Consider the following 144179-nt stretch of genomic DNA (forward strand, 5'->3'; position numbering starts at 1 on the left):
CTTCTTCAAACTGCCCTTTGCCCCAACGACCATCAGCCTCTTCAGTTACCACTGAACTTCTCAGCTATTTTCTGTAGTTCCAAATCCATGGCAGCCAAATTTTCCAGCTCTTTTTCCTACAAAATACAGAGAAGTGCAGTCATGAGGTCCCTGTTCAACTTATTTTGTTGCTGTTTGAGGGAGTCTGAACAGAAAGGGGGCTTTTTGATATGTTAAAGGCTATATGAGACACCCTACATCAGTGGTTCTCAAAGCGTGGTCCTCTGACCAGCATAATCAGCATCATCAGGCAACTTGTCATAAACGCAAAGTCTTGTGCCCTGCCGGGGACCTACTAAGAAACTCTGAGGGTAGATCCCTCATGATTCTGATGCACATTCAAGTTTGAGAAACATCAACCTACATAATCAATATTAAGAAAAATCATTATTTAGGCAGGTACAGCTCTGATAACGTTTCCTCTCCTAGATGTAAACTGTCGTAGTCCAATAGCTGATGAAGATGGCCCAAAGCAACTCATTTCTGTCACCTGTTCCTTCTTACCCTGGGAAACAGTGATGAAAAGTTAACTAAGACACCAGAACAGTGTCTTCAAGGTTGTCACCCTTGGCTGAACACTGAAGCCACCTGGGAGCTCTAAAATGTCCTGATGGCTGGGCAGCAATGCAGCAGCACGCACACAGAATCCCTGGGCTGGGTCTCAGAGGGCAGTCATTTTTCAAGCCCTCCCAGTGACTCCAGTGTGCACCGACAGTTGAGAAGCACGGCAATAGGAGGCAATGGGCAGGAATGTGAACAGTGGCTAGACGGTAGGAGGAAATCAAACTCAGAGGTTGTCTCTACCTGTTACTAGGGGGTACTCTCTCATGATGATTAAACCCCACCAATTTCTCCCCATTAATATCAGATAGTCTTGAACATTTTAACATTAACCATCTTAAGTCAATGTTAAACAAAAGCCCCACACTGTACCTCCTCCTCTGTTAGGACTGCCTGGCCAGCCCTGTCCTTTCCATTCTCTGCTGCATGGCGTGGGCTCGTGTGCTCCTCAGAGGCGGAGAAGCCTGGGAATTCGGCCGACTTCTTCCTGTAGTGAAGGAGCTGGTCCAGTTCGGCCACTCTGTCATACTGCCTTTTCAGGTCCAGTTTGGGGGCGAGGTTTCTCTTCTCGTATCCCCAGTTCACCTCCTCCTCGAAGGGCCTCTTCTCCCACCAGTCATAGCTGTATTCCGGGAAGAAATTCTTCTCATTCAAGGCCAGCCCATTTTCCTCTTCACCCTCAGGGAAATTGTCATCCAAGTTGTTTTTTCTCTCAAAATGGCTGCTCTTCCACTGGGGAGGGTCGTAGTATGGGCTGAGCAGCTCCCCTAATCTCTTCCTCTGTTCAGTGGTATGCTGGGGAGCGTGGTGTTGGCCTGGAAGCCTCACCTCCTCCCTCTTCTCTTTGGTGTCTTGAAGCTCCTCCTGCGGCTGCCAGTTCCCGCGGGCCCCTTCCTCACCCTTTTCCTCACCATAGTCGAGGTAATTTTTGTCCTGGTCTTCCCACTCGCCTTGTGGACGCCTCCTCGCCCTCTCTGCCTGGCTTCCGTGAACGCGGCGGTATCCCTCACCCAAGAACCTCTTCTCCTCTTTGCTGTCTGGACTGGAGGGGGCCCCTGGCTGCCCTGCCCTGGCTCTGTGGTGGCGTGCCCCCTCACGGCCCCTCTCTTCCTCACTTGCCTCACTGTACCCGTGCGCCATGCTGTCAAGCCCTGGGCTGGGGTGGTTTCTCCTGCTCTCCTCCTCCTGGCTCTCGTCACCGGGAGGCCTCGGAGCCCCGAACTCCTCACTTCCCCTGCCACCATGCCGTCCCCCCTCCGGGTCCTCGGGAGCCTGGACGGGTGGGTAGCCCCTTACTTCCTCCCCGTATTCAGGTTCTTCCTCTGAAGCCCCGTGGTGGGCTGGACGGCGGTCCCTCTCCTCCCCGAAGCCGTCGGTGCCCACGTGGGAGTCCTCAGGCTGCTCTCGGGGCTGCCCCCTTTCCTCGGAGGGAGGTCTCCCTTCCTGAGAGGACCTGTCAGGCCTGGTCCTCCCGTGGTGGTGTCTTGGCCTCAAGCGCCGTTTGTCCACCTCCGGGCTGGCGTCTTCCTCACTTCCCTCGGATTCTTCCCGGCTCCCAGACTGGCTTTTAGACCCCTGGGGATGGTCCTCCCGGCTCCTGGTGTCCTCTTCACTCTCCTGGCTGCTCCTCTCCCGGCTGTGTGTCTTCTCCTCAGGGGGCCCAGCAGATTGTAAATCGTACCTGGATACTAACCCCTCTGTTTTCTTAGTTGTAGCCTGGTTTCTTTTGTTGAAAAATGGATTTTGTGTCTCTCCGGGCTCCTCCAGTTGTTTCTCTTCCCTGCCGTCTTCCCAGCGCGCCCTTTCCTGGTATCTCCCTCCTTCTTCGTCCTCCCTGTCCTCCCCCTCACGCTCCTCAGACCTGGCTGCCTTTGCTCCTTTGGCGACTCGGCTGTCAGAGGCGTAGAGGCTCCCCCGGGGCTCGCCCCCCTCTGTGTCTGCCATGGTCAGGCCTCGGGGGTCCTCCTCCAGGGCTCCTGCCTCCTCCCTACCGGAGGGCCTGGGGGCTTCCGAGCCATCCGCTGGGCCTCTTAACAATCTTACTTCAAACCTTGTGTTTTCATTTTCACTTTTCTCTTCATCTTTGACCTCTTTTCCACCTATAATGAAAATTGAAAAGAGTAAGTATAGCTTCAGAATTGCTTATATATCTACAAGCACTAGAGCCTCAGTGATCACTACAAATCCGAAGGACCAAGAAAAATCACTTGGATGATTTTTTTAAGTTAATTAAGAATAAACTTAGGTTCCTTTAAAAGCAAATGGTATGAAAGTCCTTTGGCTGTGTTTAAGTCTAGCAATATACTAATAATTTTTTTCATTACACACAACCAGCATGTCTTCTTGGTACTATCAATGATGAAATTGAAACCCAAATATAGATTTATGAAATATTAGAATTTATAACCAGAAGAAACCTTAGAGTTCACTAGTTCAACCTCCTCCTTTTGCAGAAAAAAAATCTTTGTGGTTCTTTGAGGTTCAGAGAGGCGTAATTTGGGGCCATTCTTTATATAATTGCTCTAAGTCGGGGTTAAAAAGTTGGCATTGTGTAGTTAGCTCTAACTAGAATCCAGCTAAAGAAAGTTAAATAGCAAAAATGGGAAGTACCACTATTCAAAGGGGAATTTAAAATTTTTTAATTTTTAGTTTATCAGACTTTTATCTAACCAGCTGGATAGATTCAGTATAGAAGTAAGTGATAATATAACTTAGTAACTTGTGATAAAAAGGGTGTGTATTTCTTCCTTGAGAAAACTGCTCAACAGTAGAAGGGACCATTTCTTCCTTCACTAAGGTCCCATCTGTCCCCACATATTCTTAGATGGGGAAGATGAAGATCAGTGTACTGAGTTATCTTTGTGTTGCATGAGCCAAAAGTAGATAGAATAACTGATATTTTAATTGAATGCTGTTCCCTCCTATCTTTTCCAAATGTCAATAGCTCTTTTACTAAATCCTCTCTAATTCAAGGACATCCCATGGAAGGAGATATTCAGTTAACACTTCTGATCATTAGCTGGAAGGGGCTTGGATTTCAACTTGAGTCACTGAGTGCAGATAGAGCTCCAGAAGCCAAGGCTGCTCACAGCTCTGGGTCCACACCTGTGCTGTTCATCTTGGGAGCCACCACCTCGGTGGCTGTTGAGCACTTGAAATGTATCTGATCCAAACTGAGATGTGCTATAAGATACCTATAAGACTTTGATGACTTTGTATAAAAAAATGTAAAATAGGCCAGTTTTTACATCAATAATATATTGAAATAATATTTTGGATTTTATTGGATAATATATATCATAAATATATTGGATGTATAAAAATTACATATTACATAAAAAATATTGGGTAAAAATAAAATATATTATTAAAATTAACTTGTCTCTTTTTACTTTTTAAATAGAATGACTAAGAACTTTAAAATAATATTTGTGGTTCACATTATATTTCTATTGAAAGTCACTGATGAATCATTTTGAACTGACATTTACAAAATGGAGAAAATTGGCCTATTTTGTAAAAATGTCCAAGAAAGAGCTAGCCTATACCTAGCCTGGCATGATAACATTCTCATATTTTATGAGGCAACTGAAATGTCCCTAAGCTTTCCCATCCAGTCCCCTGAGGGCCAACCCCTCACAAGTGCCTTTGTCTTTTAGGAGCCAGTGTTGCACTGGGATGGTGGCGCTGGCCAGTTAGGCACCAGGAGGCAGGGAGGCTTTGAGCAGATACTGATGCCACTCTGAGTCAGCTGAAATAGCCCTGAAGAGACAGGATCTCAGCTTCCCAGGGCAAGGGCTCTGTGGCCCCTTTCCTACTGCCTCCTGGTGAGAAACAGAAGTATTTTTATTTTTCCCAGTTAAATGTGTGTTGCCTGTAGCAGCTTGTGCCTGAGGCCTAGCACTTCCTCCTAAATTTAGCTTTCAGCCCCGGCAGGTGAGATCAGAGGAGGGCTGTGATTAGTAGCACCAAGTCATTGTCAATCTGTAGAATCAAGATGTGAAATTCATCCTTACTTTCAAGTAAAAAGAGGGAAATGCATTTTCCATTTCTAATTTTCATGTTGTAAGGATGGCCAATTTAACCGGGTCAAACTGATTTTGTTAAGAAATTGGACTCCATATTCCCTAAGGCATCTTCAAGCCATAAAACAATAATCTTCCCTACTTTCCAAATGCTCATTTGGTCAATAAATGTATGCTGGCTCCAGAGACATGCCAGAGAGAGCGGAGTGGAGATGGAAATGGGCTACGGGCGGGAGAGCATCTGCGTGAAGGAATGAATGCATCCATCCAGTGGGCCGAAAGCTCCACCAGTCTTCTCATCAGCTTAAGACATAATCAGCAGGAGACAGAAAATTGGAATGGGGCAGAAGCTACAAACTAGCATCCCAGAGGCGAGTTATGTTTGGCCTAAATAACATTTTTAGTAAATTCAAATTCAGAGGCAATACCTAAATACTGGGAGATACTGCTTAAAAATCCAAATCTGAACTTCTTTTGAAAAATCCCAAATCTGATAACAAAGTTTGTATTTCTCCGTTAACAGGGTTGAAACTGAGAAATATCTGCTTCCCCTCAGAAGGGGCAAGCATCCTCCTGTCACTTCCTATTCTGCCTTACTCCTTTGTTATCTGTGTATCTGGCCCTGACTGGTGTTTGAGTCTGTTTGGTGGTGGCCTGGGTCAAGATTACCCAGAGAAGAGAAATTAACACCCACTTCTGAATGAGCTGGAGGGAAGATGGTGTGATGACAGCTATTCTCAGGGGCATTAAAACATGCAGGAGAGAAGGAGGCACCCAGGGCAGAAGGGGCATTCCATGCCTCCATTCCCTCCATTCCCCGGGGATGAAAACCTGGCTTTGGAAGACTATGTTGTGTTTTTTGTTCTTTGTGTTTTTTATTTTGTTTGGTTTGGTATGATAAGGAGTGGGAGAATCTAGAGTCTAAATGTAAGTATAGATGCTAACTTCCATTTTAACATCTATTTTAATGGAAGAGCTCTTAAACTCTCCTGATCTCAGCATTGTGTGCATCTTTGGGTATGATGTCACCAGGGCCCTGATGGACCTGGGTCATTTGATTTTTGTCAGTTTCCTTGAGGCTCTCTTAACAGACATCAAAGGACCTCAGGGCACAATTGATGATGAACTGAGGCTAGATCGCTATGGCCACAGCCTAAAGGCTAATTTGATCTTGGCAGGCAAGCAGAGCCCTACTTTCAACAGCTTTTCCTAAGCAATCACGGTTCTTTTAAGACTTAGTATTACAGAACCCAGAGGTTTGCATCTATCTAGTAAAGAAATGGGAAGATGAGTTTGCCCAAAGGAGCAGCCTTTATTTAGTCCCTGTTACTCATTCCCTGTAGTGGCTGGAAAAGAAAGTTGGGGAGAAATTAAAAAGGAGGTTTTTAGACTTTCTTCCACTGCTCATGGGGCCTCTACAGGCTTAGGCACCCACACCTGCTATGGTTACCTTGAAGTCCCCAACATGGATTGAATCCTGCCAGGTTACTCTTCTGGCCAATCACTAACATTGTTTTTACCGTTTTATGCACGAGGGCTCATGTGCAGCAATAGCAAGAGAGTACGGTTTTCAATGAGAGATTCTGAAGGTGAAAAGAAACAAAATCCTCTATTTCAAGCCTACCTAAAAATTTAAAAGCAGGGAAAGATGTTGAGCAGAACAATTTTTTTAAATTTGTTTGAATCAGTTTGACTTCATACATAAAAAAAACTGACTAGTTTTATAAAATTGATCTCTTAATGTCAACTCTCTATGGAGACAGCCTATATCACTGTTCAAATTTTGTTTTCAACAGAAGATAATTTGTATAGAGAAAACATCCCAGTCTAGATTCAGAAAGTCATTTCTCTGACTCACAGGATGCTGTTTCTACCCTCCCCCTATTGAGATCTCATGCCTGAAATTCCTGGTGCCATTTGGTGCTACCTCCCATTCTAATAAGCTCTGCATTAAAACAGCTTAAACAATCTGTCATGCAAAGAGCCAGAAGTTTCTGAGTCACCTTTCCAAGCTTCTAATATCTCACTGTCAGAAAAATACAAGGCAAAGAGAAGAATTATTTTAAAATCTCCTTCTATCCTTTCATCTTCCAACACTCCCAGAGCACTTAACCATCTCATCACAAGCAAGCACTCCCCACACCTCCCTCCATCCAAAGAAAGCCTGTTCTAAAACTCCAGACTCTGGAACCAAGGAATTTAAGGACTGATAGAAATTTCAAAGACCGTCACTGAACTCAACTCCCTCATTTTACACTGATTAAATAAGCCTGGAGAGGCAAGGAGTCTTTCTCCATGGTCACACAGTTTTTAAGGGGCAGAGCAAGGACTAGAAGACGTATCTTCTATCTCCCCAGATACTAGGCCGGTCTGTGCTCTTCCCATTGCGTTATGCCCCCATCCCCATTCACTTGAAGGTAACATGGAAGGTGACACAGAGGGAGCAAGGAAAAGGGCCATTCCAGGGACAAAGATCTCCTGCAGTGCAGGCCACTCACTCTTCTTCAGGACTTGGCGGCACCCTGGGGTGACGGGCGGGGCGTTGGCCTCCAACAGAGCGTTTGAGAGGACCTCAATGATGCAGCGAGTCACCTGCAGAAGAGCCCGAAAGCAGGTAGGTGAAAGTTAGTGTCCCTGAGACAACAGCCTGCTCCACCCTGAGCTGCTCTTGAGAGAGGCTTGGCCTTGCAGGGTCTTTGGGGCAGGAATGCAGAGTTACAGGAGTATAATGAAACCTCCCAGGTTTCCCACAGAACAATACAAGGGGGGCGGGGGGTTATGGCCTGGGTCAAGGTTACCCAGAGAAGTGAAATTAACATCCACTTCTGAATGAGCTGGAGGGAAGATGGTGTGATGACAGCTATTCTCAGGGGCATTAAAACATGCAGGAGAGAGGACGGTGCCCAGGGCAGAAGGGGCATTCCATGCCTCCATTCCCTCCATTCCCCGGGGATGAAAACCTGGCTTTGGAAGACTATGTTGTGTTTTTTGTTCTTTGTGTTTTTTATTTTGTTTGGTTTGGTATGATAAGGAGTGGGAGAAACTAGACTCTAAATGTAAGTATAGATTCTAGACTTCCATTTTAACTTACCATTTCTTCATTGTGGTTCTTGTTATCCACTGGAATAGAACTGACTGCTTTGAAGGAAAAAAAGAATGGGAAACAAATTGGTTTTGGAGAGCTGTGTGACCCTAAACTCACAAAATCAACCCCTCCCTCCACATATTACTTGGAGAGAGGGGCAGAGTCAGAGCTGAGCACAGTGGAGATAGTTGGGGATGATTACTCCTGGAGCCATAATTCCCCCAGTTGTTACACACACACACACACACACACACACACTCACACTCACACAGCCGTTTTCCCTAGCAATGTCTTCAACATGATTTGGCAATGAATACTATCTCATATTCAGTATAAATCAAATCCAGACCACAGACAAGAGGAGCTTCTGGGATACTGACAACATTGTTTCTTGATCACAATGCCAGTTACATAGGTATGCTCAATGAGCGAAAACTTGATTAAACTGTATACTTATGATCTGTGCAGTTTTCTACATGCATATTATACATCAATAAAAAGTTTAAAACAAACCTGCTTTAAATGAAACCAGGGTACAGTCCTCAACCCAGTCTGCCTAACCAAAATTGATAGAGATTTGTGATTCCCTTTGCCTATTCCTGTCCCCAAGAACATATGCTGCTCAAAACTAACTTCCTTTACAAAAACATGGCTGTAATTATCTCACATAATTATTTTGTTTTTACCCCCTTTGCCTCAAAAAGTTTGCTTATACTTCTGAATCAGTATTACGTTTCCTTTCCCCACATTGCCTGCAGCTTAATTCTACTAGTCTGTATCTAATTCTACTAGTACAGCATCAAGTTCATAACATCATATGCAAATAGGTGCTTAACAACTGGTTCATGAAGATACATTAAAAGGATTAATTTTAATTTATTTATATTGAATTTATATGAAATTATTCAAATTAAATTTATTTAAATTATATTTATGAGATTCTGCTTATTTTAAACCAGCAATTGAAGTGGGGTGTTTTTTTTTCTGCTTAGGAAATGCTTGAGTTGCTTTTAATTTTTCAGTGTTTGTTTTTCCTCTTTCAAATCTGCTTTGATTCTTTTATCTCTCACTTTGACTTTGTTCTGTCCAAGTGCTCTCCATTGGAGAAGCTCAGAGCTTTTACATACAAGCCCATCTGTGCAGTTCTCCTGGCACTCACTAGAAACGCCAACTGCTATTATGACTGGAGAAGCTCAGTGTGAGAAACTTCTAGATCCCTGAGACAGGTGAAGAGTTAGCTAGAGCAATAGCAAAACTCTCAGTCATCAGATATGGAAGCTACTAAAATGCAGCTTATTTACAACAGCAACCTGACTCTTCCTCCCTATGTTTCCTCCCCAAACGTTTGCTCCCCAAGTCTCTTCTCTCTAATCAATTACACAGCATAGGGCTCAATTTAGAAATAAAATAATCTATTTTATTTGTCCACCTTACTGAATTTTCCTTTTAAAGCATGGCATGGGGTCTACAATTATTTCAAGAGACCCAAAGTTATCTAGCATGTTAAAATCATTTGTAAAGTGTTTGAGAAGTGGCTAACAAGATCTGAAGACCCCACTGTCTTCCTGAAATGTAGTTCAGATAAGATCCAGATGGCCCACCATTGGCACCCAGGGTCCAATATACTGTGACATTATTTTACCCATCCAAATGTCTGTTATTTGGGAACATTCCCACTTCGGCTCTATTTCCACCTGAAATCTGTAAAATCCTCTGGAAAGAAATAAATGAGTTTATCAGTCCTCTAATTAACTGGAAGGTGTCTTTAAAAATGTAGCTTTACTAAAACTTCTTTGGTAACACAGTTGCTATCTAATAACTTTTCTCTTTTTTTCACAAATGTAAAATAACTGTTTTTATTAATAACTGATATTGCCAAAATATTAACAGTCATCAAATTTGGGAGGAGAGAAATATTTTTCTTTTGTTACTCAAAACAGTCAGTAGCTCATGTTTGTTATTACAGAACTATCCTATTTCTCTGAGTGAGGCTCTTCAGACATGTTTTTGATGAAAAGGAACTAGATTTCCTTATAAAAGTACATTCTACATCTTGGTGAGATATCTAAGTTCCATTGCATTTCTTCTAATAGAAACTGTGACAGTCAACTAATAATGAAAGATACATTATTCCCTTAGTTTAACTTATTTTTGTAAGAAGTAAGATCCAGAAGGCACAAAGGAAAGTCCACTGATTATGATAAAAGTGAAGCAGTCAAATGGTAGAAAAATTTTCAAACAATATCTATCATATGATAGATCTGGAAATAACTTCCAAAATATTAATATCTCATAAGACTCTCAAACTAAGTTTGTATATAAAATAATAAGTTATAAAAAGCTATAAAATATAAAAAACATTTTAAACAAGTTATACAATAACAGATATAAAATAACAAGTTAAAGAAGTTCTGCTGAATGCAGGAACCATCTTACCTAGTATAATGTGGAATATAATTTAGCTACATCATTCATATTAATTTTTAAAGTGTACAGCAGCTTCTGTAGCAAGGTGTGGATCTCTCCCCAGAAGCTCTTAGGGGCAGGAGATGAATGAGATGGTTTCCTGAGGTTTTCCTCAGCCCTGCGATTTTGCAAAATTACACACTCTGCTTGAAGACTACCATGTCTCATTTCCAGGCATTGTTGGGAGGCAGGAAAGGGCAATGACTGCTAATAGGTATGGAATTTCTTTCTGGGGTGACAAAAGAGTTCTGAAATTTGATAGTATATTCAACAAAATGAATATACTAAAAATCACTGAAATATGTACTTTAAAAAGGTTGATTTTTATGGTGTGTGAACTATATAAAAATTCAAAAGAATTTTTGAAAAGAATGGAATGTCTCCATTTTAGTTCATATTAAAATATGAACTCAAAATATTCTCTTGTGTAAGAGAGCTATAAGTATTTTACTACTGTCATTAAATAAATCTCATAAATGGCACGGTTTTTCTGGTCTATAGCACAATGTAGAGCATATTCTTTTAAACAATTTCTTTCTGAAAATATTTTGACCAGAAAGAACTCTAAATATTCATTTGGTTTTCTTTAATTAAATTAAGAATATTTATAGGTAATTTTTAACAATGACAAGAATTTTAGAAAATTCTGAATGCATGTAGCTTGCAATAACACAAATTACCACTGGCTTACATTTTGTCTCTACATTTGAATGAAAGCTTCATATTCACGGATGGCAATACCTCCATTCTAGTTGCGAATCTCAATCTCAGAAAAGAAGAATATTCTATGAAGTTAATAAACAGTCAAAGAAAACCTGTTTAATCTGGTGGTGGCATAGTTACTTCTCAATGATCACAACACACACACACACACACACACACAAATTTTTCAAATCTCTAGAGATCATTTCTTTGAGATTCAGAGTAGTTTGAAAGATTAATCCCACAACTTTCCACACATAAACACTGTCAAATGTCTACTACTTAAAATTTCATCCTTCCAAGTTGACTAAAATGTTCTTTCTTACCAAGGATATTTTTGTGGTTATTTTATACTACTCATGTTTTCTGAGCACTAAAGTCAAAACATCTACCGCAGGTACCATTAATAACTTAAAAATGAATTGTGTGTGAAATAATCTCTCCCCAGAGACAGCAGGTACAAAAAAGTTACATTAAACCTGTACACACATACTCATGAACATACATACACATATTATATACATACATGTTAAGAAAAAAGATACGACATGCATGAGACTTTTATCTCATCATGTTTAAATAATAATAAAAAAAAATTATGCAGGTGCCAACTAATATCATAATACATGTACTCCTGTCTCTCCGTGTTCGTCTGGCTTTGAAAAGCCAAACAAATACTTAATTACAGATACAGAATACTACTATCACACCGTCCCTCGAGTTCAGAGAGCATGACATTTTGGAAGTGAGCACAGAACGTGAGGTTTCCTTATTTTCTTTCTATTTAACAGGAAAACTCAGATATGAAGAGACTGAGCTGCGAAGCCCTGTGGCCTTTTGCACGTCAGACAATGGGGTGGGGAGTTGAAGGAAAACGCCCAGGGAAGAGAAGAAATTAAGAACCTCAAGCAAGAGGGAGAAACCTTCCACCCAACCCTCCTCCCTCTCTCCCGCCGGTCGAGATGGCCTCCGGGAAGGAGGAGGCTGACGCTGTCCGCGGTGCTGAACGGCGCTCCGCGTCCACTCACCGGCCACCAGCACCGCTCCCAGGAGGCCGAGAAGTGCTGCGGGCTGCATGGCCCTGCTCGCTCGACTCTGCCAGAAGAGGACGGCGACAGGACTGGTTTGAGATGCGGCCGGAAGGCGAGTTGAAGATGCTCAGGGAAAGCAGCTGTGCTTCCCGGTCCCCGCGGTGTGGCGCGGTTGGCGCAGGCCCCGCTCTTTTAAAGGGCAAGCCGGGGCCGCAGGGCCGGGAGAAGCGGGCACCCAGGAGGCGGCGCCCCGCGCGCAGCCCTGACGTCACGAGGCGGCCGCGGGAAGTGGCGGCGCAAGTGGGAGGGAATTTACGCCTGCCAAGTAGCCTGGGTGCTCTGGACCCCTAGCGGGGGTGGGGAGTAAGGCGAACGGAGAAATAGAAGGGTGAGGGGAGGTAGTGCGAACACGAGACAGTGGCAGGTGGGGAGGTCCGGCTCAATTGCCCAAGCTCGTTCCTCAACGACCCCCGACCCGACCGCAACACACGCAAACGTGCACACACCTCCAAATCCAAAAGCGTGTGTTTGAGGCTGTGTGTGCTGTGCGGTTCTGTTGAGAGTGTGTCTATGACTGTCTGTTTTGTTTCCACTACCCAACCAAGGATAAGACTCCTACTAGCTAGAGAGGACTAAAAGGTGGAGGGTAATGGAAAAGGGAATGATGGCTTTAAAAATAAAAGGTGCAGTTGGAGAATTTAGAACCTGCCGTTCCTTTATACTTCTGGTCTCAAATCTATCTACCTACCCATTATCCTATCATCTATCTATATCTATCTGTCTGTCTATCTATCTATCTATCTATCTATCTATCTATCTATCTATCTATCTATCTATCTATATCTATCTATCTATCCATCCTTCTATCATCTATCAATCATCTGTCTACCTACGTATCTACTATCTACCATTTATCTATTGTCATCTATCTATATTATCTACCTACCTATCTACCTTTGTACCATAGGTGACTCTTCCACGTAACATATAACATGTACGCAGTAAAAAAATTAAAAACTCAGATGGTAAAAAAGGGTTTATTATTATTTTTAAAAAGGGTTTATTATAAATGTCTCCCTTCCACCTCTGTCTGCCCAAATTCCCCATTTCCTCTCTGCAGAGTCAACATGACTTAGCCACTTTCTGTTGTTTAAGCTTAATTTACTTTGTAACAGGCACAGTTGCCTCTCCTTTTGAATGGCTGCACTGTACTTATATTGAGTGTGTTAACCAGAATTTATTTAAACAGTACCCTTTCTGATGGGCACTTATTTAAATTGTTACCTTCAGGATTCTAATTACTCCTTTACACAGAGTGCTAGTGTCAGGGGCAGGAAATCGAATAGCCTGCTTGTTGGATCTCGTTCATTCCATATGCTCTATGAATCCTCTCTTGCTTTAAAATTTAAATAGGGAAGTATTTTGTTATTGCATGTGAGAGGAAGGTGAAAACATCTTGCAGTATATTTTTGATGTGGGTTCTCTCAGTCTAATGAAGAATCAGGAAAAAACAGCAAGCAAGTGCCCTGCACTGAAGAGAAACATTCCAGAATCATCTCTGATAACACAGGTTTTGTTATCTACAGAAAAAAAGGTGTTGAATGAGGGCCCTTCTCTGGGTGCTGATTTAGGAGTTCTTCCTCTACTGTTGAAATTACATAAGGGTTCCAACCCCTCTTTTATTTATTTATTTATTTTTGAGAGGGCATCCCTCATATTTATTGATCAAATGGTTGTTAACAACAATAAAATTCTGTATAGGAGACTCAATGCACAATCATTAATCAACCCCAAGCCGAATTCTCAACAGTCTCCAATCTTCTGAAGCATAACGAACAAGTTCTAACATGGTGAACAAGTTCTTACATAGTGAATAAGTTCTTACATGGTGAACAGTGCAAGGGCAGTCATATCACAGAAACTTTCAGTTTTGATCACGCATCATGAACTATAAACAATCAAGTCAGATATGATTATTTGTTTGATTTTTTATACTTGATTTATATGTGAATCCCACATTTCTCCCTTATTATTATTATTACTTTTTTAATAAAATGCTGAAGTGGTAGGTAGATGCAAGATAAAGGTAGGAAACATAATTTAGTGCTGTAAGAGGGCAAATGTAGATGATCAGGTCTTTGCCTGTAGACTAAGTATTAATCCAAGCTAGACAAGGGCAACAAAACATCCACGGATGCAGAAGATTTCTCTCAAAACAGGGGGGTGAGGTTCTAAGTCTCACCTCTGTTGATCCCCAATTTCTCACCTGATGGCCCCCCTGCGACTGTGCCTGTCTTAGGTTGTTCCTCCCTTGAGGAATCTTACCCGTCTCTGGCTAACCAGTCATCTTCTGGGGCCATACAAGGAAATGTAAAGTTGGTAAGTGAGAGAGAAGCAATATTGTTTGAAAAGGTTAGCTTTTTACTTCTTTGCATATTTATGCCCTGTGGCTTCTATGCCCAGCATTTGTCTTGAGGTGTCTTTACCACTTGGAAGAATTATGATACTCGATAATTTTTGATATGAGACACGAATTCTACTAAAGGGTTGTAATTAGGAAGAAAGAAGAAAAGCTATAGAAGTAGCAGACAGAAGAAAACTTGGGAAGATTGATTATTTCTTTGACATATCTTCTTGTAGAGTAACATAAGCATGTATAGGTTTTAACAAACTACTAATTAAATTGCGTACACACATTAACATAATAGGAATACAGCTACATAACAAAAGCAGACCTACAATTACCAGCCATATCCAGTGAAACCAAGAAAACCAGTTAGGCACCCTAGGCATTTGTGAAAACTTATCAATGACATGATGGATATTGTCTAACTGAATTTGAATAGTTTGAGAAAAATCAGACAAATTAAAACAACACATTCCTGGGAACTGTTCACATCCCATATGTTCTTTTAACAGTAGATAGTCTATAGTTGCACGATTTTGGAGCCCTGCAACTTGCACTTCTCCTAATTCTTGGTTGAATTCTGACAGTGTAGATCCAGTCAAATTTGTTGTTTTACTGTGTGCACATCTTTTATTTATTTTTATTTTATTTTATTTTGGTATCATTAATCTACAATTACATGTAGAACATTATGTTTACTAGGCTCCCCCCTTCACCAAGTCCCCCCCACATACTCCTTCACAGTCACTGTCCATCAGCTTAGTAAGATGCTGTGAAATCACTACTTGTCTTCTCTGTGTTGCTCAGCCCTCCCCGTGCCCCCACCACACTATATATGCTAATCGTAATGCCCTCTTTCTTTTTCCCTGCCCTTAGCCCTCCCTTCCCACCCATCCTCCCCAGTCCCTTTCCCTTTGTTAACTGTTAGTCCATTCTTGGGTTCTGTGATTCTGCTGCTGTTTTGTTCCTTCAGTTTTCCCTTGTTCTTATACTCCACATATGAGTGAAATCATTTGGTACTTGTATTTCTCCACCTGGCTTATTTCGCTGAGCATAATACCCTCTAGCTCCATCCATGTTGTTGCAAGTGGTAGGATTTGTTTTCTTCTTATGGCTGAGTAATATTCCATTGTGTATATGTACCACATCTTCTTTATCCATTCATCTACTGATGGACATTTAGGTTGCTTCCATATCTTGGCTATTGTAAATAGTGCAGCGATAAACATAGGGGTGCATCTGTCTTTTTCAAACTGGAGTGCTGCATTCTTAGGGTAAATTCCTAGAAGTGGAATTCCTGGCCAACCCCTCTTTTAAATGCATGGACTGTCAATAGTGCTTTGAAATCACCACCTTCCAGGAGCATCTGCATTCCAGTTTCCCAGCAATTTCCCTCTTTTCTTGGTCCCTTGAAAAGCAGAGGGTTAAAAATGTTAATGTCATCTTGTGGCTTCTCAGACTTGGCTGGGGCTGAGTTTATTACTCATTAAGAAATCTTTCCATTATTGTCCATTGGTACACAGCCAGTTCCTATATTTGGACTTACCTTTCTTTTTCCCTCATTATTTTACAAACTTTTACATTTTGCCTTTCACATTTAGATCTCTATGTAACAATAACAAAAAAAAAAAAAGTGAGGGGTTGGGGGGCTTTGAGAGGACCATTTCTCAGTAATTCTGTCCAAGCAGGATGGCAGAGGAAAGCCAGTGTTTTCCTTAGGAACCAGAGCTTAGAATAAACATGGTATGAAACAGGGATATAGTCATTTTTTTTTTAAACCATATCACCACCAATTGTTCTGGGAATTTTTTATTGAAGTGACCATCCTTTCCCACCTCCTGTTCCGTAGTAAGTATTACTATGAAAAAAAATCTAGAGTCTGTGCATGAGTATGTTTCTTGACTCTTCCAGAATATGGATAAATCTCCTTTCTTTCAGTGCCAGTGTCTCTTGATGGCTGAACCCAGTCATACCTGGGAATGACCGAAAATGAAGCCTGGGAAATAGAGTTTTCAAGGGCCATCCTTCCTGTGATATAGAACAGAGGAAGGAATTATAAAGCAAGCAAATAGATGGCATATAGATCAAAACCACCTAGCAGTACAGGTACTATATTTAGATTTTTCTCTCAAAACTCATTTTTCATTTCATTTGCATATATACATGCTTACTGTGTGTCAAGCACTGGAGTACATGCATATTCCTTTGGCTACAGTAAATTACATGGTGTAACTCCCGGGAGAGTAAATTCTGGGACAAAATACCTCTAAAACCGAAATCAGTCAAAGGGAGAAATAAAGTTTAAAATCCATTTATTACTTACAAACTGCAGTCCAGGGCCATCTCTCTTTCCTGCTCCAGCAGAAGCAAAACCAACCCTCTCCCTCACCTCTCAGGTTCAGATAAGCCCTGGGTTGCCCAGGTAATTACCCACTGATATGATGAACTTACTCCACCCCTGAGGAATGCCTATTGATCTGCAAATGCACTAAAGCCAGATGAGATATTCTGGAAATATTACAATTTTACCCAACACGGTCATTCCCAACATTAATGGCAGAGTTCACCAGCCAGTTAGGGAGTAAAGGTGGGAGAGGGGTAGGGTAGACTCCACAGAGGAGGGCAAGAAAGCATGGCATGCCAGGAAAATGGCACTATCATGGAAACAGCTCCCCTGCAAGTGTACATCTACAGGATTTCCTGTGTTTGTGGCCAATAGGACAAGCATTAATCTCCTCTGACTTTAAGGGTTTTTTTCCAAATAAAGAAGACTGGTTGGGGAAATAATTTATTTGAAGGGAAGTTGTAGGGAGCCCTGTACTGTTTCATGATGCTTCTTCCTCAGCCAAGTGAGGAGCCCGAGGAGAACAGTTCATAAAAAGTGGAGTTTTCTGTAGGAAGGGAGACTGACATTTCATTTCCTAACTGATTGCTTGCTGAGCTGCAGAAACCCAAGGATTCCCTGTAATAAGGGAAGGAGGCCATAGGGCAATTTAATTTGAGAATTTGAGAATCAAGTGAAGAAGGTAGAGGTGGGCAGGAGGTCAGCTGGAGCATCCTGCAATGACAAGTTGGGGACAAAGGACAGTGGCTCAAGTGTCTCCATGCCCAGAGTTTTTCCCTGGGTCAAGTTCACTCTATGGAATGTTACTGGTCTCAAGTCTTCCTAAAAGGTCCCCCTTTGATGCAGCAAGGGAACCTTGGGGAGCTGATGATGGTAGCTGACAGCCATTGTGAGAGGTCAGAGAGTATCACTCCTGTCAGGGATTGATGGAGTGAGGAGGCTGCCCTGGCGGACTCCAAATAATCAACAACAGCAACAACAAAAATCCCCTGTGAAAGGGCAAGGCAGCCTCTAGAGATGGATGGCATTGAATATCCAAGAGAGTGGTACAGAGGACACTGGCAATGGCAATCTCTGATCCCTTCTCATCTTTTCTGATCCTCCACCTTGTTCCAAACTAGAAGAAGCCAGGGGAAGGTAAGGGGAGGATAGGAAGGAAAGAAATGAGGGAACAAAAGAATGGGTCAATCCTTCCCTCTTCACCGTGACTTGTTCTGGGTCATGCAGTAGCTGGGAGATGAAGGAGCTTTGAATTGGGTGAAAAATAGAGGTTTGGACTGTTGTAATGGGCCAGAGTTAACGAAAAGCTGTCATTTCTACTTGAGATACTGTTCAAGTATCAGGAAGGGAGGTTTGACAGAACATGCTTGAAGGCAGTTGGGAGAGAAGATTGAAGCTGTTTCTTGAGCATACCTTTCAAGTTCAGCATGTTCAAAAGGATGTATGTATAATACACAATATATGTATAATAAAGGATGGAAAAATGCTTGCACATTGTTTATACATATGAGTTCTGCAGTATAAGAGGGAATGCTCTGATTGCTTCAGGAATCATGAAGAATCCTCAAAAGATAGAAGTAAATGGGTTCAGAATGAAGGAGAAAAATGACAGCCTCTGATTAGGATGAATGCAAAATATTAGAGAAACTTTGGGGTTCCTCCATGCCCAGAACTGGGAGGGAAACCAGGGGTAACTGTTGAGTTTGAGTGCGGTCCCTGGTGGAAGCACACAGGTGGTATGGCCCTGGCTTCCTCCAGCACTTGTGCTAAGCAGCAGGTAACAGAGATCAGATCCCACATCCTGACTATTGGGTTCTTTCCACTTAGTAGCAATTTCTCTTCGTCTCTGATGCCTTGATGTCCACAGCCTCTTTCTCCTCTTTCCCTTTAAAAGTCGTCTCTTTGTAGGGATTTCTGAAGTCTGGTCTCATTACAAAATACGTATTTCAAATTGTGGAATTTCCAGCACCAAGCCAGATATGGTGGTCATAAGCTTAAAATTATATCACCTTCAGACTAACGTGGCTGATACTGGAAATCAAAAGCAGTCCTGTTCTGCTGGTTTAGAGGTCTCCCCCTTGTGCTCTGCTGAATTCTCTGGCCCTCCTCTCTGTGCTCATCCTCAGGAGTCATGAAATATAAGTTGGTTCTGCCTCTGTGATTCTGAGAGAACAAGAAGATTTAATAAGCCCTCTTTGCTCTGAGAGGAGGCAGCCTTGTGCTGATGCTGAGTTTTAAATTATTTATGGTGAATATGAGAACATACCAATTCCCAGGCAGTTCACTCCTCAACAAAAATGTATTCTGTAGATATAGACTCTGGGAAAATTCCATGTAGGCTAATTTCAGCTTTACACCTATGAATATTTTATTTCCTAATAATTCATAATGGTTCTCAAGTAGCCATTATTGTTAAGTAAATATGCATAGTCTGAAACATCTCAAGATGTAATTGCCCACATTTTTGCTCTGGGTGACAAAGATATTTATAAATATAGGACCACTTCTCATAAGTTTTATTAAAGGATTACTCTGTCTCTTCCTCTCTCTACCCAGCTAACTTTCCTTTCTTTTACATGCACACACAAAGCTAAGAAAGAGCATGAAATAATATACTGCCATATAAATGTGGGACTGCCTGAAACTATAAAATACCAATGGATAAACCAGTCTCAGCTCAATCTTTTTTTCTTTTGGAAGACTTAATACCCTATCAAGTATGAAAATAAGTATTGGAAGACTTGCTGCATTTGGTATTTCCCCACCAGAAGTACAACGCAGGCCGACTTCATAGTTAACTTAGGAAAAGAGAGAGAACCTTTGCAGGAATATGACTGTATGGGCAAAGTAGTGCCCCAGATCCTGCAGACAAAAGCCCCAGAGTTCATCAGACCCTGGAACATGGGCCAGTTTCCATCTCAGAGGTGTGAAAGGAAGTAAAGGGGCACCCAAAAGACCCTCACTGAATCTAGAGCTGAAGGAGAGATTGAAAAAAGGGCAGGGTAGCAGGAGGGATGGGAGTTGCCTTATTAAGGAAAATAGTTTAGTCACTGAAAAGTGAACCTGTATCCCCCAATCCATGAATTCACCCACTGACTCCATGAAATGGATAGACAGCATCTTCAAAAGTTAGAGCAATGGCTTGTTTGCTAGTAATTCAGTGCTTTATTGTGATACTCTGCGGACTGTTTTGACAGTGGAGATGTGGAGAGAGAAAGTATATAAGAGGCAGAGTGTCATACCCTTTTCTCTAAGTAAACCCACCAGTAGTATTTCTGGAAGCTATCACTTTGTGATATGAGAGGAAAGGGTACACAAAAGGTAATGCAAGCCTCAGAGCAGACACTGAAATGCTAAGTCAACCAATGGACCTTCAATCTTCCCCTTTGCATACTTTCTTTTCCATTTCTCCTCATCTCTCCAGACAAAGGGGAAACACCAAGAGCTTTGGGAGGTGAGGACTAAGTACTCAGGGACAAAGCTCTGTCTTCTTGTCATTCTTCTCTAGAGTAAGCATCTGAATCATCCAGCTTCCATTACCTGCCGGTCCTCAAAGCACCTGATTAACATCCCACCACACCAGATCTAATACTGAAGGAATAATTGCACAAAATATGCTTTAACAAGGCACTAATGAGCACTGGGGGGTTCCAAACCAATATTACCCTTGGGGCCATTTCAGAACAACTTGTCCCTCAAGATATGCAAGGGGAGAGGGTCCATGAGTGGAATTCAAACGCAGTGCAGAGGTTCCCCAGGGACCCACTTCAGTTAAGACTCTTCCCAGGATCCCTCAGCTCATGACCTGTGAGACATGGCGCACTCCATGGACCAACTCTGCTCTTGCTCCACATGGAAACAGCAACTCCCACGATAACTTGGGGTGGGGGTGGGTGCTGCTGAAGCAAACATTTCTGTGACCACTGTAAAGTGGGTGGTTGGGTTGGAAAACCTTCCAGAACTCCTGGTCGGAGGATGCAGGTCTTTTTTTTTTTTTATCTCTGTACTCTGACATCATTTGGCCCAATCTCAGTGGGTTAAGGAGGTATTGATCTTGAAGTGTCACTTGACTGCCAAAGCCATTCTCATTTGCCCATATTAACACACTTTACCCTGTGCCTATGGGCAAACCTTGCCTGAGTCTTAGGACTGCCTTAACTTCTGTTAGGAGAAATTCACAGATTACAGCATCAAACTGCATTTCTAGGTGGTTGGGCCTAATCTGGAGCCTCATTTCTTGTACTTAGTCTGATTTCTGACTCATCTCTGACCTATTCTCAGCCACCTCTGCTGTCACCCAAGATTATATAATGTATGATTAAGACTTCGGGATCTCATCCCAGTAAATGGTGTCTCTATACTTTCAGGTGCTTATTCACAAATCTTGAAGCCATCCTTAACTCCTCTATTCTCTCACATCCAGAAGTTAATCTTGTAGGAAATCCTAGAGACTTAAACTTTAAAATATGTCCAGAATCTACCTGCTGATATCCAACTCTAACTTCTATCACCACTGCTAAGGTCACCATCAGCTCCTATCAGTTCATATGACTGGGTGGTATTAGTGACTGTCACAGTCAGGGACAACACAGATGATGGAACATGAGGTAGGCTTCCATTTCACAGTGGCTGAAATTTGGATGTGCCAAAGTGAATGTATGGGACATTATAGGTAAAACAATGTCCCCATCTAAATTCACGAACCTCAAAATGTAACCTTATTTTGGAAATAGGGTCTTTGCAGATGTAATCTGCAGTTAACTGAAGGTAAGGTCATATTGGGCTAGGGTGGACCCTAAATCCAATGAGTGATGTCTGTAGAAGAGAAAGGAAGGGAAGATTTGGATACAGACTCAGAGGAGACCCAGGGAAGAAGGCCATGTGAAGATGGCCGCAGAGATTAAAGTGGTGCAGCCATAAGCCAAGAACACAAAGGACTGCTGTCCACCACCTGAAAGTTGGAAGAGGCGAGGAAGGATTCTTCCCTACAGGATTCAGAGGGAGCATGGCCTTACTGACACCCTGATTTTGGATTTCTAGTTCCAGAACTGTGAGAGAATAGATGTCTGTTGTTTTAAGCCACCATAGCACTAGGGAACTAGTGCTGAAGTGCATGAATTAAGACAGTGAGGTGGGGAAGTGTACGGGCTGACGGAGAGGGGAAAATAAGACTGTTGGTCACTTACTGAGAGTCTTGATCCACCTCATCCATTCCTGCGAGGGGCTTTCTGTGTTGTAAACATCATTTCTGTTAAACCTTCAAACGGTCCTATGAGGTAGGGTTCATTATCAGTTCATGATCCTCATTTTGAAGATAGGAACACTGACTTTCAGAGAAGTTAATTGACTTGCTTAAAGTCACACAGCTATTAATGAAAGGATTGAGACTTCAAACAAGCTTGCCTGGTCTTTAACGCTCACTTTCCTGACATTGTGCTTCTCTGATGTTCTTTTCAAGGTAGGCAAAACCCATCTCATCAATTTCAAATGATGGAGACAGTGATAAGATAGTAAAGCCCTTAATACCTACATCAAGGAAGCAAGACGAGGAAATTTGAGGACCTGAGAAGAGTTCAACACCTTTTGCATTGCAAAAATTACTGTGATCTGGTACAAAGATGCAGATGTTTAAATCATCACAGACATGCTAAGAAAAACGCGATAAGGCAACCGACATCCTTAATGTGGAGAGAAACCACCATCACACTCAGAAGAGATCCAAGCAGCTGATGTTTATATTGGTCAGAATCCTTTCCCACCCCCCACACCTCAAATTGTTCCTTTTATTTGGCATCACAGTCTGAAGTTAAAGGAATAAAGATCTAGCAACTAGAATATCAGGTAATAGTCACACAACATTTTACACATTTGTACACATAAGACAAGCTTTGACTTAAAAATAAAAATGATTCCACAGAGTTACAAGGGAAGATCACATCAAACAATGTCACATAATGCTGTTTACCTTGCTGAGTTAGATTCAAGTGTTAGGTTATTAAGGAATTACTCAGTTATGTTCACTGGCATTTTACAATGTTTGGATATTTGGTATAGGCTACAGTCTTTTGTAAATACTAAGTTGTGTATTTTAATAAATCCATAATAATGAGTAAAGAATTTCTGATTTCTCCCTTCCAAATCTGAGAGATTAATTTTTAAAAAAATAATTTAAACACAACAATGAGGGAGGATAGAAAAAGGTGAGTAAGAGCTTGTTCTGAAACTTTGCCTAGGGCCAATTTTGGTCCTGGAAGAAAAATACTGGTCTCCAGAAGGTACAGGTTTCCACAGGGAAGCAAAGTTACTTAGTAAATGTCACAGGTGAAAGAAGCCACAGGGATTTGCTCTTATTTGTCTTATCTCCCATGTTCTCTGTTTAATCTAGAAACATCATTTCACTTTTGTCTTGGCTGACAAGCCAGCTCATATGCCTAAGGAGGCTTAAGTGAATGTGGTGACCTGGGATGCTGTTTGGTTATGGAATCAGAGGTCTTTTAACTACTCTCAGGCCCAAAGTACCCAGGGTAAAATAGCAGGATCTCTGGCTTCCCATGTGCCAACTGCATGTTTTCCAGCCCAGACACGTTCAGGTGGAACAAGATATGATCAAATCATAATCAAGTTCTCAAAATGCAGTGATTGTTCTTTTGAGAAGAAATTACTCCTTATCACCATGTCAGAGACAACTGTGTCTGCATCAGATGCTTTCTGGTGCTCGGGGGGCTGGCAAGCAAAGAGAGAGCATGAATAAAATTTATCAGGCAGATGCTTCACTTCTCACTTCAACCCAAGTCAAAATGGAAGCTTCTTTGGCTTCTATTAGCAGGAATCACAGTTATCCTTTGAAGCCAGGACAAAGCCAGCTAAGAGTTCATGCTTCCTTAGACTTTAGGGAGTGTGATTGACAATGGTTGCCTTCCATTCCACTCACATTTTTTCATATCTGGCCAGAGGAGGGGAGAATTAAAATTAAATTGTAATATTAGATTTAATGGGCTGCTCATTCTGACATAAATATCCTATGGGCTGCTGTAGGTCTGGGGAGAGGAAGTTCCAGGGCAAAATACTTCTAAAAACCAAAATCAGTCAAAGGGAGAAATAAACTTTAAAACCCGTTTATTGCTTACAAACTGCAGTCCAGGACTGTCTCTCTCCTCTGCTCCTGAAGAAGCAAAACCGGCCCTCCCCCTCACCTCTCGGGTACAGATAAGCCCCCTGTTGCCCAGGTAATTGCCCACTGATATGAAGAAGAACTTCTCTCAACACCTGCGGATATGCAAATGCACTAAAGTCAAACTTCTTTCCACCTCTGAACGCCTATTGATATGCAGATGTACAAAAGCCAGGTGAGATATTCTGGAAATATTACAATTTTACCCACAGCTGCTAATTAGATATATAGGTAGATGTGGATGTGAAAGAAGTAAATCACATAGATGCAGATGTTAAAATAGATGATGTAGTTGATGTAGAAATTATAGAGGTTGTCAATGTAGCTTCAATGACATAGATGTCAATGCAGATATACATGATGTAGACATAAACACAGGCGCAGATAGAGTAGATGTCAACATGGATGCACGTGTGATTGGCATAGCTGTAAACATGGATGTAGTTGATGGGCATGATGTAGATTAGGATTTCTCAACCTCAGCACTATTGACATTTTGGGCTGAATAGCTCTTTGTTATCAGGGGCTGCCCTGGGTATTATAGGATGTTACACAGCACCTGTGGCCTCTACTCACAAGATTCCAGGGGCCCTCCCTTCCCCAATCAGAGCTGCAACAGTCAGAAGTGTTTCTGGATGTTGCCAAATACCCTTGGGTAAAAAGCTGGCCTAGTTGAGGACCACTGAAGTAGACAATGTAGCTGTAAATGTTGAGGGACATACTGATACAGATGTAAACACAGATGCCGGTAGAGTGTATGTAAATACAGATATAGAAGGTGGTCTAAGAGTAGATACAAATTATATCGCTCTAAACTTAGATGTAGATGAAATTTGATATAGATAATGTTGGTGGTAGAAATGTAAGTTTTATGATCTGGGCAAGAAAACGTAGGTGCTGATGACATAGATTAGGTATAGAAGACAAGTTTGAAATCTAGATGAATCAATATAGAAAGAATTTTCCCAACATGAATTAAGTTCTTTGAAGGTGGTGACCATATCTCCCAGAGCAATTAGGAGGTACTCACTAATGACCTATTAATTGTTTAATTAGTTCTACCACTTAAGAGCCAATAAAGTTATCCTTCACATTCAAGTATGTGTTCTAGGAGGAAAAGAGATGGTCTTCAGGAAAGTTTGTGGTAATTTAAACTCCAAGTTACAAAAAAAATGTCTGTGGGTATACATTTAAATATTTAAAACATATCTTGCATATATTTTCCCAATATTTTACTACGAAAAATATCCAACATACAGAAAATTTGATAAAAATCAACAAATAAGACCTTCAAACCCACCACTTGGACATTACCATTAACATTTACTGTACTTGTTTACCTCATGTCTATCCACCTATCCACCATCTATCCATTCATCACTCCATCTTAATTGTTGCATTTTAAAGCAAGTCCTACATATGATCTTAACTAATTCCCTAGAAGACTAAATTACCCCCAATACTACTTTAACTTCATATAATTGCATACTATCATCTTGCTTATGATAGTAATAGGTCACTTGAGACATTCTGCAGAATAAATCTTTGAAATTTCAGAGGTCATAATGCACAATCTGTTAAAAACTTAAAGCTGAAATTCAAGCAAGGATAAGCCCAGAGTTTATTAAGGAGAGACACTGAGAATAAACAGGCTGTGGCATTTTTCTTACCTCTCTTTTGGGAGAGTTTTCAGGCCATAGGTAAACAGTGTCCTGTCAGGAATGCTTTAAGCGTGGTGTTGCCTGAAGGCAGAAGAATTGCCCAGGTGATTTATTAAGGTCTTTTCTGGTAAAGCCAACTGATTCTGGGATCTCCAGTCCCTGCTAAAGGCTGATACTCAGGTTGAAAAAACTTTTTTAAAGTAAGTGATGAAAACAAGAAAAGCATCAGATTTCCAGATATTCCTTTATTAATATTAATTAGATGGCAGGGCAAGTCTTAGGTGGTCTTTCAACTCATTCAGTAAGTCTGTAGGATTTTATATATCAGACGACAACTGAGTAAGTGTTTCTGCTTTCACCAAGGTCCTACCCTTTCTCACAGATGTTGCCAAGTTGCCACCTCACAGCTGGCTGACCACAGCTGACAGGCAGTTTAGGTACATGCCATCCATAGTCTTGAAGGAACCTGACCTCTTTCCCCAGAGATGAGAAGTATTATACCTATTCAGGGTCGTAGTTCTTACACACCCAAAACTTACCATGTTTAGTACATTGTAAATCTCTCCAAACATCAAAGCTGATGAGGACCTGGAGAAAGTGCGTTATCTGTAGACTGTGACATTCCCAAATATTCAACAGGACGGTTGTTGAATGGAAGGAAGTGGGAGCCAGTCAGTGAGATTCATTCAGTACTTCCAGGGCTGCGGTGAGATTCGGAGTGGCTGCACGTTACCAAGCAGGGATGAAAGAGCACTAGATTGCAGTGACCCTGTAACGTGGGCAGAGAGCTCCTGAACAGTAAAGAGTGAAATAAGCAATCTGTACCAGTTAGATAGTGGTTTGGGGTGGCAGAGGAGGTGCACCTCCTGTTTGATTCTAGGAACATTTACTCTGGGCTTTGGATGGGTGGGGAACGGAAAATCTGTGCACAAGTCTGGAGGATAAGAGAACACAGTGTAGCAGGTGCCCTTCCTATATCACCTTGGGCCTTGGTTCTCTGCAAACCAGCTTGGCTTCCAGCTGCCCGCACCTACTCGTTACCTGAGGGCTTTGTCTGAGGCCAGGGTCCACACACAGCAGGCTGGAAGTGCTGGGGAATTGCTGCCCTCCCAGCTGTGGTCTTCAGTCAAAGACTGGTGGGAATTGGTGCTTACATACCCCAGCTCCCTCACCCTTTGTGCAGGATGGCACTGAGGCTTACACTCTGCCCTGGCCCCAGAGTTCCCAGTAGGGTGAGTTTTAGCTGTTCACAATGGCAACTTGCTTGATAATGCACCTTCTTGGCTTCTTTTCCTCCCCATTTCAGTTCCCAATTCCTTACTCTAATATACCCCTTGCACTTGAATTTGTGCCTTAGAGTCTGTTTCTGAGAAAACCTAAATGAAGACACACAAACCATCGACAAATGCTTTGAGGATCTCTCTGGCTTATTATTTTCCATCTCGTAATCTGCTAAGGCAATCAGAGAGCAGAGAAAGAAATGCCAAACATTCTTACCTCAGCCCAGAGAACTCAAGGGCATCTTTTCCTGGTTACAAAGAAATTCTATGCCTTTGGGGACAGCTGTCACAGTGTCAGTTCTGGTTTCTTATTATCTAACCACATAACACCACCTCCCATTATGGAAACTGAGAGCCATCAGAAATACATGGAGAGGCTAGGGGCAGAATCCTGGCTGTGTCTCTACAGATCTGTGTTCCAGCTCATCTCTCTACCAATTGGATACATAGCAGCATGGAATAATTTCAAGTGCAAGTCTAATCATTAATGGAATGCTAGGAGAGAAGTTTTAGTGCCCCTGGAAGCCACTGAGCTCACCCTGAGCATCTGAAGTGAAAGTCAGGGCGACAGATTGATGTTTAGTTTTCCTCCAGAAAGTAGGCCAGGAGGCAATCACTGGATCACCAAGACACAGAAGAAACGGTTTCCCCTTCAATGAGGTTAAAGCTGTGCAAGCTCAACACAATGAGGTTAAAGCTGTACAAGCTCAACACAATGAGGTTAAAGCTGTACAAGCTTTCGGTACTGCTGTTTGTCTGAGGCTGTAAACCATTTTTGTGGGTGGTATTAAATACTTCCATGTTTTGCAGAAATAAAATAATTACTATTATCTACATCTATGTGCTAACAATAGAAGTTCACGTGGAGAGATGGATTGGTCATTTGCCATTATAGGGGGATGTTTAGCATCCTAACACCCGTCCCTCTGTGAGGCGGGTCATGGTGGGAAGCAGGACTCACCTCCTACTAGTAGGAAGCCAAGTCAGATGGTCCTTTCTCTGACCCCTGGCTGCTAGAGGAGAGTCACATGTTCCAACCTCAGCAAATGAGATGTTCTCGCCTAGGACTTCTAATTTACTCAATGACAGTTTAAAACTCCCTAGCAGCAGCGGCACTTGAGCTCCTGACCTCTGTTATGGGGATGTTCAACAGCCAGAGTGGCAGCAGGGCCAGAGTTAGGGACATTCTAACCAAACTGTCCCTACAACATGATCTCAGCTGTGTCCATGTTGCCCAACCTCCTTCAGATACTGCCTGGTTTCAAAATCTGACTATCTAGCCTTCTGATAGATTCTGTGAGCCACTCATTAGCCTTCTACTAAAGTCAGCAAGAGTCCACTTCTGTTGTGTGCACTCCAGAACTCTGACTGGCACAGAAAGCGATATCCCCGGTATACAGAGTCTCTCTTGGAGGTCAGAGACTGGACTCTTGCCCAGAAGGTATCTAGATAACCAGACAACTAGACAGAGGGTTCTTTATCTCCTTGCCTGCAGAGAGCTTGACTGCATGATTGCTAAGTTTCCTTTCCTGTTCTAAAGTCTGTGATTCTGCATGAAGTGTTGGCCAGTGAAGACTGAGAGCTACTTGAGTTTCTGTGTCCTTTTTGGTAGGGGACAGGGCTTTTGGAAAAAGATGTCATTGTGTGAAGCCCACAGATGGACCTGATCCAAATCAAATAATCATAGAGTGTCTCAAGTCACTATACATGTGCATAGGTCCCCTAAGAGGTGACTGTGTCTGGTAAGCCCTGTTCGGGGCATGCCAGGGCCAAGAAAAACCCATGGTTCATTTAACAGTGTTCACAGGTGTCTGCTCTATGAATGGTTCCTTGGAGACAAACAGAATCAGTTGATAAGACAGTGAGTGTGATTGGCATTGTTACATACTCAATAATCTAAGTAATTTTGAGGCCATGGAAACAAGTCTGGGGAGGAGGAAATGTGGTCATAACATGCATGGAACATGGTTTTTGCAGGCAGAGGAGAGCTCATTTTATTTCCAAGCCCTTCCCATGGTCATCCTATATCAAATGCAGGAAAAACCCACTTGGAACAGGTCAGGAAAACTTTGATAATTAATGGTGAACCTATCTATTTTGGGAGTGGTTCAAAACAATTTTTAAAGGAGAGGGAGACTATTATAGATCAAAAGAGGCTTAAGGGGTGCATCAACCAAATGCAGCTGTAGATCCTTGTTTAAATCCTGATTCAAACAAAACAACTGTAAGAAGGCATTTTTTAGACAGTCAGGGAAAAATGAACAAAGACTGAGTATTTGATGATGTTAAGGAATCATTGATAATTATCTTTGGGGTAGTGTTTTTTTATTTTTTTCAAGTCCTTATCCATTAGAGATACGTGCTGAATTCATTTTACCCATGGGTCAAATAAAAGAATGCTTTGGATCTGCTCTAAGACACTCTAGCACAGTACTATTCAAAGTATGGTCTGTGGCTTAGTGCCTGTTAGCAAAGTGGTTTTCCTTTGGTCTGTGATAAGTGCAGATATTGACAGTACGTGTTTCAGAAACTGTCATAGCACTTCACAATGGCATGAGACCTGAGCAGTGAAGAGGACTTGTCTCACTGACCAGGATACAGCCCAGTCTGGGTGTTGCTCAACTTGCCTGGTGAGTTCTGTGTGGCATGAGCATGAGCTGTGGGCTGGCATTGGTCCTTGAAGACTGGGAATCAACCGAAAGGGCCCTTCACCACTGACAGCTTAGGAAACAATGCTTTAGCACACACATACAAAGTCGGGTACTGTTGAAGCTGGGTACTGGACGCATAGCAATATGTGGTGGGGGCTTGATAATGGGGGAAAAGAATTCTCTCTACCTTTGTTAAAGTTTGGAAATATAATCATCTTATTTACTAAAACATTAAAAAAACAAACCAACCCAGCTCATCCATGTAGAAATTTTAAATACATAAACATTTTCAATGCATTTATCTTATCTAAATATAAATCTATATTGATAATGTAGGGTGGGGGCACAGGGAAGGCTGTATAGCACAGAGAAGACAAGTAGTTAGTGACTCTATAGCATCTTACTACGCTGATGGACAGTGACTATAATGCAGTATGTGGTGGGGGCTTGATAATGGGGGAAATCTAGTAACCACAATGTTGCTCATGTAATTGTATATTAATGATAACAAAGAAAAAATAATAAATCTATATTGTATTATATATATAAATGCCTAGAAAATAATACAGAAATTACAAAGAGAAATTTGTTATGTCACATGGGATTATATGTAATGGCCCAAGTAAAACTTTATTTTATAGAAGTCTAAAGTAAACAGAAAAAGTAATTTGCTGGATCATAAGCTTGGTGAGCTTTTATTATACAGCAAATTCTGATTATATAATAAACTGGAGGCCAAGGATCCTGCAAGATACCACTTCTGTGTCTCCACAGCACTCAACCTAGGGCACTGCAGGGTAAATGATGCTTAATAAACACTAGCTGCTAGGCTAAACTCAGGAAATGAATTTGTTATGAACAGTAGCTTAATTCTCCAAGCAATAATGCCACACCACTCAATCAATTTGAAAATTAGTTTCCTGAATCCACCCTCATGGAGATTTGTCACAGAACATTTTAGTCTGAGGGGGACTTGGAGCTTTGCTAATATTCTTGTTTTGCAGATGGAAATGGGGCCTGGAGGAGTAGTTCTAGCCTCCCTGGACAGCCTGCTTGTTAATGGCAGCATTGTTCCCTCTGAAATCCGCATTTGGACACTTCCTTCTGCCATGCTGTCTCTCAGAAGGTGCAAAGCTATCTCCAAGCCCCACTGCCCCTTGCTCCTGGTTTAAGATTACATGGTGCAGTTGTAGGAAAAGAGAAAGAAGTTGTCAAGCTGACTACACCAGGCAGCTGAATGAAAGGCATAGCTAGAGAACCAGTTCGTGTCATGGTCAGTCTTTACCCAGTGCTGATCTGTGCCTAGCCTGGCTAAGGTAAGCTCTCTGGCCTTCAAGAACTTTCCATCTGTTTGGGGAAGGAAGATGTACACATGTTCATAGTTAGAGGATGGTCCTGCTGTGTAGGATTAAAGCATAAATGAGTAGTTGGTAGAGCCATGTGGGCTGGAGAAGGGATGAGATGTTTGGAGGCCAAAGACCTTGGGTGTAAAGTCCACGGACTGAGGAGAGGGCAGACCACCTAGGGTGGAATGGCGTGGACCTGGGTTCTTGCATCCCCCTGTTGGTGTTAAGGACCTTGGGGGGTTTTGTTGTGTCCTGGACATTTTGTATATTATGTTAGGAGATCCCAGATCTTATATAAATCTTCTATTTTAGTAGGCAGCCACCAATTTAGGGTTTCTGTTGTTGTTTTTAAAGTTTACTTTTATAGGCCATAGTTGCAATGACAGTTCAGTTTCCTGAGACCTTGCAATGCTGTTTGAGTCGACTTTGTCCTGGCTCTGCTCAAACTCCCGCTGGAATCCCACATGTGATGCCTGTCTGGGTGAAGGTGCTTCCCTGGGCTGCCTGGTGCCATTAGGAAGCTGTAGGGGGAGGCCCTGGGTCACCTTCTGCCACTGCATAGAGGTTGGGGAGACACCAGGCCCTCTGGCACTACCACTGAGGGTGGAGGGGGCTGCTTTCTGTCCCTTGGAATGGCCCAGTGCATGAGCATGGCTCCTGGGTTTCTCTGTTATCACTGATGTGGGCAGATTGTTGGTGGGGGGGGTGTTGGGTAGGTTGGCTCACCTGCATGTCACTGTTAACACTGCTATGGGCAGATCTTCTGCTGTCTGTGACTGTGGGGTGGGAAATGGACTGAAAACTCACTATTACTTCTTGCTGCTGCTGGGAGCAGGTTGGGCCTGGTGCCGTCACTGCGTATGAGTCTTCCCACTAAGCTCTGCCAGACTTCATCTTTCCTGGTCCTTCGGCCAGAGAGAGCAGGCCCTTCTTTCCTTCCTGCCTTCCAGCCTGCCTTCCTCCCTTCCTCTCTCCTTCTTTTTTCTTCTTTCTTTCCTCTTCTTTCCTTATTTCTCTTTCTTTTTCTTTATCTTTTTCTCTTTCTTTCTCTCAATTTTATCGAATTTTTCTTTTACCATTTTTAGGTCTTGTGTCCTACTTAGAAAGATCTCCCCTAATCCAAGATACCTCACTATCTCTACCTATGTGTCTATAGCACTAATTTTTTATTCTAGCATTTTTATGATTTTTTTTACTTCAAACTCTTTAATCCATCTAGAATTAATATTGATATAAGGAATGAGGTGAAGAATCTAGTCTCTTTAGTGACTGCAATGAGGAGGGTGAGGACTTGATAATATGGGTGAATGTTGTAACCACAATGTTGTTCATGTGAAACCTTCGTAAGACTGTCTATCAATGATACTATAAAAAAGACTAGTCTCTTTTTCTCTCCTTTCCCAGTGTGAGGTGCCAATTACTCTAAGAACATTTGCTGTAAATTGCACATTTCCTTATAGATTTGAAATACTACCTTCATTACTCATTTTCCATGTGCATTTATATCTAATTATGGACTGAACTCATTCACATCAATTTGCCTACTTCTGTTTTGTTGCTTTAATTACTACAGAGTCAAAAATGTTTTCTTATTTGACAACTAGTCCTTTCTCTTTAATTTGCTGGCTATTCACATATGCTCTGCTTTTTAAAAGGATTTGCACTATAGCTGCAGGGTAAAGAGAGGCAAAGGCAGATGTGAATCAATGTGGTGGGAGTCTCTCGCAGTATTTGGGGGAGAGATGCTGGGAGACCACAAGGGATGACAGAACATCCATCTCACTGTATTCCAGATTCTGCATTTTCTGGTGTACCACTTAAAAAATTTTTGGCATATCTATGTATGGCCTGTGCTATTATTAATTTAATATTTCCTCAAATTCATTTTTAAATTGTAAAAACCTATGTAATACCTGTAAAAGCACGGATTAGATGTAGTAGTTATATATTTTTCTAACACATTCAACTGCATAGATAACAATGAAAATAAACATCATCTGTCCATGTAGTGCCTAAAATTATTTTGTGTACTAGCCGATGAAAATCTCCCCTCAGAAGGGGGCTGCCTAGGCTGGCTGGTAGTGTCTGTTGCTTGAGTTGAATTCTGGTCGCATAGGTGGGTTCTATTTCTGAAAATCATTAAGACGTTCACTTGTAAACATTTTTTCTGTGTGGAGGTTTTAAAAGAAACCTTTAGAAAATATGGCTGTATTACTTTGTGTTACCTTCTGGTCATTACATGTGCCCTGACAGAGGTCATACAAAGAAGTAAACTAAGGAAGTGAATAACACTCACACAAACTTAAAATACTGGTAGCAGCTCTCTTTAGTGTTCTGACAGTCCTGCAAGCATATCCATCCTCACAGAGACCTCTGAAAAGGGCACAGCCAATATCATAGGCCAGTCAGAACTTTCACGGGATGATAAGATGTTGGTGAAGGGTTCTGTAGGGCAGAATTAGACCATAATGTCAAAGGCCAGAGCCTCAATATTGTTATCTCTTAGTCTTTATTAAAGGTAAACAGAGAAAAATGGAAAATGCCATCCTAACCTTATGAAGATCAAATTAAGGAGTGAGATTGCAGGGAATCAAATATCTTGCACTGACCTGTCACAAGCACTTACTCAGATACAAACAAGCACACATCACACTCTTTTTTTACCCTGCATGATTCTGGCTTTTAGACTTCTAAATTCTGTGGTTTCAGAGTCTACCTCTTGCTGAGCACCCCCAGAACTGATATTAATAAAGGCCACAAAATTAATGATACTACAATCTCACTGCCAAATAAAAGCTGCTGCTTTGCAGGGAGATTCAAGTAGCTTGTATCTTTTGTCCTTTACAAACGGCGTAAATTAATCCAGCTTCCTTCTGTTGGTAGCCATGGAAACCAATTTCCAATCTTTCAGCGACTGAATACTATTAAAACCTACCTCATTCTTCATGGTGTCTATTAATTTGCTTCACATTAAAAACCAATAAAACTAGTGCCCTTAAAATTCAATCTAAATTTTCAATTATAAGACCCACTGTTTTCACGATTACTTGGGGGCCAGTTGAATAAGAGAAGCCCATGGAGAAAGAAGCAGATGATTGCTTGTTGGAGAAAAATCTAGAATCTAGTTTCCTCAAGTATCTCTCAAAGACCTATTCATTTTCTATTTCCTACCAGTTAGGTCTCCACACAGCTCTGTGCTTCAATGTGCAATGCTATTTCTTACCTCTGATTTTCCCAGAACTGGAAGCCTTATTATGTAATTCCTGACCTTGAAAAGGCTTTCCTCGCCAGCCAGGAGTCCCCAGGAACCCTGCCTGAGAGGGCACCCTCACACTTCATGTATGACGTTAGGCTCATCTATTTGTAAAACCAGCTTTCTAGAAAGTTTATGGACAATTCTGCCAATTATATTTCACCTACAGCTTCTCAAAATCGAATTGCCCAGTGTTGCCAGCTTCTCTTGTTGTTCCCTACAAAAGAATGCTATAATCCTTCCTGTCAAAGAAATTGGTTTGAAGGACTGTTGAGGGAGGGATGCGTGTGAGGCCTCCAATAACAGCTTCAGAGAGCGTGGTGTCAGGTGATGTCATTCTCCCAACCAACTCTCAAACTGGGGTTCAGGACGTGGCTGCCGAGCAGAGCACCTGCCAGCTCAAGCCTGCCCTGGCTATTTACAGCCGCTACCTGGCAAAGCAAGGACGGGACAGCAGGCAGGCAGCAGGCAAAAACAGCGAAAGGAAGGAGGCGACTTGGGGCAAAGGATTCCTTTTTCTCTTCTGCCACGAATTGGCGAGGCAGCATTGGGTCAGCCTAAGGTATCATAACTGAGCTTACACTCAATTGCTAGGTGGTGCACATTTGTTTTCTCTATACCTTTCACATTTGCAATCTGGTAGAGACTTTTTTTTTTGCAAATCTTAGCTGTTTTTTAGATGGTATAAATGTTCCCTCCTCACCCCACAGTGAAAGTCAGAACGTTGGAAAGACAAGGGTATGATTAAGATATGATATGCTTTTCAGAACTGCATTTAAATCTTTTTATCATTTTGGGATGCGCATTCTCAATCATGTGGTCTCGGTTTTACAATTTCGTATGATTTTCATGCTTGATTGAACACAGGGCTTTGTGCCGTTCGGAACACTCACCTAATGGATGCCTGTTCTCTTAGGTTGGGTTCTCCCAGAAGCAGACTCTGAGTCAAGGATTCAGGGACAAGAGATTCATTGAGGAAAGGCTCCTGGGAGTCCCAGTAAGTGAATGGGAGAAGGAGCGCAGGGAAAGGGAAGGAGTGAGCAAGGCGTGATGGAGTGTGAAGTCCCAGCCTTAGCCTGACCGGAGGGGAGCGCTGCACAGTAAATTATGCCTTACAGAACGCCCTGTCTTGAGGTAAGAAAGCTGGGGCTTTGGATTCCCAAGCCAGTCAGTCACTGACCTTAAGTCAAAATGAATGGTAGGATGGGATGGGAGGTGGTAGCCTCGGGAGCTGTAAGACGTCCGGACAGTGCAGGCTCCCCAGGTGGGCTGAACTGGCTCCAGTACCACAGAGCCGGCAAGAGAGACCCAAGGGGACCTGGGCGGTGCGCTAACAGCAGTGGCCACAGGGCTATCCTCCATGTTGCCTGATGTCACCACCAGGCACCAATTATAGGTCTTTCATCACATTCTGTTGCAAGAGGAAATGAATAACATCTTTTGAAAGTCCTGGGGTTGGCTTTTCATCATCCAGAGACACACTTCCTTCTTCTGGTGGGTAGAAATGGGCATCCCTGGAATGCCTCTGTAAGACTGAACAGCCATCTCGGTTGAAGAGGACTCGGGCCATTTGAAAACTGCGGAGGGCATACTTCTGGCTCTCCTGGCCCTCTAGTTCATTGATTTTCTGAGATAGGCACTGGCAGACAGATGCACAGAGTGGATTTCCAGAGGCTGGCTGTGGGTGGCCATACATTTCATAGAATCTATCCAGGGATTTCCGAAGTCCGTCATCCTCTGTCTTGGTCTCTGGGTGGCCCTTCATGGAAGGGTCAAGCCAGAAGTTCTCAGAGGTCCAGGAATCATTTTGTTCAGTATTTAGGTTACTGGTGTCTGCAAGACAAAACACATTCCAATACTAGAACACACATCCCAAAATATGAGACAGGAAGCCAAGAGCAGATGTCTCACTTCAATTCCATACATTCACTGCTCCTGGGTAACTGGCAATGGGCAGGGTCAGCTGATTTCAGAATCTGTCCCCTCCATCCTGGGGTTATGCCACTTGTTTGCTCAAAACAAGGACATCTTATTGCATGTGTCAGGGGTTCTTGATCTAAAACAGCAGAGAAGTTCAGGGTGGTTGTGAGCTTGGATGGGAAAAAAAATCCTGTCTTTGTTTTCACTAACCTCTACCTGAAATGAAGCATTTCCTTCCATGATAACTGTGAGCAACAAACCTATTAGCAGCAGGACCTGTGACTGTCACCAAGAGACCACAGCTGTTTTCAATCACATTATAGTTTCCTAAACATGTTTTGAAATATCATTTATGCCTATCATTGTGCTGTGGACTGAATTGTGAATTGTGTTCCTCCAAAATTCAAGTTTGGAAGCCCCAATCCCTAATAGGACTTTATTTGAAAATGGGTCTTTTAGGAGGTTATTAAGGTTAAGTGAGGTCATAAGGGTGAGGCCCTAATCTAAGAGGACTGGTGGCCTTCTAAGAAGAGAAAGAGATCTTTCTCTCTCTCTCTTTCCTCTCCCTCCATGTGCAGGAGCCAAGGAATTGGCCGTGTGAGGACAATATGGGAAGGCGGCCCCCTCTGAGCCAGGAAGCTCTCCTCGGAACTTAACCACCGGCAGGCACTCTGATCTTGGACTTCCAGCTTTCATACATGTGGGAAAATGGATTTCAGCTGTTTAAGCCATCCAGTTAATGGTATTTTGTTATGGCAGCCATAGTAGACTAAGACACACTACTCTGAAATTACTACAGTTGTTACCACAGAATTTCATTTTTATATTTAACTCTTGAAACTCAGTGTCCACAAAAGGACCTAAAAAACTAGCCTGTCTCCTCTATTTTTCATGTAAATATCAAGCAGACTACAACTCATCTTCAAAGAAACCCTCCTTCCCTTTTCCAGTAGAGCAATAACAACTGAATTGAGTTATTTATTACATCAGTTCTTTTGAATACTGCTTCCAGTTCATTTCAGTCTTTGATTTCCTTTTAAAATTTGCTTTACTACCAACCACAAAGCCATCTCACTAATCATGTGTCTGTTAGGGCCTTGCAGATACCTTGGAATCCTCTGCCAGCAAATAAAGCTAGTTGCATCTCTTCCTGATGCACCTATGTGGGGACAGAATGATGGATCTTTTTTTTTTTTTCATGCCTGTAAAGGTCTTTATTTTGCCTTCAGTTTTGATTTATTTGTTTTTAAATAAAGTATCATTGATATACAATCTTATGAATGTTTCACATGAACAACATTGTGATTTCAACATTTACCCATATTATCAAGTCCTCCCCTCACCCCATTGCAGTCACTGTCCGTCAGCGTAGTAAGATGCCCCAGAGTCACTACTTGTCTTCTCCATGCTGTGCTGGCTTCCCTGTGACCTATCTATATTGTGATTGCAATTATAGTGCCCCTCAATCCCCCTCTCCCTCCCTTCCACCCCCTTTCCTTTGGTAACCCCTAGTCCCTTCTCTGTGAGTCTGCTGTTGTTTTGTTCCTTCAGTTTTACTTTATTGTTATAGTCCACAATGAGTGAAATCATTTGGTATTTGTCTTTGGAATGATGGATCTTTGGTAACTCAGTCATTCCTTCTCAGTGGTGCAGCCTCACAGCTATGTTCAAACCTCAAACCCTGTTCTTCCTGTTATTACAGCCCAGGCTTACAGACCTCCTAACTGGAGACAGTAATGGCTTCCCTAGGGACAGCCTGGGGACACTTTTGTTTCAGTGATTGGAAAGTGCTACTTGCATTTAGTGAGCGGGGTCAAGGATGTAAACACCCTATAATGCACAGGACAGTTCTGTACAACATAATTCTTCCCTAAACTGCCAATAGTGCCTCCCACCCCCACTGCCTTAATGGATGGACTCTGGAAGGAGGGGGCAGTGAATGCTGAACCCCACTGCATTCTAATATACCCATTTGCCTTGAACTCCCAAGGCACTCTTGCTGTTGATCCCTGGCTGATGTGCTTCTTGCTGCTACCCATTTGAGCCATGTGTGCCTCCCTTCTCAGACCTTGAGATGACTTATTTTTTCTTATCAAAGGCGCAGGCCTGGTGGTTTATCTAAATTGGGTGGAATTTCCCTTTTTATTTCAATATGCTTTACACATGAACAGAATTTCTTTAGCAAATGACAAAAAGCAAAGGAGGAGGAAGGGGCCTGAGATGGCTGTGCATCTGTGCACTGTTTCAGGGTCCTCTATCTACCAGGGCAAACGTTTGTTATTTTTATGACTAAAGAAAAAGGGATAACATACAGATGTTTGAGGTTTTTATAAACCTAAAAATATTTTTATATCCTTAGGAGTTATTGACGCTAATTTGAGTTCAGTAATGCAAGACAAGCAGTTAGCAGGGAGCCTTTGAGACTAATGATTGCATTTTGAGTGTAGGGGTTTCTTCCAGAAGATCTTCCAGGACTACTTCTGTGGTTGATAAATGCACAGCAGGATTTCATCTCTGTAAAACAGTTTAGCCTCCAACTTTAACAAGTTTCCCCTAAATGGATTTGATATTTAGAATTCTGTCTCCTTCATGCATCAGCATCAATAGCCGCCCACTTGGCCTTGTTTGTCCAGAGTGTCTTTTACTAGCAATTGCTAATTAGGAGGATCTGTGGCTTCAGGGCTGCACAGAGCAGAAAGAAATCTAAGACTTACTTTTAAAAAATATGAAGAATTATCAGAATTTAAGGAAAAAGAAATATGTGGTTCATACCGTCTCCTATGTTGTTCAGAGAAGCTGCCCCCTTTCCAGGCACTGTATGGCACACTCCTAAGTGTGGCCCTGCTGTGTTGGCTTGTCTGATGGAGGCTCCCTGGGTTGATGTGGCTCTAAGAAAGTCATGGATATGGAACAAGGGAATGAGGAGGGTGCATGTCCTGGGCATCAATGGTCACTTATTAGCACACTTTAGATGCACTAACTCATCTTTATGATGGTGGTCAGGCTTCAGAGGCCCTATAGGTTCTCAACATGGGTGACACTACCAATTTTAGTTTATTAGGGGCTGGGGCCTTAAGTCTGGAACCCCACTGTGCCAAGCTATACTTTCCTGCTCCAAATCTCATTTCCTTTTCCTTCATACCCTCTTCTATTCTTCTAACTCCTGCCACCTGATTCCATACTCTGTGGATGAAACTAGGGGTGAATAGGATTACTGGATGAGAAACATTAAGTCCTACGTCCAGCCCCACAGGCCCCATGAAAGTCAGACTGGAGCAATAGCTCTGCATCATTGCCTTGAGAAATCTGGCTTCTTTTCTGATCCTTGAATACACCAAGCAAGCTGCCTCTTCAGAACCTTTGCACTTGCTGTTCCTCTGCATGGAACATACTTTCTCCACATATCTGCATGATTAGTTCCCTCACCTCAAGTCTCTCCTCAGATGTTAGGTTTTTTTTCAGTGAGGCCCTCTGTATTAGTCAGGATGGGCTAGGTTATGCTACATAACGAGCAAGCCCCAAGTCTCAGGGGCATAAAACAACAAAGCATTATTTCTCACTACTTGCAGCTCTGTGTCATACTACAATTACATCTGTATCATCCTTGCCTTTACTCTGGAGCCCAGGCCAAAGGGACAGCTGCAATCTCAACATTACTTGGTGAATGCAGCAGAGGGAAAAAAACAAGGTGATTGAGAAAGCTGTCACCTCTGTTCACTATCATTGGCCAATGCTAAGTCATATGGCCAAGCCTGATTTCAAATGAAGGAGTTGAACAATTCTCCTGCAGGGGAGGCAGAGAGTATTGGTGAACAATAATTCAGTCCACCACCCCCTCCCTGTTACACTATTTAAAATTGCATTTCCCTCACTCTCCTAGACCCTGGCTGTCCTTATCTCCTTGTCTGCTTCATATTTCTGTATAAACCTAATAGCAGTTAATAATACACATGATTTATTTTTTATTGTCCATCTTCTCTTACTCATGGATTTTTGTCTCTCTTGCTACCTGCTGTATCCCCAGGGCCTAAATCAGGGCTAGCACACAGTAGGTATATTAAAAATTTTTTGATGTTTTATTTGATGATTTTCATTTTAAATGAACATATAAATGTGTGTTATTACTAGGATGACCAGTACTCACTAAGGTGACTGGGAGGTTTGCCCTGGACAACCCTAGTTATGTATTGTCTCAATTACTTCTTAACTTCACCCTTTTTCACACTCAAAAGGGCCCTGGATCAGATGATTCATACATATATACATGTACCATGATACACACATAGATAAACTGATATTGGAGGAGTGGGGCAGATACACCTGGGTTAACTAGGAAAATCCCACCACATAGCCCTATGTGCTAGGGGCCTGAGTTTTGATGTTGAAAAGAACCCCAGTCTGTGGTTTAAATAGTAAGGTGTCTACAGACATTTGTTTTTTGCTAAACCATCTATTCTACTGTCTTTTGAGACGATCCTTCACTCCTGTCCCCGCTTTTTACGACTGTTATTTCTCCTTTGGGTTCCTCAATTCACTTTACCCCATCAGCAACGCACTTCCCTTCCTCTTTCTAGTTTCATCTGGCTTTTTCCCACGGCATAATAACACCAGCTTTGGAGTTCTAAGGCACCTTACTTTCTATCTTATTAACAACATAAAATGAATGACACACAAAAAATCAAATCAATAAGCTTAAATCTGCTTTTGCTTGATAGCAACCTGGCCATCCATGGTTCATACACTTTAGAATTTGCAAGTGTTCCTTTAAAGGTTAAAAACCACATACTCAAAAAGGAGGCACAGGGCATGGATATCAAGATACTTAATTCTAATTAACACTTCAAAGGATGGGTGGTCTGGTCAGGTGCTTTTGAAACCACAGTCTAGGTCTGTACTTGTTTACATCTGAAAGCTAAAACTGGATGAATCACCCCGAGGCGAGGTGGCATATGCTGTCACCTTTCATCCTAATGATGAACAGATGCCATGGGCAGAGGACAGGGTCTTCTAAAAGGCAACTGCTAGGAAATGAAATGACTGCTGGAAAAAAAAAGAAATGTGAGTGATCAGTGAAAAGCCCTAAAATTAGGTGCCCAGGGCAATAAGGCCAATTTCTACTATCGAATTTGTAAGCTTGCTTTCTTTCTCCTTGGCATTTTATATTTTTCTTAAGAAATTAAAATGTTCTGAAAATTACAGAGGACTATAATATCCAAATTCACACCACTCCAAATTGACAATTGACATAGTGTCATATTTGTTGTGGGTCTTTTTTTCTTATTAAGGGAAAATTAAACATTTCAATTAAAGTTGACCACATCTACACAGAAATGTATTTCTTCCAACCCCTTTTTATACCTTACAGGTATATGTACCCATAAGCAATACAGTGTTGTTTTGTGCATATGATCATTTTATCTTCAATATACAAAGTTTTGCTTTTTTTCACTCAACTGCTGATTTTTTTCATTCCAGCCATTGTTAATATATGTGAGTCTGCTTTATCCTATTCTAATATAGGAACATACTGTATTATTTGTCATCGTTTCTCTTGCTGATGAACATATAGGTTGTGTCTAATTTTCACTATGACAAATGAGCCTTCAGTGAGTCCCCTGGTAAAACCTCTTTGTGTACTTGTACAAGACTTTCTCTGGAAGTACATCCAGAAGTAGAATTGCTAAGTCAAAGGGAATGTGTATTTTGAATTTCGCTAAATCCTGCCAAATTGCTCTCCAAAGCAGTTGTGGCATTTACACTTCCACCAGAATCGTCTGGGTTTTCCTGTACCTCCAGTTTTGCCAAACCCTGATATTGTCAGACGTTTCAAACGGCATCTCCTTATTTGGGTACATATTACTTGTATGGCTGAGTTGCTTTTCATATACGTACTGGCCATGTGGGTTTCTGTGGATAAAATTGAAACATTTCCAGAATTTCTCGCCTGGCTTTGTAGCATCTGCATATCAACAGGCATTCAGAGGTGTAAACAAGTAGGCTTTAGTGCATTTGCATCTTTCCTCAGGGGTGGAGAAGCATCTCCATATCAATGGGTAATTACCTGGGCAACAGAGGGCTTATCGATACCTGAGAGGTGAGGGGGAGGGCCGGTGTTGTGGCTGCTTGAGCAGGAGAGAGAGATGGGCCGGACTGCAGTTTTGTAAGCAATAAATGGGTTTTAAACTTAATTTCTCCCTTTGACTGATTTTGGTTTTTAGAGTTATTTTGCCCCGGGATTTCCTCTCCCCGAACTTACAGTTTCCTATACTGTGAACTGTCTATTCATATTCTTTACTATTTGTTATTGAGTTCTGTCTTTTTCCTATCTTCTTCTTTAATGGCATACAAAGGGAATGACAAAGAAAATAATATATTTGTCTGACTTTTCCTGGATTAATCTCATGACTGGATTATTCCAGTCTGAAGGGGATAAGAACATGTGAGTGAACAGAAAACTTAGTGAGAAGCCTTGAGCTTTGTTTCTATTTTAGTGACAAATCTTCCCAGGCAAAACAACCTTCACAGTGTGAGCTTATTCCTTCTAAAGAGTGATAACTGTGTTTCTACTCCATGCACCAAGCTACATCCAGGGAAGGGGAGAACATCTGGCTTACTCAGTCCCGTTTACCAAACAAAAAAATTGAGACTTAAGCCCGACTCTCCAGAATCACTTATTGAAGGGATGGATGGCAAACAGAACATGAAAAGGCTACTCTGCTTTTTGATCTTCTGTGGCTAAGGTGATCTAAGCATAATTAGGACCAACGACAGCTTTACATGTTGGCTAAGATGAGCCAGGTAGGTGAGTTTGAGAGCCTCCCTAGATGATTCAGATAAATTAAGTTTGGGAACCACAGGCTTGGATTCTAAAAATGCTTACCAATTCTCTTCTTTACCATGAGACTGAGGCTTATTAGCATGCGGCTTGATTTCAAACAGCTTAGTTCTGCATTTTGTTAAGTTAATAACCAAGTTTAAGGATCAGAACCTGACCCTTTTACATCCAGAAATGCCAATGGGGGATTTTCAGGTTCAACCTGCTCACTTCCCAGATCATAACCTGACAGCGAGAGCTGGAACAAGGACTACCATCCCCTGATGCTGTCCAGGTGCTTCTACACCTGGAGCAGCTCTGAGAGGGAACCACAAGGTCAGGCTGTTGGACAAGGGAACCCAAGGGACAGTCTACTTCAAATAGCCATTTGGGATTAGGAGTTTAACTGTAGCACTTAATGCAATCATTTAAAAATCTTTTTCCCCAAATGGTTGCACACGGGTTGTTGCAGCAGATTTATTTCATACCCTGGCCTAGATAGTAAAGAACATCTGTGAGCAGAAAGGAAAAGCAAATGATTGGGATCTAGGTTGCCATGGCAACACAGCTATTTTGAATACGACTGTTTACCTCCGCAGAGTGAAGTTAAATGTGAGCAGCCAATTAAGATGATGCTTGAAACTTTAACCTAACCTTCCCTGTAAGACAAAAATAAGCACTTGAAAAATTATGCTTGAAGTGTTACTGGAGACATATTTAGCAGGGAGATCATCCCCCCTTGCTGGGGAAGCAGAAATCGCATCCTTGTTCTCAAAGAGGAAAGGGGCTTACTCAGTCTGTCCAAATCCCTAAGAAAGTATTTCCTAATTTTAAGATGAAAAGAGGAACAGAACAGAATTCCTATCAAAACAGAGCCAGTTCTAGTGTTAACATCACAGTAAGACTTTTTGAGACTCAGAGACAAGGAAAGTCTGATGTTTTTCTAAACACAGTATTTTTGTTAGATACATATTTGTGTAAAGAGATTTCAATCCACATCAAATCGATTTTAAATATATCAATGAAGTAACAGATTGAATTATAATAAAAAAATGCACCAGAATGCAAAAAGGTAGCTGAGTGCTCCCCCTTCACTGTAACCACCCTGTGAGTCAAGATCTTATTTTTGAAATGCTGACATTGGTGACAACACATTGGAACTTCTTAGGAGGGTCTTCACTCCCTCTGGAAGCTTCTGAATGTCCTGATTGGTGGCAAATCTCCATCCTCAGAGAACAGAACTATTTTGGAAACTGTCAAGGTGCGTTAGGAGTGAAATTATAAATAATGTAGGTAAGCAAGCAGGGTAACATGGCATGGGGTAAAAAGCAAGGCTTATTTCTCAAAGAAAATTGCTTCTCTTTTATTTCATATACTAGTTCTGAAAGCAGTTTTCACAAATGAATTCCAAAACCAGTTCTGTGCAATGGCAGGCAGCATGGTTTCAATGTGTGTATGCTTTCAAATTTGTTACCTTAAAGGGCAGCACTAATGTAGATTTAAGTTCTGGCCTCTGTTAAAAAGCTCATAGTCATGGATCAGACATCTGAAAGGTTCAGTCCTGACGGACAAGACAATTGTAAGCATGGGCTTTGGATTTAGCAGGCTTGTGTTTGAGTCCTAGCATGACCCTTTAGTGGCTGTGTGACCTTGGGGCAAGTTATTTAACATCTCTGAATCTCCATGTCCTCATCTGTAAAATGGGGATAATTATAGCTCCTACATGGTAGGACTGTTTTAAGAATTAAATAATTTATTAGCATGAAACCTAGCCCACACAGCACTCAATAAATAAAAGCTACTTTATAATTGTTATCATAGTGACAAGAGTGGACCAATAGCAGAGGTGTCGCATAGACAGATGACCCTTGAACAATGAGAGGTATAGGGCTCCCAACCCCATGTAGTCAAAAATTCACATAGAACTTAACTACTAATAGCTTACTGTTGGCAGAAGACTTACTGATAACATAAACAGTCAATTGACATGCATTTTGTATTTTATATGTATTATATACTGTGTTCTTACAATAAAGTAAGCTAGAGAAAAGAAAACATTATTAAGGAAATCACAAGGAAAAGGGAATACATTTATAGTACTATATAGCATTTATTTTAAAAATCTGCATATAATGGACCTGGGCAGTTCAAACCTACATAATTCCCTTGAAGTCAACTGTATTAAAGTATTTGTCACTTAACACCTGGGATTTTGAGAAAGTTGTAAATGTTCCAGTATATCTATTATGCAGTGACAGATGCATAACACAAGGAAAGTCCAGATGGACGAGCATTCATTCCTGACTGGAAGGAACATCACCTTACCAACAGCTACTGCCCCATATTCTGGCCTCAGAGCTGCAGAGATGAGTCATGGTGAACATTACCCATCTCACACCAGCAGGACCGTGACTATGGAGAGGTTCCAAGTGCACGCTCCAACAGAGCAAGCCTGATCCCAGCGTGGGTGGGAACAGCAGGTGCTTCAGTGTGTGGGAGTGTCACACACAGAAGCCCAGGCTGGTGGAGCCCTCCAGCTGTCCCCCAGCATGTCCTCCCACAGCGAACCAGCACCACAGCGTGGGTGGAATTGAAATGACTCAACCTCCAGGGAGCCCAGTGGCAGTGGTGGTTTTTGGAAGGTGATGGAAACTATAAATCAAGCAAAGAGCTTCAGGTTAAAGTTTAGATCACTAAATACATTGAAGAAGGAGAAACAGACTACATTTTTAAAAAGGATTGTAAATTAGGCAGAAAATATCTAGGGTTCACAGAATAGCGCTGGCTGAGTCAAAACTGCAGTGCTGGGCTAAACTTTAAAGGGCAAGATGACACTGGGTAATAGGATGAGAATCGTTATTGGGGATAATTCTCAATCTCCTTCTCTCCCTCTCGCCCCACTCCATTTACAGCTGAATCTGAAGAAAGGCAAAGCTTTGAGCCTTCTTTTCTCTGAAGCAAATAATTTCAGAAATGCAGAAAACTCAGAGAAACTGGAAAAAAGCCATGAATTTAAAAATAGCATAATATAATATAACCTATGCAGAAAAGGCCTATAGACGGCAAAGAAGTAAAAACTGGGCTAACTGAATGACAGAATATATGGGACATAAGGAGTTTAGGATGTACTAGTGTTGAAAATGTTTCTAACATGGATTATTAAGGGCTGGAAGTGGGTGCAAATGGAATTGAATTTCCACCTTTACAAGGATATATCTAGTAGGATTGCAAAGATAGATTTGTATTTTTGACAAAATAACATGGTAGATATTATGAAAATCTTCCCTGTTACAAAACATCTAAAAATGAGGGGTAAAATATTTTTTAAGAATCTTTAAAAATGCATGACTGAGCTGGAATAAAGTAAACAAACACCTTAGAAACCAAAAGCAAAAAAAAGAGTGGGCATTCCAAGGGGTAGTGGAATCCTGAGCTGTTGCCTAGACCTACCACATCAGCTTTAATGGCCACACAGGGTTCAGGACACAAAGTCTAGGGTCATGGCAAGAGAGACTGCTTGAAAAGATATCACAGAATAAAGCTAAGAGTCCTCTTAGAGAGAGGTGAATTCGAAAAAAGAAAAAAAAATTAGCAAAGAGTCTTGCCTTTGGCTCTGGGTGGAGAGAAAAAAAGAAATATCTCTCCTGAGATTTAATACGAGTCATATTTCACATGTGTTTGTGGCCTGAGTTAAGACTATTTTTGTGGACTAAAAAACCCCAAGCCAGGTTTTTATTTTAATATGGTTCCAGATTGATGTGACCTCATATGTTAGAAGAAAGCAAATGCAAATCCTCCTTAGAGGAATGTACTGTCAACCCAACTTCAGAAGAAAACCTGCCCTTCCTTTAACAATACTCACAAAATACACCCTGAAACAAGGAAGGCATCTTTATTGAGAGGGAGTAAACGAAAAGAGCAAGCCTCAGAACGAGAATCACAGGAACCTTAGACATTGGAGTTAATGGTCACAGAATATGAAACAAATATGCTTAATAAGCCAAGGAGATAAAATAAGAACTAGAAAGTTTGAGTAAGGAACAGGAGACTATAAAAAATGAACAGGTAAGTTAGAAAAAGAAATAAAAATAATGGAAAAAATGCAAAACTGTAATAATAAGTATTTATGCCTCAGTAGATGGATAAAACAGAAAATTAGACACCACTGGAAAGACAGAAAATAGAAATCAGATTTGAAGATATTACTTAGAATTTAGCATAGAGAGACAAAAAGGTGGAAAAAAACAACAAAAAAGTGAGAGATATGTAAGTCAAAGTGAGACAGTCTAATATGCATCTAATTGGAATTTCAGAAAGAGGAAATTAAGATATCAGTTGCTTAACTTGCCAAATGAACAAAATGATAAATGTCATAGCTAGATTGCCCTCATATCCAAAGTTCATTCTTTAAGAGTTATTAAAATGGGCAATATTCATACCACCTAGGTCGATTTATGGAGATTTTTGCCTGAAGGCAGAGGAACAAACTGCATAGAATTTTCATGCTTTCTATTCCTTTGGTGATGTGAGTCTGTTTAATTCACTAAGATGGCCCAGCTATCCTTAAAACAGTGTTCCAATGCTAGACTTTGATTCCAAATCACACGATCATCTTAAAAGTGTAGTTTGTGTCTACACTACATTTTGTTTCTGAAAGTTTCATTTGTAATAAACCAGTTATTCAAAATCATTCAACTTCAAAGTTGTTCTAGTTGGTTTTATAAAAAACGTAGATGCTCTTAATGTTTTGCACATGAAATTTTCTCTCTGTAATCAACTATTTCATTTACTTTTCAAATAATTACTAACTTTATCTTCCTAACTCAACTCACATCTGCTGCTTTAGTGGCCTCAACACTGCAACACTCTTTGTGCAGCCACTGGTCCACAGGCAAAGATATCTGCTCTAAACACTCTTTTGGCAAAAAGGGAAACGAATTACTGTTATTCTCTCATGATATTCACTCTCTTTGAAGAGATCACACAAAAGAAGCTGTAGAGTTTAGTTTTAAGAAAGCAGTTAAACTTGGGATTTTCTGTTACCTGAGATCCTCCTTAAATTCATTTCATTTCATATGTAAATTTAACAGTTTTCTTGCATCAATCTAGAAAGGAATACAAAATCGTAGAGGACTATGAAGAAGAAAAAAGAGAAAAATGACCTACTTATTGTAGCTATCCCCAGTGACTAAGTTGTTTTTTTTTTAACTTCTGAATGGCAAAATCTCAGATGCATTTGAAATTTTATCTCCTAAAAGGAGCCAAAAAAACCCCATGCTCACAACAAATCTTTCATGTGCATTTCTGTTTTTCTATATCTTGATTGGATAGTGGTTAATTGGATGTATACATATGTAAAAATTCACCCAGCTGTAACACGTGAGATTTGTATACTTTGCTGTATGAAACTGTATCTCAGTTTAAAACATAGCTAAACACACACACTCCCTGTCTTCAATAAATCTCAGATATGACATAGAAATTAAGTTTCTAAACAAATATTCCCAGGTGGTTTTAATGTCCAGGTTGATAACCACTGGCCCACAGCAGCCGGAACATGTCTTGATTAGAAGAGACATTCAGCAAATATTTGTTTCAATGAATGGGTGGGTGAATGAATGAGTGAACCAGCAAACTAATAAGTACCTATGTTATTCACAGTTGTACATGTACCACTGAGTAAGGCCAGAGAAAACCCTAAGCCTATTAAAAAAAAAAAAAAAGAATGCCAGATGCTCTAAGCATTTTATTTATTTATTTATAATTTATTTATTTATAATGTTTTATTTTGATATCATTAATGTATAATTACTTGAACAACATTATGGTTACTAGACTCCCCCCATTATCATGTCCCCCCCCACATACCCCATTACAGTCACTGTCCATCAGCGTAGTATGATGCTGTAGAATCATTACTTGTCTTCTGTATATATACTGCCTTCCCCAGGACCCCCTCGCTTATTAATTCTCACAACACCCGTATGAGGTAAGTTGACTGTTCTTGGTCTTTAGGAGTAGCCAATGTAAGTTACTTTGGCTACTTTAAGCAGAAAAAGATATTCAGAAGTATAACAGTTCACATTATTTTTGGGAGAGCTGCAGAAACAGACTGCAGGCTGGCATTTTAGGAATTACTCCTCAAATCAATACGCAGAACAGGACAGCTAAAGGGACTGCTTGCTCTATAGCTATTAGAAACACAAAGAATTGGGAGGCTATTACTACAGATGCTGCTCCAAATTAACACAGTCTCTCCTACAATCTGGAAGCTTCCCAATCAGGAAGCTGTCTGTTCAATCAGGAAGCTATCACTATAGTTGCTAGTACCAGATGCCATTATCCATACCAGCTAAAAATGAATGTCCCGTGCCCCATCTCTCTTCCCACATAACCTAGGTCTGAATTCAAAGGTTTATGGGAATGCATTTGATTAAAAAGATCTAATTCACATCCTGAACACTAGCTGCAAGTAATTCTGGAAATGGGAACTTCCACCCTCTGTAAGATAAAAAAATCATGCTAGGAGAAGGTTGGAATAGGCACTGAATGGGTTAACTGATAGACTACACAGATAATGAAACTGAGGCACAGAAATTAAGAAACTTGGTCAAAAACACACAGCAACCAAGTGGCAGGTCCAAGATTCAAAGGCAGGCGCTATGGCCCCAAAGACTAATGAGGCATGTAAGAGAACAGTAATACAGCACACAGGCGAGCTCACGGGAGTGAGGTGTCCAGTTCTAACACACAAACTTCTGTACTCATAAAAAGCAACTTCCAATTTACTGTGCTCACTAATCCTGACATCACCTCTAAAATTTTAAGTCTCATAATTTCACATCTTCAAAATTCAAAAAGGTATTACTAATTTATTTGACCATATTATTTTTGGTGTAGAAAATGTTCTCAACTATTTTGGCAGTGGAGGCGGTGATGGTGTGTTTGAAAAGGTTCTCTCATGAAATAGTGATTGAGGACATACATACCCAGGCTTCAGTAATCACCTCCAACCCCAGCTCTTCATATTAATTCCATGGTACAATCTAAACGAACAGTTAAAAGTAGCCTGAATTTATTTTAGGACTTTCTAATGGAACAACTTACTGATTCCACTTGCATCAAAAAGTTGGGGAAACTATGTTGCATGCAGTAGGATGATGGTTATTTAGACTCTCCTTGGAAAGCTGACCATTATTCGGCTCTTAGGGACTGGAAATCGTGAAGCCAAAGCTTGGTGTGTATCCTCTGTTATCTGAAACTGTATGTCCACACATCCTTAGTACAGTTTGGTCTCTTAGTCTGCCTGTCTTAACTATCTATCAATACCACAGATGTGTTTATCCACCTACCTACCTATCTCCATCTGTCCATCCATCCAACCATTCACCCCCTGCACCTGTAAGAATGACCCAGATAGAAGAATAAAAACATTAAACTGTATCCACAATAAGTATATCAGTAAGTACAGACCAAGGCTAAGAGAAGTGACAAGGACCAGTTTCAAATCCTAGGATAGAAATGTTGAAAGTTCCCCACAAAGGAGAAAGTGTCAGCTATTTTTAAAAGCCTGTAATTTGAACAGAGATCCTTCTGGGGGCAGGGAAAAAAGAAAGTGCTTCATTTGACATGACAAGTTATAAATTGCAAATCTGCCAGTTTGGAACAGGTAAATATTTGCTGAAGATTAAGTACATGGCAAAAGGACATCATTAAATCTAAAGTAATTAAAAAGATCAATTTAGTATCATGTATACTTATTCCATTCTTAATAAGCATACAGCCCCAATAACCATGAGCCTAGTCCAATCTATCTATCTCCATGGTGTAGAAGGAAATAATAAATGTTTTCAGCGTGACTTCCAGCATAATGAGTCTAAGTTAATTACTCCGTGTGCAAGTGAAAATGGATTTGGTTAAACCAATAAGCCTGCCAGCCAAGGACATCAGCCACATGCTGGACTAAATTTCATATTAATCAAATGTACATCAAACTGATCAAACTATATCAGTGACATGTGCACAGAAGAAAGGCTATGTCAAACTTATATTTTAGTTCCTAACTAATTTTTGTTTTCAAAGTAATATATGCTCATAGCTTTAAAAGTCAGATGAGGCTTAAAGTCTTACAATGAACAATAGTTCCCTGCTTCTCCAGCCCCCTTCCTATTCCTGAGTCTGCATTTCAACTTGCTGTTCCTTCTAGTTTTTTTAATCTTATATTTTTATGTGAGCATATATGAAAATGTATCAGCTTTAGACATTTATGTTGGTATCCTTAGGTCTCAGGCACATATGCTCATATGGGCACATGGCCTCAGAGGTCTTCCCCCAGCATCTAAATACAGTTATGTAGTTTTTTTATTAAATCATTATTCAGTGTTTATGTAACTATATAAAGTTGATTTCTGCTAAATGTACAAAGAAGGTTTCCTTTATTGCACAATATTATTGCTTCTGTGGTTAATAGTTATTTCTTTTTTGCATTTGCTTGCTATGCTTTGGCAATATCTCTAACTCTACCCACATCCTCCAAGAGCCTCTCAGTATAATTTTCCACGTGTCAAACTGACAAATAGCCTCTTCATTCTCCAGGTTGCTAACCTCTGAGAGCCCTTGAACCTCCTGTAGCAGTCAGTTTGGTTGCTCTCCAGGCCTGCTCCATGGCTGTTGACTGTGGTCTCCCCTCTCTGTTGGTCTCCTAAATTTCTTGTATTGTTTTCATGATGATTTCCTCTGCTACATTTTCTGTTTTGCTTTCTGCTAACTTCTTTTGCTCTAACATTATCTATTTCTTCAAGTTCTCTATTTCTTATTAGTCTTTATATTTTGTGATGGAGGATTTTTGCAAATACCTGGTGATATTTGGCTGTGAGTTCATAATCTGAGGGTGAGGCATTAAAAAGCGAATTGGAAGTTCTTGCCATGTGTAGGACTTACAGACTGCTGGACTTCATAATAGGGTGATTGTTATTCATTCAGGTTTTCCAACAATGGACCCTCTCGTCTCTGAACTGGCCAGAGAGTCATGGTTGAGGATGCTGTTTTAGACAGGAAGGTTCAGAAAATCCTCTTTGAGGAGGTAGCATTTAATTGGAGCTCTAAATACAATGAGGGAGGAGGCAGTGCGAATACCTGAGGCAGACAGGGTCCAGATGGCAAATGCAAAGTGCCTGAGATGGGAAGGGCTTTAGCAAGGGTGAGGATCATCCACAAGGCCACTGCGGCTAGAGCAGAGTGAGCAACGATGAGACAGGAGGAACAATGTACATTTATAATTTACGGAAACAATTTCACATAGACCTTGTCAGAGACATTAAAAAGCCTAATATTAAAATATTTAATGATATTTTGTAAAAATGAATCTGAATAATTTGTACAGTGTTTGACATCAGTCAAAAAAAAATGCACCATTACGTGTCTGCTTAATCAGGCAGGCTAACAGTTCTGTGAAATTATTTATCCCTGTTTGACTTTGTGAAGATTGTGAAAATAAAAAATCTATACCTCATAAACACTTACACTAGGGACTCTCTGAATAAGATATAAATCTGTACACATGTCTGAGGTAAATCAAAGGAAGCTCATGTTGTTGAGAAAAATCAAAAGCTTAAAAAAAAAACCAAAAAACCATCCAGTTGCCATGGCAACAAGAAAATCATTAGACAGAAAATATAGTTTCCATCTCAAGCATGATCACATTCAGAAGCTGAATATCTTCTGGCCCTGCTTTGGAAGTCTTATTCAACCTTTCTCCAGTCATTTCTGGAGATGGGACAAGGCCTGGGGCCTTTGTTGGAGTGGGGCAACTCTCTAATAAAATGCTCTTTAAGACAGTGACAGTAAATCCAGTGATTCACAGGATGAAGCACAAGGCTATTTATTTTACTTGAAATTATTCTGCAACTTTTCCCATACACCACGATATTGCAGAGAACTTCCACTTAGGAGCTAGATACCAAATGGTTATTGAGAGACTAGAAGGTCACATAACTTGCTGGAGGGTTTCCAAATCCTTCTCCTTGAATTTCTGTAATTTCCAAGAGTGAGTCAGAGCTGACTCTAAACACCATCTGCGCTCCTCCACCAGCCACCCTGCTAAGAGCCCTGCCACTTGCATGCTGCCAAACATGTCCTGACTCTCCCCTCACCAGCTTTCTCCACCAGGAGAACCCACTGCTCCTTGGGGACCCATGCCTGCACCCCTCCTCCATGAAGCTTCCCAGTTCCCCAGGCAGAGCTGGCTGGTCCCAGCCCAGCTCCCACAGTGTTCAGTGGACAATATTCAGCAACTCTTCCATCCTAAAGACAGGCAGTCTGTCCTGCCTGTGTAGTGAGATGCCAATGCCTGGGACAGTGCTGGTTTCAATGGAACTGAGTCTAGGAGAGAAACTGCTACACACAAACCACAGTAACTGGTTTTAGTGAATGAGGCAATATGAATTAATGTACTGCTCTAGCTTTTAATGCAGAAGGACAATTTCGAATCATCACAACACAACTAGAGGGAAGAATCTGGGAAGCTAGAGGGAGGCATCTGTGTCTGGTCCCGGCTCAGGCCCTAGCCGATGAGACTACCGAACTGCTCTCCTTTTCCAAACTGTCTGCAGAATACCATCTGTGTCCTGAGAGATGGTACCAGGTGCCCCACAAAAATGGGGACTCGATTTTCCATGGAGTTCAAGATGGCGGGGTTAAAAACATTTCCAGGTCTTTTTGCTGTAGACTGTGGCACAAGAGCATCTCACCCACAGAGCTGGAGGAGGCTGGAATGATGCAATCCAGGCAAGCGCTACTGAGTGCGCCATGAATGCTAGCTGTTTTTTCCCATTTTTATTACGCTTCTCATCCATCCATATGCGGCAGATTTTTTTCATAAGGATTATAAATGGCTTTCAATTTTTAACAAAGAAAGCTGTTTTACTCAAGAATTGGTTAAATAATAACTTAGCTAGAAGGGTTTGTCATTTTTTTTCCCCTGGATTGTAACAGAAACCATCCCTTCCCTACCTAGTTCTTCCTCTCCATAAACGTTACACAGTGTTAATGTCTCTATCAAAAAAAAATTTTTTTTTACTTTGGAAAGCTATATTTGAAGAAAAGGACTCACACGTTACGAGAACCACTCACTCTGAGGCAGAAGGGCTTTACCATTAACCTTCTTCCTGGTAGACAGCACTGTTCCCAGCCTCCATGAGAAGGCTAGACCTGAATGGGAGTTCCCCATTTGCTTTCCCCAAAACTGAGCACTGCCTTCCTGAAAATGATAACACAAACATCACGTCTATAAACTCAGCCTTGGGTCACAAAGTTGAAGGGAATCAAATGTAAACACATGTGAAGTTTTGTCCCTTCAATGCCAAGGACAGCAGGTGTGTCTTAGATGAATGGGATTCCAGGAGAGAGAATTATAAGGCCACTTCAGCTAACTGAGCATAGGGTTAGACAAAAAGGAAATGATAAAGATGCAAATCCAAACTACATATACCCCTTTTCTCTTTTCTATAACTATGTGGATAACTAGTTTTTCTGTAACTATTCTGTCTCTGTCACTCACCTTCCCCTGCTGCCCCCTCCCCACGTACCCCATAGCAGGTGACTCACTTTCGATGGACTCTGTTCAGAATGGATTATCATTTATAGCAACACAGTTAAGCAGAGGCCTAGAGATACTGCAAATGTCATGTAGCCCCCAGTCAGAGCTGAGCTGAGCAAACAAAACAATGCCCCCATTAAGGGATTTTAAAGGGCAAGGGAAACAGTCTCTCAATGTTACAGGGGCGCTTCTTCTTCTAACCAATGAATAATCTCATTTAAATTAACATCAAATAAATATTTCAGGAACCCAAGAGAAAGTAGGGACACAGCTCAGAGGAGCCTGGAGAAAAAAACTCCTGAAAGTCACAAGTCACAAAGAGACCCATAGGAGGCTATTTTAGGAGGAGAAAGCCAGAGGGCAAACACTGTATGGCACTTGCAGCCTGGAGCATGACAGATGGGGAGCTCCTGTCATGACAAGGGAAACAGGCATGTCAGCCACATAACACTGGGGCAGGGAAGGTGTAAGTCTGGGGAGAGGAAATCCCAGGGCAGAATACCTCTAAAAACCAAAATCAGTCAAAGGGAGAAATAAAGTTTAAAACCCATTTATTGCTTACAAACTGCAGTCCGGGGCCTTCTCTCTTTCCTGCTCCAGCAAAAGCAAAAGCAGCACTACTCCTCACCTCTCAGGTACAGATAAGCCCTCTGTTACCCACTGATATGGAGATGAACTTCTCTCCACCCCTGAGGATATGCAAATGCACTAAAGCCATACTTCCTTCCACCTCGGAATGCCTACTGATATGCAGACGTACTAAAGCCAGGTGAGATATTCTGGAAAAATTACAATTTTACACACAGACCACCCCTCCAGAAATCTCACCTTACAACTTACTCATTCCCCATCTTCCGACCAAACTAATGACATACAGCAGCAACAGCAATAAAATTATGATAATCATCAAGCCAGAGGATCCAGCCTATGCAAATTAAGTAAATGTACTGTACAACACAATCTCTCACTAAACAATAAATATGTTTCTATACTTGTTTACTCATTCCTAACAATTATGCTAGGTCACTCACAAAACTTTTACCAAACATTAGACGAAGTCAAGCCTCTCTTAAAGCATTTTTTTCTTGACAACAGCAATACAATCATGATAATTCTCAAGCCAGAGGATTTAGCTAAGTTCAAAGTCCCATGCAGATTAAGTCTAAAGCTCGTCCATTCCAGCCATCACGTGGCAGCTGCAGCCAAGTGGTGCATCTAGGACACAAGGACTGTAGAAGCAAATAACCATGATCGTGGGGGGCCACTTTGCTGTTATTCCAGGAATACACAAGAGGCCAGCTTCCAGGCCTTTTCCCCAAGGTGCCAGAAGAGCCAGCCATCGCCAGTCCATGTGTCGAAATGTCCAGGCCATGTCCATTTTATTCCTAATTGCTGCACACATCCTTGCAACGCATGTCCAATAAACTGGGTGCCTTGATTGCTCTCAATTACGGGCAACCAGCCATAGACTGCAAAGAGACACTCTAGGCCCCTCTTGGTGGTTTGCTGATCTGCACAACATGCAGGGCACTCCTTCCGGGCTTGGCTGACTTCTTCAAAGCTCAATGGCAAGCCCCACCAACAGGCCCACATTGTCTTTTGCCCTGCATGCAACAAATGCTGATGTAGCCATTGGGCCACATCAGAGGCAGGCTTTCTTTCTAGCCAGTGCATCGGGGCCAATGTATCTGCTTCATCATTCCCTGGGGATGCCAAAGGCAAGTGGCCAGTCACGTGATATACAGCAGGTGTCTGGGCCACACCACTCCATGCCCTTTGGGTCCAGTCTCACACCCACCCCGCAATGGGATAGGTGGTAAAATACCTTGGTTGGAGCTGTTCTGGCGATGGGCTCTGTAGCCAGCAAGGTGTGGTTCACAGCAGCCAGCTGCTTCTCTGTCAAGGTGACCCAGACCTCTGCTCTTTTCCATAGTTGTGACCAGGCTGTGGCCAGCAGCAGGAGCAGCAGCAGTGGCAGAAGCAGTAGCCTTAGGCCTGGGTCATGGGCCAGGGTCGGTGTGGCCAGCAGTGGTAGTGGTGCCTCCATGACCACACAAGTGTAAATACACATCCCTTGGTGTGAGCACCACTTCTCCCCGTCATTTCTAGGGGTGGCCCTCCCAAAGGTTGCACCCATTTTGACAGATTTTGGGTTCAGAGGAATCCTGCCAACTGTGCCAGATGTAAGTCCATGGAGAGGAAATCCCAGGGCAAAATACCTCTAAAAACCGAAATCAGTTAAACGGAGAAATAAAGTTTAAAACCCATTTGTTGTTTACAAACTGCAGCCCAGGGCCTCTCTCTTTCCTGCTCCAGCAGAAGCAAAAGCAGCACTACTCCTCACCTCTCAGGTACAGATAAGCCCTCTGTTGCCCAGGTAATCACCCACTGATATGGAGATGAACATCTCTCCACCCCTGAGGATATGCAAATGACTAAAGTCATACTTCTTTCCACCTCTGAACGCCTACTGATATGCAGATGTACTAAAGCCAGGTGAGATATTCTGGAAATATTACAATTTTACCCACAGAAGGTGATGTCGGATGGTTCCAGAAACATACAGAACAGTGTGGCCTGGGACAACTGCCCAGAAATCTCTACCTGGAGAGGCAAATCTTCTGTTAAGATTCTCAGGCACAGAATTAGGGTTAATGGGATTTTAAGGTATAAAAGATGTTAAAGTCTAAAGAAATAGAAAGATTTCATCTTGCTTTTAGGGTGAGACTGAGGATACAATAGTATTGGTAAAAGGAATGGTTCTATTCCAGAAGAACTCTAAGTCCCTTTTAGTGATTTGGAATACAATGTATACCCCAGCCAAGCCAACCTAAAAAATGTAAGCAGTGGATAAGAGAAGTCTGAGTGATGGATCATGTTACACTATCCGATAGCCAGACATGAAAGCCCAGTTCCTCATTCGCCGAAGTTACATCTCCAAACGTGGAGAGTAAAGGAACCAAGGCAGGAACACAGGCAGTTTCCACGCTACTCACGAATCTTTTTAATATGTGGAGTGTTTCTCTCCTAGACTCACTTCCATTACTCTTAAGGAATTGGAAAAAAAGGTGAGGGGCAGGGGGTGAATGAAGAGAGGAGGGCAGGGAGCATGAAAGCAGTGGCATTATAGGAAAGGCAAAAGAAAACAGCAAAATAGTAAAAGAGTCTCTGAATGCAAGGAGTATAGGTGTTTATCTCATACTTCTTTGTGTCTTTTCATATCTCTCAATCCTCAAACAATAAACACAAAAAAATTTAAAAGGAGAGAGATATCAAAGGGATCAGAGAAATCAAGTTGAGACAATACACAGGAAGCATGTGGGTAAAACTGTAATATTTCCAGAATATCTCGCCTGGCTTTAGTGCATCTGCATTTCAATAGGCGTTCCTCAGTGCTGGATAAGCATAGTTCATCTCCATATCATTAGGTAATTACCTGGGTGACTAAGGGCTTATCTGAACCTGAGAGGTTAGGGGGAGGACTGGTTTGCTTCTGCCAGAGCAGGAAAGAGAAATGACCCAGGACTGCAGTTTGTAAGCAATAAATGGGTTTTAAGCTTTATTTCACCCTTTGACTGATTTTGGTTTTAGAGATATTTTGCCCTGGTATTTCCTTTCCCCAGAGTCACAGAGCAACACAAATATTGCCACTTCAAAGCAAATGCTTGCTCTGTCTCACACAGGGCCCCAGTTCCTCCTCCTGTGTCTTCAAGGGCAATGGTCAGCTGTCAGTCATTTACTAAATGTCCACCAAATGCCTGACCCTGAGCAGAGAAATGAAAAAGTAGGGCTGTTGGCCTTGCCAAACTTGGCAGTAAAGAAAGAATCAAAAGAAATATAATTCCTAGAGCATTATTAACTCCCATGGTTCTCCACAGAAAGATCGCAGCTAGGATGGAGTGTCTCAATGGCTTCTTTGGGGAGACTCTGTAATATGATTCTGCTTAAAGACAATGCAGTTCTTGTGTGCCCTTAACCATTTGTCAAAGTGTCACTGTAACCTTCTGCATTTCTAATAAGCTGGCTCGAAAATTACAGTCATGTCCTATTTTCAAACTAATGTATTTTTAACTTTTTATTAAATTATAATATATGTACATGAAAGTGCCTAAATAACAGCTCTATTTTCACAAACTGAATATACCTGAACCATGGGAGTTTATCCAAATCCCCATTTCTGTTAGCGGCCAGCTCTGGCTTCCTGGTTCTTCTTTCTGGCTTCCTTTCTGGGAACTCTGACCTCTGTTCTCTGCAAGTTCTGATTACAGCTGTCATCCAGATCAAGAAGCAGAACAGCACCAGGACCACGAGCCCTTCTTGCACCCTCTTCCAGTTACTGCCCTCCCAAAGGTTACTGTCATTTTGGCTTCTGACACCTAGATTGCTTTGCCTTCTTTATACTGTATACAAAAGGTATTACACCTCAGGTGTTCTTCAGTATCTGGCTTCTTTCACTCAACCTTGTGCTGTGAGACTCATCCATGTTGTTATGCAGAGCAGCAGTCCGCTTATTTCTGATGACGTATCATATGCCATTGTATGAATACGCAACCATTTATTTATCCATTTTACTGGTGCTAGGCATTTGGGAAGCTTCTAGTTATGGCTGTTATAACTGGAGTTGCTAGGACTGTTTGAGGGCATGTCCTTCCATGAACATGAGGATGTATTTCTGTTAGGTGCGTGTTCATTCATAATAAGAGTGGAACCACTGGGCCTCAGGGTATACAAATGTTCTGCTGGAACGTAGTTTCTGGAGAAACTACAAATAGGTGTAAAGTTTATCTGGGAATTAAGGGCCCATCTCTGCTTTTGCCAGTTCCTAGTTCTAACGATAGTGTACCCTACCAGACCCAGTCCAAACCTGATCTTCTTTCATCCAAGATTGAGAGCCCCCAAACCATTCTATTTTCAACTACTGTAAAAATATTACCACCATGGATATTGTTAAAGCTTATTTTCTTTGTAAAGAAGAGGCTGTTAACCAGAAGGGCAGAATAAATTACACTGCAGTTAAAGGTAAATTATATTATAAAGGACAAGCTGTCTAGTAAAACACAGCTTGTAATACAATTATAATTAATTGTTTCTATTGCAAAACCCCCAAACTTAAACTTCGGTTACTGCACTGAAAACAAGAATTAGTCTGCAACAGATGCATCAGTAAAACCCTGTTGCCACACAGCCCCAGAATTAATATTCCCCAAGTTTATGAAATCCATCTGTCCAATTTTTCCAGGTTTTCACTTTAGACAATCCTATTTATAGTTCCTCTAAACTAATTGCTTTTTTACTTTTTAAAAATCAGGATATTTTTCTAGTATATCCAGGATTTAAGCTTCATAAGAGCTTTCTTATCTCAAACACCAAGTTTAATTTCCTTCCTAGAACATTTTTTTTTTTCAGAATATTAAACTTCAGAAAAACAGCAGATCAAGAGATTATTGAGCGATAGAAGGGCTTAAATAAATTAAGGCTTCCAGGCTGTGCCACTACTTCCTGTTTCCAAAAAGTAATCTTTTTGAGGATATTAAACATCATTTGTGACCTTTAAAAAGAACTCCCTGAAGTCATTCATTCATAATAAGATCTGGTGAGGCTATCACAATCATGAATAATATAAAATGATGCCGATTTTCAGTTATAAGTCCTGATAATGCCTATTACACATCTTCAAAATTAGTGAAGAGGTTTCAGTCCAAGTAACAATCAAATATATTTTGCTTGGCACCATCAGATTAAAAACGCTCAAATAAACACAATTAGGGAAGAGAAATGAGAAATAGAATAACTTTAGAGAAACAGTTCCCTTAATATTGAATTCCCTATGGAGATTGAAGGAAAAGGGAATTTGTTCTTAGTATAAGACCTGCTTCCAAGACAAGTAATGATTTGATAGCATCTTACTTCACTGATAGACAGTGACTGCAATGGGGGTGGATGGTGGTGAGGCCTTGATAATGTGTGTGAATGTTGAAACCACAATGTTGTTCATGTGAAACCTTCATAAGATTGTATATCAGTGATACTATTAAAAAAAAAAAGACCTGCTCCCATACAAGTGGAAAGGGTGGCTGCTGTAAGGATGGGAGAGTAGGCTCATAGAGAAATGATCTTCTCAAGCAGTAAGGAATGATTTGACGGGTATGGAAAGGAACTCCGTGGGCTCTTCCACGGCTAGAATCCCCACTCTACTGGCATCCAGAGGTTATGACATGTCACGGAGCACTGTGACCAATATGTTTATTCATTCAACAAATATTTGTGAAGCCATTGTGTACTATTGTGAAGCTATTATATACCATTGTACATCTACTATGTACACTGTTCTAAGGTCTGGAGATTCTTTGGTGTACAGCACAGATACGGTTCCTGTTCTCATGGAGCTAAAGCTCTAGAAGAGGAGGTAAAACAAGGAATAATTAACTACACAGATAAATTCTAATAGGTGACATATAAGGTGCCCCTGGAGAATATGACAGTAACTAAATCTGGATGTGGGGGTGGGGAGGGGGTTAAAGAGTAACTTGGTTGTGTAGAACATGTGATAGAGCCACCAGTGTTAAATGTGTTGAGTCTATTATTCATAACTAACACCATCTTTGGCCAGGTAAGTGATATTTGTTGCATCTTTCCACCTATCATTTCCATACAATTAATTTTTTGGAACTTTCATTTTTATTTTAACCACTTGGAGGCCCCACAAAGGAAGGAAGAGTATTGTATGGTATCTCCTCAAAGAGTGGATGATCTAGTCTATAGAGGAACCAGTCTCACAAATAACCCTCCGGCCCCCAACACCAAATGAAGCATCTTGAAGTACATGCAGACTTAACCATAAGGGAGCCTAGCTGGGGGCAGGGAAGACTGCAGGGAACAGGGTATTTGGGCTGGATCCTATATGTATCATTTCTCTAGGCTTAGGAGGGGGGAAGAACACTCCCAGGAAAGGGAAGGGGCATGAAAAGTTGGAAAGAGGTGCAAAGGTCATGGTGTGCTTGATGAGTGGCCTGCGGACTGGTTGAGTGGCTGGGGAAGAGGCCAGAGCTGTGGGTATGGAGGCAAATGGGGGCCTCTGGGTGGAGGGATGGGTGTGGGCCAGACTGTAAGGCCCAGGACTCCAGGCTGAATGGGGGATTGCAGACCAGGGGTACCATGCAGCACTACACAGACACTCCACCTGGCTCCCCACTGCTCCGCCCCGGGAAGCTGCCCACACGGACTGTATCAATGGCATCCTTGGACTTGAGAACCATGGGGAGCTCTGGCAGGAGATGCAAGGAGGGAGAAAGGTGAGGTCGGATTACTTACTTGCCTGGCTCCCTTCCTGGCCATGGCCTTGCGCTGCCTGCCTGCCTCCCTCCTCCCTCCACCTTCCTCCGCATCCCTCCGAGTGGCTCCAGCTCAGGTCAGGCAGCCCTCTCTACACTGAGAGCATGCTCTCTCCGGTTTCCAGGCGCAGGCGCTGGCTTCCCCAGGTGGTTTCCTGACTCCTACCCACACCTTTAACCTCCTTATTAAGCTTTCCTCAAATTACCTGGTTATCTGTCCCCCCCCACAGGACCTGAATGGACATAGCCCTACACAAGGAAACTGGAGGTGGCAGAGGGTGGGGAAGCAGGGGAGAGGAGGGGGAGATAAAGGTGTGAGAGGCAATGCACAGTCAGAGATGCCTGTGGGAGACAGAAGGTAGTGATGATGGTGACGAGTTGGGGGATGGCAGAGGAGGAATGACCGACTAGCCACAGACCACAGCACTAATGTGACACTGACCGTGTGCCAGGCACTATTCTGCAGGCTTTTACAGAACACATTTAACTCCTACAGCTTCCTGTGAGGCATCCCATTTAATAGATGGGGAAACTGAGGCACAGAGAGGCTGAGTGACTTGTTCAAGGTCCCAAGCTAGTAGGCGGGAGAGGGTCAGACTCAAACCCAGAGGAGTCTAGCACCAGAGTCATGCTTTCAGCCGCTGTGCTAGACTGACCACTCTGGCTGGGGCAGAGCAGGAACTTCACAATTCAAGATCTCGGAGGGGGCAAGGCACTGGTGACAACTCTGAGGAAAGCCATCTAGATTGCTGGAGTAGAGCTTTTTGAAGAAAATCTTGCTGCCCATCCAAACTCTGCCTGAATGACAATGCAGAACCTGGTACAGGCATCAGAATGGCAGAAATCGTTTTAAAAAAATGACCACATCCAAATAAATGACAGTGGTTCTGCTATAGAACTGTAATTATGTCCTAAGGAACCTTACGTTATTAAAAAACACATCATATAAATAGTTATTTCCATGCAGAAAAAGGAGGATTATGGTTAGAGAGCTGATAAAACTAGATAATCTTTTCCTGTAGGACTTTTGACAATAAAGAGTTTAATTATATTTTGTAGCCATCTAAAAACAGTAAACACCTTAATCACAGACTAACGAAAGAGAACAAAGGCAAAACCTGAACAGCACAGGAAAATAAGCTCCTGCCAAGTTCACACCCAACCACAAAGGTTCTCTCCGAGGGATCACACACCACAACCCCTAATGATCTGGAAGATGCAAACTGTGCTTCCCACATAGAGGCAGAAACACAGGTTCTTGGAATGAAAGCTTATACCGGAAGGGAAATGTTCATCGGTAATGTTCCTTTAAGGTCTCTTGGAGCAGGTAAGACCGTGAAAGCAATGGTGCTCCGGAAAACGAGGTGTGCTGCAGACATTAGCAGCAGCACGGCACATCCTGTTACTTATTTTCCACGGCCCCTCACCACCACAGGTTAAACGACACCTCCCGCTGTCTTCTTTGGGCCAGCAGAGCCGCGCCAACATGTGCCTTTTAATATCAGAAATAACTTCCACAGCAATCACTTTCCTTTCCTTCAGGAGAAAGAGAGGAAGGGAAAATGCTCCCTGGTCAGGTTCGTGTATTTTTCATCTGCACTGTGGGCTGCCGGGCATGCCAAGTGCAGCCGAGGCTGTAATGAGGAACCCGATACCGATACCGAGCGCTTTGGGACATCGGCTGGGAGCCGGCAGCGACGTCGTGGGAGCTGGAGAATAGCTAGTGACCGCACTGACTGGCCTCTGACTTGTTCTGCTCTTCCTAAATGTCCTCGTGCCGGGGCCTGTGCCCAGTAAAGATGGGTTGTAATGGTCCATTTCTGCAGTTCACTTGACATCAGAGGGAGGTTGCTGTGACTATGTGAACCTCGGGTTTTCCGTGCAAGAGGGGGCAGCCGGCAGATGACATTTGTTTATTAGTGATGTTCCTTACATTCATTTCTCACAGGAGCCAAGAAAAGCTGACACAATTGTGACTATTTATCCTTCTAGGTTTTTATTTATCTTTCTGCAGCCAATATACATACCTTGACCTTCATGGGTCAGCACTGGCCTTAGTTTCCTTTTCAGAACCGCTGGGTGACTTAGGAGTAGCAAGTCCCCTGGTGGGGTCCTTCAAGATGATTCAACACAGCCACAAAAATTACAGTCAGAGAAGCATACGATAGGAGAAGATTCCTTTTAAGGAGTACACCCTCTATTCTGGGTAAACAGGAGAGATTCAGTGAAGTACTTCGGAAGGGACACGTATTTAGCCAAGTGTATTGTCAATTTTTAAAACTTCCTATTTTCCTGATACCTCAAAGTCCCCACACACAGGCTGAGAGCACCAGCTCCCAGGCACGGGTGTGAGAAGGTTGGCCCCTATTACAGTTCCTTTTCTTGCCCTCCCCTCACTGTGACCGAGTGGCACTCAAATACACTGGTAAAATCCCCCCAGCCTCTCGCTTGTGTATGTCCCCCTGGCCCCCGCCTGGGCGCTCTCTCCCGGCCCCTCCCCTGCTTCAGTGAGTCGGCTCTCTGCGTGCTCCTCCCACGGGCCGCTCTGGGCCTGCCACGCCTCCGTCCTCTGGCACCTGTGAGTGTCGTGAACCTTTTCATCTCATGCTTCACCGACTGAAATTTTTGCGGCTGTGTTAGGATCGTCCTTAACGACCCCACCAGGGGGACTTACTACTCCTAAATCACCCAGCGGTTTTGAAAAGGAAGCTAAGGTCAACGATGGCCATGAAGGTCAAGGTACGTATATGGGCCGCGGGAATTGATCCACAACTTGAGATTTGAAAAAATACTATCTGAACATTCGGATTTGGAAAAGGCGATCTAAATTGTAGGATCTTCAAATAAAATCGGGAAGACACAAACTTTAATCCACAGTGTAGAAAATCAGAGATTTAATCATAAAATTGTTCCCCGAGTATGTTTTTCCTTAAAAAAAACAATCCTCATGACATCCAGTGAACCAGCTGTATTGGTACTTAGGTGCAAGTTGTAAAGCAAAATACCTGTGTATTCTGCTTAATTAAAAATTTTATGTGTGTAGCCCTTTCATGCAATTAGAATTCAAGTTGTTGTTTATAAAAATACAGAACAATGATATAGTACAGAACTGCCTTCCTGGATAGGAATAGAGAACATCAAGATTTATGGATATACAAATAAAGAATTCAGTTCTTCACATGAAAAAACAAAAAAGCAACCTTCATCTCCTTAAGTTAAGGTTGGAAGGGGCTGCCTTCAGGAAGCCCACTTTCGGGGCTGCTTCTCCAGGCTCCAAGTAAACAAAAGGCGCCCTGCCCGGGTGGGTAGGGCCTCTGTGATTTAGAACCAGCTATGGTTCTTGAACTTCTTCAGTTATAGTTGACATGGAGGAGAGGGGATATTCACACTCTGCTCCATCCTACTGCAAGAAATAGTAGCTTTCAAACAGTTCCCCCTTTTTCCTTCATGTTGCACTACCTGTCCCCGCTAATCTGATCTCCCCTTCCCTGAGCACACAGCTAGGTTGCATTTGCCAGCCTCGCCTCACTCCTCCCCCGCCCCGACCCCCCTCTTCCAACCCCCACCCCCTTTGTGGCCAAATGTGGCCACAGAACCAAGTCCATAGCAACAGCAGCGGTGGAGAGCATGGAGGTGGGGGGAGTGGACAGGAGCACTAGAGGAGAGGCAGAAGCCCAGCTGGAACGGGTTGGAGAGAAATTGCAAAGGGGAGAATGGAGAATGCGAGCATGGACAGATTAGACACATGTTTCACATCACCCATTGCTGTAAAAAGGAACAGGATGATGGGCAGTAGCCAAAGAGTGCTTTGGGTCAAGGGAGGATTTCTTATTTTTAAGATGGGAGATATTACAGGAGCATTCATGTTGCTAAGAATGAGCCAGTCAAGAGGGACAAATCAATGATGCAGGAGAGAGGAGATAAGTGGAGGTGCAATGTCCCTGGCTAGGAGAGAGAGAGAGAGAGAGAGACTGCCTGCTGTTGGGGGACTGGCCTCCGATAGGACAGAGCACCGACAATTCCCCCACTCCAGCAGATGGGTGCCTGTGTACTCAGGGGCAGGTGGTAGGGCGGTGAGAAAGTTCTTTTTCTGTTGCTTGAATTTTCTCAGTAAAACAAGAAGCCAGAGGCAAGCTTATGGGCTCATAATGTGATCCTTAGAAGAGGAAGAAATGACCCAGCTTCCTGTAGATGCTGATGACAACCAGCCTCAGGCTGGACCAGGGCTGGGTGCCAAAGCCCACCAGGGCTACCTGGCCCAGTTGTTCTTTTCTCCTTCTCTCTTCTTAAAAATGTATTTCTTTTTTTATTCCAATTGCAGGGTCATATTCATGGTTTGAGCTGCAAGTTAGTTTCAGCAAAACAATATAGTGCATAACATTTAAAAATGCTGTTAATTTATTAGTTTTGTTATTTATTGTTTGGGTTTTATAATTGTGTAAGCACCATAAGCCCAAGGCATTTGATCTGAAGCATTCTTAACACACACACACACACACACACACACACGTTAATTATGTGAGATGATAGATGAGTTAATTATTTTTATCTTGTAATCATTTTACTACCTATATGCCAATCAAATTATCACATTGTATACTTTCAATATATACAATTATATTTGCCATTTAGTCCTCAGTAAGACTGTAAAAAATTGTTGAGCCCATTTCTAAGGAGAGGAAACAGTTGGGAGAACTTGACTTAGCCAGGAGGGGATAAAAGAAGGCAAATGTCTCAGGAATCGAGACCAGGCAGAGAAAGACCCTAAATCTTTTACCACATAAGAAAGTAAAAATCCTTGATCTGTTCACTGTCAGTTTTCCTAGTGAAGTCTTCCTATTCAATGAGAAAACTACTAATGTCCCAACAGGAAAAATAGGTTAAGGATATTTACAAAGGATTCATAGGTAAAGAAATGTGAATGACCCATACAAAAAAAAAACACTGCATTTCATCCAGAGGTAGAAGGCAGAATGTGGTTGCAAGGGGCTGAGGGAAGAGGGGGTGGGGAGTTAGTGTTTAGTGGGTGTAGAGTTACAAATTCTGGAGATGCATGGTGGTGCTGGTAACATGCTGATGTAAATGTACTTTATGCCACTGAACTATACACTTAAAGGCTAATACAGTACATTTTATGTTATGTGTATTTCATCACAAATTTTAAAACAGCACATTTCATTGGTGAAGAAATGCAAATTCAAACAATGAGATGACACTTTGTGCCCATGCTCTATGCTCAGTGAGGACACATAGTGGGCACCAAACCTTGGAATGAGTGGATGCTACCAGGATGTGGGGACAGGAGGATCCCCTTTCTCCTACCAGCCTGCTGGGTGGAGGATAAACAGGTGTCATGTTATGAGAGGGCCAGGGGAGTCAAATGCTCTGACCCTGTAATTTATCTTTAGGAGTCTATTCTAAAGAAAGGATCTGCAACCAGGGTCAGAATATCTAAGTGTGTTCGTATCAATGCTGGAAGGCACCAGGGCGCCACCAGTGGATGACAACTGGAGGAATGTCTGGAAGATATAAGGCAGGATGGGCAAGATAGAGCATGAAGCCCAACAGAGCCGGGCACCACACCCAACCAGCTGAAAGAAGATGGCTCACGAAGAATGAGTTTCCCAGTAGAAGGAGAAAGTAGAGGAAGGAGGAGGAGGAGGTCTGTCTAGATATTATTTAAGGGGATTAGGACAGTGAGCCAGGTGCCTTCCAACACCATAAACATACCTCTTCTCAGAGTTGCCACCTCTGGTGTGTGTGTCAGCAGGATACAACACAAAACACGTGGAATGTTTATGCCCACAGTAGCATTATTCGTAACAGTAAAAATCATAGTCAGCAAAAACAGTTAATCAATTATGGCATATCTACATAACGGAATGTCTTTCAGCCATTAAAATTGATTGATTTTTTTAATTAAATAAAATAAGGAAATGCTCACAGTACAATGTTTAAAGAAAATTGAGATAATTGGCAAAAATTGAATCAGGTCTGTGAATTGGAGTAGATAACAGTGCTGTATTGATGATTTTCCTGATTTTGATACTTGTACTGCACTTACATAAGAGAGCATCCCTGTTTTTAGAAAATGCACATGGCACTAAAGTATTTATGCATAAAGCATCATATCTACACTTATTCTCAAATGACTAAGAGAAAATAATAATATACAGAGAATGATAAAGCAAATGTGGTAAAATGTTAACAATGGGAGAATGTGGATGGAGGGCAAAATTTTTTAGAAAAGCAAGTAACCCAGCAGAAAAGAGCCAATGATAAGGGCAGGTAAACTCACTTCTTAACAAATATGTCTAATAAATGTATACAGGGCAATGGTCAACCTTATTAGTGACCAGAGAAAGGCAAATTAGAACAATGAATTCTTGTTTTTCATTCATGTTAGCAAGGATGTGGGAAAATAGACACTTTGAGACGTTTTTGGTACAGCCTTTTGCAGCTATCTGACAATTTCGGAAATGTGCATGCCCTTTGGTACAGCAATTCCACTTCTAGGAACCTATTCTACAGAGTGGAAAAAAAGCAGCATGCAAATTTTTACATAGAATATGATCCCTATTTAGTGAAAAATAAAAAGCCACAAGTAAATCACAAAACTGGTAACAATGATTCATGATTATCTCCAGGTTTTAAAAAGGAGAATGTTTTCTCAGCATTGCTTTTTAAAAATATAGAAGTATTCAAAGAGGCAGGAAACATACAAATAGAGCAAACCTCCAAGAACCCACCAACCATAGTTAACTCATGTTACCAGGTATAAGAAAACATATCACTACATATATGTGAAGGCCATTCTGACTTTTTTCTACCCTTTTCCTCCTAGAGTTTCTTTTTTCTAAGCTTTCTTCTTTAAAGTTTTCTATACTTCATAATGAAGACCTATTATGCCTATAACAACCACAAGCCTTTTGAAAAACAGCATTGAATGTAAACAAGCAAGTCATTTGCACACTGCTCAGTGTGTGTTGGGGGGGCCCTCTGGTAACTCCCTCTGACCACTTGTTATTGGAGAAACTTGCACCATCAGGTCCCTCCACTTGACGCCATAGGACTGGCTACCTGGAGGGCTCTGAGTTGGAATAAAGTGCCATTTGGGAAGCAGTAGCTTTTCCCTTTGAATGCCCAGGTAACTCTTCAAGGGACCCATACTTGGTGAACTAGCAGTCGCAACGTGACTGAACCGGCAGCAAGGACTGGGCTTATCACCTCTTTACAGTCCACCCACTTTGTTACTGTTGAGGAATTTAAGGGGACTTGACCAAGAGCAGACCCCAGGCCTGACATGAGGGAGAATAAAGGAAGGCCTCTACCAGCAGCCAGGCCTGGGATCCTTTTCTTTCCCTTTCTGGAAAACAAGGACTAAAAGGAGCCAGATCATGGCTCTGAAGTGGTTCCAGTATGTTCCACTGAAAAAAGGCTCCCTCCTCAGATTTCCCACAATGTAAGCCTGGTCAGTGCCCCCTTCAGCGGACAAACGAGGAGAGGCTTTTCCTTTGTACTGGATCTCTGGTCTTGCTCAGGTTGAAATCTGTTCACCCTCAAGAGTCTTTCTGGTGATTAATCCCTGCCTCTCAGGTGTCAGCCCTATAATATAATAAGGAAGTACACAAGTGGCCTCATTGCTGGGACTTAGGGACACACCCACATACACAGCCCCATGGGTGTGTATATCTCCCAAGATGAACAGAAGCAGTAAGCAGCAATTCCCCTGAGCCAACAGGATGGACTTTTAAATGAAACTTTGCCTGACGAATAACCCGTGCAGTGGTCACCCTCCAACACGGCCCCCACAGGCCCACTTCGCCCAGTGTTCACGCTCCTTGTAGTCTCCTTCCGCACCACCACAGGGCTCCTGTGTGTGACCCACAGAATACAGTGGAAGTGGTGGCCTGTTGCCTTTGATATTAGGTTATGAAAGGCCCTGTGTCTTCTGTTTTGAGCCCCATCCCCCTTCACCTCAATCAGGGAGAAGTCAACTGCCATGTCTTGGAGACACTCAGCAGCCCTGTGGAGCGAGGCCCATGTGGAAGGCTGAAGACTCAGCCAAGTCACGTGAGTGACCCTTCTTGGAAGGAGATCCCTTAGCTTCAGTCAAAGCTTCAGCGTGGCTGTAACCTCAAGAAAGACCCTGAGCCAGAACCCATCAGCCACACTACTTTCAGATCTCTGACCCCCAGGAACTGTGAGGTAGTAAGTGTTTATTGTTTTAAGCCAAAGAGTTTTGGGATAATTTGTTATTATTCCCAATAGATGACTGAGTTCCCTGTCCCTCAATGCCCTATATGTTTCAACGAAGTTTTACTAAGCTGTATTTTAGAGGACACAAAAATGTTGGTCACAGACTCCCACAGAATTTTTTAAAGCCCCTCATTTAAAAGATTTATAAATGATGGATCTATAATTTTTATTTTCTCAGCTGATTAAACTCAGATAGTAAGAGATTTTCCAAAAGACTGCAAATTGGTGCCATAACATGCAATACTAAAATAAACTGTGTATTTTTAAGGAAGGACTGGGATATTATTATATGGGGCTTTAGAGGAGCTGCCTTCCCAGCAGGCTCTCCCGAGCAGTCTGCTGACATCCTCCACATAGCTCTCAGACACTCTGGATCTAGGACAATACACTGGGCTCCTAGGTGCGACCTGGCTGGCTTTGTCACCTCTGGTCTTTTTCTCTATAACACTGTAAATTGAAAGCCCAGGCTAAAGCTTATACATCAAACCTGGAGATGAAAAGAAGATGAGACCAAAGGAGACATAAATAAAACTTCTCCCCATGAGACAGTATGGCAGCAGGTTAAGCTATGATTTAGTATCAGCTTGAAGCAACACTTTCCCTTCTTTGTTTTATGAACTTAACCTGGTCTTCCACAATGGTTCTTTTTTAAAACCTACCCATGACAAATTTGGGCTTGCCAGGTAAAAATATCACTGTGGGAGAATGCCTTCTAATTTGAATGTTTCAGAGGCTGGTTTCTTGGGCTTGCTGTCACTGGAGGGTGAATTCCAAGACAACAGAGATGGCATCTCACTCACACTTTATCCCCAAGAGCTAGCATAGTGCCTGGCACATAATATACGCTCATTGAATACTTGACAAATAAATGCACTGAATTAACTTCCCATCTCTGAAGGCCTATCAGTCAATCAAAGGTATCTGTTGAGTGCCCCTGGGTATAGGACAGTGCAAGGAGCCGTTCGGGCCATGCAAGCTAACGTAGTGTACTCTGGAAGCACTTAGAAAAACTATCAAGTCTTTGTTGTGTATCCACTCAATCCACTAGTTCTTTAGTCATAAACACAAAGATGTGACATTTTTAGCAACTTAGATGGTGTTTTCAACATTCTATATAGTACTTACGGTGCCTGAATCAATAAGCTTTCACTGAGCACTTACTATAGCTGCTGAAGGCAAAGCAGTTGAAAGGTGAACATTATAGTTCATAAGCAAAGTTTGGGATTAGGAATAATGAATGACAGTGAGAGTACAGATTACTTTTTCCTTTTCATGTCCTGTTTCAGTATTTCCTACAACTGGCATGTATTGGTTTAAAATCAGAAGAAAATAAATAGTACTCCCAAAGGGGTGGAATGAGGTGGAAGGGGGAAAGATATTAGGCAAGTCAACAAAAATGAGTCGGAAAGGCAACCTCTGATGGTAAACCACAAAGCTGAAGAGCATAAGCTTTGGAGTCCGCAGCTCCGGGCTCAGACCCAGCACTGCTGCAGTATTAGCTGCATCTCTGGGCACATGACTTCACCCTTCTGAGCCTCAGTTTCCTGATGTGTAAAATAGGAATTATAGTGTCTGCTTTAGAGATTGAAGATTAAATGAGAGAATATTTTGAAGGCTCTCAGCACAGCGGTAAGGGTGAAGAAAGTGGTGTGGCCTAATTTCTGTATGATTGCAGGTGGTGAGTGGATGAATCCTGATGCAGATCTTCGGGTTACTGTAGCAGCCCCAAATTCCTTGCCTGATACCCAGCTAGCTGTAAAGCTTTCTCCCAACCCATTCTTTGACCACCTTCCTTTTTTACTCTTTCCTTTTTTCTCCACTGCTTTTTGTCTCTGCCAGTGTTAACAAGTAACACCCACTGGTATGCTTAGCTCTGTAAGGGGGATCTGGTGTAGTGAGGCAGGGCGATGTGACCTGGGATTCCTGCCATCCTACCAACATCGGTACGTGACTTCAAACTCTTATTCCCTCTTGGCAGCTCTGTGTCATCTAACCTATAAAATGGGGACAGGATCCCTGCCTTTATATACTACAGAAAAATATTAGAAGAAAAAAACTTAAGGAAACAGCCCCCCTGCAATGACAGAGTACTTGGTACTAGACTTGTCCTCCTGCTGTGAACAATAAGAAAACTGGACAAAATATATGAAACAACTGTTAACATAGGACTGTCAGTATATACACAACGACAGGTAGTCTAGGACTTTGATCCCTGAGATAAAGGAAACAAGTAATTGTGCCTGTGATTGCCCCAACTTCCGGCTTGGAGGCACTTTCTGGATGACGGTGCAAGGAGGGAGATTCTAAGTGAGACACACTGAGGAGACAAAGACTGGAGTTTGAGGGCCTGGCCTCTGTGAAGGCAAGTCCTGGAGAGGGGATGCACCATGGAGAGAGAACCCCAGAAATCAGCATAGGGATTATTCTTCTGAGTCTTTTGCTGGACACTAACCTGTGCATATTTAGGGTGAAACTCTATAAAGCAAGGCACAACCAGGGCAGCTGTGAGCTGAACAACTCCCAGAGCTCGCACAAGGCTTGGAGACATGCATGTGCTAGCAGCCAGAGTGGATACGTGGGGTATGCAGTAGGGACCAAAAAGGCCACACATTTGTTGGTAAGCTACACAGCCAGTGAGTAAAGGCTTCCTAAAAACCTCCTAATGAGCTTTGTAAAAGCAAGCCTTGAAAGGATCGAGCTGATCAGCAAGTAACTTAACTGCCTGCCAAAACAAACTTCATTTTAAAGGCAGCAAAATCCAGACACTCAACAATGGAATAGATCATGAAGTCCAGCATCCAGTAAAACCTACTGGATGTGTGAGGAAGCAGCAAATGTGCCCCACCCATGAGAAAATCCAGTCAGTAGACAGATCTTGAAAGGACGGAGATGATGGAATGAGCAAACACAAACTTGAAAGGAGCTGTTATAAATAACCTCAAGTTTTTAAAGGAAAACATAAAACACCTGGGTGACTGATCTGCACCAGCCTGCCACGGAACAGCAGTAACAGACGTCTTGAAAATTTGGCTCATTTCTTGGTATAAAGTCCCAAAGAACTACTTACCTCAGTTGTTTTTGGTTCTTTTTGCTTTGTAATTTATGAAAATAGTGCTGCAAATCATATGGCAAGTTCTCCAATTGCTCTTTTCCAATATTTTCATTTTCTCCTCCTCCATAGACAAGTATAGAAGAGGTTTTTTAATCACAGAATTAACTTTACAAGTAAAACAAAAAGAAAAGGTATTTATTTACCTCATTAATACTAAAATTCTTCCAGACTACTTACATGTTACCCATCAGGGAGGCCTTTCCTGGTCATGGTGTTTAAGCCACATCCCCACCTCTTACACTGCATTCCTTTTCTTCATAACACTAGCCTATACTTTTCACTTGTTTTATTGTCTATTTACCTCTTCTGTACCTCCTCCGACCTGTGACCCTATGTGGATAAAGTGAAGGTTCCTGTGGCCAGGATTCTCACCTGGCCCTGGTTGGCTAGCTCACTACACATGTGTGGGCAATGCGACGTTATTGACTCTATATAAAGAGCTCTGCCCAGTGCTCTGGGTGACATGGTGGCATGGGGGCATGGCTGCAAGGTGGCAGGAGAGCAGAGCAGAGCAGAGGCTGGAGTGGTGGCAGCACCAAGGACAGAGACTGAGACGGCTGTGCGGGTAGAGAGGCCCAGAGGTAGAGACTGGCTTGCTGCATGCAGACTCACTCTAAATGGACGGGATTCTAGTGATTGACCTGTCACTGTGGAAATAAAGTTGGGTATAAACCTTTCACCCCAAGAATGTTCTACTATCATTTCTTTGGTCACACTGAATCCATAGTGAACTTCTCTGGGGCTAAAAACCATTGGCAAGATATCCTGGCAACTAGAATAAAAGCTCCTTAAAGGCAAGGTCTTTATCGGTACTGTTCACTGTGTATCCCCAGTGGCAAGCCTGGGAGATGTAATCAATACTCATTTCATGAATGGATAAACGAACAACATCCACTGCATTTTAAACAATTCGGTCATCAGGGGTTTAGGTAAATGATCCAATACAACAGGGAAAAAACAGAACAGAACTCAGCTTGCTAGTGAGGCATCATACCTGGTGAGAGTGAAATGCATGGCAAAGTTACTCCTTCCTGTTGTAACTTACTCTGTAAGGCAGAGACAAGCCATTTAACTGAGCATGATGCTTGGTAAAATCTACTGAAAATATGCTCCACCAGCTTTATAGAAATCTCTCTACCAGAGAAAACTTAATCCACAGAAAAGAACAGCCCTGTTGTGTCACAAGAGGTCACCCATTCATTTGTTCAAAGATACCCACATTTTTAGAAATAGAAGGAAGCCTCTGGGATTTCACGTTTCATAATCTCTAAGCAGTAGTTATAAATACTACTTATTACCCCTTTCCAGTTGCCCACTAAGCCCCAGGGCACAGTAAGCGTTGCATTATGCACTACGTACTCTATAAAGTTTTCCAAGCTCTGGCCTATGGACTCAGGTGAGGCCACGATGAAGTTCTCACCCATCCGTGGCTGAGTGAGAAAACTAATCACCATGGAACGCTGATCTTTATTTTGGGATTAGGTCCTTCTTGTGTTTTAAAACAACCTTTCTTTTATGAAATGATAATAGGTTTGTGGAGTTAGTGGTATAGGCTCTTTTAAAGATCTTTCCTTGGCAAAATAAAAAGTTCGGCCAATCTATGCTGGTCCTCAAAAAAGGAGAAGGAGAGGGAGGAGAGGAAAGGAGGACCCGAAATGCATGCAAACACGGTCCAGTGCCCTCTGGGGGACGAACTGCCCCTGGCTGAGGAAAAACGTTATGAATACCCGAGTCATCCACGTGAATGAGGGACGAAGGATGCAGGTGTTTTAAGATATGGGATACAAGGAGTAGGAAGAGAGCTTGTCCTGGGCCGTAGCATGGGGCTGCCAAGGGCCTAGTGCACTGAGGCGTTCCTGGTGGCCAAGTGACAGTCCCCTGGGAGCAACCTGAACATAGCCCTGGGGACCCACCTCCAGCAGGACAGTTTTTCCTACATGATGCTGCTGTTCAGACACCTGACTACAGGGATGGGCCCACAAAGAGAAGTAGAGGTTTCAGTATGGACTCAGAGCAAATGAATCTAATTCCAAGGATCTACTGAAGGACAGCCGTATCTGCTGATCGAACAAGATTTACTCTAAACAGTAGTTAGGGCTCATTTCATAGAACTAAAATGAGTTGCCTATTTCTGCACAAACATGAACATTCAGATCCTTTCTACTATTTAGTCATATATCTAGTTCCTTGGAGATTTTTTAAAAGCTGTCATTTTAATCACCTATGAACACTGTTTTAGAAAGAAAAATCCACCCCCAACATTTCTCACCTCTTCTTATGAGAATTATTCTTTTTCAGTTCCACCTCTGGAAGTACATTCTAATGATGTACATGCCATAGCTCTGCATCTGCCACTATGGTAACTCACTTAGAAATGCCACCCCCTTAAATTTCTTTATGGTGTATTAATCTGATGTTCTAAAACAGATATTCTACCATGAATTAACTCACAGCAAATAAGATTAACCCAATTAAACAGGCTTCCATAACACTTCCACCATCTGTAAATGTATTTCTTGTATATTTTTTAAAAGATCTTTTGTTAACCTAAGACAGGATCAGTCGCAGGGGGGCCATCAGGTGAGAAATTGGGGATCAACAGAGGTGAGGCTTAGAACCTCACCCCCACTGTTTTGAGAGAAATCTTCTGCATCCGTGGATGTATTATTGCCCTTGTCTAGCTTGGATTAACACATAGTCTACAGGCACAGACCTGATCATCTACATTTGCTCTCTTACAACACTAAACTATGTTTTCTACCTTTATCTTGCATCTACCTACCACTTCAGCATTTTATTAAAAATAATGATAATAATAATAATAATAAGGGAGAAATGTGGGATTCACATATAAATCAAGTGTAAAAATCAAACGAATATTCGTATTTGACCTGATTGTTTATAGTTCATAATGCTTGATCAAAACCGAAAGTTTCTGTGATGACTGCCCTTGTACTGTTCACCATGTAAGAACTTATTCACTATGTAAGAATTTGTTCACCATGTAAGAACTTGTTCATTATGCCTCAGAAGATTGGAGAATGATGAGAATTAGGCTGGGGGTGGATTAATGATTGTGCATTGACTCCCCTATACAGAATTTTATTGTTGTTAACAACCATTTGATCAATAAATATGAGAGATGCCCTCAAAAAATAAAAAAAGATCTTTTGTTAGTCATCAGCTATTATTATAAATATTCTCTGAGAAAATCCAGTAAATCACTAATCCGGGTATTCCCCCACTTTCCAAAAGTTCATGCTATGCCACTTCGCTTTTTTGAAAGACCTACATTAGTATGTTTTTTCACTAACTAAAATAAATCCGAAGTGGATTTTTGCTTTTCTGAAGAAGGCAGAGTGAAAACTGTGCTCACTGTTGTTGCAGCGAGCTATTATAGAGGCAGTGTGCACCCCCAGCAGCAAGTGGAGCTGCCAAGCTTTGAACTGTGTCTGTGAGCAGCGGTGCTTTAATTTATTCTGTACATCCTCTAGCACGATGAGTCCTAAGGTATCATAAAAGCCTAAGAGAGGTTATTTTTTGGGGTATGGGAATGTTAAAAATTTTTTCCATGTAAGGAAATGTTAACTGCTTCCTCATTTTATGCCATTTTGGCTTACGAAAGATTTCATAGGAACACTCTACTTTTGGATAGCAGGGGGAAACCTGTACTTAAAATACAGCAATATAGTTCTCAAGATATGATTCAACTAATGAGAGTATTCATTCACCAAATCCACTACAGGATTTGTAAGAGTAAAAAAGTGGAGACAACCTAAACATTCATCAACAGATATGTTAAATAATTATGGTGCAACCATACAATGGAATACTATGCAGCCACTAAAAATGAGTTCTACATGGCAAGAGCCTTGTTATATAGCAGTAAGTGAAAAGAGTAAGATACAGATGGTATGTATGGTAGAATCCCATTTGTATTTCTAACAAGTAGATGTATGTGCTGGACTGTTAAGACTAGAAATCTGCTTCTTCTCAGTAATATAGGAAAATGGTCAGTGGTTCTTAACCATCACAAGGGATGGGATATATGGTAGGAAAAGAGGAGACAAGCGAATATCCTAATTTTCAACAGGGAGGAAGGTACGATCCATAAATCCATACATATGGACTATGGAGCCTGATGCTTAAACAAGAGGTAAAAGTGTGGTGGTGGGAACCATTATTTGTGACACCTGTTGTGTATCCAACCCCATTAGGTAGGTAGTATTATCCCCATAAATCATATGAAAAAAACTGAGGCTCAGAGAAGTTTTTTAACATGACTAAGGACACTGAGTAAAAAGTGATAAAGCCCTTTGAGCCCCAGAGGCTGTACTTTCTCTCCATTCAACAGAGAAACAGAGGTCACCAGGCCCAGCTGTCCATCCTCCATGTTAGGCTCACCTCTGCCTGATCACAAATGAGCAGAGAGTTCAAGCACTTACATTCCTATTTTGTTGTCTGCCCCAAACAATCTTTCTTTTACCCTTTTTAAGACATCAAATGGATGTTATCCAGACTTATTGTGATAATTACTTTGCAATATATACATATATTAAATCATTATGCTGTAATCCTAAAGCTAATATAATGCTTTATGTCAAATTCTCAAAAAGACTATTACACTAAATAAGTTTTAAAAAAAAGTACTGCTGCAGAAAGGCCTAATTTCTTGATTTGGGGGTTTGGGGCTGATAAAGGAGACTGAGGGGGCAACACAATCATGTTGGTGCGACTTCATGGCCAAGTGTTGGACATCAAATTAAGGTACAGCTTTCCTTAGCCAAGACAATACTATTGGTCTGGGAGGGGAAAAGGGCATTTGGGTTAGTGATGGAAGATTTTTGTTTCTCCCTCAGCTGACCACCATGGGACGTGGCCAGGGTTCCTGCCTCCTGGATTCAACACTGAGATTTCCCAGGCAGGGAAAAGGCTTTATGTCACCAGCACATGGCCCTGTTTTCAGTACACAAACTGCTAAGGAGTCTTTGAATATTAGCACCCTGGGTTGTCTGTCATTATTTTTTCCCACCTTCAAACACTTGTTTTCAACTCAATAGCAAACATCTCATGCAAAATTGAATACGATCCTGCTTCTTAACACAGATTCTTGTTTGATACGCAGCATGTGTTTCCATGCCAGTCACAAAATGTTAAGTGGTATGGGGACACACGATTAGGTGACAGAAACAGCTGATGGACACCTTGATCAAGGGCGCCTTCTGTGACGGAACTCCTGGGGTACCCCTCATGTCAGGCTGGAATTGGGATGTTCTTGTACATCACAGATCAACTCTAAGACAGTGAAAGATTACAGGATATGGCAAACAAAACTGACTTGCAGGGACTATAAAATCACATAAAAAACACACAGGAGACAGTGTATACTGGATTATTTTTTTTTTCTAGCTCTGTACTAATGGTTTGCATTGATTCAGCTGATTCAGCCGTAGGAGCAGGCAGCTTCCTCTTGATCAAGGAGGCAGCAGACAGGCTCCCAACCACCAAACGGCAAGCCTGCCACCACTGACTCTCATCATTCTTGTTTTATTCATTTAAATGTTCGATTGAAGGCCTACCAATCCCAAAAACATATGACGCATTTGAAGCCCCTTTTTTTTTTCTGGGGAAAGCTTTCTTTCCTTCTGTCAGATTGTCAAAGGGATCTGCAATCATACAAGATGAAGAAGAACAAATGTTTTTAAGCTTTCAAGAACGTTGTATTGAAATATAGCCCCTCTTGAATTCCAAGTGTTGAGTGTATACTGAGGGCAAGAATGAGCCCAGGACAGTGAGAAGGGAAGGGCAGGGCTGGTAACAATGCCAGGTAGAAGCCGCAGCAAAATGTAACCAGGCCCTGGCCCTGTAGCATTGTGACAGAGAATTTTATTGTATAACTGTTAGAAGAAACCTCAAAAATGTTATCAACCCCCCAAATCCAGGTTCGCGTGCCCGATGTGCAGTAATCCAGTCTCTGAGTCACTGTTTACTGAGCAGAGAAAGCTTTATTATCAGAGGGCAGTCCAACGAGAAGGCAGGGGACCTTTCCAAATCTGCCTTACCCAATCGGCCGAGGGATCCGTTATATACTGTTGGCAAAGGAATGTAGGGGTTAGGGCAGAACCTGGAAGGGCCTCGAAACTTCTTGCAGTTATGTGCCCACCCCGTTTTCCCGGAGCCACCCGAGGGGTCTTGGTTAATGTGACCCCACATATGGAATCAGTTCTGCAACACAGATGGTATCAACTCACATCCCCGCACCCCCTCCTGTAACCAGCGTCAGGGGAGCGGACAAAGGACAAGGTTAATGATCCCTGCAAGGTCGTGGAGCACGTCAGGTGACTGGGGGGAAAGCCTGTGAAGGTGTAAGCGCATAAGCAGTAACACGTTCGCAGCTGCACCACAAGGGTGTGGTTTGAAGGAACCACTGAGCTCAGGGGCAGGGCGGCGGTCCCTCCAGAGCTCTGAGGTTAGACTGCCAGGTTCACACAGCCTGGGTTGAATAATCTAGCGGGGCCTCAGTTTTCTCAGTAAGATGAGGATAAAAAGAGTATCTATCCTTTGCTTATTGGGATAAGGCCAAGTAAACACTCAATAAATGTCAGCAATCATGATTACTATCTGCAGGAGACTTTACACTACTTTTATAATCATTTTTTTCATGTGACCTTTCACAGTAGCACTTCCTGAGGGGGAGAGATTTATTACGATCCATGTTAATTCCACTCTTTAAAAACTTGCAGCCACCTGTTTTAAAAGCTTAGCTCTGCTACTTTAACTATTTCAGGAGGTCTATCTTCAAAGCACTAAAGCAAATTTTTCTCCTCCATGTTTTCCTTATATTGTTTTCCATAGAAATCATGTGTCATATACAATGATTTGAACACCTCTAAGCAGAACAGACTAAATGGCTGTGGATTTTCTGTCCTCTGCCAGTGAAAGCAGCAACTGGCTAAAACTGCCTTGTATAGTGTAATGCTGTGGCCCTCCTGCAGTGCTTACACCACTACTCTCAGGTGTTTGTTTAGAACAAACTCCTACCTTTTCCTGTCAAGGACAAAGGGGGCTTAAAGGACACACAAAAGTTGACAACATGGCCTAAAATATAGAGCCAAGAAAGAAAGAAAACCCAAATCCCTGGGAGATGGGAAGGCATTATTCTTACTTTACAGAGAAGAAAACTAGGGCACACAGTGACTAAATGCTTTGTGAAGCAATGTGGGTTAAAAGCTAGAAATAACCTCAGACTAAGCCAGCCCTAAAAATGATATCCTGGGACTCTGGCATATTGGGAAATTGACTTAGAACAAAAACCAATTTAAAGAGCCCACCACCCAGGCCAGTGAAGATGGGGCAGGGACATGGGGCTTCCTCCCAGAGACGTCCCAGGAGCTGGAGGAGGACATAGCTTGGAGGGAGGTGGTGCTGACGGCAATGGTGATGAGCCACAGCAGGAATCAGGTGCTTACAAAGTGCCAGGCACCCATCTCAGAACTCTTCTGGCACCACCTCATTGAATACTCACCACACTGCCTTAAAATGTAGGCAGTAGTGTTCAAATTTTGCAAATGGGACAAATGAGGCCCAAAAGGTGAAGTTAACTTGCCCTAAGTCATAGAGTGAGTGGGGGCTGATTTGGATGGAGGTAGTCTGACTGCAGAGCACACTCCTAACTGCCTCCAGAGACCCAGTGCAGACAGAGGACGTCCACCCATCCACAGGACAGCAGGGTCTCGTGGACCAGGGATATAATTTCACAAAGCTGAGAGGGCGTGGTGGTGGGTCACAGACGTTGCAAGGAAAAATAAGGACTCAGTTGGGCAACAAGGGAGCTCAGAATCCTTGTGCTGGGCATGCCTATTATCTGGATGCTGCGAGCATGCTGGGCAAGAGAAACTGTTTAAAGGAACCTTACAAGGGCTTGGGACACTGACTTGTTTCCAAAACCAACCTCATCTGTGAGCTAGGATAACAGGACGATAATATAAACAACAGTGCTTGCTGTTTTCCTACGGTAAGTGCAGAGCAGCCACTCCATTCAATAAGCATTGCTGTGTGCACACTGTGCACCAGGTACTGTTCCAGGCACAGCAATCTTGAACACAGGACTTTATAGAGAAGACTATGTCATTGCTATTGTACACTAAATACTTTTTAAGCATTAAACAATTTCTGAATTTTAAAATAGAGCACACTGTTAATTCCCCAGTCTCCAGCATATGGGTGGCTCTCAATCTCCTAGCTCCTCCTATTACAGTACTCTAATTGTTGGCCAGGGCTGCAGGTGCCTGGGAGCTTGAATGGCCTCGAATGTTCAAGATCGCTCATTCACCTGGCTGACAGGTGATGCCAGCCATCAGCCAGGAGCTCAGCTGGAGCACCCACCTGGCTTGTGCTTCTCACAACATGGCACCTGAGTTTGTAGAGGGAGAATCCCAAGAGGGAGCCTTCTCAGAGAAGCAAAGCAGAAACTCAGTCTCCTTGAAAGCTTGTCTCACTTCTGCTGTGTTCTATTGGTCAAAGCAGTCATAGAGCAGCTCAGATTCAAGGAGTTTGGGGGGAGTCATTATCATATGACTTACTAAACAAATGTAGACATGACTTCAGTCAAATACTATTCCCCAGAGTATACAATTTTGCATGATCATATCGTGGCAGACTATTAATCGTGCGTCTAGTATGTGTGAACTCTGTGCTGGGTACTTTACATACATTATCTTTAATCCTTGAAACAGTCTTTGGAGATAAGCATACTTATCTCTCCCTCTTTCCCTCTCCCCTCTCTCCTTCCCTCCCTCTTTTTGCTTCCTTATTTCCTTTTAGCCTTCTTTCATCAAGAAGGGTAGTTTAAATTTTTTCTAAATCACATTATACATTGTGAGATGAAAGGACGCTTCCTGCCATTAGTTTGAGCAAAAAATAGAATCCAGAGCTCTGTTTTTGTCTTTCCTCCCAGTTCTGAATATGCTGAAAGTCACTCAATAATCCTTAGTCTCCTGGTTAGCTGCAAACAGTGTCAGCTTCTCTGCTGTACCTGGTTGAGGGTTGAGTTAATATTTGAGAGTGATACGTAGGTTTGCAGTCTAATACTGGGAGAGATCAAGTATCCTTCAACCCACTTCCCATGTTCTGACTCACCCTGCAAATATTTGCTGAATGCCTACCATGTGGGTAGGTATACACCATGCCACCTCTTCAGTAGATGGAACCAGGAAACAGATCACAAGGGGGAAGATTCGATCTGGATGGACATAAACCCTTCAGGCAGTGGCAGGGATTGTGGCCACAATCTAGTCGTAAGGAAGACACTTACTTCCTACCACTCTGTAAGGTTCCTAGACATTCAAGACCAGGCACAGGATTTAATACAGAGTATGCACTTATTCAGGGCTTACTGGATCAATAAAAATCATTAAGTAGATAGCAGTGTGTATGTGTGGAAATAAAATAGCTGTGTTCATTGTAAACAATACGTAAGCAATTATCTGATATCATTAGTTCATACTGACCCCACAAAATTCATATATATATATATATAGCATTATATATCCAATTCCAAATTTGTTTTTCCCAATTTCTCAATCCTGCTAATTCCTATTTTTGCTCAGATTGTTATCTTTGGAGTTTACAGGAAGTTATCACATAATCTATAACCATGAGGTCCAAGTTTGGGAGACAGCACATTTCAATCAACCTATACTTTGAAGGAAGAGAGCACAATTAGCTACTGACTTGGCCACAAAGATCAGCGATCTTCTCGTTTTCACAAAGTACTTCAAATCTAAATTTAGGGATTTAGCTGAGTTTACAGAGAGAGATGAGGTAGTGGGAAACTGTAAGATACTTCCCAGATGTACTATGAAAGGAAAAACTCCACTGGGACTGCCTTAAACCTATTCTTTATTATGACTATTTCTCTATACCTTATTAAAACATACCAGCCATATTAATAACTATGGCCAACAAGGCAGTTTTTAAAAACGATTTAAAACTCCACAGGCAATTTGAAAGTATTCACAATAAGAAAACTCTGAGGTCTAATAATAAAGTTATAAAAATTTTTCCTCTAAGATCTGATTAAATTTTGAGTTACTGTTTTCCTCTGAGAGATTGGTAAATGAAAAATAACATGCTAATTTATATTTCTTAAGTAATATTTTGTAGCATCACCCAGAACTTAATAGCTTCAATAGCTACTCTTTTCATAGAGAAATTCTGACATGGGAAAATTAAGTTATCTGCTCCTTCCTGGATAGATGGTCTTTTCTTGAATTAGTTTGTTCATTTATGTTTGTTTTGTGTAGCTATGAAACTTACACTGCCTGACTTTGCCCCTCTTATTTTAAGTTTGCATATCTTATTTTCCCAACTAAACCATTCACTCCTTTCACACAGGAATCATGTATTCCCACTGTTTAATACCACCCTCAAGACAATAGCATAGTCCTTGATGCAAAGAAGACAATCAAAACAACTGTTTCATTTGACTGGTTAGACCTCTAGCAAACATGCCATATAATACATTCTCACAGACATGACTCTGCTTAAAGCCACCTCAGATTAATTGGGATCCTTCATACAGGACTATTTGTAAAGAATACATAGGAAATCTTCAAATGCAAATCAAAGCACTTTGCAAATGAGAAGGCAGTTGTTAACAGGTACAATTGCAACAAGCGATTAGATGAGAGTAGGATTAGATAATTTTCTTAAAATGATACCCCAAATTAGCAGAAAACATGTATTAATAGCGAATGCTAGGAAGCAATTCTATAATCAGAATAACTTCTCTGTAAAGGCTCCATCCCAGTACAGATCACTTTTTTGCCCAGTACATATTCCAGAACATAATTAGAAGGCTTGCTCTCTTCCTGAAAAGAATTCAACAAAAAAGTGGAAGTCTAGAAACAACCCAATGGCACTACGAGTTTTAACAGCAGCATAATGCTAGCTAGTCTTGACTAAGTGTCCAAAGCTCCAGGTTCCTCACCATCCTCATGACAGTCCAGGAAGCAGGCAATTTTATCATTTCCACGCTGCAGATGAGGAAACTGAGCAATGCAAAGTGTAGCAACATGGCCAAGGGCAGAAAGCTAGAGATGTACAATCAAGGTCTAACCTAAACTAGTCTGGCTCCAAAACAAAACAAAAAGAATGTAAGATTTTTCAAAAAAGCGAGGGCAACATTTAAGACCAGAGAGAAAAATGATACAATAAACAGCATTAGAACAACTGGCTGCCAAACAATGAAAATAGATACCATAGAAAACAAAAAAAGCAGCAGAAAGTGGATGAAGATGAGATTGAAAAGATGCAAACCCTGGTTTCTTCTTTTCCTGAGCAGCTGCTCCATTAGGAAATGTACCATTGGTCAGCTTTCCCTAAGGCAGCCATGAACAGGCTGAGTCAGTCCATCAGCGGCACCTGTGTGTCTCAGGGTGTTATTGTTATGCCTGGTATTTCCAAGGTTTCCTCGGGGAGGTGGTAGCAGCAGCACTGGATGTGTGTGAGAAGTGGGGAGAAAGGCCACCACTACAACCCAAACATCTGAAGGAAGCTACTCAGAGGTTAAAGTCTAAGGGGCAAATCCCCAACTTGAAACACACAAAAAATACCTTCTTCTAACAAAGCCTAGAAAGGCCTGGTGAGACTTTCTGCACTTGTGCTTTACTCTCTCTGTCCTCCACGGGTTCCATGATGAGTTCAATGTCTTTATTAACACTCAGATATTCATCACACCTAGAAGAAGGCATCCAGCCTCTTTCATGCTTCCTTGACTGAATATTGGGACCTCGTCAGGCATTCTGAGGCATTTAACTGCCTCTTAACTAGTTGGAAGAAAGGTGCATGGGCCTTAAGCATCTTCTGGACAGGGGAGCTGTTTTCAAAGAGAAAACCTTCTGAGAGAGCTCTGATGGTTTCACACTGAAGCCTGAAGTTGCTATGACTTTGGTTGTTTCTTACATCTGGTTTTAGGGAGAGGAAACAACTGGAAAGTTCTGGCTTGTGATACTCTACCTTGAGGGACATGGTGATGGCAGGGGTAGTGGGATAGTTTGTCCCTATAAACTTTTGAGAGTCTCCCATTAAACTGTTTTCCAACTAAAAAAAAAAAAAAGACAACTGGCTGCCACTTGAAAAATAATAAAACTATCACCTTGCCTCACACCTTGCACCAAAATTATGATTTCAAAGTAAAAAATGTAAAAATATAAGGTGGTGACTGATTATATGATCTTGGAAGTGAGAATGATTTTCTAAATATTATATGAAAGCAGAAGCACTGATTGATAAAATTGACTACATAAGAACCTAAAATCTCTATACATCAAAAAAAAACACCATATTTACTTATAATTGCCAAAGCATGGAGACAAACTAATGACCCTTAATAAGGGGGATAATTAGAAAGATTATAGTATATTTGTACTCTAGAATATTATGAAGACCTTCGAAGGACTAAGATACTACCATCTAAAGGATGGCTGTGATAGAATGTGGAATTTTAAAAGGCAAGTTACAGAACAATATGTTTCTGTTAGGATTTTTTGGTTTGTTAAAATCAAATGCAAATGGACAGAGAGGAGAATTCAAGACGGTGGTGTGAGAGGTGAGATGGAGAACTCCCCAAACCACAAATAGTACAAAAATATAGTTAATTAATACAACTAACCCTAAAGCAGTAACAAGAAAGAAGGCTGAACCAGACTGCACACAAACCTCACAAACAGAGCAGACCTCATGAAACAGGGTAACTTACGAAAGCCTTGATCCGGCGGGACCCAAGCCCTTCCCCCACCCCAGCTCACCAGCGGGAGGAAGAGAAACTGAGCTGGGAGAGGGTGGAAGACTGGGACTGCTGAACATCTAGCCCTGGAGGTCTGCTTTGTCAGCAGAAACCTATACTGTGTGGTGCTCTAGACGTTGGGGAGCTTGGACAGGCGGAGTGCTTGAGAGACTGAGACTTCAGCAGTTTGTGGAGGAGGGGTTCCACATCCAACTGCTCTGTGTCAGAGGAAAGGCAGGCGGTCTGAGAGGCTTCCTAGCAGCGAGAGGGCTGCTGAAGGGGTGCGGTTTGCACAGAGCTTGCTGCACAGGAGAAGGGAGAGCTGGACAAGGTTGTCTGGAAGTGTACTGCCCAGCTGGTTGGAAACTTTGAAGAGCTTCAGGCGCTCCATCCCACTGGTTACCTACTCAGCTCTGAGGCCCCCCACTATGACACACAGCCTGTGGAGCCTTCCTCCTGGCCTGACGGCACTGGCTCGCAAACTGGCAGTCACTGTGCTTGCGTCAGGCCAGCCAGACGGAGGCTCAGCCTACAACAGCTAGAGACACAAAGCACAGAGGCTTACACCTGTGTCCTCGGCCCACTGGCTCTGATACTGGAGACAGGCACCGCGGACAGGAATCAGGAAATAGCTCTTTCCTTCCCCCAGGCACCAGCTCCGCTCCCCTACAATACCCAACCTCACTCTAGGGGCTGAGCAGCTCCAGAGACTGAAGCTTCTGGGCACTAGTGGGCACCACTCAGAAATATGAAATGTCAAAAGAACATGGTTCAGATCAAAATCTCACAAACCCAAGAAAAAGGACCAAATGAAACTGAACTCACCAATCTTCCTGAAAGAGAGTTCAAAATAAAAATTATAAACATGCTTATGGAGGTATAGAAAAATATTCAAGAAGTCAGGAATGAATTTAAGTTGGAGATTCAATCATTAAGAAATTCCATATCTGAAATGAAACATACAATGGAGGGATTTAAAAGCAGATTAGATGTAGTAGAAGAGATGGTAAATGGAATAGAAATTAGAGAAGAGGAATACAAAGAAGCTGAGGCACAGAGAGAAAGAAGGATCTCTAAGAATGAAAGAATATTGAGAGAATTGTGTGGCCAATCCAAACAGAACAATATTCACATTAGAGGGGTACCAGAAAAAGAGAGAGAAAAAGGAATAGAAAGTGTCTTTGAGGAAGTAATTGCAGAAAAATTCCCTAATCTGGGGAAGGAAATAGTCTCTTAGGCCATGGAGGTACACAGAACTCCCAACACAAGGGACCCAAGGAAGACAACACCAAGACATATAATAATTAAAATGGCAAAGATCAAGGATAAAGGCAGACTTTTAAAGAAGCTAGAAAGAGAAAAAAGATCACATACAAAGGAAAACCCATCAGGCTATCATTAGACTTCTCTACAGAAACTTACAGGCCAGAAGGGAGTGGCATGATATATTTAATGCAATGAAGCAGAAGGGCCTTGAACCAAGAATACTCTATCCAGCAAAGTTATCATTTAAATTTGAAGGAGGGATTAAACAATTCTCAGATAAGAAAAAGCTGAGAGAATTTACCTCCCACAAACCACTTCTACAGTGCATTTTGGAGGGACTCCTATAGATGGAAGTATTCCTAAGGCTAAATAGATGTCACCCAAGGGATAGACAAAGAGTACAGAATATAGTTCATAACATACAAAGAATGGAGGAGGAAGAAAAAGGAGGGGAATAATAATAATAAAAAAGAACCTTTAGGTTGTGTTGTAATAGCATACTAAGGGAGTTAAATTAGAATTGTTTAGATAGTATGGCAATTACCCTTGAACCTTTGGAAACCACAAATCTAAAGCCTGCAATGGCAATAAGTACATACCTATCAATAATCACCCTAAATGTAAATGGTTTGAATGCACCAATCAAAAGACATAGAGTTACTGAATGGATAAAGAAACAAGACCCATCTATATGCTGCCTACAAGAGACTTACTTCAAACCCAAAGACATACACAGACTGAAAGTAAAGGGATGGAAAAAGACATTTCATGCAATAGTGAGAAAAAAGCAGGAGTTGTAGTACTTGTATCAGACAAAATAGACTTCAAAACAAAGAAAGTAACAAGAGACAAAGAAGGACATTACATAATGATAAAAGGGTGAACCCAACAAGAGGATATAACTATTATAAATATCTATGCACCCAGCACAGGATCACCTACAAATGTGAAACGAATACTAACAGAACTAAAGGAGGAAATAGAATGCAATGCATTCATTTTAGGAGACTTCAACACACCACTCACTCCAAAGGACAGATCAACCAGACAGAAAATAAGAGACAGGCACTGAACAACATATTAGAACAGATGGACCTAACAGACATCTACAGAATACTCCATCCAAAAGCAACAGGATACACATTCTTCACAAGTGCACATGGAACATTTTCAAGAATAGATCATATACTAGGCCACAAAAAGAATCTCAATGAATTAAAAAATATTGAAATTGTACCAACCAGCTTCTCAGATCACAAAGGTATGAAACTAGAAACAAATTACATACAAAAAATGAAAAAACCCACAAATACATGGAGGCTTAATAACATGCTCCTAAATAATCAATGGATCAATGACCAAATAAAAACAGAGATCAAGCAATATATGGAGACAAATGACAACAATTCAACAACACAAAATCTGTGGGATGCAGCAAAGGCCATGCTAAGAGGCAAATATATTGCAATACAGGCCTACCTCAGAAAAGAAGAACAATCCCAAATGAACAGTCTAAACTCAAAATTAATGAAACTAGAAAAGTAAGAACAAATGAGGCCCAAAGTCAGCAGAAGGAGGGACATAATAAAGATTAAAGCAGAAATAAATAAAATTGAGAAGAATAAAACAATAGAAAGAATCAATGAAAGCAAGAGCTGGTTCTTCGAGAAAATAAACAAAATAGATAAACCCCTAGCCAGACTTATCAAGAAAAAAAGAGAGTCTACACACATAAACAGAATCAGAAATGAGAAAGGACAAATCACAATGGACACCATAGAAATACAAATAATTATGAGTGAATACTATGAACAATTATATGGTAACAAACTGGATAACCTAGAAGAAATGGACAACTTTCTAGAAAAATACAACCTTCCAAGGCTGACCCAGGAAGAAACAGAAAATCTGAATAGATCAATTACCAGCAAAGAAATTGAACTGGTAAAACTACCTAAGAACAAAACACCAGTACCAGATGGTTTCACTGCTGAATTTTGTCAAATATTTAGTGAAGACCTAATACCCATCCTCCTTAAAGTTTTCCAAAACGTAGAAGAGTAGGGAATACTCCCAAACTCATTCTATGAGGCCAGCATCACTCTAATACCAAAACCAGGCAAAGACATCACAAAAAAAGAAAATTACAGACCAATATTCCTGATGAACATAGATGCAAAAATACTCAACAAAATATTAGCAAACCGAATTCAAAAATACATCAAAAAGATCATCCATCATGATCAAGTGGGATTCATCCCAGGGATGCAAGGATGGTACAACATTCAAAAATCCATCAACATCATCCACCACATCAACAAAAAGAAGGAAAAAAACCACATGATCATCTCCACAGATGCTGAAAAAGCATTTGACAAAATTCAACATCCATTCATGATAAAAACTCTCAACAAAATGGGTATAGAGGGCAACTACCTCAACATAATAAAGGCCATATAGGCCAAACCCATCGCCAACATTATACTTAACAGTGAGAAGCATTTCCTTTAAGATCAGGAACAAGACAAGGATGCCCACTCTCCCCACTTTTATTCAACATAGTTCTGGAGGACCTAGCTACAGCAATCAGACACCACAAAAAAATAAAAGGCATCCAGATTGGCAAAGAAGAAGTTAAACTGTCTCTGCTTGCAGATGACATGATATTGTACATAAAAATCCCTAAAGAATCTACTCCAAAACTACTAGATCTAATATCTGAATTCAGCAAAGTTGTGCAAAACAAAATTAATACAGAGAGATCTGTTGCATTCTTATACATTAATGATGAACTAGCAGAAAGAGAAATCAGAAAAACAATTTCATTCACAATTGCAAAAAGAATAAAATACCTAGGAATAAACCTAACCAAGGAAGTGAAACACCTATACCCTGAAAACTACAAGACACTCTTAAGAGAAATTAAAGAGGACACTAATAAATGGAAATTCATCCCATGCTCTTGGTTAGGAAGAATTAATATTGTCAAAATGGCCATCCTGCCTAAAGCAATCTGAATACAGATTCAATGCAATCCCTATCAAAATACCAACAGCATTCTTCAATGAACTAGAGCAAATAGCTCTAAAATTCATATGGAATGACAAAACACCCCGAATAGCCAAAGTAATCCTTAGAAGGAAGAATAAAGCAGGGGGAATTATGCTCCCTGACTTCAAGGTCTACTACAAAGCTACAGTAATCAAGACAATTTGGTACTGACACAAGAACAGACCCATAGACTAGTGGAACAGACTAGAGAGCCCAGATATAAACCCAAGCACATATGGTCAACTAATATATGATAAAGGAGCCATAGATGGGGAAATGACAGCCTCTTCAATAGCTGGTGTTGGCAAAACTGGACAGCTACATGTAAGAGAATGAAACTGGATCATTGTCTAACCCCATACACAAAAGTAAACTCAAAATGGATTAAAGACTTGAATGTAAGTCATGAAACCATAAAACTCTTAGAAAAAAATATAGGCAAAAATCTCTTGAACATAAACATGAACAACTTCTTCATAAACATATCTCCTGGGGCAAGGGAAACAAAAGCAAAAATGAACAAGTGGGACTGTATCAAACTAAAAAGCTTCTGTACAGCAAAGGACATCATCAGTAGAACAAAACAACACCCTACAGTATGGGAGAATGTATTCATAAATGACATATCCAATAAGGGGTTGACATACAAATTATATAAAGAGCTCACCTCAACAAACAAAAAGCAAATAAGCTAATTAAAAAATGGGCAGAGGAGCTGAACAGACACTTCTTCAAAGAAGAAATTCAGATGGCCAACAGGCACATGAAAAGATGCTCCATATCACTAATCATCAGAGAATTGCAAATTAAAAGCACAATGATATATCATCTCACATCAGTTAGGATGGCCAACATCCAAAAGACAAACAACAAATGTTGACAAGGATGTGGAGAAAGGGGAACCCTCCTACACTGCTGGTGGGAATGTAAATTAGTTCAACCATTGTGGAAAGCAGTATGGAGGTTCCTCAAAAAACTCAAAATAGAAATACCATTTGACCCAGGAATTCCACTCCTAGGAATTTACCCTAAGAATGCAGGAGCCCAGTTTGAAAAAGACATACGGACCCCTATGTTTATCACAGCACTATTTACAATAGCCAAGAAATGGAAGTAACCTAAGTGTCCATCAGTAGATGAACGTATAAAGAAGATGTAGTACGTATACACAATGGAATATTATTCAGCCATAAGAAGAAAAGAAATCCTACCATTTGCAACAACATGGATGGAGCTAGAGGGTATTATGCTCAGTGAAATAAGCCAGGTGGAAAAAGACAAGTATCAAATGTGGAGTATAAGACAAAGTGAACACTGAAGGAACAAAACAGCAGCAGACTCACAGAACCCAAGAATGGACTAACAGTTACCAAAGGGAAAGGGACTGGGGAGGATGGGTGGGAAGGGAGGGATAAGGGGGGAAATGGGGCATTACAATTAGCAAACATAATGTAGCGGGGCTGGGGGGACACGGGAACAGCAGTATATACAGAGAAGACAAGTAATGATTCTATAGCCTCTTACTACGCTGATGGACAGTGACTGTAATGGGGTATGTGGGGGGGACTTAATAATAGGGGGAGTCTAGTAACCATAATGTTGTTCAAGTAATTGTACATTAATGATACCAAAAAAAAAAAAAATCAAATGCAAATGGAGACCAGATTTGAAAATTCCCTGAGAAGACAAAACCAGTTTAGTTGTACAAGCAAAACTTAATTTAGTTTATTTTGCAGGATGAGTGGGTTAATTTGACATGAGTTTCTTCTTGCATATACCTCTGAAAACCACAAGCAAAACTTGTTCCCCAAAGCAGATATGATGTAACCACTAACCAATTCCCTTTCACTTAAGAAAATTCTAATATTGTAACCAATGACTGGGAAGAATGAACAGTCACTATCTCCACACTATATAAACTGCTTTATATTGTTATGTACCCCTGAGACTCATCCAACATTTTGGTTTGAGTTCTCTGGGTTTGCAAACTGTCTTTTTGGTGTGTACACAGTAAACTTTTACTGAGTACTATGTCATTAATTCATTGGTTTTACTTCTGTTTTCTTCCTGAGCTTTTGACAAGTTAAAAGGTGTGCATACACAACTGTACTAAAAATAGATACATTTATATGCACACACTTACCCACACTGAGATATATTTATGGGTAAAGATATACACAAAACTACTGATTATCACCAGGAAGTAGAAAGGGAGGGTGAGAATACAGAGCGTTCTCTCTGCTTCCTTTCAGTCTGTAGTCTTTTACTTCTTTAAAAAACATACATATTACTTTGGTCCCTTTAGGAAAAACAAGTTTTAATCAGAGAATACGAAACTGGGAAAAATAATTGCAAAAAAAAGGTAACGAGTTAGTGTTCTTTATGTAGAAAAAAGGAACCCTTACAAAGTGGTAAGATGGAAAATTCTAATAGAAAGCAGGCCATTCATGGGGGGAAAAAACCATGTTCAAAAAACACAATGTTTCTTTACACTGAAATCAGAGAAATGCATATTAAAATAAAAATTTCCTGCATAGAATTAACAAAGTTTTAAATAATTATACTAATAGAGTTGTGATGAGAAGTGTCTTGGGAAAAGTGATTTTCACCCTTTTCTTATGGACAAACTAACAGTACAACCAAAAATTTTTCCATGTTACACAGCAACTTTTCTCATAGGGATTTAGCTTGAAGAGGAATTTCAGATACATACAAGGGCTCGGCCGGGATGTTGATGTTGAACACAGCCCTTTACAACAGCAAAACATTTGACAACGAAAATGATTGAAGACAGGAAACTCTTTATTTGTATAATGATTTTTAAAGTTCAGAGAAAAATAAGGAACAAGGAAAATGATCTGGCAAGCATTTCAAAAGAAAAGGAATCATTATTTGGTACCCGACAGGTATTTTTAATTGAAAGTTTTATTTAAATAATTGAGGTTCACATGCAGTATTAAGAAATAATACAGACAAATTCTGTGAACCTTTACACACTTTCCTCCAATATACTTCAATGTATGCTGGCATTGATAAATCCAACAATCTTATTCAGATTTCTCCAGTTTTACTTGTACTCATTTGTGTGTATGTACAATTCATCACACGTGTGGCTTCACCCATCCACAAGCACCCACCTTCCTCCTGCCTCACCAACCCCAACCCTTGGCATCCTCTAATCTGTTCTCCAATTTCTAAAAATATTGTCACTTCAAAATATTATTTAAGTGGAATACAGTATGTAACCTTTGGGATATAGCTTTTTTTTCTTTTTCCATGCAGCATAATTCCCTGGGAGATTATTCATCCAAGCTGGTGCTCATACTGCTAGTTTGTTCATCCACAGTAAGGAGGCACCACAATTTGTTTAAGCATCCTCCTGTTAAAGGCAATCAATCTGGACTGTTCAAGTTTCTGCCATTTCGAACCTGCTGCAAACATTCGCATGCAGGTTTCTGCACAAACATATGTTTTCATTTCCTCAGATAAATATCCGAGAATATAATTTGCTGGTTAATATGGTAATTGCATGTTTAGTTTCATAAGAAACTGCCAAACTGTTTTCCAGAGCAACTGTACCATTTTACATGCCCCCCAACAATGTATGAATGATCCAGTTTCTCTACCTCTTGACCAGCATTTTGTGGTGTCCATTTTTACAGGTATCATTATGATTTTCATTTGTAGTTTGTATAGGTTTAATCTGTATTTTTCCCAGTGATGTTGAACATGTTCTCATGCTAATTTGCCATCTGGGGTAGCCTCTTCAGAGAAATGTCTCTTTGTGTCTTTTGCTCATTTTCTAATTGGATTGCTTATTTTTTTACTGCTGAGTTTTGACAGTTCTTCATATACTGTAGACATTAGTCCTTTGTCAGATATCAGATTTGCGACTACCTTCTCTGTGTGTGTGTCCCCAGTCTTTTCATGCTCTTCACGTGGGCTTCCAGGGAGCAAAAAGGTTTTAATTTTGATGAGGTCCAATTCATCGGTTTTTGGCTATGTCTTTTTCATTTCAACCATTTCTATTTGCTTCTTTTTATAACTTTATTTCTTCACTGAGGGTTTCTCTTTTTTCACTTGTTTCAACAGAAGTTGTAGCTGACGGCTGAGGCACTCGCATGGTGGTGCCTCTAACACCCTAATCACATAATTCCAGTGTGTGTCGCCTCAGTGTTGGCATCTGTGCCTGTTTTCTCATTCAAGTTGTGATTTTTCAGCTCTTGGTGTGACGGGCGATCTTTAGTTGTATCCTGAGCATTCTGTTGTGTTTAGAGAACCTTGGTCCTACTGAAGTCCTTTCTTTCAGCCTGCAGTCATCCAGCTGAGGTTCTGCAGGCAGGTCATGTCCTGATGGTGCGTGCTGCAGTTCCAATGGCAGTGTGATTTTCAGAGCCTTTGCTCTTTATTTTGTCTGCTAGATCTACCTCGTATGCTGAGGCCATGTCCTACAGGTCACAGCTGGTATTGAGGGACTGGCCTGGCCTCAATATCTCTTCGTTGGGGGCAGATCTCAGGCCCCCCTGGGCAAACGAGGACTCCCAGGTGGGCTGCCTGTCATGGTGGGGTGCACCTTTTCCAGAACCCTCCACTTGCTCCTCAGCAGCCCTAGTGAGTGTAAGGAGGGGGCTTAGGGTCTCAGGCCCATGGGGACCACAGGACTTCCCAGCCCAGGTCACTCAATGTGTTGGCAGAACCCTGCCAACTTGCTGTGTCTCCTGGCCACTTAGGTCTGGCTTAGCAGAGGAGCAGAGTTTCAGGTTCAGTGGAGGAGGGCTCTTCCCTCAGCCACTTATTTGTTGTTAAGGGTATCCTACAGATTCCCCTTGCTGAGTGCTAAGCACTCCTGGTGATGCTGGGTGAACAGCTGCTCAGTCCTGGGGAGAAATGAGCCTTCCTGGGGCCCCTTCTGGTTGCTAGGTTATGGGTCAGGATGTACCAGGTCCCAGTCACCTTCTTCTTTTGCATGGGAGGACAGAAGATACCCCACCTCTATATCGTTTCTTCAGCTCTGGGGCCCCAAACCAATTCGTTCTTCTTACCACAGCTCAGGGTTTTCCTTTGATTGCCTCTTGGATTTCCAGGGTTTACAGTCATACTTAACAGGGAAAAATGGGTCTTGTCAGATTAGAAATCCCAAAAGAGTAAAAAAATCTCATTACCCTTTAATGCTACTATTACTTCATCAAACAAGGCAAATTTAAATCCTTAGGTCTTATCTTTACAGAGAAAGCACAACTCTTACTTGGCAACTGTGCACAGAAAAATCAGCTATCATTCTTTGTACTTCAGCCTGCAATCAATAAAGTAAGATAAATGAAAAGGTGTCCTTAAGTTACATCAATGCAGTAACTAGATCTAACACTGGTAGCTTTAAGACAAATTAGCTTCTAAGTTTTCAGCTGAGTAAAATAATCCTCTAACAACTTTAAATTCCATCTCTAATAGGCACAAAACTGCGAACAGTGAATTACAAAGGCTTAATATGATGCATTTAAATTCTTTTTCTTGGTTAGGCTCAAGAATATATAAAAAGTAGTCACTAGAGGGCAGCAGATGTAAACACTACTCCGTAACAAGTGACTGCCTGGCACCACCTCGAGGTTGGAGACCCAGAACAGCAGCTTAAGTATTTACTAGGTAGAAACGGGATATTATTTTAACCCGTTCTCCACCAAACTCTACTTCTAAAATGGTGTTGGCCCATGGGTAACTTCCTCATCCTTTTATTTATACTGTGCCTAACATTCCCTAATATTTTCCAAGAGTTCTTTGTAGAAGAAAATTCTGGACAACTGCTGAACATATTCTGAAGAAATGGGACTAAATCTCTTGGCTTGTTTTTAGAATTCACTTAAAATTTCCCCTCAGCTGTATTACTCTGTAAGCGGGAAAAAAACTCTCAATACTATAAAATATAATGAGAATATAGTTTCCTTAAGAAAACAGTTTTTAAAAGCAGTCTTTAGGGGTATCTTTAAAGCCATAATCTCATGCACTGTAATTTGAGAAATTATTTGCTGAAAAAATTAATTAAAAAAACAACTCTATTTGGAAAGCACAGTTTCTTCATGATGGGGAAATTTAGTGATAATTTTCTACTCTCAGGAACATTGTATCTCCTCATAGATGTTCATTTCTCTGCTGTTTTCTTATAAGGGAAAAAGTCAGGGCCTTGGAGACAGGCCAGTATGGGCTGATTTGAAGACTTTCCAAATGGGAGTTAAGCAAAGCTGCAGGCTTTATGTAAGAGGCTTATATAATATTATGCAAGGGCTTATATACTGTTCGAGTTAGAAACTTTATTGGCCTATAGTACACATAAGATCATTCGCAGCTTAAATGTGGTCCCAAAATTATAAACTGGTAATCAAGGTACTGTAATACTTTATATCTATTTTTAAATCTCATCAAATTTCACTTATATATATGCTTTTCATTTATTCATTCAACCAGCCTTTACTCAGTCAGGCCCTATGTGACAGGCCCTACCCCTACTGTCTGCTCACAGGTCAGTTTTAGAAGGCAGCAGCTACAGGCACTGTGTGATCAGACCAGGCAGCGGGCAGAATATGAATCCTTACAAGCAAGCACGGGGATGGGGGGCCCAGGGATGAACTATAAAGCACTTACCTTAAAAGTTCTGTTCCAATAAGCTGGGTTTTTGTAACTTCAAGCAGGTTAGCAAAACCCAGCTCTACCAAAAACTCCGGGGAGCGTGTAGGTCATAAAGGGCAGCCACTTGGCAAAGAGCATGATTTAAAACTTCAAAGGGCAGAGAGCCAAGAATAAGAAGAGTTCCCTGAGCCAGATGAGAAAATTTCTTCCAGAGAAAAACATCTTTCAAGGGTTGATGCATTCCAGCAAACAGAGTTAAAATTGCTAACTTGTTTTCTTCCCTTGGTTTTTACAGGAAAGTTGGATCCTACCTGGTATGAGAAATTTAACTGAGAAGGCACTGCCTTCTTCCCAATTAGTCTGCAGGTAGTTGGAGCTTCTTCAACAATGAGAGGACGAGAGGTTCAAAAGGGAGCCCAGTGGGCAGTAGGCACAACACTAGTCAAATGAACCAGAGTCCTTGTCATCCCAGAGAGGGTGCTGATGTTGAAAAGATTCAGAGTTAGTAGAGTTAGCAGGAAGTTAACAGAGACCAAATGGAAAAACTGCAAATATTTAAGACTTATATTTACTACTTAGTACTCATTTATCCCTGGATGTTTGTGTTTCTTTAAAGTTCTACCTTTGAAGTCAGACTGATCCAGAAGTCTCAGTTTTCCACCATTCTTTGGGTAACATATTAGTATGTCACCTCTCTAAGGCTCTATTTCCTCATGGGTAACATGGATTATAACAGTATTTATTTATTGGAGGTGGAGATGAGAAACAGAAGGAATTATGCATATAAAATGCACAGCACAGTGTTTGGAATATAAGTGTATATTAAGTGATAAACTATTAATTCTTCTGTCTTCTCACATCTTCTCAATTGTGTATAGTTTCCCTTGTCCTACGAATACCTACAGTGAAAGATACTAGTGATGGTGTTAATATTTGACTATTTTAATCAAGTTATTTTCTCATATTTTGAGAAGACACAACTGAGTGACAAGTCATGAATCTTCACTTGGAGAAGCCCTTGAGGACAGTATCAGGTCAGACCGGGGTCGCTGCTGTACATGCAGACTGAAAAGATAAATGCCTGGAGGTGTGGCTCTCCACAAGAACTCAGTCTGGTTTTCAACTCAGTTGGGATTTCCTTTTAAAACAGTAACTGCAGGCAAAATACACAGCAGTCAGCCAGTCTCTTCTGCCACATTCTTCAATTTGAGAGTGAGAAGCAAGGAAAGATGTCACAGATGGCAAATAACGGTCTTGAGCCTCTAAAAATATTTATACTCTTCAACTATATCATCTCTAATGTCTACATAATGTTATCTATATTATTATAGAAGTCTAAAATTTAGTAGTCTAAAACTGAGCTATATTTTTTGGTTTTTAAAAAAGGGAATGGAAAAGTCGCCATGGAAAGTAGTCTGTACAGAGGGCCATGGAGGAAACAGGAGTTGCCAGGTTGCTATGTGACTTCGGGTGATTTTCTTCATTACCGTGGGGTTTGACTTGCCCTGGTAGAAAATGAGACAACTAAGAAAGCTTGCTGGTCTTCAAACCCTTTTTGGCCCTGACATCCTTTCTGCCAATGAATGCTTATCTGGAAGCCCACAGATAAATAAGCTGCTATGGAGAGCAAGACTGGGGAGTCCAGGGACCACCCCCACCCCTCACTCTTCTTCCCAGTCCCGACCCTATAGCTCCTAAAGGGCTGCCTAGAGCACAGTTTGAAAACCACTGGCCCAAAAGCTGTAACATTCACTAAATCTGCGGGCCTCAGTCATATAAACTTATGGTTTAGCCTTCACTACTCGGGCCACACAATGAAGACACAATGGTGTCTTCCAACAGTAAGAAGCAAAGAGTTCAAAATGCCACCTTGGACCTGAAAACTAAATCTGATGTCTAAATCTCCATAAGTCAATCCAGGAACTGGTAACAAATGAGGAGCCACAGTACATGCAAACTTTCCAAATTAAGCCCCATCAACTCGCTATGTGTTGGGAAGTACAGATTTTGTTCTACAGTTTATCAGAGAACTGGCTCCTCAATCTCCCTCTGTCCCTTCCCCACTGTATCTTAGGTCCAGTGTGCTTAGAAGGCGCTGGGTCATGAGCCACAGGTTGGACATCATTTAATGCACCTATAAAGAAAATTTCTTTAGCATTTACATGTCTAAAATACACCCTGTCTCCTATTTAAAACAACAACACATTCAGAATTCCATAATTATGATACAAATTCTGTTTAGAGATTTTAGATTTCAAAGCTTAATCTTATGGAAATAAAAATTTCGAGAATAACAAATAGGAACCACATGAGTCAAGGGAAGGAAAAAAAGACCTGTTTATATGCCTTAAAATATTAAATTACTTGGATAAAATGCTTAAATATGCAGGTTATAAAATGGCCATTGAAGATTGGGATACTGACAGATTCCAAAAGGAGAATAAGGGGGACATTAGACCACTGCTTTCTTTACACTTATAGCACTTGTCAGCCGGTGCCTTTATTCATCCAAGACTTACGTGTGTGTAACATTCAATTGGCTGTATACATTCAACCAATTTCTCCAACAGCTCTTAGAAGTCAGTTTGAGGAAAGGGCTAAGATTTCCCACCTCCATATTGCAATGTCTAAGCAATAGCTTCAGAGAAACTCTTTGTTCCTTATTAGGATGCACCGTGGCTGCCTTCCAGGACAAAGGTTACAGAGGTCTCAGAAGGGATGTGCCACACGAGCTAACAAGATTTTATCGAGCAGCAGTAATACAAGCAGGACTTCACCTCCAGGAAACCTTTGTGACCTTGCTTTTGAGAGGTTCATCCAAGACCATTTGCCACTTTGCTGGGCACTTCTATTCTGTTTACTCTGTGCTTTCCTTGAGCCCAGTAACAAAAGGGAGAGGAAACAAGCATTGAAGAGGCAGGGAGTAATTACCAGATTCAATTCAGCAGTCTCTGGAGTGTGGCAGAGTTGACCAGGGAGGAGGGAGCACCTATCAAGGACGAGAACAATGGAGCCGAGACTTTGTGGCCTGACTCAGCACAAAAAACAGGCCCAACAGGAGTGACAGGCCTGTGTTAATGAGTAGTTAGCCACCAGCATGGGCCTGTATTCAGCTGGCATGCACCCATACAGCCTTGCCAGTTGTTAAAATATTGCATTAATGCTGAACTGGTTGTTGAATATTTTGAACAAATACCTCGCACACCAGGATACACAGAGTCCTGAAAATGAGGCATGGGAGCTTTGACTGAAGTTGGCAGAGAAGTGGAAATGTACAACATTTCAAGGGGACTCAGAGGAACACGATGGAAATGGTATTTCGGGAAGACGTTTTTGGTCATGTTGGTCTTCTGCCCAATCTCACCAAGAAGGGCAGAAGGAGGGAGTTTCATAATCCTGTGCCTGCCTTAGGTGACAAATAGTTTGCTCCGCCAGCATGTCATGAGAAGTGGCTGGTCACTTCAACACAGATGAGCTCTGTTTATATATAGATAAAGCCCGGCCTCGATTGCCTTTGGGTACCCACATGGAAATCACGAAGGCTTTGAGGTTTTTCTGACTAGCACTCTTGGATTCTTATCAACTCATTAGTTTCTTGGAAAGTGTTCTTAAATCTCATGTCCCTTGTTACTAAAATCCTCCTCTAGGGCATGGACACTGGGCTTAATAAGTGCAGAGAAGGGTCCATCAGGTTTAGCTCCTGGGGAAGGTGACTGGCCTCTGAGCTAGGGCAGGCTTAGTCAAGTGCACAGCGGAGGTGGAGGTCACCTGCTGGGAATGAGAGACCACAGCGAGAGGAAGTGGAATGAAGGCAACCCCTTCCGAAAGCCCGGCTGGGAAGAACAGTGCAGTCAGTGACAGGCCCACAGCCAGAGGCAGCTGCAAGGTGAAATGGGGAATGCTTTACAAAAGTTAAGCTTTATTAAGCCTGGGCCCATGTCCTTATAACCTGGCTTTGGCAGTGGTCCCTGCCACCTCCTAAAACTGAGGACACTCTCGCTGCTATTATTCCAAGGGTTAGAATTATGACACAGACTCCAACCTTGAAGTTGGCACCCTGCTACCTGCTGATAAGCCACCTGCCCACTGCCTGCCACCTGCCTGGGTTTCTATTCCATACCATCACTTGCCAACTGTGTGTCTGGATTTGGACTGGAGGTTTTGACAATTGGGGTAATTTGACTGAATCCTAGTGATCAGCTCCTGGCTCCTATTTCACCCAGTAGCTGGGGTAGCCAGGTCCTAGGTTCACCCTTAGACCTTCATTCCCCTGTAAGCAACCTGCCACGTTCTGCCAGTTCTTGAGATAGTCAACTTTATTTTCAGCCAAGCACAAGTTACATGAGTTCAGCCAATGGTGGGTGAGTACAAGGGTGATTACAGTCCAATGCCTTGGATGACTACCCAACTGGAAACCTTTGCCTGTCTTCACCAACCTCTAGAAGATCAGTGTCCTGACAATACACAGCAGTAAACACATAAATTAAGAATGCTTGTTGGGTTGGGAGTTGGCATGTTAAGAATCTGAGCTAGAACAGTAACTATAAGAAAACCAAGAGAACAATGTAAAGGCAGGCTGTGTCTCTGTGCAAACAACGGATCCAGGGTTATCAGAACCCCATTAAAATGTGGGCAACGGTCTGATGAAAGACTGTTAGGGAGAAAATCTGTAACTACAAATACCTACGAATGTGCAGTGGAGGGGAAGGAATGAAGACCCGACTTACAAAGAGAAAATGTGAACCTCAGGCCCCTAGCCCCTTCTGAGAAACTGGAGTTGCAAGATGGTCAGAGCAGAACAAATCAGTGGGGTATTTAGGGCCGTGACTTCCCTGAGAGTTCAGGGCTGTTCACCTCACGTTCGTTGCTTGGTGATGGCTACATTACCAGTGACAACTTTTCCTAAATTCACTCTGTAGAAAATCTTTCTCACAAAAGGCAGCTCTGGAATGTGAAAACAAAATAAATAGCCTTCCATGCTATGTAAACTTCTAGTCATATCAGAATTAAGTTCCCTTTCTGGTGGATAAACTGAGTGCATTTATTTCTGCTCAGCATAAACCATCAGATAGAGCACTAGTAAGTAAACAGGATGCCTGTCTTCCCTTTGATCCCAGCCTAATCCTTGCTCCCATGATGGCTGAAAGTTACCATTTTCACTTAGTTCTCGAACCTGGTCCATTTTTAAAACAACTGTAATGGGTATTGTGAATAATAAATGACATAACACATACAAAAGTACTACAGAATGGAGGAGTACACAGCAAAATAAAATTGTTTTAAAATATTTAAATCTGAATAGTATAAAAACTTATTCTGCCCTAAAATTACCCCCTCCCCAAATGAGCTGTCTGTTCTATCAATGTAACATACTTGCCAAAATTTATTTCCAGCAGTTCCTTCTCTCAATGGTGTCATCCACTTGGTTATTTTCCAGGTTAAAAAAAGTGTTTTTTTCAGTAAAAATTTGTTTTAAAAGCTGCCTTTGGATTCACCCCAGCTCTGCCACTTACTAAGTGACATTTGGCAAGTCTCCTACCTTCTCTAAGCCTCCATTATAAAAAAGGGCTGATAGCCGTTTCTCTGGTTTGTTAAGAGTTAAAAGTGGCAATCTTTGTGAAACACGTAGCATGGAGCCAGATACACAAAACCTGACAGGGTGCAAGTCCTCCATAGATGGGAGTGATCATTATTCAAGTATTCTAGGACTTTACAGCATCTATGCAGAAAAAAATGATCATACACAGGTACAAACTAACTTGAGTGTTTTAAACACATGCTGTAGAGGATTATCAGACACAGCCACAGGAAAGAAGTAGAAGATGAGATTGGACGCTAAGGAAAGGCTCAAGTTGGAGGGTGGGGTGTAGAGGGAGTGTGAGACTCTGTGGGGGTGGGAGCAAAATAGGATGCATTTCAGGGACATCAAAGAGGCATACCCCCCAAATCTCTCTCCTACCTATCCTTGATTCCTGGAATTAAATCATTATTTCAGGTTAAGGCGAAGTACTTTTAAGCAAAGACCTTCCTTGGAAAAGCAAATACTCGCAGCTACAATCAGTCATTTGTGTTTTAGTCTGCCTAAGTTTCGAACTGTTTTTTGAGAAGTTTTGATGGATGACACAGGAAGGCTCTGGGCACATGAGGGATGGTGCCGAGGCCCAAGCAGGGAGGAGAGAAAGTGAGAAGAAATGGGTTTCCAAAGGGCACAAGCATGGAGGGACTCACAGCGTCTAAGACAACCTCACGTGCCTCTTGTGCTCTGTCTCGTCGGTAATGGCACAGAGTTTACACTGCTGCACCATAATTTATAACTTACTCTGTGTACCTTAAATGTTCTGCTGTGGATCCATCAGTTACACATTTTGACTTCCTCTGGGAGGCAGAGGAAATCTGACAATCTCCTCCCCTGATCATGCCATGGGGCTGATTCAGGCCTTACCTAATTCAGTGCTGCCCATGACTCCCACTCCTTCCTTATACATGGACCTTTCCAAAGCGATCCATCCCTAAGCTACGTGTGCGTGTGGGAAGCGGGGAGTGGCATGGAGAGGTTTTATGCTGTGTTCAACTTTAGTCCTAAACCCATTCAGGCGTGCCTCTTAATGAAATAATAATAATGGCAGCTAACATTTTCTCAATCATTCCTCACCCAAGTATTTACTGCATACCTGCTATCCTGGAATTTATATTCCAGTCGGGGAGACAAACAAATAAACAATCAAATACTCAGGTGCCAAAGGGCACTGGTGCTGTGGAGAAGAATAAAGCCAGGGATGGGTACAAGGAAGGAACGTCGGAGGGTGGGTGGCTGGCTCTAAGACACAAGAGGCAAGGGGAGCCTCCCGCAGGGCAGCACACACACAGGGTGGCGGAAGGCCAGCCCAGTGAGGGCGAGCAGCCTGGCAGGGGGTGAGGTCAGAACTGCTGGCAGGTCCAGGGCCCTGAGGGCAGGGCAGGACTTTGGCTTTTGTTCTGAGTCAGATGAGAAGCCAAGGGCATTTTGCAGCAAGGACTAACATGATCTGATTGATATTTTTAAAGGATCCTTCTGGTCATTGGGTTGAAAAGAGATTGTAGGAGGATGAGGGCAGCTGTGGAAAAAGCTAGTTAGGAGGCTGTTACCATCATCTAGGAGGCACATGACGGTGGCTCAGACTGGGGTGGCAGCAGTGGAGATGGCAAAACTGTTTCGATTCTAGATTTATTCTGAAGGTAGAACTGACAGGACTTGCTGATGGACTGGATGTCAGATTTGAGAGAGAGAGAGAGAAGTTGAGGACAATGCCTAGGTTTTTGCCTAAGTAAACAGAAGGACAGAAGCACTTTTTTGAAATGAGAAAGTCTCAAAGAGGAGGTGTGTGTATGTGAAGGAGAAGGCAGCTGGGAGGGGGCATAGGAATTAGAAATCTGATTTAGGATATATCACATTTAAGAAGTATGATAGAAATCTAAGCGATGATGTCAATTACACAGAGCTCAGATAGGTTAAGAAACACACCCCAAGTCACACAGCCAGTAAGTGGCAGAGCTATGAATCCACGTGTGTGGACCTCCAGGTCTGGATTAGGCAAATGAACAAGGACCAGGTGGGCTTTACAACCAGAGCTGGTTACTAACCATGTGAAGGAATTATCATTAAACTCAAATCATAGACTTTTTGGCAATTCAGTCACAGAGACTTGTAGAAAAGTTGTTACCTGATTCCAGACTATCCTTCAAAGAAGGAATACCAAAGTCCCAATTACTACTATCTATAAAACATAACAGGCCCACACTGCTATTTTCCAAAGATTTGGAAGAACAAAACAAAACAAAAATAATTCCACTCTCCCCCTATTGAGCTAAGTGTTCCCCTGTCTCTGAATGCATCTGGATGCAGATCAGAAAGGAACTCAAACAAAAAAGGTCTCCAGGAAACAGCTCCTTGTCCTGGTTCCACCCAGGAGGCTGTCCTTTGAAGTCTCTCCCCACAGTTTTGCTTAGATGTTTTTCTATTCAAGACAATGAAACATTCCTCAGAGATCTGCTATTAGAGGAGAAACAATCACATGCCTGTATATGTCAACTGTGTGGGGTTTTTAATGTTAGTTTGTTTTAAACTCTGCTTCTTACCTGGATCCACATCAGAAGAGCAGGGAAACGAAGGGGCTTCCACAGAACTAAAAGCCTCGCTGTTGACCTCCTGGCTGGGTCTCTGCAGCACATAATCCCTCAAGTCAAAAGCGGATGGCAGGTCCAGAGCATTGCTCTCCTCTGACTGGCTGCCTGGAGTGGCTTCCTCGGTTGCCATAGTCCTGCCAGAGAGAAAATAAAACAATTCAATACAAAAGGCATTGCGTAAGAGGTGCTTCCATGACAGTCACGGCTTAAAGGACTCAAGTTCTAGCATTTTAAAGGCCAAACAACAGTAGAATTATTTACTTGCCCATTATTAGTCATCTTCCTTGTCTCTACTTCAGGCCCAGCATGAGTTTACCATGTTTCTTCATCATGGGAAACAAACACTCTCTACACAGAAAACCATTAATAAAATCAGACGGAAACAAGCTGCGTGTCTGATAAGAACGAAATACTGTGCAGTATCATGATCCAAGGACTGAGAATATGCAGTGAGAAGGGAAATGGTTCATGTTATATGCAATGGAAACATTTTTTATAACAATAGGTAGAGTTTGGTATACATTTTATAAAATAAAATAGCATGTGTGAGAGATGTGGTGTGTGTGTTTGTTTGTGTGAAATACACAGAAAAAACAAGTCTGGAAGGGCATATCCCAAATTAATTTCAGTGGTAATGAATTCAGTGGTTTAACCACTGGGGAATAAGATTAGATTCGCATTTTCTTGTGCGGCCTACTCAAACTTGCAGTCAGTCAGTGACTTAACATGCCAGGCCCTGGGGCCACAAAGGTGGGTGTGATAGACCTTTCCTTCAAGTTGCTCAGTTTGGGATGATCCAAACACAGAGATATACCATGTTAATACAACGACAAGACGGAGAAGAGTCCTGAAAGGGGAGGCGGCTTTCTGGAGGAGGTTATCCCCAGGCCAGGCCAGGGCTGGGGAACAGCACAAACACCAGAGAGGAGCCAGCTTGGGCAACCATGAGTCACATGAGGTGCTGGGAGTCTAAAGCAAGAGTCAAGCAAGGCACAGTCATGTGCTAGGTAACAGGAGGGACAGACCCTGTGCTCTTGGGCAGATGGCCGTGGGGCACTCTGCTTTTCCTGTGCCAGCTCTGGGAGGGACAGAAAGGCCTGGCTGCTGTCAGCAACTTGGATACACAAACTCTACCTGGTGGTTTATTAGGTTCAGCATTTGGACATTCCTTGTTAAAAGTCAGATGTCCCTTACCCTTCCAGGGTCTATGTCTTCTCAGGGCAATGGGTTCTCTATTGGGGGGCTCTTTGTGGCACAACCAGCCTGCCCATCTCCCTATAAAAGAACTGCAAGCCTGGGGAGATTTTGGACCCTCTGCTATTCTCTGCCTTGTAAGTTGTCATCTAAATCTTATTATAGCCAACACCATGTGTCATAACTGCCATGGGTCACCAGATACCATGCAGAGCCATGGATCACCATGTACCATGCAGAGGAGTTACATAGTCAGAGCAACAGATTTGGCAGTTGAATGAAAAGTGGATTTTCAGGGTCTAAGCCCAGTGGCAGGCAATCTCAGAAGCAACAGGAATTCATTCACCTGCAGCGGTCCTGGTGAGAGAGAAAGAGCACATGAATGAGGGCAGGGCACTACTGGTCAAGAGGAGGGAGCCGGTTAAAAACATATTGAGGAAGCAAAAAGAGAGTGGAACTTAACAGCTGAGTGGATACAGGGGCTAATGAGGAACTGAGTCAACCAGGAGTAGCAGCTTCGGTGGCTGGGTTATAGCGACTGAGTCAGAGAAGACAAGAGAAGGAACAGGTTTGGGAGAAGGCATGGTCCAAATTATGGATTACTACATAGCTATTAAAAATGACAGTTGGCATCAGAGAAATGCAAATTAAAACCACAATGAGATATCACCTCACACCAGTAAGGATCGCCATCATCAAAAAGACAGACAACAACAAATGTTGGCGAGGTTGTGGAGAAAGGGGAACCCTCCTACACTGCTGGTGGGAATGTAAATTAGTTCAACCATTGTGGAAAGCAGTATGGAGGTTCCTCAGAATGCTCAAAATAGAAATACCATTTGACCCAGGAATTCCACTTCTAGGAATTTACCCTAAGAATACAGCAGCCCAGTTTGAAAAAGACAGATGCACCCCTGTTTATCGCAGCACTATTTACAATAGCCAAGAAATGGAAGCAACCTAAGTGTCCATCAGTAGATGAATGGATAAAGAAGATGTGGTACATATACACAATGGAATATTATTCAGCCATAAGAAGAAAACAAATCCTACCATTTGCAACAACATGGATGGAGCTAGAGGGTATTAAGCTCAGTGAAACAGGCCAGGCAGAGAAAGACAAGTACCAAATGATGTCACTCATATGTGGAGTATAAGAACAAAGAAAAACCCAAAGGAACAAAACAGCAGCAGAATCACAGAACCCAAGAATGGACTAATAGTTACCATAGGGAAAGGGACTGGGGAGGATGGGTGGGAAGGGAGGGATAAGGGGGTGGGGAAAGAAAGGAGGCACTTCAATTAGCATGTATAATGTGGGGGGAGGCACGTGGAGGGCTGTGCAACACAGAGAAGACAAGTAGTGACTCTACAGCATCTTACTACGCTGATGGACAGTGACTGTAATGGGGTTTGTGGGGGGGGATTTGGTGAAGGAGGGAGCCTAGTAAACATGTTTCTCATGTAACTGTAGATTAATGATACCAAAATTAAAAAAAAAATGACAGTTGGAACTTGAAAGATCTCAGAGATGTATGTTTAAATGAAAGAAGCAATTTCAGAATAACATGAACAGTATAATAAAAATAGTTAACATCTATCAAACACTTATTTGATGCCAGGCATTGTGCTAAGAATTTTATTGACAATAGCTCTATGAAGCAGGTAATCCTATTACTATCCTCATTTATAGTCAGTCAAACCCAGACACAGAAAAGTAGAGTAATCAGCTCAAGGAAATGCATCTAGAAAGTATCAACCTAGGATGAACCCAGATCCATGACCTCTCATCCTCCCACATGCACAGCCTCCAAGCTCTGCAGCCCCAAAACCACCTGACCAGGCAAAGATAGGAGATATATTAAAACAAATCAACAGAGAAGCCTGGCAAGATCGTTCTTGTTTGAGGACACCTGGTCACATGCTGTCGTGGACATTCACTAGGCAGAGAGTAAGCCAAGACATCAGCTGATTGCTTCTGAAGGGAGTGGGGAGATCAAGGTTCCCAAAGAAGCAAGAACATCCTGTCTTTTCACACATTACATTAGCCAACCGAGCCTGAGGTTTCAGCAAACACCTCTGCTACAGGTATCTGTGTCTCTTCCTTCTCCTCTCGTGTTACCAATCACTGCTCTGGAGGCTTCTGGAAGGGAACAAACAGTTCAGTGAAGGACATCTACATATCCCGACTGCCTGCAAGTGCCTTGAAATAAAAAATCAGTAGAGGGTGTCAGTGATGCAAATTAAAGGAATCCTTTTTGAAAACAGCACATTGATGTGATATTTATCTTTTGTTTTTTGAAATCACTTACATTAAATGTCAATTACATTCCAAACTGAGCATTCAAATAAAAAAAAAAAAGAAAAAAAAATGACTACTGAGAGGCAGTATCCTGTTCATTACCAAGTAAGTACCTGTGCCTGTAAAACATTATTTGGGACTCAGTTAATTTGTACAGGAGAAAGCAAGTATTAGGGACAGATGAGACTCTTCCTATGGTCTGAAACCAGTGAGGAGGCTGGCAAGTAGAATACAATGGACCCCAAACCCTTTGGTATGTGGTTCAACTTCCTTCTCCAGAAGTGCTTATTTTCCTCTTAAAAGTACTTTAATTACACAATCTAACCATTCTTTTCCAATACTGGAAAGTATAGTCTGCCCCGGGATTGCAGGCATAAGAAGTCTTGCAGTACATCAAAGCCTGCTTACTGAGAGAAGACAGCCATTCTTCTACTACTCTACAGTTTTACAAACCTACAAATTCAAGTCAGTCAGGTTCTTGGTATTAGTAGCTGTTTAACTTCATTTACTTTTTTTTTCAATTAAGCCTCTTCCCTCCCAGTATATTAAAGATTTTCAGACTAAAGAAAAATGGAATTAATCCAATGAACAACCATATAGCTACTGCCTAGATTTTACAATTAACATTTTACTATGATTTTCTTTAACACATAACTACCCATCTATCCAACTCTCTCTTCATCTATCAGTTCATCTTATTTTTATATATATTTCCATTTAAATTTCAGTATAATAAAAGCTTCCAAGCTGGTGTAAAATATGGTCAATTTGCATTTTCAGATGCTCACTCTGTTAGCTGAGTGAAGCATGGACCTGATTTGGATGCAGGTACACGTGAAGCAGGGAGCACATCTGTGAAGCCCTGCAGAAATGTCCAGGACTGTGCTGGGTCTCTGAAGTTGCACAGACTCAGCTTTGAACGTTTGCTCTCAGATTTAACAGTGTCACCCTGAGCAAGTCACTTAACCTCAGTTTTCTCATCCATAAAAATAGCTTGATGACTATGCTTACCTCAGAGGATTGTCGTTAAGAATTATATGAATGCTTGTAAAATACTTAGTACTTACTGTATCTGTACTTGATAATGACTAACTCTAATAAGTGAAATAGTAATGATAAAAGACAATTCATAGGCTCCTATTTTCGCAGACTACCTCCCATCATTTGCCTCTCAATTTCGCACCCAATAGCCATCTTGCTTCTTTCATCCTGAACCAATATATTCTATGGTCTATGATCTCATTAGCATTCTAAACTTCCCTTCTTTGCTCATTTTGTCTTTCCATCATGTCCCTTTGGCAAAACCCCAGCCTTAGATGAACTCAACTGTCTACCCACTCTGCATGTGCTAGATTGCAAGAGTCCCCAAATAGGGCAGACTGACTTGTCTCAATGAATTAAGGCCAACCTGTAATGGGCATTCTGGCCAAATCAATCTTGAGATGTCTAGTCCCTCTCCCTCTCTCCTCGACTGATTCATGTTTTCTCCATTCTTCATTTCAGTCCTTCCCGATCACTAACACACCTTCCTCTTTTCAAAGGATCACCACTTCCTAATTGACAAAAGAAACAGAATCCCGCAGAAAGGAACTTCTTCAACTGCCCTATCAAAGATAACAGAGGATCCCACATCTGGTAATGGGTACAGGGTATGAAAATGTTCCAAAATTAGGCTGTGGCAATGGATGCATAATTCTGGATATATTTTTTAAATCATTGAATTTTACTTTAAACACGAGAGTTTTGTGGTTTGTGAATTATACCTTAATAGGCGGCGGGGCGGGGGACCTAAGATCTTGCGGAGGAGGAGGAAGGGACCCGTACCTCATCCACACGAAAAGCCTGCAGATTCAGGGGATTCTCCACAGCCGATGTACAGAGGCCGCGTGTTGCGGTGGAGGAGGGGAAGTTGGGCGTGCGTTAGGGGAAGACGCCATAACTTCCCAATTGTGACATCACTATCTGATGCATTGCGGCGACCCCTCTTCTCCCAGTCCCAAGACATTCCTCAGTCGATGGAGGCAACTGGCCGAGAAACAACGAAAGGCCCCATTACACTCACCGCCGCGCAACAGCAGTCCAGAATCCGGAAGCAGAAGCGCCATATTTGTTATGGGAAAAGCCTGTTGGAAAGGAAGTGACCAGAACCATCTTTGCTGTGGGCAAGCAAGAGCAATGGAAGGTAACCGCAGCCATTTTGACTGAGGGCATTAGTTCCATCGGTGAAACTTTCTGCACACGGCTAGTTTGGGCAAATTCTGGAGGAGGCTTATTGATAAATGCGCTTGGTGGACACTAAAGGGAACGGGAGAAACATTTAAAATCTTTAGAAATTTTAATGTGTACGTTTGAGAAAACACACAAAGTAGAGAGATATTAACAAGGAGAATGAAAATATTTTAATATGTTCTGTGCAACTCAGCTGTACACAACTGCCAGAACTGCAGGACCACGGGAAAGAGACTAAATGTTATTGTCCCATTTTACCATCTTCTTGAAAGAGTTCTGTATACTCACAGCTTCCTAAATAACCTATATTGGCATAGGACCCCATAAATGAGGAGTCGTGCACTTGAGATTAAATATTTTAAAAAACACTATCTGAGGTTTGGACAACCACGTGCCAGATACTGTGAGTTTAAGATTCCCTGGAAGATGTGGTGACCTTTTGAAGGCACACTTTAAAGATACAATTAGAAGTAAAACTAACCTTTCTTCACGGACAAGCCTAGTACATTAACAGTAAATTTCACGTTTTCTTCCAGCTTTGTACACTGATAAAGCATATAATTTCAATTTTCACTTTTTTTCATGTAATATATCTCATAAAAACACTATTCCAAAATAACATGATAGACTGTGGTTAGAGAAAGCCTAGAATGACATTACATTACTGTTTGTTCCAGAAAATGATAAACTCAAATACAAATTAAATAAATGACAGAGTAAATTATTACATAACTGTTAAAAATGATAAATGATATAGCAAAAGGAAATTCCAGATCATGCACTGCACTCTCAGTTTTCATATCTCTTTCTTTGGTTTCTTTTAATATCCATTTCTCAGTCTTTCTTTTTATTTCTTGGTGTTGACATCTTCGAAGAATACAGGTCAATTATTTTGTAGAATATCCCTCAATTTGAGTTTGTCTGATAACCTCCACCTGGTTCTCAATGGCACCATACATTGTTGATCACTCCCTCCCTCTGGAAAGCTCTTGTTCCTGGGTTTCCCTGATAATCCCTTCATCTGGTTTTTCTATTTCCTCTCTCAAAAGTCCATGTAAATCATGCTTACAAGCTCTTCTTCCTCTTCAGTGTGGGCCTGTCTCAGGATTCTGTCTTGAATCTTTTCTTCTCCCTTCTATGCAGATGATTCCCAAACCTCTAAGCCTAGTCTCCTCCTGAGATTCAAGTCAACATTCACTATTAATTCAACCTCTTCCCACCTCTCAATCAACCTGTTCCTACCCTAGAGTCTCCTGTTTCAGTGAATTGGACCATTTAGTTGCCAAAGTCAGAAACTTTTTCTCCTCTTTTGCCCCACTCTCATATTCTCTTCTGCTGATTCTTTTTTTCTCTTAAGGATCTGTTGATCATCTCTTCATTCGCTCCATCCTTACTGCAACTTCCTGAGGATAGCCCCCTATTATCTGCCACCTGGATGACAACAGTTTTCCAAGTCCACTGTGGCCAGTTTTCTTTTTAAAAGGAAAATTGACCATACCATTCGCTTGCCCTCAGGCTAAAGTTCAAACTTCTTAACCAGACTTAAAGGACCCCTACCCCTTGTCTCCCATCACTCTCCACCTGGACACTATTTTCTTCTCCTTAAATACTCCATGCTTGCTCACTTCTAAGCTTTTTACCCATACAATTTCCTCCCTTAGGAGTACTCTTCTCACATCTTTGGTTTTCCTCATCCTTCAGATCTCAGCTTCAGGAGATTCTCCCAAGAAACCTGTGACTTGTCAAATATGAGTTAGTTGTCCTTCCCGGAAATGTTCAGATTCCTACATTTGCTCTGATTAAATTCCTTTGCCTTTTCTGTTTCCCCAACTAGACCATAAGTACCTTGAGGGCAAGGACCATGTCTATTTTATACTTGTAGTCCAGATCTCAGCCCAGTGACTCACATATACATGTTTATTGTTACATGCATGAATGGATAAATCTTTTCCCAGGTTCCCCCTCGCTCCCTCTGCCCCCCCACCCCGGCATTCTCCTCCCCCACCCAGCTCAACCTTTAGAGCCACTGAGAAATATCAAAAACCTAACTTCTTCCTGCTCTGTTATCAGTGAAACAAACCTTGGAGCCTTTTTGCCATTGTTACCCTTTCCTTGAAAAGCAAGTTTTTTTGCTTACAAACTAACTCTCATTTGTTTTCTTGTGGCCTTTCCATGATAAAGCTTATCTTTCTGAAGTGCTTCCTGGAAGAAATTTCTGATGTCTGGAGTAACTTTGCTACATAGCATGCCTCTGACTGTCCTTACCACTTTCAGTTGTCAGTGCACAAGAAATGAGAACTAAATAGAGTCATTATCAAAACAAAATTGTCATAATTTGGACCTTAAATCTGCAGAGACAGCAAAGTAAAGTTTATTGCATCCCAAAAGTGAAATATAAAATTATTTTAGAGCCCCTGCTTTTGCCATTGATTATATAATGGCTGTATACATTGGGTTATGTCACAATCATATGAAACCCATATATTTCATGGTTGGTTTTTCTTCCATTGGCTAAACCAGCTACTTCAATCAAATCTCTTTCAGCAGAAAGAAGTCACTTTAGGTGTAAGACCCAAATATCTCTTTCAAAGTGGGGTGATATTGTTTGCAATTACTTTATCTCTCTTCATTATTCTGAACCTTGATCTAATTACTCATCTGGGGATTTAATTTTTAAGAAAGAAGAAAAGAAACTTGTACAAAATTTCAAGAGTTAAGTAATTAATGAGTCTCAGGAAGCTTATTATTTTTCATTCATGCAATATTCTAAAGCCATAATTCAACAATAAGTAGATAACCAAGGGAAAATATATCAGACTGTAAGCTCCTGACTAGACTTGAGATCTGTGAAAGTGGAGGTGTGGATTTTATTTGCCAATGAATACCCAGTACTTGTGTTGTCCAGCAATCCAATCCAGGGAGGTCCCCTGAGTGCTTGGTTAGACCTCAACCCAGGAGAATGTTCTTGACTTTGATCAAGAAAGCATTCACAAACAGGCTGGATGAGTGTAGGTAAGGAAGGAATTCATTAGGGCAAGAGTAGTAGTAAATGGCAGCAGCTGTGCAGGCTGTAGAGCACAAAGAAGAGTGGAGAAGGAAGGGAAAATTCAGCGAACTCCTGCTTAGCATAGAGCAAATCCCTTGCCAACTCCTGAAGCCAGGGTCACTTGGCATCTAGTGTCTGCTTGAAACTGCATGGCATGGGAACTAAGCCCATACCTATCACCCCAGGATTTGAGGGGAGCTGCAGAGTGCTGGATGGAGTGGGTTATGTCCTGAGAACTTCCTCAAAGCAAAGAGTGGAGATTTTCAGGCAGGCTACTAAAGAGTATGATCATACAGCTGCAGTCCTGTCTGGATCACCCAGGCAATGGGAACTTGCAGGCCCAAATCAGAGAATCTCAGTGGCCCTTCCCTGCTTGTCTGAAGTAAGACACAGAAAGAGAAGATTTGTGCTTAAGTCTAGAACATTGAATGAAGTAGCGAAGTAACAAAAACATTTACCATTGTAAGAGCATGGAGACAAAATGCAGTAAGTTGAGCAGTGAGGAATCTTTACTCCAGGCAAAAAGTACACACTCAGAGAAAGGGGAGTTTGGGTAACCTCAGAGAGGAGGCACATTTAAGGGCTTAAGATTCTGTCCTTTAAGGCTTTCAACAATGGGGCAGAGGGTGAAGGAGAGGAGGGTTGCATAGGCTGACATGTGGTCTCATGATGTCTGTCTCCAATGAGGGATATTTTGTCATCATCCACAGTCTTTCCTCTAGATATTCTGTAAGATAAACTTAACACAAAGAATTTCTTGATCCTGTTCTTCTCCAAGATAGTGGTTACCCTCAAGTAGTGGGGACATATCATTTAGGACTGCTTGCCCTGCCTTAAGATAGGGTCGGTTATTGGCTGATTACCATAAAACATGTTAGGAACCTTACCTTGTAACTCTGTGGTTTTTAAAATAGAATCTTAGCCTTAAGAGGGAGTCCCTCCTGTTCTTACTATGCTATTTATATCTCAGTATTTTTCATCATAGGCAGGAAAATTTATCATGATGCTCATCCCATGTCCCTGCCCTACTTCACTTGGAAGTATATACTTATAATGAACATAAACCCAGACCTTATTTCTAAAATTAGTACTAGCCAATGGTAAAGATTTTTAAATACTGTTTGGTGGCCATTCTACGACACTGGGGAAAAGCGTCTAGTGGAAAAGACCTAGCATGAGAAGTCACACACTATCTCTTCCACTGCATTCTATTGGTCTTATAGGGCTAGATTCATTGTGGGGGGGTTTGAAGACAATACCACAGGCAGTGATCATGGGAGGCCACCCTGGAGGCTGACTGCTATGCAGTGCTTTAAAAATAATAGCAAATAATAGCAGTCTCTTAGAAGCCTACAGACTGACTCACATGACAGACCACACACAGAATTGTCCTTGCCATAAAATATAAAATAACCAGTTCCTAATTGCTTGGTATTCTTCTAAATTATTCCCTGAAAAGGGTTAGGAAACAATAAAATATAACTAGATTGTGAGTGGAGACTATCTTTATCTTCAAAAACTGCCATAACTCCTAACAAAATTATTTTGAAGTAGTAGGCATTAAATAAATTTTTGTTGTATTTTTAAATATATATATATATATATATATATATATGTAGTATTGTCTAAAAGGCCTCAAAATAACCCTTTCTTTTGCAACTGCACCATCAAATTTTTTGACAGTCTAAAAGCCAAATATTATACATGATTTATTTATTTTCAGTTAATTGTACTTACTTTACATAGACATGGTATGTGTTCTTTGAGAAAAAAGAATAATGTAGGAAAAAGCATGAGTAATAAGATATTCATAGATATACCTCACTGTCAAAGATACAGCAGTCACTCAATTTTTTTCTTTTTAAATACCCTTTTGTCTTTTAAACAAATACCTTTAAGTGTGTCTCAATGCCTAGATGTAAGTATGCAGAGGATTTGATAGAACTTGCTCAGGTCTATTGGCTTCTACTGGCTTTATCAGTTAACCTTTGAGTTTCCAAATGATTTTGCTGTTATCTTCAACAGTGACCTTCTGAAACAAGGAAATAGGGTAAAATGACCTTTTTACATTCCATGCTGGTTAAACCACAACTTCAACTACCTTGAGCACTAGATTACTGACCTTCTTTCCCCTCCCCTACAACACACACCACGACCTACAGGAAGCCTGTGGGTTGCAATGAAGAGGCCTATGTAGATTATGGGATGTCCTCAAGCCTGCATTTCTCATCTTTAGCTGGAGGTAGCATTCTCCGTGACATTTAAAAAGGATTTCAGCCCTTTGAACCCCTCCAGTTCAATACCTCCAGGCAAAATACATTCACACATTAATCACCAACTTTAATGATGTATGTTCCAAAAGTTCTCTAGAGTTGTGCAAGTCTTCATCTTCCAATCCTGAGAAGTGTATTTCTAAATGCTGGCTTCTGAGAAGGTTTTCCTAAGGATTATACAAACCCAGAGGCATAGGGTATAAGGAAAGAGTGAAGATTTGACTACACAGAAATGTGAAAACCCCCTACATGCATATTGGAGCCACAGCAAATCAGACACGGAGCTAATATCCATATTATATGACAAGGTGGCTCCAGGGGACCTGCTCTGGAAGGAGGTCCATGGTCAGTTGTTAGGTGAGGCAACAAAAGTTCTAAGACAGGTGCATGAATGTACATAGGAAAATTACATCAGTAAACAGTGGTTATCTCCAGAAATTAGGATTAATTTGGGTAGAGCTGGATTAAGAGCAGATACTATAATTTTTTACTTTGTAAACTTCTATATTGTTTGTTTGTTTCTATACCAAGCACGTGTTACTTTTGCAATTCAAAACAATTATGCTAGTGATAACTAAGCTTGCAGGCATACTCTGGAGTGTGCTAAAGGCATTAAAGACATGGATTTGTTCATTTAATTTTCATAACAATGCTATCATGCCCATTTTATAGAAGGGGAAACCAACACCCAGAGAATGTAGGTAACTTTTGACAGAGCTTGTAAGTGGCTGGCTAACAAGATATTAAAATATATAAACTACAAAGAGTCTGATTGTCCTAAAAAGAATCAGAGTTACTATTCCCAGCTTTAGAAAATGATTTGAAAGTAAGTTTTCATGTAAAAAATAATTAAACTGGAACACATTATCGGAAATTATTTTTTAAAAACATTATTGAAATAAACAGAGAAGACACAGCCCTGTACTGGATATCTGTGACCCAAATCCTTTGTGTGTTTTAGAAACATCCGTCGTATGTGCTATAAAAACCCATCAAAGAGGCTTGTTCAAAGGCCACTAGAGGGAAAACCACTAACAAAAGCGCAAATGAGGAGAAATGTGTAATTACAAAGAGCAAATACTACTGCAAACTGATTGATGTAGAAAATAAAAATGTAAAGACATCCCTTTCATTGGGCTTATTATCTTAAATTGGCCCCCTCTTTTGTTATGGATGGACAGAGGACTCGTTTCATATCTGTGGTGACACTCAGGAGTCAGCAGCCTCACAGCTTCTGGGGTTTGTGACCTTCCTGTTCTACAAAAAGGAGGTAAAACCATCTTCCCCCAAGTGCTTGTCCTCTCCTTTCGCTATTGAAGCGATTGTCACAGCTCACTCCCTTTTCTCTGAAAGATAGAAGCAATTACCTACTGTCCACTGATAACACTGGTTTATAAATGATGTAATCAGTAAGTCCCTGGAACAGACTTAAATCCACTGACCCCCAAGGAAGACAATGATATTTCTGAAGTTCCAAAGAGCAGAGCCAACCTCTCAAGAGGGTAAAAAGGGAGATTACCTAATAGGTCGGTTGAACAGCACAAGGTAGAACATTCTGCTCCAAGATATCTTTTGTCATGCTATGTACTTGAAATGCCACCATTAGAAATGCATTTCTTTGAATTGTGAGGCATCCTCCCTTAGAATGAAAATACCTTCAGATCAGCTCTGTACATGGGCAAGTGAGTTTGAACATGGGTTGCTGGGAATAATGCCTAGAAGGTCCTCCAGCCTTCAGGTCAGGAAGTTTGAGGAGACTTCCCAGGAGAGAGATACAGACCATCTTGCCTTGACCAGCCCTAGGATGCTGAGGGTTCTCAGTCTTCCAAGTCAGAATGTTCCATGTAAGCAAAGCCAGGCTGGCAACCCACTTTCCAACTGAGAGGAACCTCGAGCTTTGGCTGGTTCCCTCTGAAGTCACCTTCTCCCCACCTGGGAACAGTAGTTTCCCCACAAATGGCCACCAAGAAAGCAGACTGGTGACTCACCGGCATCATTTCTTCTGGTTTGAAACCCTGTAAGATCCATAGAGCTGGGCTCTGGCTGTGCTTAGATGTAGATAGGAGCTTTCTGGGCAGGATACCTGGAGACTTTTCCTTCCTCTGAATCCCAGAAGGCTGTTTTTTGTTTTTGTTTTTTCATTTTTTATATTGTCATTATGGGTTTTCTAATCCTTTCCTTGGAGAATGAGTCAGTATTCTGCTCTGATCCCAGGGTCCTAAACAGGAATGCCTTTACCCCTCTGCAAAAAGAACTCACTAGCATATTATCTAACCCCCCTAAACTCCAACAACGTGAATCTAAGGACTATTCCCACCAGTCCTGGGCATGATGAAGTTTTCATAACAGAAAAGTATTAATGCACATTTAATCAGCAACAGTATGGGACTAGGGGGTGAAGTAGGCAAGGAAGGAACTAGCAAATTGCAAATGTTTAGATGTCTATTGCACCCACAGTCAGTCAAGAGACAGGACACCCCATGTACACCCCCTTCAGAGAATCATCTCAGAGATTAATAGCAGTAAGAAGCAGTAGAACTTCGCACTCTGAGTAAGGGGTTATTCACCTGACCATGTTCCAAAGGCACTGAGAACATGCTCCGAATTAAGGTGATAAGATAAACTTATCACCACCCTTCTCTTAACAGTTATCCCTAACTTTCTTCTCGTAATCTTCTGAGTTCCTCTGCTTCTCTCTGTGTCTGACATTGCTCACCTGTTTTACTGGACAAACCTAATGAATTGGACATCATATTTTGTATATATAAACTGCTTCTTGTCGACTGTCCCTTCATTCCCTCTCTCCTCCTGGATCTGTAGGAAAAAATTTCCCATGATGATAGAATTGAATTAGAAGGAACCCCCTTCCCCAACAAGATAATAAAAAGGTCAAATAACTCAGTTCTCAAGAACTGGCAGGGAACAGTCACTCATGGGCACAATTGGCTCCTTTGTAAATTCACTCTTACCAAATGCACTCACTCAACAGGCTCTCAGCTTTCCAGACATTTCTCTGGTTAATGCAGGCTCTTCCCCTCCACCAGGATTATTCCAAATTTCTCTCCTCTCTCTCTCAGCTGTTGACTTGCTTCCTAATGATTAAACATCCAAACCCATCCAAATTTTTGGCCCACCTGCTCCTCTTTCTCCTCCATGTGACACAGAAGTTGCTGACAGTCCCTTTTGTCTTTCTGTGCCCTATCCCCTGTCCTGGTTTAAAGGGCACTCACACTATTGCTCTTCCCTTCCCTGCCTTTATCTTCTCCAATCAATTGCTTCCTCCCAACTGATTTTCTGTATCTGTATCTATCTATTCGTTCCTTATTTATAATATATATAATATATATAATACATATCACAAATACTTCCTATTTGTCATTTGTCTTTTGACTCTGTTTATGACATTTTTTCTTTGCCAGCTTATTATGTTTTTTTACCATGCAAAAGTTCCTTTTTAAATATTAACACTTATTAATCTTTTCTTTTGTGGCACCTAGATTTTGAGTTAGAAATGCCTTTCCGCATCCTCAAGACATGAAGGAATTCACACGTTTTCTTCTAGAGTTTGTATGGTTTCATTTTTTTACATCTAGATATCTAATCCATTTGGAATTTATTTTTATATATGATGTGAGGTTTGGATTCAATTTAATAATTTTCAAATGGCCACTTAGGCATCCTAACACTGTTTATTAGAAAGTTTTAGCCTCAGGGATTTGAGATGCCACCTTTTAATATCCTAAATTTCCATGTGTATTTGAGTCTGTGGATTTTCTATTTGCTCTTTCTATTCATGTATCTGCCATAAAGGAAAAAAAGAAGCCTTCCCTCAATCTCATATCCTTCTCTAGCTTTTGCCCTAGGTCTCTCCTCCTCCTTACAGTGAAACTTTTCAAAAAAGTTATTTACATTCTGCTTGCATTTCTTACCTCCATTCACTCCTCCATCCCCTCCAGCCTGGCTTTCTCCCTTGTGGTTCTGTCAGTACATTTTGAACCTGGGTCACCTCCGTGGCACTAAATTCCACAGGCAGTTTTCACCCCAGCAGCTTTTGACACTGTTGGACACTCTTGGAAATGCTGTCCTGCTGGGCCTCCGGTCTCTCCCACCTCCTGGTTCTCTTCCTCCTTCCCTAGCCACCCTGGCCGTTGCCTGTGCTACCCAGGCTGGCCGTTCAGCACCGTGATTCCCTGGCTCACTTCTTAACCCATCTGCACTCTTTCTCCCTGCCCACACTTTCGGTTCTAACCTGCCCACAGATGCCTCACAAACACCGATCTCCCACCCAGTTCTCACACCTAAGTGAATGTAGACCACTTCTTCCGACCCCTTTTATGATATTTTCACACGGGTGTTTCAGAGGCTTCTCAAAGTCAACATGTCTAAAACTGAACTCAAGAAAGACCTATGTCATTTTACTCTCATCCCCCAATCTGAGTAGTCTTCTTCCAGCTCACCAAGTAGTATCGCCTTCTATCAGGTAGAGAAATATAGACACCCAGGCCCCCAACTGTCTATTTTGATATTTATTTCCTCACATCCCAGTTGTGAGCTATTACCAAGGCCTCCTAAAGACTTCTCCTGTCAGTCTGTTCTCCCCACCACACACCCTAATCTGGGCTATCCTCACCATAGCTGGGCTCCTGCCTTATCCAGCAAACTGGTCTCCCTGCTTCCTACTCTCACCTCCACCCCCTATTTTCTAGTCTTCACTCAGCAGCCAGAGCGATCTATTTGAAATCACTACTTCACTTGCCTCCCGTTGCTCTTAAAACAAGCCAGAATTGTAACATGGTCTGTAAGACCCTCTGCCGCCTGAGCCCGACTCTCATTTACCTCTCCCACCTCCTCTGTCCCTTGCTCTCTGAGCTCCACTGAATGATTGATCATCTTCAATATGCTTTGAAGTGATGGACACCATGGAGACACAAAGATCAGTAAAGCATAGGGTCTTCCATCACAAATTTGACAATCTAGTAGAAGAGAAATATGAAAGCAACTAGCATAATGAAAATAGAAGCAAGGAAGCCATATTTTGTATGCTTGGAGGAAGTGTGCCGCATGTGAAATCCTTTTCTGAGATCACCACTCACTATATCACTATAATCTATAACAGTGGAATTATAACTAGCGTTTCCTGATTCCCAATATTCTGGTCATAATATCAGATTGCACAGTTAGGTGTCATCCCCACCACTGTCATACTAAAAATAGCTAAGGAAGAATTGAGGGGCTTTCCAGTGAAATTTAATCAGAAGTAAAATATAAGCAGAGTGCCCCAAATGTGATGAGACTTGGGCCAGAGATATGAACACGCAGAGCTGATGGCAGGTCAAACTGACTTTCAGTCCCTCTGGGAGTCCCCCCTGCTCACGACCTCCCTCCTGCTCTGCCCTTTGCTAGTCTACAACCACCTTTCCTCCACAGCCCAGCCCCTTCCATGCTTTCCCTAACTAAAACCAATGCTTCTGTTTCATCTTCTCTGGCTACCATTCACCTCCCCTCAGAAATATTTTAATCACAGTTAGCATATGATGTTTACATGGGAGATTTTTAAAAAAATATCTAGGAAGACAGGACTACATTAGTCTTTTGTTTCCATTTTATCTCACCCTCTACCTCTGAGCCTGACACATAGTAAATACAGGAATAAACCTAACTCTTATTTCTTTCAAAGCTCTTATTTTCTGTACTTTAAACTTTTAAATACATAAGGTTTTGATTTTCAAGCTGTTTTTATGAAACACGGGATGGAATCTGATATTATGGCCAGAATATTGGGAATCAGGAAACTCTAGCTGTAATTCCACTATTACAGACTACAGTGGTGATTTCAGAAAAGGATTTCATATGTGGCACACTTGCCCCAAGCATGCAAAATATGGCTTCCTCGCTTCTATTTTCATTATGCTAGTTGCTTTCATATTCCTCTTCTACTAGATTGTCAAATTTGTGATGGAAGACCCTATGCTTTACTGATCTTTGTGTCTCCATGGTGTCCATCACTTCAAAGCACATTGAAGATGATCAATCAATAAGTTGATTAAAGTTAAATAAATGAATTAGCAAATGTGCAAAATACGATAGCATGGTTATTAATAGCATCGTGAAAATGGTGCAATACTAAAAATAGCTGAGGAAGAACTGAGGGGCTTTCCACTGAGATTTAATCAGAAGTAAAATATAAGCAGAAGTGCCCCAAATGTGATAAGACTTAGGTCAGTCAGAAGAACTGAGGGGCTTTCCACTGAAATTTAATCAGAAGTAAAAAGCAAAAGTGCCCCAAATGTGATAAGACTTAGGTCAGAGATCTGAACAAGCAGAGCTGATGTCGAGTCAAACCATGAGGTAGGTGTTCAAAAAGACCTTAGAGGAAGCGTAAACAGGATGTTGAGGAAGATACAGGCACATGGAATTGACAGACTATCAATGTACGTGAGACTTTCCAAGAGAGCAGTGAGTATGGACATTTAGAATTAGCTTCAGTTATACAACAGAAATTTTACTTAAGCATAAAGGAAGATTTTTTCTTCATGTAAATGGAAGTTCAGTGGCAGCTAGTCCAATGCTGACATTTTAGGTCCATGATCATCTGGGATCAAGACTCCCTCTATCTTGTTGCTTTGCCATTTAAACACATGGCTTCTCCCTCATCACTCAAAATACTTGTTCAGGTTCAAGACATTGTATTTGCATTCCAGTCAGGAAGAAGCAGAAAGAGAGAAGGATGGCCACGCCCAATCCTTTAAGGATACTTACTGGCACTCATCCCATTGCTGAGAACTTAGTCACATGGTCACATCCAGCTATAAGGGAAGCTTGAAAATGTAATCTTTGCTCAAGAAAGCCTTGAGCACAGTTAAGAGGGAGAATGAACAACGGAGGTCAGACAGCAGTCTCTGCTGCAGCATATCATCAGAAGAATTCAAAGAGGAATTTGTGTGGCAGGGAATGAAATTAGAAGAAAATCCATGGGTTGAGCCAGGATTCACATATCCAGTCCCTGCACACAGACTGCCAAGCATCACACAGCTTGCATAGGCAGTGGTCAAATTAGTGGTCATCGAGCCTCAGGTGGACCTCAGTACCCCAGTTAAACCTGCACTGGTGCCTCCTCCACTTCTGTAGAGGCTGTTCCAAGCCTTCACTACTCTTCTGAAGCCACTGTCCTGCCTCTCTGATTTCTGACAACTCAGAGGAAATGGAAGCTTTTGAGCATGGGCACCTCAGCTTCCCATTCCCCACATCTGCAACCTTATCTCCATCATCCACCCCAACACCACCTATTCTCTAGCTTTTTTGTTTGTTTTCTTTCTTTGTTTCATGGTGCCCTTTCTCCTGGTTAAGATAAATTCTGCCTCTCAGGAAACAAGCCCCAATGATTATTATGACTTTTCTTAATATCTTCTTTGTCTTAACACTGCTAACCATCTTCAAGCCTCCCCTATCTTAACAGAAAAAAAGGAGGTTCAGACCTCCCTTGCCTATGTGCTTTCATCAAGCTACCAGGTTCTTTCTTCATTTGCCTTCACAGCCCAAACTCTAGGGAAAATAGTCAATTTCCCTGCTCTTGCTTACTCTTCAACCTATTGTAATCTCATTGCAACCTGACCTCTGGCTCCTATTTATTGTCTCCTGAAACCGCTCTGGCCAAGATCACCGATGCCCTACTAGTTGCCAAATCCAATGTTCTCTTTTCATTCTTCATCTTTCCTAACACTTCCTTGGCACATGATACTGTTGAAACATTTTCTTCTGGAAATTCCTCTCCTGGCCTCTTATGAACTCTCTGCCTGTTTCTTCTCCATTATACTTTCCACCCCTCATTGGTGTTCCTGAGATTGTCCCCAAGGCAACCTCACCACTTTTCACAACTTCAGATGCTCCCTATGTGCTTGATAACTCCTAACTATCTCCAGCTTCAGATCAAAAAAGTTAGCTGCTGGGCATTTCCACTGGGATATTTCTGAGAGGAGCAATTTGGGCTGACTCAGGCAGTTCTACTGATCTGATAGGAGTTTGCTGATGCAGCTCCAGTCAGGTGGTGGCTCATTTGGGGCTCAAAGGTTTGAAATGGCCTCATTCACATATCTGGGGCTTGGTGCTGGCTCCTGGCAGGGGCATCTCAACTCTCCTCTTTATAGCTCATCAGGTTTATGTATGTTTATGTAGTGTTCCAACTCTGGCTGAAAGAGAGCAAGCCTCAATATACAAGTGCATTTCCAGGCTCTGCTTGGTCACCCTTACTAACGTCCCATTGGCCAAACCAAGTCACCTAGCCAAACCCCAGTTCAAAGGGTGAATAAATAAATTCTACTTCCTGATGGAAGGCACAACAGAGTCACACAGAAAAGGGTCATATACACAATGATGGACAGAATTATTGAGTAGACAATTACCACAATATTCTTCCTATTCCAAACTGGGTTCTTCTTGTATCTTTGCTATTCTAGAGAATGATGCCAGTGTGCCCCATTCATTCAAGCCAGAGTCATTCTAGTTTACTCCTTTCTCCTTATAGATACTCTAGGTTGGATGGCTTAATACCAATTTCCAACTCTTTCTCTACTGTTGAGATAGTGATGATAAATGCTTTCTCACACTGTTTTGTAGCTGTAAGTGGTCATGTGATACAGTTCTGGCCAAAAAGTAGAAGTCTGAGTGTGGTCTTGCAAAAACTTTTGCTTTCTCATTAAAAGGAACAGACCCTGTTTTTCTTATTTCCTCCTTCTTCCCTGAACACAGACAAGAGATCTGGAGCTGCAGCAGCCATCTTGTAACCATGAGGTGACAAATATTAAGGAAAGGCCAAGAGAATCACAGAGACACCAGCCTTGATACTGTGGAATCACTGAAGCAAAGACACCAGTTGCCTTAGTCTAGACTTCTTATCATGGGAGAAAAATAAACCCCTCTTTGTTTAAGCCACTCTAAAGTGTTTTTTTTTCTTTTTAACTTGCAGTCAAAAGATTTCCTGACATACCTTCATTCCCTAATCTAATCAGCCATCACATCGTGTACACTCTTTCTCCTCACATGCGCTTCCTTCATTCTATCCCTGGTGTCTCCACCTTAGTTCACATGCCCATGGAGCTACCTCAACAAGCTCCAACTGGCTTCCCTACCTCTAATCCTGTTTAAATCCAACCTAATCCCTGTTGATTGCCAGAACTTGAATCATTCAGAGATTTCCAATGATCCTTCACGTAAGGCCTTAATTGCTAAGACTGGTCTCCAGCAGTTTTCTTGATCTGGCCCCTGCATCCTTCCCCATGATTCAGTAGACCTAGGGTGGGACCCAGGAATTTGTGTTTCTAACGAGCTCCCTGATGCTGCTGATGCTGTTGGGTGGGCAGATGGCTTACTGAGAGCATCCGTAGAGTTCTTTTCTCTCAGGGCATGTGCCTCCATTTATAAGGATAGATTCCTTCATTCCTCAATTCAGTAGGTCTCAAGCATTAGTGGGCATCGGAATCCCCTTCAGGGCTAATTAAAAATGGAATGCTGGTGGCTACCCCCAAAATCTCTTATTCAGTGGGCTTAGAGTTTACACATCTACCAAGTTCCTAGATGATGCTGATGCCTGTCAGGGACTACACTTTGAGAACCACAGCCTTTGCACAGGGTTTCTTGATAATGGCCCTGTGGACATCTTGGGCCACATAATCCTTTACCATGGAGAGGTCATTCTGTGTATTGTAGGAGGTCAAACAGCATCCCTGGCCTCTACTCAGTAGATGCTAGTAGCAACACCTCCAGTTGTGGAAAAAATGTCTCCAGGTATTCTCAGATGTCCCTGGAAGGCAAAATGGCCCTTAGTTCAGAAACACTATGCAGTGACAAATCGATCTTTATCCATCCTTTTCTTTAATCTCTAAGTTTCATAAAGGGAGGAGTCTGTCTTTGTGCACCTGATTCTTAAGGTAGGCAGTCAACAGACATCTGTTCAACAAATAAATCTAATACCGACAGTTTAAGGTCCTTTCATGCTTCTGTCCCCAGCCCCTTTCTTATATCCTCTCTCTGATTACCAAAAAAAGCCTGAGAGAAATCTTCCTGCTGCCACCCTGCCCTGAACAGCAAGGACAGGCTTCCAGGTCCCTTTGGCTGGGAACATAGGAGCTGAAGACATTCCCAGGTCTCCTGTCTTTGTTTAGAAGGGCTAGCCCATCAGAGGAATGATACTGATTGTCCCAGAGAGGGAAGAGAAGGAAATTTTCTCTTTCTAGGATAAGGTGGAAGGTGTTGCTGGATTCCCTACCCTGGCCACATTTACCCCACTTTCTTGCAGGGAGAAGTGGAGGTGGATCCAGCCCCTGCCCCTGTAAGACTTCCTAGGAGGTGGCAGGACCTCACCAGGAAAGGTCTGTGTGAATGGATATTTGGACGCAGGGGTAGCAGTGAGGGTCTTGGTCACTAAACCTGAGGTCACTGAGTTGCTCCACAACCCACCCAAAGGGGCAGAGCCCAATCGGTAATGACTGTGTATCCAGTCTTTTTAAAGTATTGTTATAGTACATCTGTGCTTTAGCAGTGACATTCTGGAAATAATACCTCAACCAAAAGAACAACTCAATAATGAGAATTTATGCATGCAGCAGGCTGGTAGAGAGAGGCTACTTTTGGTCAGAGCAGTGCTGCTCCCTAGTAGCACCATCATACAGGGAACTGCCTGTGACACCCTCACATGTGAGTAGCCAGGCCGTGGGTTCCAAGCCCTGCCAGGCAGCAAGTAGGACTTGGGCAGCTTGCATAATGGTGTCTGTCTGTTCCTGCTCCTGCATATTTGACTTCCTCTGATGCCCTCCTACTGCCCCATATCTGTAAATCTGGGTGGCATGGTGAGCTTTCTCCACTTCTGCTGGATTAATTAGGGAATAAATAGTTCCATTCTGGGTTGTCTTGGGCCACAAACACTGTGCTCTGTGTGCTGACCAGGCCTTCAGGCCAGGTTTTGTGAATGCCAGAGGGTAGTTGAGGATTTGTTCATTCACCTGTGGGGAGATTAACAATCATTGTGCTTGTTCACAGGGTTGTGAGAAGGAAATCCTCATGAGTGTAGTGGAGCAGAACTTTTTGGTTCACTGAGACTGGGAGTGCAATTTTATGATACTTTTCTGGATTAATTGACTCTTTGATAGGGTATTATAGATATTGCTTGAGCTAGTTTCAGAGACAAGGGGCAATTTGTACTGGTATTGGCATAATTCATAGACCAGGAGCTGGATGTAGAAGGGCTTTTGGAAGTGAGGGAGCCTGGAAAAGGAAGCCATCTCTCTTCTCTGATTCTCTGAGCCATCCTCCATTCCTCTGACTCTCTCTCTTTGCATGTGTCTTCCCTGCACACCCCCCTGCCCTGTCCTGCAGACTGGGTTTCTCTGCTTCTACCCTTGGGTGCTCTATGACCTTGCAAAGTTCACGTATGGGAGCCCCAGCCTCCTGCGGACACTGACCAACATTCTCTATGTTCCAGTACAAGATTCTAGAATACTATATATACCTGTTGAATCAGTAATGCTGTATACTTGAAACCAATATAATATTGTATATTGTATATCAACTATAATTTAAAGAAATTTTTAAAAATTAAAAAAAAAAAGATTCTAGGGAAGGAGAATCTGATGGGTGCATTTGGACCTAGCCAACAACGGTAAGTACAAACAAGGCTGCAGGGGCCTGTCCTGAAGGGGGGAGCAATTCCCAGACATGCTGTCACAGACTGGATTTCCCCAGATGCAGACTCCGAATCAAGGGTTTGAGTACTAGCTTATTTAGGAGGAATCTGGAAGAACATATACTCCCACCTCTCCCTTCTTACTCTCTGCGGTCACCTGCTGGGGATCTCTGCCAAATCCTCAATCCAGAGGACAAGGAAGCCCAAGGAGCCTATTGGATTGACCCATGTTATGCCAGCCTCCCAGGGCAGAGACCAGGGTGGAGAAGGGTGCAAGTAAATCTGAGGGGGTAAATGAAGACATGGTTCAGACAGTTCTCAAGAGAATCTCATAATTTTTCTATCCTAACCCAGATAAGAAAAAATAAATTATTCCATTTTTTTAGTTATAGGTAGTTGTATCATTTAGGCCTACCAATTTCACAGTATTACTCATGAGATTCAAATAGTCTATCAGCACTTGGCATTCACCACTGTTTCTTACAACCTGGGATCAGAAGTATCAATTCATTCCTGGATAAATTTTTAGCATATTTTGGTTTCCAAAAATGTGATCGGGGCCTAGTATAACAAATGCAACCAGTTCAAGCATCAAATGTAAAATGTTTCTGTCATATTTCACGTGAGTAGTTATGAGTAGTTAAGCAGAAGGTTATGAGTAGTTAAGCAGAAGGGAAGTTGATTTTAGAACCGAGATGTCTCAGATTTTGTTCTTCTCCATATCTTCATGTGTTGCTTCTGGAAGTCACCATCCAGGGCTTCATTTAAACTCTTGTCACATCGATCCAATCTCAGTCTATAAAGATTTGTAGAAATAATCCCTCCCCAAACAGCTTTTAACAAAAGCTTCATTGTTGTTTCTGAAACAACAAAAATAAGTTGTTTGTATTAGTTTCTTATTGCTGCTAAGACAAATTATCATAAATTTAGGGGCTTAAAACAACACAAATGTATTATCTTAGTTTTGGATGTCAGAGGTCTAAAATGGGTCAAGAGGATAGGATTCCTTCTGCAGGCTCTAGGGAAGAACCTGTTTCCTTACCTTCTCAGCCTCAAGAGGCTGCCTACATTCCTTGGCCTTCCTTCAAAGCCAGCAGTGTAAGATCTGCAGCTCTCTCTCTCTCTCTCTCTCTCTCTGATCTCTTCCTTTATCATCACATCTCCTCTGACTCTGACCCTCCTGCCTCCCTCTTGTAAGGACCCTTGTGATTGTATCAGTCCCACCCAAGTAATCCAGGAAAATCTGTCCATCTCAAAGTCTTTCATTTAATCACCTCTGCAAAGTCCCTTTTGCCATGTAAGATAACATAGTCAGAGGCCTCAGGACTAAGGGCATTGTATCTCTGAGGGGCCGTACTTCTGCCTACCACATTGTCACTAGGGTCATCCCCTTGATACCACAATTTATAAACACCCAAAAATCTTTAAGAAGGAGGATCTCTATCACTGTACACATTTCCAGGTGATGGTAGGGTCCCCCCTATAGTGTTCAAGGGAGGCTGTCAAGTCTACCAGCAGAAATTTGTGGGAAATGCAATGGAATAGAAGAGCATTCTCTCCTATCAATTTACCAGAAGTACCTGCCCATTTGGAGTTGAGACTGAACTTGGGATAAAGTTGGGTGCCAGAGAAAGCAGAAGAAAAAGAAGGAGTTGAAGTCAGGGCAGAGAATTGTTTAGGCTAGCTGCAAAGAGCAGTTGCATTCAGCCTTCTTTGTACAAAATTTGGCTCTAGAAGGGAAAAATGGATGTCAGACATTAGTGTTACATTAAACCCAAGGACTCATTTGTCAGTTTCTCCAGAGAGACTTTCTGTTTCACTAATACTTGGCTTTGCCAAATTTGATTTTTCCCGAGCTTCTCTGAGAGGCTGCCAATGAATTGACCGAGCATTTTTCTCCCACTCACTTCTTGTTTAGATTTAATATAATCTCAGGTTTCAAAAAGGAGTCATTATTATCAAAGTATGTGTACATACCTATCATTCTCACTTTCTCTATTTTGTGTCTGTGTTAATAAACAAAGGGTTATTTTTCCACCTCACCAGTCTACAGAGAAAAGAATATTCACTCATTTTGTTCAAAGTAAGCAAATGAATTCAAAGGCTAGCGATATTTCCCCCTCCACACTGCCAGATGAGAAAAATGTTAATGTATTTTATGCCAGTGTGGCACCTTGTTATTTCCAAAGATGGACACAAGAATCTCTCCCTTTCCCCTCTTCCTGCAAAGTAACTGACACTCCATGTAACTAACATTTGAGGATTGTAGCCTTGTTCCCTCCCCTTGAACTGGATGGGTTTGTGATTAGGATGGAATTGATGCTATGTGTGACTTCCAGGGCTGAGATCATAATAGCACAGCTTCACCCAGTTTCTCCTGGGGTACTCTTAGAACCAGGCCACCTTGGTGTAAGGAAACCCTCACATGGAGAGGCCATGTGTTGGAGTCCCAGCCAACAGCCGGCAAGTACCGCCAGACTTGTGAGTAAGTAAACCTTCAGGTGATGTCAGCCTCCTGCTGTCAAGTCACCCCCTGCTATTTGAGTCTTCCTAGATGATGCCCCAGGCATTGCATAGCAGAGATGAGATGTCCTTGCTGTGCCCTTTCTGAATTCCTGATCTACAGGATCCATAGTCATAATAAAATGATTGTTGTTTTATGCTACTAAACCTGGTACAATTTGTATTTCAGTGACAAGAATTGAAATGCTCAGGTAGAAACAGATGTAGAAGGAGGTGGGCGTACTTGCCGGCAAACTCAATAACAAGATGCTTGGATCTTACTGCTTTTTTCCCAGCTTGTTTCTTAAGAATAACAAATGTTTCAATCCTGTTAATCTAATCCAGAAGAATCTTTCTTCCTCCAGTGCAACTCATCTTTTCCAAGCAATTCATGTGATCAGAGCTCAGTGATCTACGGATTTCATGAGTCCTCACAGAACTCGAAAACAAATCCCAATTGAAAGGATAGACTTAGTCTTTTTCTTAAAATTTCTTTTTGTAAAATGTGGTCAGTGAAGCAACAAAGCAAGAGGGGAACCCCCTTTTTGTTGATGAGGGGAGACTGAGGGAGGGGGCAGAACCTGATGACAAGGGTGAGAGGGAGGTCGCAAATGATGATACCCAATCAGGAGAAAAAATAATCCTTATTTTTCACTTCTCTGGGGTTTTTGCATCCTTAGAATACTAGCGACTATAGGATCTGTTGTAGAGCCTTTTTCTGAGAGAGTTTTACGATCAATTTTGCTAGGTTAAATCTCCAATTCTCTGTCTGCCCTTCAGAAATATCTGTAGGCCCAGTTCAGGGAGTAATTGTTTCTTGATAAGGTGTTTGTGAGGCCAGTTATACAGAGGAAGTTATTGCTTCTTTCATTTAACAAATATTTGTGTTGGCTCTGTGAGTGGGTGGGATGATAAGGAGAGATGGTGGCTGAGATGGCATTTGGGGTGGGGCGGTTGAATGATTCAGTCAACCTAAACCAAACCCTTGTGTTTTAATTAAGTGCTCCAACCTTGACACCAAGGTGTGCTCATTCCTTTGTATAGTCACTTAACCTTACCTTGTGTTCTTTGAAATTCTTTTAGAGAATGAGAACTAGACAACTGGCTTATTTAATAATGCCTTTTGAATAATCACATCAGATACTTATTCTTTTTATGTCAGTTATTTATTCTCTTGAATGTCACTGCTTTTTTGAAGGATAGCTTAGGAAAGCCAAGGCTGTTTTTACATGTGAGGATTGATGGATACAGACTGTGATTTTCGTAACAGTTTATTAACACTTGATTTCACTTAAATCACAATTTAAGGAAAGAGGATACTGAGAAAGCATGGTGATTGAAATTCTCTGATATTCTTTAAATCTTGGTACTGACACCGTTTACCTCCTCCCCTCAGCCTTATACACCAGACAGTGATTTGCAAATAGGCTGAATACTGTTTTGCTACCGTCCTCTCTCTGAGCTGCTTCTGCTGCTGTTAATCAGCAAGAAAAAGGTGATGGCCTTTTAGATGATGACTAGGAGCATAAGAAGTCATACTCCTTAACACACTGATATCTTTAAGAATGCTTCAGGTTGTGTGTCTGGTTCTATCCTACGCAGAGGTCAGAACTTCAGAATGATGAACTCATTTAGTCCTTGTAACAATTATTAGGGATAGATACTACTGTTATGCCCCATTTTAAAGACAAAGAAACTGAGACACAGACAGGTTAAGTAAATTGTCCAAGGTCACAGTGAGAGGGAAAGTCAGAATTTGAACCCTGATCTCTGGCTCCAGAGTCCATGGTCTTAGCTATTACACAATGGTGCTATTGAGTGTTTATAACCTGCTCTATTAAAACTAAAAATTCCAAGAGGCCAAATTGCTGATGCATTAGGTCTTTGTTCTAGAGTCACCTATCTACTGATCAATAGTTAGAAGCAACAATTCTAATCTTTTGTAGTTAATTTTGACCCAAGGAGCATTAGGACATATTGTTTTGGCGAGCTCATTCTTGGAAAGGACATGTTTATGACTAGCAGACAGCAGGATCTGGTTTGCACAACATTTTCCAGTGAAACAGTCTGTTTTCAGATGCTGCCAAGGCTTCTAAAATAAACCTGGGACAATGATCATACCAGAAATATGCAAAGGGCAGGAAATGGCTTACTTCTCACGAACATCTGAGGCTAACTGAAAGGGCTTACTGGATTGCTTACATAGAATCTACCATTCCATCATATCTCTGTTTATAAGCTTACACACCACTATCCTTGTGGTTGGGCATTTAGTGCTTAAGGCCAAGTGGGAGGTTCAAGATAATTACAGGATAAGTTCAGTTTATTTATACTGTCAGCATTAGTTGCCTGAACTGCAGCACTTCCCATGAAAATCTCTACCTTCGCCTTACCACCACTCACCCCTATGAGCACACACGCACACACACACACAATGTGATAGATCAAGGTGAAGAAAAGTTAAATATACCACAGATTCTCTCCAGAGGTGGAATCAATTTTTCAGTGACTTGAATCTGGACTTGGTTATATAACGTGCTTTATCCAATGGAACATTAGTGAATAGGATACAAACAGAGGCTTGATGGCATTGGGGTTTACCTTGTTGCTGGGAGCTCTTATACCATCATGTGAACAAGCCCAGGGTAGCCTGCTGGATGATGAATGACATGTGGCCAGTTCAGTCTGCCACCCCAGCTCATATCAAACCAAGTGCCATATGGGTGAGTGAACTGCCTCACCCTACTAGCCCCACCCCCAAACCAAACAGCCTACCAACTGTCAATTCAGTGAGGCCATTGTAGACCATCTTCCCAAGCTCAGTGGGCCCAGGCAGACAAGATGCCTATTTGGTCAGCAGCACTGTACACAAATGATCGTTCGGGGAGATGGTTTTATAATATAGGAAAACTTAATCTGACACTCAACCTTCCCTACCCACATGACTATTTGGGAACCTGCTTTTTCTTACAGGATTCTCCCTTCCTCCCTCAGCCACAACTGATTGGCTCAGAGATAGTGACTGGACCAAATCTGGTCAAACAGATTTCATCCCTGGGAAGTGCAAACTGCATCTAAGAAAAAGAAATTGTCTCTTTCCAATAGTAGAATCTGTAAGATGTGAAACTGGGGATTTGTTCTTGACCATGTTTCCTACCAGGTAGACAATTTGAATCTGCAGTGAATAGGGATGAAGCCAACACAGAGAAGAAAGTAAAAATGAGAGATGGAGAGAAGATGGCTTGGTAGCATTTAAATACTTAAACACCATCCCTGATACTCTTGCAGTCAGATGAGTTAACTCTTCGTTGAGTTTCATGAGCCAAAGCTTTCCACCTTTTCCCTAAGCATTTTGAATTGGGTCTGTATTGCTAGCTCCCTGCAAAATCCTGATTGATACATCATATTCATTTGCATACACAACTATTATTTACATAATAAACAGATTGATGACTATTTCCATCCTCATGTTTCAGTAGAACTTTAGAGATTGTCATGGTTACCTACTGCTCTATAACAAATCACCCCAAGATTAGCAGCTGAAAACAAAATTTTATCATCTCTCATGGATCTGTTTGTTGGAATCAGCTGGATCGGTCTTCCGCTGGTTTCTCTGGGGGTCTCTCTCATGCGGCTATAGTCAGATGGTGGCTGGGGCATAACAATGTGGAGGCTGAAGGCTCAATTATCTGGAACACCCGAAATCGCTTCTTTACTTACATTTCAGGGTTCCTCTACCTGGTCTTTATCTCCACATCACTCAGAGCCTGTCCATACTTTCTCTCTTTCCAGCAGGACAGCTTGGACCACTTATATGGTGGTCCAGGGATCCCCTGAACATGTGCTCGGAGAGTAAATCTCCTTATGACCCCGGTCTGGAAGTCACACAGCATCACTTCCATTGCATTCTATAGGTCAAGCCGGGTACGAGGTCATTCCAGTTTCCAAGAAATGAAATTGGACAATTACTTCCTAATAATAAAAATGGCAAAGAAATTGTAGTCATTTTAACCTACCACAATAACTTTTGGATTTCAACGGACATTATTTAAATTTCGGTTTCAAGGTGTGTGGTATTTAGAGATTCAAGGTATAAGAAAACCTAAACCTTAAAAAAACTTAAAGGCCAATAAAAATAATTCCTTCTAAGCCTGGTATTCCTGTGTCTATGGGTTTTACTCTAGAATAGGCACCTGCTTGAAAAGGGCACTTACATTTTTCTATTAATTATAACTTTTCCCAAAAAAGGGAGTTATTTGTGTAATTACATATTGAATGTTAGCCTCCCCCACTAGATGAGAGTTTGAGAGAGCAAGGATGCTGGCACAGTGTGTCTCTCTTGTGTCTCCCAAAAGGAGTGGGATGGTATCTGCCACAGGACGAATGTTCCTTAAATATTTCCTTATTTTTTTATTAAGGTATTATTGATATACACTCTTATGAAGGTTTCACATGAAAAAACAATGTGGTTACTACGTTTCCACATATTATCAAGTCCCCACCCCTACCCCAATGCAGTCACTGTCCATCAGTGCAGCAAGATGCCACAGATTGACTATGTGCCTTCTCTGTGCTACACTGTTTTTCCCGTGACCCCCCACACCATGTGTACTAAACATAATACCCCTCAATCCCCTTCTTCCTCCCTCCCCACACACCCTCCCACATCCCTCCTCTTTGGTAACCACTATTTCCTTCTTGGAGTCTCTGAGTTTGCTGCTGTTTTGTTCCTTCAGTTTTGCTTCGTTGTTATACTCAACAAATGACGGAAATCATTTGGCACTTGTCTTTCTCCACCTGGCTTATTTCACTGAGCATAATATCCTCCAGCTCCATCCATGATGTTGTAAATGGTAGGATTTGTTCCTTTCTTATGGCTGAATAGTATTCCATTGTGTATATGTACCACCTCTTCTTTATCCATTCATCTACTGATGGACACTTAGGTTGCTTCCATATCTTGGCTGTTGTAAAAAGTGCTGCAATAAACATAGGGGTGCATATGTCTTTTTGAATCTGAGAAGTTGTATTCTTTGGGTAAATTCCAAGGAGTGGGATTCCTGGTTCAAATGGTATTTCTATTTTTAGTTTTTTGAGGGACCTCCATATTGTATTCCACAATGGATGAACTAGCTTACATTCCCACCAGCAGTGTAGGAGGGTTCCCCTTTCTCTGCATCCTCACCAACGTCTGTTGTGTGTCTTCCCGATGGTGGCCATCCTGACTGGTGGGAGGTGATATCTCATTGTGGTTTTAATTTGCATTTCCCTGATGATTAGTGATGATGAGCATCTTTTCATGTGTCTGTTGGTCATCTGAATTTCTTCTTTGGAGAACTGTCTGTTCATATCCTCTGCCCATTTGTTAATCGGATTATTTGCTTTTTGGGTGTTGAGGCATGTAAGTTCTCTATATATTTTGGATGTTAACCCCTTGCAGATATGTCATTTACAAATATATTTTCCCATACTGTAAGATGCCTTTTTGTTGTGTTGATGGTGTCCTTTGCCATACAAAAACTTTTTAGTTGATGTAGTCCCGCAAGTTCATTTTTACTTTTGTTTCCCTTGCTCGAGGAGATGCTTTCAGGAAGAAGTTGCTCATGCTTATATTCAGGAGATTTTTGACTATGTTGTCTTCTAAGAGTTTTATGGTTTCATGACTTACATTCAAGTCTTTGATCCATTTCGAGTTTACTTTAGTGTATGGGGTTAAACAATAATCCAGTTTTATTCTCTTGCATGTAGCTGTCCAGTTTTGCCAATGCCAGCTGTTGAAGAGGCTGTCCTTTCCCCGTTGTAGGTCCATAGCTCCTTTATCATATATTAAGTGACCATATATAATGGGTTTGTATCAGGGCTCTCTAGTCCATTCCATTGGTCTATGGGTCTGTTCTTGTGCCAGTACCAAATTATCTTGATTACTGTGGCTTTGTAGTAGAGCTTGAAGTTGGGGAGCATAATCCCGCCAGCTTTATTCTTCCTTCTCAGGATTGCTTTGGCTATTCGGGGTCTTTCGTGGTTCCATATGAATTTTAGAATGATTTTCTCTAGTTCGTTGATATTTTGATAGGAATTGCAAAGTAGATTGCTTTAGGCAGGATGGTCATTTTGACAATATTGATTCTTCCTATCCATGAGCACGGGATGTGTTTCCATTTATTGGTATCTTCTTTTTGTAACTGGTAATTTCTCTCATGAGTGTCTTGTAGTTTTCAGAGTATAGGTCTTTTACTTCCTTGGTTAGGTTTATTCCTAGATATTTTATTCTTTTTGATGCACCTGTGAATGGAATTGTTTTCCTGATTTCTCTCTCTGCTAGTTCATTGTTAGTGTATAGAAATGCCACAGATTTCTGCATATTAATTTTGTATCCTGCAACTTTGCTGAATTCAGATATTAGATCTAGTCATTTAGGAGTGGATTCTTTAGGGATTTTTATGTACAATATCATGTCATCTGCAAACAGGGACAGTTTAACTTCTCCCTTGCCAATCTGGATGCCTTTTATTTTTTTGTGGTGTCTGATTGCCGTGGTTAAGACCTCCAGTACTATGTTGAATAGACATGGGGAGAGTAGGCATCCTTGTCTTGTTCCTGAACTTAAAGGAAAAGCTTTCAGCTTCTCGCTGTTAATTATGATGTTGGCTGTGGGTTTGTCATATATGGCCTTTATTATGTTGAGGTACTTGCCCTCTAAACCCATTTTGTTGAGAGTTTTTATCATGAATGGATGTTGAATTTTGTCAAATGCTTTTTCAGCATCTATGGAGATTATCATGTGGTTTTTGTCCTTCTTTTTGTTGATGTGTTGGATGATGTTGATGGATTTTCAAATGTTGAACCATCCTTGCATCCCTGGAATAAATCCTACTTATCATGATGGATGACCTTGTTGATGTATTTTGAACTCAGTTTGCTAATATTTTGTTGAGTATTTTTGCATCTATGTTCATCAGGGATATTGGTCTGTAATTTTCTTTTTTGTGGTATCTTTACCTGGTTTTGGTATTAGAGTGATGCCGGCCTCATAGAATGAGTTTGAAAGTATTCCTTCTTCTTCTAGTCTTTGGAAAACTTTAAGGAGGATGGGTATTAGGTCTTCACCAAATGTTTGATAAAATTCAGCGGTGAAGCCTTAAATATTTCTTGAATGAATGAATGCAGGGATTCTTAACTAAAGGTGATTTTTCCCCAAAGGAACAGTTGGAAAAGCCTGGAGACACAAGTGGACAGAGTTTTGATACTGGCATCTTGAGTGTGGAGTCCCTGGGTGCCACTAAACATCCTACAGTATCCAGGACATGTCCCCACAATAAATAATTATTTGACCCAAAATGTTCATAGTTCTAAGCTTAAGAAACCCAAATGAAGGAACTGGATATAAAACTGATTGTGTCATACCGTAGTCTATTGGGAACTTACTGAACCACAGATTTCCTCATCTTGTCGGCATTATCCCAGTTAAATTGCCCCTGTTTTCCAGCCAATAACTCTGGGACAAGAAGCAGGACTGGTAGCTCATGCATAGCCCTAACCAGACACCTCCTCCAGGGGTCCCACTGTCCTCCTGCTTCAGCCTCAGTGACTTATCCTGAATTGGATATGCAGGAGACATGGCACCTTGGGTATCTTAAATTTGCCCCTCCAGGTCCAATCTTGAGTGACGGCAGAAGGAGAATAAGGCTGGAGAGCATATTTTCCTGGGTTCCACTCTGCTAGTGGTCATAGGTTCGCTGCATCTTTTTGCTAAAAGCCAGAGCACCTACCAAGAGGTTGCTGCTCTCCTCCCAGTAGCTGCTACTGCCTGTTGACCCTTCAGGCCTAGGGGTCTGAGTGGCCCTCCTCTCTTGCTAGCCTTGATGCACTGCACCTTCCAATTTGGGTCTCCCTTGACCTGCCCACACCTTTGTAAATAGTCTATGAAATTCTCCTCAATTACCCATTTGCAGGTGAAAGGAGTTTCCTTCTGGGAAATACATTTGGGAATTAATAAGCCTGCCATTTGCTTTATTTCAAGGAAGACACCCTCTATAATGACCTGCTGCCTTGTCTCATCCATGGGCTTTGCTCGTCTTAGATTCCCACAACCCTAAGCAAGCTGAATGCCCCATGTTCCTTTGGATAATGAATAGTCTCTGGTGTGACTCCACCTTGAATTGAATCCTATGATTGATTCTCCTTATTCTTACTACTCACCATTGCATCTCAACCCTCCAAGTCCCAGGACTAGCCAAAACTAGGTCCTTCCCTTTACCCAAGTGCAGAATGCTACTGAGGCTTGTAAGCACCAGGGATCAGTTCCCTGCTGAGTTATGACATATTGGCCCTGAATGACCCATCCTTTCCTGGGTCAGCTTTGCCCAGCTCTGAACTCTGGGCACCTGCCCTGCTGGCATAAAATCTGCTGCAGCTTTGCCAAGGATGACTGTCTCTCTGGCCCCTGCTACCCTACCTCTCTCTGCGGCATTTATATGACATAATATTTCTTACAGTTACTTTCAAATATGTTGTCCTTATAGATCTCCAACATTATCAGATGCTTTCTCTGGCACCTTAGGAAGTTTTTCAGGGTTATCAGAAATAGAAGAGAAGAAAAGAGTTAATTTCTATACCTATGTGTCATATCTTGCCTTAGCAATTACTGTTACTGCATAAAAATTGTATCTCAAAATTCAGGAACTCAAGGCAACCATTGTATTTACTTGCAACCTGCCCAAAGAACCTTAAAAATAATCATTTCTTTTAATCTCAGCAACTCTGAAAGATAATGGTAGTTCTCCCATTTTACAGATGAGGAAACAGAGGCAAAGAGGGTAAAGAACTTGCTCAAAGAGAAAGTGGCAAAGGGAATTGCTGCTGACCATTGAATTCTAAAACCCACTTTTTAGACACTATACACACACACACACACAATGTGTGCTTAATTAGGATGCCTCCTATAAAGCAAAATCAGCTATATAATATTGAAATCACATTTACACCTTTTCCCCCTTTAAACATAGTGTTGAAGATCTCGATTTCCATGTTCCTCCTGGCTCCCTTTTCATTTATCTGTTGTCCATTTGCACATCTTCTTTGGGAAAATGTTTATTCAGATCCTCTGCTCATTTTTTAATGGGGTCGTTCTTTTTATTTGTTGTTGTTAGAGAGTTGTATGAGTTCTTTATATATTTTGGATTTTAACTCCTTATCAAATACATGCTTTGCAAAAATTTTCTCCCATTCAGAAGGTGGCCTTTTCATCATCACAAAATGGTGATTTCCTGAGCTGTGAAGAAAGTTTTTAGTTTCCCTGAAGCTTCTTTATGACTGAGGGACAGAAATACCTAAATGGCAGGTTGATTGACAGACAGGGTGGAAGCCAATAAAAGATTTAACCAACAGGTAATACTGAACTGCTTCTCCCTCTGCATGGAAAGGTCTTCCTGGAGGAAAGATCAGGTGAGAGAGACACAGCAAGAAGGTAACTATCTATAAGTGGGGAGAGCCCTCGCCAGAAACAGTATTGGCCAGAACCATGAGCCTTGACTTCTAGTGTCCAGAACTGTGAGGAAACAAACTTCTGCTTTTGTTTCATGGGAGGTTGTTTTGTTTTTTAATGAGAGCCACACAAATTTGCTTGCATTGAAATTTCTGCTTTTCCAGCCACACAGTCCATGGTATTCTGTTATGAGAGGCTAAGCAGACCATGATGCACTACCTTTTCTTCTCAACGATCGAGGGCATTGCCGGTGGCCTGAGGTGGGAAGTTTTGTCAGTACATACAGAACTTTCCACCCTGGCTGCAGGTGAACTCAGAGGTGAGCCAAGGGAATATGGAAAAGCCACATGGTGTCTGCTCTACCACTGTTTCCAATCTTTGACCGAACAACCCTTGCCACATTGATTATCGTCATACAGTGCCATATTGTACCTGTTGGAGAATAAACAAGGGGTAAATTTGCTCAGTCAGGTGGTAGGAGCATTGAAAATTGTCATAGACATGACCAAATTGTTCTCCCAAAGGACTGTATCAGCTTAGACTCACCTGCACTGTCTGCTTCTGCCCCACCTTTCTGACAGGTCATCAGACATTGTGATCTTGCCAGCCCGGAGGTAGAACACAGTGTCCTACTGTGATTCTCATTTGTAAACTTCTTTTGAATCATTGTAAGAGAGCATGAGATAAAAGGGAGGGGGGCGGTTGTTTTGGAAGGAAGTTTTCTTGCTTCGCTGGCTGGCTACCTCAGCTCACACATCTATTCTTCACCGAGGGTGTGGATACACCAGCAACCCCACAGGTTACGCTGTCTTTGGCCTGGCTGAGGCAGGAAGGAAATCTCCTTCAGGGTAATCTGGGCTGGGTATCAGCTGTTTTAGGGGTATCCATGGTAACAGTGCCAGCAGCCACAGAGGCAGCAGAAGTAGTTTCAAGGTTTTGAACGCCTTGGAGCAGATTAAAGCCCAGGAAACTACAGTGAAGGTGGGGTTGGGATGGTAACTGTACATGCTGCATGGTAACAATGTTTGTGAGCTAACCTAAGGTTACCTCCGCCCACTCCCAGAAGAGATGGGATCAGACAGAGAAAAGCCATGTGTGCTATTACAGTGTTTCTGTATTCTTATTTCTGCCTTGGGCCCACAGGTATTTTGCTAGGCTTCATCAAAGACACTAATATTCCTCTGAAAGAGAGAAGGACCATCACTTCAAGCAATTGAAGACATTATTTGCTGTCATGTCCACTATTCCTATGGACAAATCAGAAACGGGGTGATTGTGTGGCGTGCTGCAGAGAAGTGATAAAGAAGGTTGCAGTGGGAAAATTTGAAGAAATTGGTCTGGGACCTGTAGCTATGGAGTTGTACATGGATAGAGATTCACAATGAGAGTTCCTGTGTAAAAAATGTTTATTTCCAAAATTCTCATCACATTGATAAAAATTTATATTAAAAAATTATTTGATGTTTACTTCTGATAGTGGTGGCCAGATAATTCAAGCTAACTCTCCTATTGAAGACAACTTAAAAACTGAGTGAAATATAAAATGTCTTTAAATCATTGATGAGTAAACAACAGAGTTAAGTTTACTGAGCCAAACTCTTAAGATAAGAAAGAATCTAGAGAGGTACGTATGGTGCTCTGAACTGTTTTCACCCGTAGGTCATTTGTTAATCTGAAAGAAACAACTATGAACCTTGAAGATAATTTGTTGATTTGCAAGTAACAATTATAGAACTTAGCTGTGATTTTGATGTTCTCAAAGGGTGAGGGGAATAAATGTGAAGGCCCAGATCCCACCCAAGGAATGAAGAGCAAAGAAGGGCTACATACGTATTCTACATATACATAAGCATTCAATGTACAAAACAAGGATAGTAATGTCACATAAGGTCTTAAAATTAAAATAAACAGAGAAACAGTTGCTTTAATAGGATGATGGGGATTCAAGTTTCAAGGATTTCACATTTGCAGTAACAAAGTTAGGTTATTTAAAATTCAGGGTTTTTAAAAAAAATAATAATGTTTTTGTAGCTGTAAGGGTATCATACCTAAAAGTCAATGGGCAAACCCAGTGTTTGATTACAGGAAGCATTCTTCCAAAAGTGAGGGTCCTGTCTTTAACATAGGCTTGTTATATACACTGCTTGAAATGATGGTCCTTCTCTCTTTCAGAGGAATATTAATGTCTTTGATGAAGCCTAGCAAAATAACTGTGTACCCAAGGCAGAGTATATATATATATATATAATAATATATATATTATTAAGAATACAGGGGAAAATAGGCAAATACAAAAATTTTTTTAATAATAACCCAGAAGATCAGAATAAATTATAGCCTCATTCATGACCACTAAAGGCAAACAAAAGAATAAAAGCCAACTCAGCAGCCTAGTGGACAAGCAACTATGGGCACCCCTGCTGGCCTTACTCCGCCACCCCCATTGCTTCCTCCAGATGCCAATTATTCTTTGAGTTCACATTCTACAGAGGGCAACTCAAGTCCCCATATTAATTAAAAAGATTATATCCAACTTCTCTTCAGAAACTTGTGCTACAGAAGAGTCTGTTTTTAGTGATACAAAAATGCAGGAGAGAGCCACAGGAAGCCTGGGAGAGAGCTCCCATGCCAGGTATCAGGCAGCACTTCTGAGCCTGCTGCCTGCTTATTCCTGGAAGTCTCTGCAGGGCTGCCAGCCAGAGGTGTCTTTTTCTTTCTGTGCTCCCTTCTCTGATGCAGTCTTTTTTCCATGCTGATCACGTTACTGGGGTGTTCTATTTTAGGCCAACCTTGAATGCCTTGGGTTCTTTTGCTAATACAGAATTGCACTATGGGTTTGCTTATAGCAGGCCTTTTGATTTATTTGCTTCATCAATGGGGCAGGCTGTCAAAAGAACACCTACCGCAGTATATACTGGGAAAGCTGTAAAGACCCCTCTCTTTTCAGGAAAGGCAGCTATGTCTTAGCCTGTGCACAACACACCTACGTCCCCCAAAACCTGCACATGCTGTAGTCAACATGCACATTTTCCTTTTCAATTTACTAAGTTGATTCCAGGCAAATATCTAGCTGGGAGTAACTGCAGTAAAGAAAGGATTGAGCTCCTTTGGCAGCTCAGCCCCGTGAGGGAGTGGAGCCCTCTGATTCCCAAGCTTTCTGGAGCTTCCCTTGGCAGTCTTAGGACCATTGGCCCCACTGTTTCTCCTTCCCTTTGCCTTTCCACCACTGTGCTCTAAGCACTCTGTGTGTACCATGCCATCCACCTGCTTTCCATCTTCTGCCACCTTCTGCCACCCTGGTTTCCCAGGAGCAAATTCTCGCACTTAGTCAGGTTTATGGATGTCCATGAAAACAGCAACTTGAGAAGAGGTGGGAAGGGGATTCATTCAGCAAAGTGTCCTGTGTTGTTCCCTTCCCCACATAAATCCTAAAAAATCTTTAAAATTTTTGGGAGAGTAAATTTTTACAAAATTTAGTCCCAAACTCTTTGGTCAAGACCAAGACCAACTTTTTGGAAAAATAGTCCAAGACTTTTTGCTTCCTTAAAGGTACAGTAAGCAGTAAGATTTGTTCATCTTCTCTGAGAATAATTTATTCTCTCACTGTACAAATCACTTAGGATTAGAAGTCAGGAAGAGTCTGGTCAGGTAATGTGGCATTGACTTTATATCTCTTGGTTGTCACTGAATAATACTGGTATTGCCAAATTGCTAACAACACCAATAAGTTGATTCAACCACACTGTGAATAAAATCTGTGTACGGTTTTTTCTTTTCTTTTTTATTAAGGTATGATTTATATACACTCTTATGAAGTTTTCACAAGTCCCCACCCATACCCCAATGCAGTCACTGTCAATCAGTGTAGTAAGATGTCACAGATCCACTGTGTGCCTTCTCTGTGCTACACTGTTCTCCACGTGATCCCCCACACCATGTGTACTAAACATAATACCCCTCAATCCCCTTCTCCCTCCCTCCCCACCGGCCCTCCCACACACCTCCTCTTTGGTAACCACTAGTTCATTCTTGGAATCTCTCAGTCTGCTGGTATTTTGTTCCTTCAGTTTTGCTTCATTGTTATACTCCACAAATGAGGGAAATCATTTGGCATTTGTCTTTCTCTGCCTGGCTTATTTCACTGACCTTAATGTCCTCCAGCTCTTACCATGTGGTTGTAAATGGTAGAATCTGTTTCTTTCTTACTGCCGAATAGTATTCCATTGTGTATATGTACCACCTCTTCTTTATCCATTCATCTACTGATGGACACTTAGGTTGCTTCCATATCTTGGCTATTGTAAAAAGTGCTGTGATAAACATAGGAGAGCATATGTCTTTTTGAATCTGAGAAGTTGTATTCTTTGGGTAAATTCCAAGGAGTGGGATTCCTGGTTCAAATGGTACTTCTATTTTTAGTTTTTGAGGAGCCTCCATATTGCGTTCCACAATGGTTGAACTAGTTTACATTCCCACCAGCAGTGTAGGAGGGTTCCCCTTTCTCTGCATCCTCACCAGCATTGGCTGTTCTTAGTC

The 144179-nt window shown here is 41.6% G+C and overlaps 2 protein-coding genes across 19 annotated transcripts in view; both read right to left on the minus strand.

Moving 5' to 3' along the window:
- CHGB (chromogranin B) overlaps window positions 1-12152 on the minus strand; it is a 12421-nt gene extending 269 nt beyond the window's left edge. Inside the window, exons 1-5 of the mRNA XM_036885122.2 lie at window positions 11907-12152; window positions 7717-7763; window positions 7124-7217; window positions 973-2699; window positions 1-116 (exon numbers count right to left, since the gene is read on the minus strand). The exon at window positions 1-116 is cut by the window's left edge and continues 269 nt beyond it. Of these exons, the coding sequence (XP_036741017.2) occupies window positions 42-116; window positions 973-2699; window positions 7124-7217; window positions 7717-7763; window positions 11907-11955 (1992 nt within the window). The 5' untranslated portion in view covers window positions 11956-12152 and the 3' untranslated portion in view covers window positions 1-41. The remainder of the gene's footprint in view (window positions 117-972; window positions 2700-7123; window positions 7218-7716; window positions 7764-11906) is intronic.
- Window positions 12153-15198: 3046 nt separating this feature from the next.
- SHLD1 (shieldin complex subunit 1) lies at window positions 15199-110611 on the minus strand. Of its 18 annotated transcripts, XR_008997899.1 has the most exons (5): window positions 110498-110611; window positions 104892-105073; window positions 96792-98281; window positions 95404-95451; window positions 91818-95256 (listed from the first exon to the last, which is right to left on the minus strand). XR_008997899.1 is itself a non-coding variant. In XM_036885131.2 (4 exons), exons 1-3 carry the CDS (start codon window positions 110584-110586, stop codon window positions 95447-95449), a joined length of 276 nt encoding a protein of 91 aa, XP_036741026.1. In that variant the 5' UTR covers window positions 110587-110611; the 3' UTR covers window positions 91818-95256; window positions 95404-95446. The 18 variants fall into 18 exon arrangements, 10 of the variants coding, with proteins under 10 accessions (XP_057358738.1, XP_057358736.1, XP_036741019.2 ...); XR_008997897.1 differs by lacking the exons at window positions 91818-95256; window positions 95404-95451; window positions 96792-98281 and adding exons at window positions 16612-22186; window positions 26032-35855 and having other exon boundaries at window positions 110498-110595; XR_005024750.2 differs by lacking the exons at window positions 91818-95256; window positions 95404-95451; window positions 96792-98281 and adding exons at window positions 25599-26283; window positions 35203-35855 and having other exon boundaries at window positions 110498-110595.
- Window positions 110612-144179: the final 33568 nt, after the last annotated feature.

This window comes from Manis pentadactyla, chromosome 5, assembly GCF_030020395.1.
Source record: "Manis pentadactyla isolate mManPen7 chromosome 5, mManPen7.hap1, whole genome shotgun sequence".
NCBI classification, from domain to species: Eukaryota; Metazoa; Chordata; class Mammalia; order Pholidota; family Manidae; genus Manis; species Manis pentadactyla.

Coding starts and splice junctions, on each gene's coding strand:
- SHLD1 (XM_036885124.2), bottom strand. Junction 35,856..104,891: donor CTCTTCTGATGTGGATCCAG/GTAAGAAGCAGA, acceptor TTTGTCTTGCAG/ACACCAGTAACCTAAATACT.